This window comes from Polyodon spathula, chromosome 47 (genome assembly GCF_017654505.1).
Source record: "Polyodon spathula isolate WHYD16114869_AA chromosome 47, ASM1765450v1, whole genome shotgun sequence".
Classification (NCBI taxonomy): Eukaryota; Metazoa; Chordata; class Actinopteri; order Acipenseriformes; family Polyodontidae; genus Polyodon; species Polyodon spathula.
This window is the reverse complement of record NC_054580.1, coordinates 1,208,529-1,341,075: the sequence shown is the minus strand read 5'-3', so window position 1 is coordinate 1,341,075 and position 132,547 is coordinate 1,208,529. Positions and strand designations below refer to the sequence as shown.

General features: G+C 42.2%; 5 protein-coding genes and 1 non-coding gene across 9 annotated transcripts; 3 read left to right on the top strand and 3 right to left on the bottom strand.

Moving 5' to 3' along the window:
* Window positions 1–16,307: 16,307 nt before the first annotated feature.
* Window positions 16,308–20,502, top strand: LOC121306252 (sterile alpha motif domain-containing protein 9-like). The gene is made up of 2 exons (XM_041237993.1): window positions 16,308–16,686; window positions 17,396–20,502. Exon 2 carries the CDS (start codon window positions 17,404–17,406, stop codon window positions 20,044–20,046), a length of 2,643 nt encoding a protein of 880 aa, XP_041093927.1. The 5' UTR covers window positions 16,308–16,686; window positions 17,396–17,403; the 3' UTR covers window positions 20,047–20,502.
* Window positions 20,503–33,723: 13,221 nt separating this feature from the next.
* Window positions 33,724–57,202, top strand: LOC121306274 (butyrophilin subfamily 2 member A2-like). Its single transcript, XM_041238016.1, has 10 exons — window positions 33,724–33,872; window positions 40,000–40,076; window positions 40,270–40,617; window positions 42,619–42,900; window positions 45,504–45,611; window positions 45,715–45,741; window positions 47,294–47,332; window positions 52,720–52,746; window positions 52,889–52,915; window positions 56,625–57,202. Exons 1-10 carry the CDS (start codon window positions 33,814–33,816, stop codon window positions 57,200–57,202), a joined length of 1,572 nt encoding a protein of 523 aa, XP_041093950.1. The 5' UTR covers window positions 33,724–33,813.
* On the bottom strand, window positions 38,828–38,900 carry trnar-acg. The gene has a single exon. It is a non-coding gene; the product is annotated as a tRNA-Arg (tRNA).
* Window positions 57,203–65,499: 8,297 nt separating the features above from the next.
* Window positions 65,500–84,119, top strand: LOC121306342. Of its 4 annotated transcripts, none has more exons than XR_005948201.1 (7): window positions 65,500–65,923; window positions 66,549–67,059; window positions 82,424–82,551; window positions 82,629–82,747; window positions 82,866–82,946; window positions 83,344–83,898; window positions 83,998–84,119. XR_005948201.1 is itself a non-coding variant. In XM_041238100.1 (6 exons), the coding sequence occupies exons 2-4, from the start codon at window positions 66,594–66,596 to the stop codon at window positions 82,743–82,745; spliced, it is 711 nt and encodes a 236-aa protein (XP_041094034.1). In that variant the 5' UTR covers window positions 65,500–65,923; window positions 66,549–66,593; the 3' UTR covers window positions 82,746–82,747; window positions 82,866–83,898; window positions 83,998–84,119. The 4 variants fall into 4 exon arrangements, 1 of the variants encoding a protein (XP_041094034.1); XR_005948200.1 differs by having other exon boundaries at window positions 82,866–83,697; window positions 83,778–83,898; XR_005948199.1 differs by having other exon boundaries at window positions 82,458–82,551; window positions 82,866–83,898.
* A 5,309-nt stretch (window positions 84,120–89,428) lies between these two features.
* Window positions 89,429–99,509, bottom strand: LOC121306273 (zona pellucida sperm-binding protein 3-like). The gene is made up of 10 exons (XM_041238015.1): window positions 99,395–99,509; window positions 94,151–94,326; window positions 93,730–93,836; window positions 91,776–91,867; window positions 91,379–91,559; window positions 91,057–91,165; window positions 90,859–90,950; window positions 90,374–90,459; window positions 89,951–90,064; window positions 89,429–89,601 (listed from the first exon to the last, which is right to left on the bottom strand). Exons 1-10 carry the CDS (start codon window positions 99,507–99,509, stop codon window positions 89,450–89,452), a joined length of 1,224 nt encoding a protein of 407 aa, XP_041093949.1. The 3' UTR covers window positions 89,429–89,449.
* Window positions 99,510–127,008: 27,499 nt separating this feature from the next.
* Window positions 127,009–132,336, bottom strand: LOC121306272 (high affinity immunoglobulin gamma Fc receptor I-like). Its single transcript, XM_041238014.1, has 4 exons — window positions 132,324–132,336; window positions 131,930–132,223; window positions 127,989–128,285; window positions 127,009–127,307 (listed from the first exon to the last, which is right to left on the bottom strand). The coding sequence occupies exons 1-4, from the start codon at window positions 132,334–132,336 to the stop codon at window positions 127,009–127,011; spliced, it is 903 nt and encodes a 300-aa protein (XP_041093948.1).
* Window positions 132,337–132,547: the final 211 nt, after the last annotated feature.

Sequence of the window (132,547 nt, the reverse complement as noted above, 5' to 3'; positions counted from 1 at the left end):
GAAGCCCTCTGACACCAGACAGAGACTTTCAGTACCAGCTCCATCTATGAGATGTATCTTAACCCTTAAGAACTCATCTAACCAGTATCCTCTGAGTCAGAATCATATAGTATAGGGTATGTGTATTGGGGTAGCTCAGGTTACCCACATGTTGTAGCATCGGGAGTCACTGCCAATGGCAATTTAGAATGCAGTGGCGCGTAGTGATTTATTCAGTGTGAAGTGGCTCATTAGTATGCAAGTCATGCTCTACGCTATATATACGCATGGTCATGTGATGCTGTTTAACCAATCAGAGGTTGCTATTTTTCCAATCCATTGTATAAACATAAATATGAAAAACTATAATAAAATAAACATTACACAATAAACCGGTGTGGAAAGCTGTCTGCACATACAAGATTATAAAAAATAACTACTTATAAAAATAGCATAAAACAAAAATATAACATAACAAGCGACGTGAGTGCGCTTTGAGGGAAACAGAGTTCAAAGGCACATCTATTACAGCTGTTTAATTTGTACACTCCACACAGAAAACACGCTTTTCAACTGTACCAGTGCATGTGCCACAGACTGCCTTTTCACAACGGGCACACACATCCCAAGCTGTTTCTGTTTGCATTAGCAGCCTGGCATTGTCTTTTCTTCCGTGTGCCAGTGGGCGCAGCGCTGGCTGAAGGTTGAGGGGCATTGCCAGCTAGCTTGCACTTCTCTGATCAAAATGTTTCTGCCGAAGCTCCAGGGCTAGCTGAAAATTATGTCCCTCCAGGAGATTGTGTTTCTGGTGCAGTCCTTGTACAAAACAAAAGCGTTGCTGGCTGAAAAAAGTAGCTACAAATCTATTGTGATTCTTGAAATGTGTACATTTTGTGACAACTAATAATAATAATAATAATAATAATAATAATAATAATAATAATAATAATAATAATAATAATAATAATAATAATAATAATAATATATGCTGTATAGAATGACTTGCGTCAGTGTTTCAAGTACTTAGCAGGATTATATGTTATTTCACAATGACTTTGATTGTATTACAAAGGCTGGACTAAATTTATTGATTCCAATATGCAGTTTAAAAACCTGCTCTGGTGTTTTAAGGAGTAAGTGCTTATAAGGTATCCATCGTTACAATTCTGCAGCTGAAACACAGTGTGGGTATTTCATTCAAATATTTAGTAACATTTAAGACTGGACATGCACAGGAAATTCACAAAACACAGAGAAATTGAAATATGAATTGCTAAAACGGTACAAAAGACTGTCATGGCGGTTCTAGTGTTAACTACCACGAGCAGTCAGTTTGACTGCCCCATTAAAAACAACACATATATTATAACCAAATATACTGGTTTTCCGCAGTAAAAAAAAAAGAAACTCTCAGATTAAAAAAAGAGAAATCAGCGTTATTTCATGAGTAAATAAAAAGGCTAAAAATGTGTTTTCTGTCACAAACAGTACTACTGGGTAACGGTTAACACATGAAGCATTTATTGTTGTTCTTGTTACACTTGTTGTGTCTCTTTGTGTTGTATTTTGGTTTATAACTTTAATTATAACTGTAACCTTGTGTTACAGTGTAACACGTATAAGTCGAGTTGCATAAATGCATCTGCTAAATAAATAAATAAAATAAAAAATGGATAATATTAAATTTTCAAAATAATATATATTATATATATATATGTTTAAATATTCTAGGAAATCTAAGCAATAATATATATATATTTATATATATATATACTATATATATATATATATAGGGATTACTGTGCGCCCTGAAGGCAGGGGCGTAGCTAAGAATGGAAATTTGATTGGACGGGCAAGTACCAAAGGTCTGACGTCATAGAAAATAGTTAACAAAGCAAACATGATTAAAATCAGTTGAAACTCTGAATAAATCAAATACCTCAATAAATATTGAGCAGCCAAGACTGAAAAGGCATGGTGCCGAGGGAAGCAAGGCGAACATTTTTTCCAGTTTATAGCGGTGGTGCGGTCCAGTGGTTAAAGAAACAGGCTTGTAACCAGCAGATCCCCGGTTCAAATCTCAGCTCAGCCACTGACTCACTGTGTGTGACCCTGATCAAGCCACTGAAACCTCCTTGTGCTGCGTCTTTTGGGTGAGATGTTGTTGTAAGTGACTCTGCAGCTGATGCATAGTTCACACACCCTAGTCTCTATAAGTCGCCAGGCGTCTGCTAAATAAACAAATACTAAAGTCGCACGTATACAGTACAAATACAAAGCACATGCAAACAACCTACAGAAACAAACACACTGTGCACAATAACTACAACAACCGATTCATTTGACAAAAAAGCGCAAACAGGAACTAAAGAAATCCCCAAACTAAAAGCTGTATTGCCTTTTCTCTTAGCTGTATTGTAATCTCTTAGCTATATTGTAATAACTTGTTACCTCTTACCTCATGCAGGGCGTCTGTCAAGCAAACATTAAAAACCAGGCTAAGCTCCTGCTGCCTTCAAACCAAAACTAAAATCAGCTGTGCCGACAATACCTCGTTTCCAGCTAAACACGGCTGCTTTCGTTCTCACCGCATTCTCTCAGGTACAGCTATGCAAAGATATTGCGTTGGCTGAAATAACGTAACAAGCAGACAAAAAAATATTTCTTAAAACAATCATAAGTGACACGCTTAGCAGCATCTTCAAGTTTTGTAAACCTTTTAAAATGATGTTGACACTCCAATGAAAAGGAACGTGCAATTTCCATATTTTGCCGCGTTTAAAATAAATCTTATACACGGCAGAAAAGTGAACGACAAACGTTAAATGAAAAAAAAAACAAGTTTTTGTATTTCTTTACATTTCTAATACTACGGAGAAAGAATGATAAAGTTGTAAAACCACAGATACCTTCAAATTGCTAAGTAACATCACACTGATTCGACCGCGGTCAAGCTATCAGCCAGTTTTGAAAAGCCGGTCCAGCTGTCAGACAGCTATCTTGCAGTCATACGCTTAACTTATAGACCGGTATAGACCGTTTCCCTATTTCAAGCAGGGAAATTCTTCATTCCATGAGATTTAGAACTCCACTGGAATAAAACCAGCGATGAAATCACTGACGTTAATGACATTAATCTGGGATCCTATTTTGAAGAGAGCACCCCCATTTTTCCCAAAAGAAATAAGGCTAGCTGGGATGAGGAAGTGGGTACTGGCTGGGATGAGGCTAGCTGGGATGAGGCAGTGGGTGCTGGCTGGGATGAGGCTAGCTGGGATGAGGCAGTGGGTGCTGGCTGGGATGAGGCTAGCTGGGATGAGGCAGTGGGTGCTGGCTGGGATGAGGCTAGCTGGGATGAGGCAACGGGTGCTGGCTGGGATGAGGCTAGCTCTGATGAGGCAACGGGTGCTGGCTGGGATGAGGCTAGCTCTGATGAGGCAACGGGTGCTGGCTGGGATGAGGCTAGCTGGGATGAGGCAGGGGGTGCTGGCTGGGATGAAGCAGTGGGTGCTGGCTGGGATGAGGCAGTGGGTGCTGGCTGGGATGAGGCTGGCCGTGATGAGGCTAGCTGGGATGAGGCAGTGGGTGCTGGCTGGGATGAGGCTATCTGGGATGAGACAGCGGGTGCTGGCTGGGATGAGGCAGTGGGTGCTGGCTGGGATGACTCTAGCTGGGATGAGGCAGTGGGTGCTGGCTGGGATGAGGCAGTGGGTGCTGGCTGGGATGAGGCAGCGGCTGCTCGCTGCGATGATGCTAGCTGGGATGATAATTTTACCACATTTTAAAAACTCCTTTTATAAAATCAAAAAGATTACTTTTCTTAGCACACTAAACCATTTATGTGACACTTCCCTGCTTCTTTATGTTGTTTTCTCATTCAAACACATGTGAACCTGGTGTGGCGTGAAGTTTCAAGAATGAGGATCCCTTAAAATTGCATTGGTCTACTGTGCACAATATAGGCCTAATTCCAATTTAATACAATGCATTGTAAACGTGGTTGTGTTTATTATTTAATATCTCTGAATGTTGGTTGCAATTGATCCAGTATAGAATAACTCCCAAAAATATCACTATAATATAATATCACTTTAACAACTTCATTTTCATAACTGTCCACATTTTAATGTGCAAATGTAAGTGCTAAACAACTGGAACTTTGACTGAATAATCCATTCTGTATTTAAAAATAATAATTATTGGAAAGATTCATCCACACGGCACATTATATCTTTTCTGAAATTAATCCTTACTCTGTGAGCAGGTCGTTTTGCTACTGACCAACATCTGAGGAGTGATTGACAGAACGAGAGTCTATCCTCCGGACTGTGCTGTGAATCCGGCTTTGTAAATCGAGTACCCAGTGTCTAGCCATGATCAATTACAACACCAGGAGGGAGTGTCAATCACCTCTGTCTGCTCCCACAACTCACCTTCCTTCCAAAAGCAGTCCTATAACAGCAAACAGGATTGGCTGTGCATGAAATTCCAGAATGCACTGTGGGCAGGCTTCCAAAGTGTCATGTGATTTAAAAAACGTACTTTGATTGGCCATTTGGCGTTTAATCAAAGTGTTATGGCATAAAATGTAAAAAATCCGCAACACGTTGCATTTTAAAATACGCGTTGTGAAACAGTCACTTGATGGAGAATGCTACCCTTTCATTGGCACCTTGACAAAATTACTTAGGCGTTGTGTCAATACGTTTGTGGCCCCGATGGCGCGCCAGGGCAGAGAACCCAAGAATCTCGCAAATGCGTGGCTGTCTAGCACCGCACAGCCTCTCTCTATATGTTTCTTATACTAACTCGCGCCACGTGCCATTTCACGCCAGAAATTAAAAGGAGTTCCCAATGCGTTATAAAGCTTTCCGAGCTTTCTTATGAGAATGCAAAAAATAAAATAAAAAAAAAAAATGTTCACCATTACACAATTTGTCACAAACCACAGTTTGGGAACCTCTGCTCTAGAGCATCCATCTGAAACTCGCCTTAGATTACGAGATGCCATGTAAGGTGTAGCAGGCTGATCTAATCACAGCTCTGAATACTAAATAAAAATAATAAAATAGAATACTGTACTGTATCTCCCTTGTGAAATGAGCTCTGGGGGCCTGTCTGCCCCCTTGTGACTTGATTTAAAATCCTGGCTGTCGAGGTCCTTTTCATAAGACCCCTTTAACCATCTTCGAAACATCCCAGGAATCCTGACAATCCTTCCTAGTAGGACTGCGCTGATAATCTTACTCGAAATTGCCTTTAAGAAGTACTTATTTGTCTGCAGGTGTTAAATAAATTCATTCATTGACGTGTTGATTTCAAAACAAGAAATGCTGCCCTTCCCTCACCTTTACATCTGAGTGCCAATCGATTTGCAATTAGCCTCCGCTTTGTGTGTTTGAAAAGAAGGCAAAGTTTTCCTCTCATCTGGGATGCTAGCACTTTTAGTGTTATACTGCCATACTAAAGCTGTAAACTGATCATTAATGAATGAATTTTTAGAATACCTGCTGATTATTGCTTCTTAAAGGCAATTACAATATCAGCAACTGACCTCCTGATAATCTTTCAGAACAATAATAAAGACTGGAAAATAAAAATATGGGTCAGCACGCCTTCAAAGACACTTCTTTTCAAACATAAACAAAGTCAACAGAACTGGTGCAGTGAACATGTAAGCTAGACTGACCTCCCTGCTGGACTTGAAGCAAGGCTTGGCAATAGGTCCGATTGGACACAGGTCTGGTTGGAAAGTGGTCCAGCTGCAGTATTTGAAGCTGGACTTCAGTTAGACTTACTTTTCAAGCCTTGGTGGGGGATGGGTTAAAGTCAGACTAGCCTGAAGTGGATTTAAAGTGAGTTCCGATGTCTTTTAGAAAATCATTTTCTTCAGTCAGTGTTAGGGTTATTTTAATATATGCACAGAATCAAGTTTCCAGGCACAGAACAAGCAGATTCAAAGTTTCACACCTTCTATGATTATTAATATTCTGTTACACAGGGTGGTTCTCCTCCCCGGTCCCTGGCACTTAATCTCTCTCGGTACTGTGCGCAATGTTTTTGTGGCTTGGGCAAAATATGTGACTACATATCATATGCTGAAGTAGCCTTGAGAGTTGCTTGTCAGTAGAAAATTATTGTTTCTAATGTCTTATATTTTGGATGCTAGCTAGCTACTGCTGTGTTATCTTGGGTGTTTCAGTTTCCCCAGCTATCAGCTGTTGTTCGTCAGAGAAGTCGTTGTTGGCTCGATGCCCAGAATAGGTAATATTTGCATGACTGGTTTTCTTTATTTCATGCTTCTCAGCTCGTCTTTCTGCAAAACAAACAGAGTGCACAAACCAAACCACACTGTTGTTATTTCTCTCTTTTCCTGTTACAACATAGCCATTTCAATTCAAGTATTCCGAAACAATCAGCTATGCGGAGGACTACAGAGAAAGGATTAGTGGGAGCAGTCAACTGAAGTCCTATTATATCTGTTTCCATGGCGTTGCTTTTGAATTTAAAAACTCTGAACCTTATTAGAAGTATGAGTATCAACACACCCCTACGATGTCAGCCCACTCCTATGATGTCAGCACACCCCTATGATGTCAGCACACCCCTACATTACCACATGCTGAAATTCATTCATTCATTTTAAATCGGCTTCAGATCAGTCTGTTTAAACTAGTCCAACCCCCTGACTCACACAAACACTGCTTCTCCTCGCTGTGTAATGAAGCTTTCTTTCAGTTTCATTTCTGTGAAAAGGAAATTTAAACCCTTTTAATAAGTGTTGACGCCAAAAAAGGCTTTCTAGCACAATAAGAAAGAGACTTGATAAAGTTGTAAATTGTAAAAAGTATTTTAAAACAAGAACTGCCCAAATGATCCTGCTTTGACACGCAGTCCCCTTTTACTCCTGAGGTCTCAGTATTCACTATGCTTCCTGATACCTTCACACAGGGGAACTATTTCATAACACTGAAGCACTAAAACAAATTGCTTATCAGTACTGTATTCGACAGAGCATTAAAGTCTCATTCAAATTGTATTTATGTGACCTGAATTGTGCTTCCCTAATTGACCCAAACCTGTGAACAAAAAAATAAATCCTAAGCACAAAAAATCCTAAGCAGATATTTTACTGAAGGTTTCTGAAAACGTGCTGTTTTATCAGGATCTTGCATTGATTTTTATTTTTATTATCAAGTTTAATCATCCACAGTACAGCACAATGATACGCTGTGAACACTGCCACTGAATACACTGTCTGGCCTCAGCCTCGGGGGCCATGTTATGTTAGTATTCAGTGGAAATGTTTAAAATCCATTTGGTCATGAGTTTGAAATGTAAAAACACACCAAGTTATGGAGGCTGGCTGGGATGAGGCTATCTGGGATGAGGCAGTGGGTGCTGGCTGTGATGAGGCAGCGGGTGCTGGCTGGGATGAGGCAGTGGGTGCTGGCTGTGATGAGGCTGGCCGTGATGAGGCTAGCTGGGATGAGGCAGTGGGTGCTGGCTGGGATGAGGCAGTGGGTGCTGGCTGGGATGAGGCTAGCTGGGATGAGGCAGTGGGTGCTGGCTGGGATGAGGCAGTGGGTGCTGGCTGGGATGAGGCAGTGGGTGCTGGCTGGGATGAGGCAGTGGGTGCTGGCTGGGATGAGGCAGTGGGTGCTGGCTGGGATGAGGCTGGCTGGGATGAGGCAGCGGGTGCTGGCTGGGATGAGGCAGTGGGTGCTGGCTGGGATGAGGCAGTGGGTGCTGGCTGGGATGAGGCAGTGGGTGCTGGCTGGGATGAGGCAGTGGGTGCTGGCTGGGATGAGGCAGTGGGTGCTGGCTGGGATGAGGCAGTGGGTGCTGGCTGGGATGAGGCTAGCTGGGATGAGGCAGTGGGTGCTGGCTGGGATGAGGCAGTGGGTGCTGGCTGGGATGAGGCTGGGTGCTAGCTGGGATGAGGCAGTGGGTGCTGGCTGGGGGTGCAGCTGGGATGAGGCAGTGGGTGCTGGCTGGGATGAGGCAGTGGGTGCTGGCTGGGATGAGGCTAGCTGGGATGAGGCAGTGGGTGCTGGCTGGGGTGAGGCAGTGGGTGCTGGCTGGTGTGAGGCTAGCTGGGACGAGGCAGCGGCTGCTCGCTGGGATGATTCTAGCTGGGATGATAATTTTACCACATTTTAAAAACTCCTTATATATAATCAAAAAGATTACTTTTCTTAGCACACTAAACCATTTATGTGACACTTCCCTGCTTCTTTATGTTGTTTTCTCATTCAAACACATGTGAACCTGGTGTGGCGTGAAGTTTCAAGAATGAGGATCCCTTAAAATTGCATTGGTCTACTGTGCACAATATAGGCCTAATTCCCATTTAATACAATGCATTGTAAACGTGGTTGTGTTTATTATTTAATATCTCTGAATGTTGGTTGCAATTGACCCAGTATAGAATAACTCCCGAAAATATCACTATAATATAATATCACTTTAACAACTTCATTTTCATAACTGTCCACATTTTAATGTGCAAATGTAAGTGCTAAACAGCTGGAACTTTGACTGAATAATCCATTCTGTATTTAAAAATAATAATTATTGGAAGTATTCATCCACACGGCACATTATATCTTTTCTACAGTTAATCTTTACTCTGTGAACAGGTCGTTTTGCTACTGACCAACATCTGAGGAGTGACTCACAGAACGAGATGCTGTTCTCCGGACTGTGCTGTGAAGCCGGCTTTGTAAATCGAGTACCAGGTGTCAGTTTGTCATTTTAAATCAGCTTCAGATCAGTCTGTTTAAATTAGTCCAACCCCCTGACTCACACAAACACTGCTTCTCCTCGCTGTGTAATGAAGCTTTCTTTCAGTTTCATTTCTGTGAAAAGGAAATTTAAACCCTTTTAATAAGTGTTGACGCCAAAAAAGGCTTTCTAGTACAATAAGAAAGAGACTTGATAAAGTTGTAAATTGTAAAAAGTATTTTAAAACAAGAACTGCCCAAATGATCCTGCTTTGACACGCAGTCCCCTTTTACTCCTGAGGTCTCAGTATTCACTATGCTTCCTGATACCTTCACACAGGGGAACTATTTCATAACACTGAAGCACTAAAACAAATTGCTTATCAGTACTGTATTCGACAGAGCATTAAAGTCTCATTCAAATTGTATTTATGTGACCTGAATTGTGCTTCCCTAATTGACCCAAACCTGTGAACAAAAAAATAAATCCTAAGCACAAAAAATCCTAAGCAGATATTTTACTGAAGGTTTCTGAAAACGTGCTGTTTTATCAGGATCTTGCATTGATTTTTATTTTTATTATCAAGTTTAATCATCCACAGTACAGCACAATGATACGCTGTGAACACTGCCACTGAATACACTGTCTGGCCTCAGCCTCGGGGGCCATGTTATGTTAGTATTCAGTGGAAATGTTTAAAATCCATTTGGTCATGAGTTTGAAATGTAAAAACACACCAAGTTATGGAGGCTGGCTGGGATGAGGCTATCTGGGATGAGGATTTTTATTTTTATTATAAAAACACACCAGTGGGTGCTGGCTCCAAAGTATGAGGCTGTGATGAGGCTGGGATGAGGTGATGGGTGCTGGCTGGGATGAGGCAGTGGGTGCTGGCTGGGATGAGGCAGTGGGTGCTGGCTGGGATGGGAGGCAGTGGGTGCTGGCTGGGTGCTGGCTGGGTGCTGGCTGGGATGAGGCAGTGGGTGCTGGCTGGGATGAGGCAGTGGGTGCTGGCTGGGATGAGGCTGGCTGTGATGAGGCTAGCTGGGATGAGGCTGGTGGGATGCTGGCTGGGATGAGGCAGTGGGTGCTGGCTGGGATGAGGCAGTGGGTGCTGGCTGGGATGAGGCAGTGGGTGCTGGCTGGGATGAGGCAGCGGGTGCTGGCTGGGATGAGGCAGTGGGTGCTGGCTGGGATGAGGCAGTGGGTGCTGGCTGGGATGAGCTGGGATGAGGCAGTGGGTGCTGGCTGGGGTGAGGCAGTGGGTGCTGGCTGGTGTGAGGCTAGCTGGGACGAGGCAGCGGCTGCTCGCTGGGATGATTCTAGCTGGGATGATAATTTTACCACATTTTAAAAACTCCTTATATATAATCAAAAAGATTACTTTTCTTAGCACACTAAACCATTTATGTGACACTTCCCTGCTTCTTTATGTTGTTTTCTCATTCAAACACATGTGAACCTGGTGTGGCGTGAAGTTTCAAGAATGAGGATCCCTTAAAATTGCATTGGTCTACTGTGCACAATATAGGCCTAATTCCCATTTAATACAATGCATTGTAAACGTGGTTGTGTTTATTATTTAATATCTCTGAATGTTGGTTGCAATTGACCCAGTATAGAATAACTCCCGAAAATATCACTATAATATAATATCACTTTAACAACTTCATTTTCATAACTGTCCACATTTTAATGTGCAAATGTAAGTGCTAAACAGCTGGAACTTTGACTGAATAATCCATTCTGTATTTAAAAATAATAATTATTGGAAGTATTCATCCACACGGCACATTATATCTTTTCTACAGTTAATCTTTACTCTGTGAACAGGTCGTTTTGCTACTGACCAACATCTGAGGAGTGACTCACAGAACGAGATGCTGTTCTCCGGACTGTGCTGTGAAGCCGGCTTTGTAAATCGAGTACCAGGTGTCAGTTTGTCATTTTAAATCAGCTTCAGATCAGTCTGTTTAAATTAGTCCAACCCCCTGACTCACACAAACACTGCTTCTCCTCGCTGTGTAATGAAGCTTTCTTTCAGTTTCATTTCTGTGAAAAGGAAATTTAAACCCTTTTAATAAGTGTTGACGCCAAAAAAGGCTTTCTAGTACAATAAGAAAGAGACTTGATAAAGTTGTAAATTGTAAAAAGTATTTTAAAACAAGAACTGCCCAAATGATCCTGCTTTGACACGCAGTCCCCTTTTACTCCTGAGGTCTCAGTATTCACTATGCTTCCTGATACCTTCACACAGGGGAACTATTTCATAACACTGAAGCACTAAAACAAATTGCTTATCAGTACTGTATTCGACAGAGCATTAAAGTCTCATTCAAATTGTATTTATGTGACCTGAATTGTGCTTCCCTAATTGACCCAAACCTGTGAACAAAAAACTGTGAACAAACCTGTGAACCCCTATAATGTCAGCACACCCCTACATTACCACATGCTGAAATTCATTCATTCATTTTAAATCGGCTTCAGATCAGTCTGTTTAAACTAGTCCAACCCCCTGACTCAAACAAACACTGCTTCTCCTCGCTGTGTAATGAAGCTTTCTTTCAGTTTCATTTCTGTGAAAAGGAAATTTAAACCTTTTTAATAAGTGTTGACGCCAAAAAAGGCTTTCTAGTACAATAAGAAAGAGAACTGATAAAGTTGTAAATTGTAAAAAGTATTATTCAACAACATGATCACACAGTCCCCTTTTACTCCTGAGGTCTCAGTATTCACTATGCTTCCTGATACCTTCACACGGGGGAACTATTTCATAACACTGAAGCACTAAAACAAATTGCTTATCAGTACTGTATTCGACAGAGCATTAAAGTCTCATTCAAATTGTATTTATGTGACCTGAATTGTGCTTCCCTAATTGCATTTGGTCATGAGTTGAAATGTAAAAACACACCAAGTTATGGAGGAATAATAATTAGTCCCAGCTCCAGGGGAGGGGTGGAGTCTTCATCAAGGCTCCCTATAAACACCTGGTTTCCATGACTGATGTTTAGAACGGGTTTGCGCCACACCAGAGAAGGTAAGAGGATTGAGTTTGATTACCAAAGTGATTTGTTGTCAGGGTTCTGTTTAATGATTGAGTTTGATTACCAGTGTGCTTTGCTGTCAGGGTTTTATTTAATGGTTGAGTTTGATTACCAATGTGCTTTGTTTTCAATGTGTTATGTATAATGTTCAGTAATATTCTCTATTATGATTTGAGTGTCGCACAGAAACCAAGGTCAGAGAACACAGCTGGACAGACGGAAGGGGACACTATAGATAGAGTAGATTAATGAAGTGGAGACAGACTGAGATAGAGGGAAGGGGACACTATAGATAGAGTAGATTAATGAAGTGGAGACAGACTGAGACAGATAGAGGGAAGGGGACACTATAGATAGAGTAGATTAATGAAGTGGAGACAGACTGAGACAGACAGAGGGAAGGGGACACTATAGATAGAGTAGATTAATGAAGTGGAGACAGACTGAGACAGACAGAGGGAAGGGGACACTATAGATAGAGTAGATTAATGAAGTGGAGACAGACTGAGACAGACAGAGGGAAGGGGACACTATAGATAGAGTAGATTAATGAAGTGGAGACAGACTGAGACAGACAGAGGGAAGGGGACACTATAGATAGAGTAGATTAATGAAGTGGAGACAGACTGAGATAGAGGGAAGGGGACACTATAGATAGAGTAGATTAATGAAGTGGAGACAGACTGAGACAGACAGAGGGAAGGGGACACCATAGATAAAGTAGATTAATGAAGTGGAGACAGACTGAGACAGACAGAGGGAAGGGGACACCATAGATAGAGTAGATGAATTTATGATAAATAAAATAACGAAATATCAAAACCATCCATGTCTAGTTTGATGCCATGAGAAAGAGTCATGTGGTGAAAGCTGATGCACAATTAACAGGTTCCATTGAACATCAGAGCATTCATTACAAAACCTAATTTAAAAACAGTTGTGGTTGAAGTCACAGAAGTCAGGAAAATCCTTACAAAAAATGACTAATAAAATTCAATAGTGCAGCTTGAAGCCACAATTCATTATTACTTTTGGCTCATTACTATGCAGATTAGCAATACCTGGTTATTTTTGGATTCAAACACACTTCTAGTTTGTAGACTAAAAAGTTAAGGATCAAGTTTTCCCTACAATAATATTAAACCAGGATTTATCTGGGTTTATCTTAAATAAAAACATTTATCTAGCTTAAAAATAAAAATAAAGTTTTGTGAGCATGATGAAGAATTAAAGCAACTGTGTACTCATAATTTGCTCTGTTACCATAACAACACACTATAAGTTTTATTTTGTTTGTAAAACAATAAAGAAGATATGATGCATAATATATGTCAAATTAGTTTTTAAGAACAAAAACAAAGCATCCTCGTGATAGACAGTCTAGTGCATTCCCACACTGCGCATCTATAAAACTGTGTTGTAGAGTTTTCAAATTTCTGGTCGGGGGCAGCTGAGTTAGTATATGTGTGGTCCCCTCTCCCCTCCCACTATCAGAAATGTCCTATAAAACTGTGTTATAGAGTCTCCTTCAGTTAAAGAACTAATGAAGGTAGCTATTACATTTCTAGGAACTGAGTTTTAAAATTTCTGGACAGGGAGGATGAGTTAGTGTATGTGTTAGTGTGCGTGTGCGTGTGTGTGCGTGTGTGAGTGTGTGTGTGTGTGTGTGTGTGTGTGTGTGTGTGTGTGTGTGTGTGTGTGTGTGTGTGTGTGTGTGTGTTAGTGTGTGTGTGTGCGTGTGAGTGTGTGTGTTAGTGTATGTGTTAGTGTGTGTGTGTGTGTGTGTGTCCATGGCCAGAGCTGTAAATACTGCCACTGCTTTATTATTATTTCCTATGTATGGGAAGCATTTTAAAATAACTTGAGTACAAAAATAAATCTATTGATCCTTAATAAACTTCATTTTCTTATAAAAATAAAGTAAACATAGTATGATACAGATTTTCTTTCTTATTAAAACATTTTTATTAAAACCGAGAATGTTTACTTTACATTAAAAAAGTGCCATTAGACTTATGTAATTGATTTATTAATATAACTATGTAATATTAATAAGGTTACCTGTAAGCATTTGCTTCCTTTACTTGTCTGGCAAATCTGCCATTAAGAGATTCAAACTTTTTTTTTTTCTTGTGTGTCTCTGTACAGAGTTGTATTGAGAACAGACTGACTTTTGCAGATCACTGCTTATATGCAGACAGTTCAATAAAATAACCCACCTGTACTTCCATTCACAGTTTGCTTGTGTTTATCAAGCCACACCTGGTCAGCTACCCTTTTTTAGATCTCACAATATGAGGGCGCTGAGCACCCACGAAGTCGCACCTGTGAATGCATACGGGCGTGCGTTGTGTTGCATTAACACACGGCTGGAGGCACAAAACTTTATTTAGCATTGTCATTTTCAGAAAGGAGCGTGGGTATATAAACCAAGTGAAGTTACAAAATCTTTTTTTAAGAAAAAGGGGTACAGAATTTAATTCTCTAGCTAGGCCAGCCTATCTACCCCCACCTAGCACAATGCAAAGCATGACAAAAAACATGTACATTTAATGATGAAAAATATTAATATTGTTATATTATACTGTATATTTCTTAAGATTTGCCGAGCCATCTCATCATTTTTTTTTCTTTAACTGTTTTTAATTACCAGTAGTGAAAAACAACTCAAAATACTGAATTTCTATATAAACAATAATATACTTCCATCAGGTACCTGCTGCATTTGATAAGTAATGTGGTGCTGTAGACACCTCTCTCTCTCTCTCTCTCTCTCTCTCTCTCTCTCTCTCTGCAGTCTGTCTGCATTTTGATTGTGAATGTGAGTCTAGTGCTTTCCTCATTGAAGACGGCATTATGGCTCTCTTCGTGTTCATTTTTGCACATTTTTTCACATTGAATTTGGTCAGATCTTTTCGTGGGTTGTAGTAGTATATAGAGGTAGTCTGAGAGAAAAAATGACTCCAAACTTTGGTGCTTCTTTCATTTGTTTGGTGTGCCAGGCAATCAAACATACAATCTTCAGGTGTGAAATTCTCCCCCTCCCCTCCCACCTAGTTAACACAACCCAATTAAAGGGATAATTAAGGTCAGTTGTTTGAATACTTTGGCCAACAATCAGGCCTGATTTGGGCCAGCCCTGCCCAATATAAATCTGACTAACTTTGGCCCTTACCATCAGAGTGAGGTGGTCAGCACACCGGTTCTAGAATAGGGCTTCTCAAAGTCGGTCCTGGGGACCCCCTGCTGGTTTTCATTCCAACCGAGCTCTCAATTACTTAACTAGACCCTTAAACTAATAATTTGAACTCTGTGTTTCTAAAAGTTGCCCGCTCAAGCAGGATTCAGACACCCTGTTTTCTTGAAAAAAAAAAAACTTGCAAATGTTGCTGAATTTGTCACTCAAGGTTGTTTTAAAAAAAAATCAATTTTTGTCTGCTTGTTACATTTCTTATCGGTTCAATACAATAGCTTATAGGTCTTTATAGAATTCTATAGAAATGATATATAAGTATTCTACAGGTAACCTATAGGTTATTTTCATAAGGGGACTTACAGAGGTAACAAGTTATTACAGTATAGCTAAAGGGGCGTTCACACCGGACTCTGCGCGCATGCCGCTCTGCAGTCGCCGCAGGGGAGGTCGGGGGGAGGTCACGTCACAGCTGCATTTACAAGCAACAAACAGTAAATGGCAGCGTGAAGGAAAAGCAAAAAAAAAATATTTCAAGTAATGAGGAGCGAAGCATCTTTTATAAAACCTAATTTTAACCCCCCCCCCCCCCCACACACACTATCAAAATCTCCCCAAAATTACCCAAAATATCAGGCAGTTGTACTGTTTAAAATAAAATAAAAACATGTTGCTTTTAAAAATTTTGATTTTTTTTTCTTTCTTTGTGAGTTTTGTCTGGTTTGCTGCGTACAGGCAAAGAGAGTGTAAGTTAAAGGCATCATTATACATTGATATTATTGAGCGTTATCCTGTACACATGATTAAAAAATGCAACTACTGCCATCCTGTCATATCAAACTTTTAGGGGGGAAACTGTAAACACGGCAACAATCAATGGTACTGTGCACCTGCCAACACAATACCTGGAACAACGAACAGCAAAAAAAAAAAAAAAACTGCGATGGCCCTGCTCTACCGGAGAAAGAAAAAAATGTAAGTGGGTCCATGACATCCTCAAGAAAAGAAATACATACAGCGAATATCATCGGCGGATACAGGAGCTCCGGTTTGATGAAGGCAGATTTCAAACCTACTTAATGTTGTATTATACAGCTCTGGAAAATCTGAAATCAGAAACAAAGCTTTTCTCCCATTTAATTTTTTTAATTGTTTTTATTTCTTCGTCGCAAAGGAGCCTCCTACTTCCCCTTGATTGGCTGCTGGTAGTTTACGTCACGGTGCGGCGAAAGCTGAAAATATTTTATCTCCTGCGCGTCGCTCTGCGGTGCTGCTTGAGTTCGCTTCCCCTGGCCGCCTTCATTGTAAACAATTGCTTTTGTCACATCTGGTGTGAACAGCCCTTATGAGATTACAGCTCAGAAAAAAAAAAAAAAAAAAACAATACAGCTTTTTTGCTCTGTGATTTTGTTAGCTTCTGTTTGCAGTTTTTTGTCAAATGAAATGATTTGTGCAGTTATTGTGCACAGTGTGTTTGTTTCTGTAAGTTGTATGCATGTGTGCTTTGTACATGGGTGTAAAGATGATCCATTTTCTGCTGCGTGTGGTCTTTGTTATAGGAGAGGGGCATAATAACCTCCAGATCTTCCAGGGTTCAAAAAATGATCTGTCTAATTCCTCTGCACTGTTCTTCTGTTGCTCTTTTCAAGGTCCAGTTTGAAAAGGAAGATTGAACAGGAAGGCTGATGTTTCATACCCTTGTCTTGCCCCTGATTCTACCTGAAACTCAACTCTGAGGTATTTCCAGCAGTGCATGTGAAGTTTTTGTAGAACCATTTGGCGATTCTGATGATGATCTCTAGTATAGCTGAATCCGTGGAGACTGTTGAAGGCCCTGTTAAAATCAATGACACAGATATACAAGCTAGGCTGACTTTTTTTCATTGTTCAATATGAGGTAGTAGAGCAAACACAAAACGGTAGGGTAGAGTAGAAATCCAAGGAGGTTATGATGAGATTGTATCATGCACTGGTGAGACCGCACTTAGAGTTCTATGTTCAATTATTGTCCCAAAAACATTACAAAAAGAACCGTTTGGGCTTAGAGATGGTCCGTATAAGAGCAAACAGACTGAGGAATTAGATATGAAGGGAGATTGAAGGAGCCAAATCTATTTAGCCTAGAGCAAAGAAGACTGAGTGGATGGCTTGACTGAAATCTTAAAAGTAGCTGACAAAGTTAACCCCAGTCAATTACTTTAGGTGCAGCAAAAAAAAACAGGAAAAGAGGACACCGTTGGAAATGAAGTGGAGACAGAGGGTCGTAGGCACAGAATGTGATGATATGGAATGGGTTGCCTAGCCATGTTGATGGCGAATCATTAGGATCCTTTAAGAACCGACTTGTCAAGGTTTTGAGGTTAATTAATGATGGGTGGAATGTCTCCTCTTGTTTGTAAATTTTGTTATGGTCTTCTGAGTAAGTTTGTTTTTTTGTTTTTTGCAGAACACATCATGATGGAAGGTGATTCCAGACCTTGTCTTGACATTTTATGTGAAAATGAATGTGTAAATGCAGAAAAGGATACCAAAGCCTGTAAATCAGAAGAAGAATACTTTTACAGAGGGGGAAAAGTCTCATGGGTAAACTTTCACCTGTCTGAGATGCCAGGATCCCAACCTTTTATCAAAAGGGATAAGTATGAAGATCTGAAAAACCTAACTGAGAAACAAAGCAATCTTTCCAGATGTTTAGGGTGCGTGAATTTATTTCATTATCCAGGTTGTGGTGGAACAACTTTAGCAAAGCATGTTTTGTGGGATTTGAGGAAAACATTCAAGTGTGCCGTGCTTAGCAATAACCTCGCTAAGGCAGTTACCATTGCTGGTCAGGTGACAGACTTATACATGAAGGGCGAAAGGAAACAGACTGTACTCCTTTTAGTAGATGATTTGGAAGAATATGAAAATATTTACGAACTACGAAAGTGCATCCTGGATGAAATCGAACAAAAAAACATGAATCCTAAAAGCCCAGTGGTTATAATATTAAGCTGCATAAGATCTGAGAATCCTCCAGAAAGCATGAACACAGAGAGTGTGTGCATAACCAACAAACTGTCAGAGAAAGAGCAATCCTTATTTGAGAAAAAATTACAGGCAATACAAGAATCTCATGCAAATCACGAAACGTTCTATGGTTTTCTGATCATGAAAAATAATTTTCAAGAAAGCTATGTTAAAGATGCCGTCCATAAAACATTCAAAGACCTACAAGTCAGCAGTAAAAAAGCAAAGCTAATTTCCTTTCTAGCCTTGTTGAATTCTTATGTATCCAATTCTTCGCTGTTGGGGTCTGTTTGTGAGAGTTTTTTACGATCTAAAGATCCACTGCATGGTAATAAACCTTTGGAAGAACAGATGAATCCTTATTCTGGTCTTTTAATTTGTTTTACAAATTCAGAGAAGACAAAGAGAGTTCGCTTGGCTCATAAAATGATTGCCACTCAGTGTTGTGAAGAGCTGAAAACAAAACAACGAAGCAGAAGCAAGATTACAAAAGACTTGCTCTCATCTTTGTTTGTGAAGGAAATGGATGCTGATAATTTGCTTATGCGTGACATCCAAGAAATGCTGATCAGAAGGCAAATAAGTACCAAGTTTTCTCAATTGATTGAGTACATACAGGGGGTTGAGAGAAACAATTACCAATGTATTGAGATTTTGACCACAGCAGCAGAGTTGTTTGAAAAGAATGCAGTTATTCCTCAAGCTCTGGCAAGGTTTTATTATATCATAGAGAAAAACTTTCCAAAGGCAATCGAATGGGCAGAAAGGGCTAAAAAGAGAGCCGGATATAATTCATTTGTTGCTGACACTTTGGGACAGATCTACAAAAATCAAATGCGCTCTAAATGTAAACCAGATCTTAGTCCTGATGAGTTGGATGAATTTCTCCAAGTGGCGGAAAAAGCTATTGGTGCATTTCAGGAAGAACAAGATTTAGCTAATAAAGAAAGTCCAGCTGACTTAGAAAATCAGTGGACTAGAAAAAGGCCAATGATTTATAATACCAGTGGGCTCTTTGGTGAGCTGGAAGTTGCTGGGTGTGTCTTTGACACTCTGTCCATGTTGTACCCACTCAAAGAGGAAATGAAGAAATTCTTAAAAAATGATTTGCAAATTGACAGCATCTGTATAAAAGATTGTAACAAACGGTTCATTAGAGTACTTAAGAGAAGGCCTTTTCTTTCCACACTAAAAGGCCGTGTTAAAAAGGTCTTTGTTTTCTATGAGACCTATCTCACTTACTCCAAACCAAACCAGATGAAAGATGAGAAAGATTATATTACCAAAAAAGTGTCTGACTGTTTTCTGAAGTATACAAGTTCAGAATGTAGTGGTCATGTAAAAACCAAAGCTGAGGACGAAAGAAAATACTTAGAGACACAAAGAGCTGCAAGTTTTCCAGGGCTCCTTCACTGCCTCTGTGAGAGAAGAGACCCTGACACAATGGAGAACATTTACCAGAGTTGGCAATGCATTTACAATTCAAGCACAAAAACTAAAGAAGATGAATTAAACTTTATCTTGGCGAACTTTGTCCTTAACTGCATCAACCCAGAGTCTGAGAATATTACAGATCCCACAGTCCTGGAAGTTATCCTGAAAGATGTACTGAAAGATGAAGAGGAAGATAAACCTAAACCTTCAGCAGAGATGTATTTCCTAGCTTTGCTGCTGCTGTGGCCACAAGAAGGTACCGAGTCATACGTGAAAAAAATCTGGAAAGGTTTTGGAAACCACTATGAAAACTATCTTCGTTCAAGACTTATTGTACCTCATTTCTTCCTTGGACAGTCCTCAGGACTAAACAGAATTGTTCACAAATCTAAAATCGATACCTGCTTTGCTCATTTTTCTGTACCAATAAATCAACTTTGGCAGAGTGGAGAAGTGTGGAAAAATGACAATGTCAAGAGTCTACTGCGTCGTGTAGATGGCAGAACCGAGGGGCATAAGGTGTTTGCTCAGTGCGGCAATGTAAAAATCAGAGTGCAGCCTGCTAACAGAGAAGACATAAGAAGAGACAACAAAGTCTCTTTTTTTCTTGGGTTTACCATTAAAGGGCCAGTAGCATACGATATTCAATACTAATGGGGAACCCCTGTAGAGAGTAAGTGAAATTGTTCATGACAGAAAAGGCTTCAGTTGTTAGCTTCACACAGTGCTGACATTAGGGGGGCCTAGCCTTGAGATCAATTCTTATTCGTTATTGAGCTATTTACAAAGAAGAAGTTTATTTATATATTTTTATGAATTTCAGTTTGTAAAATAAAATGAAATAAGTTATACCAATGTTCAATATGGTTGTGCTGAATAACTGAAGCAAACTTATTGAGGGCACTTTTTGTATCAGGAGTTACCTCATTCCTGAATAGGGTTTGGGATATTAATTTGACGTGTGTTCATATAATGTGAGTCTTGAAATGCAGACATGCGTTTGTTATTTATAGATGTTTTTTGTATTTGATAACCTAACATTAATTTAAAAAACTTTGATGCCTCTGATTAATTTGTTTGTGTGAATCATTTCAATCTATAAACTTCAGTATTGAGCAATTTTATGTGTTCCAATATTAACTAAATCAAGTTATTAATTAAATTGATGTCTTGTTACATAGTTGATTTATTAAATGTTTTAGATATCATGTTTTATTAAACTATCTTATTAAACAGTCATCATAAAATATTGTTAGAATATGTTTTGTTGGATAATAAAAAAAATTCAAAATCAGCTACACTGCGTTTTTTTTGGGGGGGGGGGCTTTTTATAGAAATGTTTTCAACCAACTTTTGTATTTGATTACATAACATTAATTTGAAAATTCAATTGATACATATGATTATTTCATTTTTGTGAATAATTTGAATCCGTTAACAATAAGTATTGAACAATTTGATATATGTTTCAATATGAACTAAACATATTAATTAAAGTCTTGTTACAGAATTGTTTGGATATCCTCATGTTTGATTAAACGGTCTTGTTCACAGTCATCATAAAATATTGTTAGAATATGTTTTGTTGGATAATAAATAATAATGTTTTTGACTAATCTGAATTCAGCTCCACTTCACAGATGAGCATCAGTGCTCAGTAAATCCTAGTGGGTGTTAAGCCATTTTAATTTTTATTGTGATTTTAAACTTTTTCAAATGTTATAAATACACAAACAAGTAAATCTTAGTGCCGGTGTCTTAGGAAATAAGTTGATCAAGCTCTAGAATTTAAAGAAGAGATTCCATTGTTTCTAATATCTACGAGCTTAGGCTGGGAAATAAGAGGATTGAGCCCAGCAAATAAGTTGATCGGATAGCTTAACAAACAATAAATAAATTCAAATGTATTTTGTAAGTATAATTTATGTTAATAAGTGGATTGGATATATTCGACAGTATGATGTTAGATAAGGGAATGTGAATATCACTGTAGATCAGATATATTAGTCTAACAAAAAATAAATAATTTTAAATGAATTTTGTAAATATAATTGATATTAATTAGTGGATTGGATATTTTCGACAGTATGCTGTAATATTTATTATCAACAAATACATCATTTAAAATGAAATGTGTAAGTAGCCTGTGATATTAATGTGTGTTTCTGTTTGTGTAACAAACGTTAACTAGCAAAATGTGTTACATATTTAACGTTATTTTGCATTTCTGGAAGTGTTCTTGTTTTGGGAAGCACTGCTGCATGGACAGGTATGGAATCATTTGAGCTCTATGCTGTGATTACTAACTCGGCCACAGTGCACATCAATCACATAATGCAATTGAGAAATGTTGCTTACACAGTATTATCATTTCTTTGTATTGTGCGCTTTGTTGTTTCATTTATTTACAGTACTTTGTATAATTAGGACAGAAGGAGACTGGTTATCATCATGTATTTCAATTACAAGTTTGGGAAGAAGCAATGCATTAATTAGCTAAAAACTAAAGAGTTAACCTCTTTGCATATGTTTTTCATTTCTGCATTTGTCTGATCTACAGAGGATTTGGCAGGGTTCTTTTATCACATAGTACAAATCCTCTACCTTGGTAATACTATATATTACTGCAAGGGATACCATGTATGTTAATGCATTGCGTGCAAACAGGAGAGATTTTTTTAAATTCCCATCCTGAGAACATAACACAATTCCTTTCTAAAGCAACCTTTGCTCTGGCTATTTGTGGTTAATTTTCTTCACCCTATCCTAATTTAAAAACCACAACCCTAAACCTAGAACCTTTTTTAAATAAGCATAATTGTATGTGTAACAATAAATGTTAATGCTTAAGACATGCAAACAAAACAATGTACCGGAGATGCTGTTTTATTTTATCTGGCAGAGGCAGGGCTGTGTTCTGGAGATGCTGTTTTATTTTTAAGGGCTGTGTTCAGAGGCAGGGCTGTGTTCTGGAGATTTTAACTGGCAGAGGCAGGGCTGTGTTCTGGAGATGCTGTTTTATTTTAACTGGCAGAGGCAGGGCTGTGTTCTGGAGATGCTGTTTTATTTTAACTGGCAGAGGCAGGGCTGTGTTCTGGAGATGCTGTTTTATTTTAACTGGCAGAGGCAGGGCTGTGTTCTGGAGATGCTGTTTTATTTTAACTGGCAGAGGCAGGGCTGTGTTCTGGAGATGCTGTTTTATTTTAACTGGCAGAGGCAGGGCTGTGTTCTGGAGATGCTGTTTTATTTTAACTAGGCAGGGCTGTGTTCTGATGCTGTTTTATTTTAACTGGCAGAGGCAGGGCTGTGTTCTGGAGATGCTGTTTTATTTTAACTGGCAGAGGCAGGGCTGTGTTCTGGAGATGCTGTTTTATTTTAACTGGCAGAGGCAGGGCTGTGTTCTGGAGATGCTGTTTTATTTTAACTGGGAGGCAGGGCTGTGTTCTGGAGATGCTGTTTTATTTTAACTGGCAGAGGCAGGGCTGTGTTCTGGAGATGCTGTTTTATTTTAACTGGCAGAGGCAGGGCTGTGTTCTGGAGATGCTGTTTTATTTTAACTGGCAGAGGCAGGGCTGTGTTCTGGAGATGCTGTTTTATTTTAACTGGCAGAGGCAGGGCTGTGTTCTGGAGATGCTGTTTTATTTTAACTGGCAGAGGCAGGGCTGTGTTCTGGAGATGCTGTTTTATTTTAACTGGCAGAGGCAGGGCTGTGTTCTGGAGATGCTGTTTTATTTTAACTGGCAGAGGCAGGGCTGTGTTCTGGAGATGCTGTTTTATTTTAACTGGCAGAGGCAGGGCTGTGTTCTGGAGATGCTGTTTTATTTTAACTGGCAGAGGCAGGGCTGTGTTCTGGAGATGCTGTTTTATTTTAACTGGCAGAGGCAGGGCTGTGTTCTGGAGATGCTGTTTTATTTTAACTGGCAGAGGCAGGGCTGTGTTCTGGAGATGCTGTTTTATTTTAACTGGCAGAGGCAGGGCTGTGTTCTGGAGATGCTGTTTTATTTTAACTGGCAGAGGCAGGGCTGTGTTCTGGAGATGCTGTTTTATTTTAACTGGCAGGGCTGTGTTCTGGAGGCAGGGCTGTGTTCTGGAGATGCTGTTTTATTTTAACTGGCAGAGGCAGGGCTGTGTTCTGGAGATGCTGTTTTATTTTAACTGGCAGAGGCAGGGCTGTGTTCTGGAGATGCTGTTTTATTTTAACTGGCAGAGGCAGGGCTGTGTTCTGGAGATGCTGTTTTATTTTAACTGGCAGAGGCAGGGCTGTGTTCTGGAGATGCTGTTTTATTTTAACTGGCAGAGGCAGGGCTGTGTTCTGGAGATGCTGTTTTATTTTAACTGGCAGAGGCAGGGCTGTGTTCTGGAGATGCTGTTTTATTTTAACTGGCAGAGGCAGGGCTGTGTTCTGGAGATGCTGTTTTATTTTAACTGGCTGGCAGGGCTGTGTTCTGGAGGCTAGGGCTGGCAGTGTTCTGGAGATGCTGTTTTATTTTAACTGGGAGCATGTTCTGGAGATGCTGTTTTATTTTAACTGGCAGAGGCAGGGCTGTGTTCAGATGCTGTTTTATTTTAACTGGCAGAGGCAGGGCTGTGTTCTGGAGATGCTGTTTTATTTTAACTGGCAGAGGCAGGGCTGTGTTCTGGAGATGCTGTTTTATTTTAACTGGCAGAGGCAGGGCTGTGTTCTGGAGATGCTGTTTTATTTTAACTGGCAGAGGCAGGGCTGTGTTCTGGAGATGCTGTTTTATTTTAACTGGCAGAGGCAGGGCTGTGTTCTGGAGATGCTGTTTTATTTTAACTGGCAGAGGCAGGGCTGTGTTCTGGAGATGCTGTTTTATTTTAACTGGCAGAGGCAGGGCTGTGTTCTGGAGATGCTGTTTTATTTTAACTGGCAGAGGCAGGGCTGTGTTCTGGAGATGCTGTTTTATTTTAACTGGCAGAGGCAGGGCTGTGTTCTGGAGGTATATTAATATTAAAATGTAAAAATAAGACCTTGTCATATGGATGCAGCATGTCATTAGATAATATTACTGAAACATTTTAATTTTGACCAAAGATTGATAACATTTTGACGTGTAAAATCATTTAATATATAAATAAATCTCTGCGATCACACATCAACTACATCTGATTGACAGTGATGTTATAGAACTATAAAAAGACAGGGGTATTAAACAATTTACCATATAAAGAGTCGTCAATCACACATTTTAAAGTTCATATGAAAACACAGTGGCATGAACACACCAACATAAACAGTCTTGCAAATAAAACGGTCAGATAAAAATACAAAGCCTTGCAGTGAATCAAGACTTTAATCAAACTGTTGCCCCGCCTAGTTTTGCATTCCTGCGCTTACACGATCAACTTATTTCATGGTCAACTTATTTCCTACGACACTGGCACTGGTGTCACAAAGGATGCCTATAGCCTGTGCTTCTCCATCAGGGTTCTTGTGTAGTACCAGAGTAACATCAGAAAGTGATATATCATCGGAATGCAGTATGTCTACAAAAAGGTGACCCGTGTCACGTCAGAAAATGGTAGGCTGTCAGGTTTTGGTATGTACAATGAATTAGAATGAACCTCGCTGCTAATTTGTAAATAAAAGTGATTGAATTAAAAAGTACGAGCAACACACTTTAGCCTTAGGTCTTTATTGTTTTATTTACTAGTGGTGAGCTAGCATGCGTCTTAAGGTTTGAAAATGACTCATCTCATCCTGCAGATATTACAACTGGATTTAATACTTTGTATATATTGTGACAGAGATCGAATTATTGTTGGTGTTATATCCCCCCCCCCCCTCCAATGACCTTTGAGGATGCTGTGTAAAGGGAACAGAGTACCCTGGACAAGTTGGCCTGACAATTCATTCCCAGGGTTCGGCGGAAGTAGGCCATCTAGAAAGCGGGCGGAACTATGGTACACTAAACCATTGGCCTGGAAGGCTAACACCATGGCATCCGCGGATTGGAGGAGCGGATGCTCTTGTTGACCAAGGGGTCATGGGTGATGTTATAAAAAGGGGATGAAGTGATGTAGTCTGTTCCTTGTAATGGCTATGCTATATGACTGAAAGGACCCAAGCAGAATTTTGTCTGTCTAAAGTTTACTGTTTGTCTTGTTTGTTAGACTAGATGGCTAACACGATCTGGAGCTGTCGCCCAGGGCCAGCACAAAACCCGGACAACAGAGCACTAACTGTTCACAAATAAATTGTACTTTTACCACTTGCACTGCAGTACTGGGAGAGGTGACCGTGTTTGTGTTTGGTGTTTGGACTTTGTGTATACTGCCTTCACAGAGGGTAGTTTCTCATACTCTCAGAAAACTGAAATGAGGAATCCGGCTTTTCGACCCTGACCTCTCCTTTGAGCCACATATTCGGAATATAATTAAAGTATCTTTCTTTCACATTAGAAATATTGCCAAAGTGAGGCGCTTTCTTTTACAGCACGTTGCTGAGAGACTGATGCATGCCTTTATATCTTCTAGGATTGATTACTGCAATGCCCTGTTCTCTGGAATTCCAAATTGTGCTCTGTCACGATTGCAGCTTGTACAAAATACTGCAGCCAGGGTGTTAACCAAAACAACATTTTTTTAGCACATTACCCCAGTGTTAGCAGCCCTCCACTGGCTCTAGGTGAGGTCCAGGATTGACTTTAAGGTCCTTCTTATTGCCTATAAAGCCCTAAACGGTTTGGCTCCGACCTTTTTGAAGGATCTTTTAGTCCCTTTATACCCCTGGCCGGCCACTCCGATCCCAAGATGCAGGGCTGCTATCTGTCCCAAGGATTTTAAAGCAAAGGACGGGTGGTAGAGCATTCAGTCATAGGGTACCTGAACTCTGGAGTGCTCTACCATGCACAGCGAGAGAAGCACCTGCATTAGCCATTTTTAAAAATAATTTGAAAACATACTTTTATAATAGGGCTTTTATATCTTTATAATTATATATATATATATATATATATATATATATATATATATATATATATATATATATATATATATTTTTTATCCCTATTTCTTCGGTTTGAGGGCTTCGTATTTTTCGTTATTTGCTAGAATTTAAAAATGTTCTTTTCTCTTCCTGTTTTTATTGTTTATATTTTTTTTTTATTGTACTACATGTACTTCCAAACGTTCTTTTCTTTGTTACAAGCACCTTGGGAAGGCTCGCCATGAAAGGTGCTTTATAAATAAAGTTTGATTTGATTACTGCTGTGTATTGCTGTGTACTGCCAGTCCTCCTATTGGTTTTCTGTTTGGTCATCAGACCCCTGGAATACAATAAACAGAGCTCATTTTCACCCGTGCTTTGTTGTCTTTTCATTGCTGGATTACCACACTGCACCTGCATGTACCACTTAGCACTTTGCCACACTGACAACTTTTTTTACACTTAAGCTTCATTGCTCTGATAACTCTCTCCTTGTTGGTTCAACTCTTTTTCTTTAGTGAGTATATAAGCTTATTGTTTCATTGAATATAACACCAGTCCTTAGTTTAGGCACAAACTCAGAGGGATTGTCCATAAAAATATACTACCTACAACTCAACTTGATAGTATTAATTAAACTTGCACCAACCCAAGAAGCTCAAGCTCAAGAGCTACTCAGCTTAATACATTAACTTGTGTTGTCAAGACAATATACTGAGGCAACCTTGGCAGGTTGACTAACTAACCAGTACAAAAATACCTGCATTTATACATTCAGATTTGACCATCCTTAAGCAGATCTTGTGATTTGGTTAAAAGTGTTAGGATATCAATAACACCAACTTACAGCCCACTCTCTGTTGGAAAGGGACACCCTGTGAATAAATGGGAGTTCGAAATTCAAGTGTCGGTCCCTTTCCCGCGAGCCATGCACTGTTATTTTCACACTGATAATCACATTAGTGATATAAATACCGGGAAACTGTATACAGACCAGGGACAATACTGCATACACTATGGTTTGGCCCCCAAAAACCACACATGGATACTTACTTTGCCCCTTTTGTGTCTGAACTTGTGAAATTTGATATGGAAGTGGTGACTTGGCAAGGCACAGATGGCCAGCAGCATGCTTCTAAAGTTCATGCACGGGTATGTGTATTTGATACTGTGGCACGATCAATGTCACAAAAGTTCAGTGGTGCCTATGTTTGCAGCCTCTGCTTGTCAGAAAGCAGAGTAGTTAGTAAGGGAAAAAGGAATAAATAATAATAATTAGAAAAACACACACACATTACTTAAACAGTTGTAGCAACACATGGGAACATGAAACACAGAAAAACAGAAAAACAGTCTTTGTTACCCTTAAGAGAGTATTGTTTTGTATTACAATGAACAAAAATATAAACGCGTCACGTAAAGTGTTGCACCCATGTTTCATGAGCTGAAATAAAAGATCCCAGAAATTTTCCATATGCACAAAAAGCTTATTTCTCTCAAATTTTGGGTACAAATTTGTTTACATCCCTGTTTGTGAGCATTTCTCCTTGCCAAGATAATCCATCCATCTGACAGGTGTGGCATATCAGGAAGCTGATTAAACAGCATAATCATTACACAGGTGCACCTTGTGTTGGGGACAATAAAAGGCCACTCTAAAATGTGCAGTTTTGTCACACAACACAATGCCACAGATGTCTCAAGTTTTCAGGGACCGTGCAATTGGCATGCTGACTGCAGGAATGTCCTCCAGACCTGTTGCCAGAGAATTGAATGTTCATTTCTCTACCATAAGCCGCCTCCAACGTTGTTTTAGAGAATTTGGCAGTACGTCCAACTGGCCTCACAACCGCAGACCACGTGTAACCACGCCAGCCCAGGACCTCCACATCCGGCTTCTTCAGCTGTGGGATTGTCTGAGACCAGCCACCCGGACCGCTGATGAAACTCTGGGTTTGCACAACTGAAGAATTTCTGCACAAACTGTCAGAAACCGTCTCGGGGAAGCTCATCTGCATGCTCGTCGTCCTCACCAGGGTCTTGACCTGACTGCAGTTCGGCGTCGTAACCGACTTCAGTGGGCAAATGCTCACTTTCGATGGCCACTGGCACTCTGGAGTAGTGTGCTCTTCACGGTTGAATCCCGGTTCAACTGTACCGGGCAGATGGCAGACAGCGTGTATGGCGTCGTGTGGGCGACTGGTTTGCTGATTTTAACATTGTGAACAGAGTGCCCCATGGTGGCGGTGGGATTATGGTATGGGCAGGCATAAGCTATGGAGAACGAACACAATTGCATTTTATCGATGGCAGTTTGAATGCACAGAGATACCGTGATGAGATCCTGAGGTCCATTGTCGTGCCGTGCATCCGCCGCCATCACCTCATGTTTCAGCATGATAATGCACGGCCCCATGTCGCAAGGATCTGTACACAATTCCTGGAAGCTGAAAACGTCCCAGTTCTTCCATGGCCTGCATACTCACCAAACATGTCACCTATTGAGCATGTTTGGGATGCTCTGGATCGACGTGTACGACAGCGTGTTCCAGTTCCCGCCAATATCCAGCAACTTCACACAGCCATTGAAGAGGAGTAGGACAACATTCCACAGACAACAATCAACAGTCTGATCAACTCTATGCGAAGGAGATGTGTCGCGCTGCATGAGGCAAATGGTGTCACACCAGATACTAACTGGTTTTCTGATTTTTTAAGTTATCTGTGACCAACAGATGCATATCTGTATTCTCAGTCATGTGAAATCCATAGATTAGGGCCTAATGAATTTATTTCAATTGACTGATTTCCCTGTATGAACTGTAACTCTGTAAAAGCTTTGAAATTGTTGCATGTTGCGTTTATATTTTTGTTCAGTGTATATGCATAATTTCAACAGTTGTAATTCTGGTGTTGTGCTCTTTTCAGCCTGTATTATAGTGTCAATGTTTATTATAGTGTAATTATATATCATAGTGTAAATGTGATATGTTGCTGATAGGACTCGGTTTCCTCCTGTATGCATCTGTTGCCTAAATAGCTGTTTTCAATTAATTAAGCATGTTATGAATGTATAAAATAAGTGTCCACTGCAAAATGTCAGTGTATGAAATATCTTATTAAAACTTCTAAGGTCTTAATAAAGATTCAAATATTACATTTCCAAAACTCTACTGTTTATGTGTCTCATATTGCACACTGACATTTTTGAGGATTTTTATTTCTCTCTGTTATAAATGAGTTGGATTATGAAAATTATTGTGACCTTCTAATTATCCTGGCATTAAAATGTATCTCTTCCTTATCAAAACTTTAAAACTTATATGACAAGGAATACGACAGTGTTGTCCTAGTCAAACGGATGGGTTTAAACACACTGTAGTGCTATTTTTTTCATTTCTACTTTACTTTAACTACATTCTACTGGCATTTAGTATAGTGTGTGCCACGTGCAGTATAATAAATGAAGATAGTAATTTAAGACATGTGTAAAATGTGTACAATAGTAAATATGGTGTTCGTGTAATTTTACATAGAATTTGCAATGGTGGGAAGTACTGTTGTAATTGACAGTTTTCTAAGGTGGGAACACTGTGTACTATAGTAAACATGGTCCTGTAATAATGTAACAGGGTTCACTATGGTGGGTACCTTGTTTACCATAATAAACAAGGTCCTGAGGTAATGTAACATATAAAAGTACCACAGATTTGATCATTATCATAGAAGCTACCATAGTATACCATGGTATACATTAGTAAATACTACAGTAAACTATGGGAGGGAACGTGCCTAGGCCAAGGAGGGGCACCTATGCCTCCACACCGGTGGTGGGGAAGGGGAGGGTGACCCAGGGGTATGGGGGTGCTCCCTGGTCACAGTGGCAAGTGGGGTTCCACAGGCCCTTTGAGGAGGACCCTGGACCATGTACCTCATTCTCCCCTGCCCCGAGGAGAGAGAATCCGCTGTAGAGAGGACTGCACTTCGTTCTTTTGGAGAACTTCCGGCAGGGAGAGCAGTCCAACTCACCTGCCAGAGCCCTGGCCGCGTGGTCTGGCCCTAGACACCTGGCGCAAGAAGTGTGCCCATCCTGCTTGGGGAGCTTGGCCGCACACTGGTCGCACTGGTGGAACCCAGCGAAGGACCCTGCAGAGCGCACTGACATGGTGCGGGGCGTCGGTGCCAAGCTGTCTGCATCGGTGTCGAGGTGGACGCACTCGGTCCCCAGTCAATTGGTGTCGGGGTCGGCGCCGAGGAAGAGTGCGGTCGATCAGCGCTAGGAGAGCCTGAGGGTTGAGAGGGGCACATAGACCCGAGCTGGATGGTAGCTGAGGCAGAGTCAATCGGCGTAGTGGACCCGCAGGGTCACCCTACAGCACCACAACAGCTCTAGCAACGGTAATTACACTACACGAGGCAGTGAAAGAGAATATAAGCTGATCGCCAAGACAGGGTCAAAACCAGTCAGTAATCAGTAGAAACTACCGACGAGACACTAAGGCAATAAGCAACCCCAAAAAACTTGATTCATTGTAGCTTACCGTTCGTACTTCAATTTGTAGGTCGAAACCGTAGAAATGAGCCAATTTTTGGTACAAGGAAAGCACAAGGCAATCTGTGTCCTGTCTCAGTGAGGTGAGAGAGAACATGATGATATGCTACTGTGAGCACGTCCTTCTTCAGCAGGAGGTGGGAGGGACTTCCTCCTCACAGCAGGGCCCTGGCAGCTTTATTTATATATGCTCAGTGATTGACGGTCAGAGAGGCTCTTCCCATTCGGTAATGGTTGTCATTCCACTTGAACGCGAACCGCGTCACTCATGGGATACTGAGGTAAATGCTTAGCAAACCAAACTAGTTATTCATAAAATCAAGATAAAACTATTATAATTTTTTTTTTAAATGTTGTTTAACATACCCATATTCTAATGCATTTGAGCCCTCAGGAGCCTTCTCGCCTTCGGCTCGGGCATGTAACTGCACGAAGTGGGCATTACCACACGATTAAGACCTCTCCTTCGGGCTCAAATGCTTAATTTAAATCTCAAACCAGGAATTTAAATTGTAGTCACAACCTTTACCATATATAAAACACAGTTCGTGCAACAACTCTAGGATCAAATGTTAAAAATGAGAAATTCTGTTTCGAAACTGCTTGTAGATTCCCGTTACCCTTCTAAACTACCAATGCATCCTCCGCAGCTAAACGCTCTGTTTGTTGATTGGTTAGTTTATAGTTCAACACGGTCTCTGGTTGGGCATCAACATGATGTCATAATTAAAGTAAGCAGACACTGCGCATGCGGCTCTGCGTTAACGATCAGAATCCTGTCCTGCGCGAGAGTCAGTCAGTGTACCAAACGAGTAGCGGGATGCAGCTGGGCCGAGGAGTGCAGTAACAAGTACAATATTTTCTAAACAAACGTGCTTGAGTAAAAGTACAAGTATCCCAAAAATAAAGTAGCACTTATTTATTTACATATCCCGAAAACAAACTTATTAGTTTTGTTTATTTTTTCATCAAACAAAAAAACTGTCTTGGACCATTTGTAAACATTCATTTACTGGCAGAGAGCGTGTGGGCGTGTTGCTCAAGGGCTGTTGCTCGGGTAACGGTGCAGGAATTGCACTTTGATCTGTACCTTAGACAGGCTACTTCAGGCTAGATAGCTTATCAGACACATGGAAACTTCTTCCACAGGTTGTGTAAATCTTCAGAATACACTCTTATCTAAACTCAGTTGTATTGAATCGGTTTAAAAAGATGTTTCTGTTTATTCGTAAAAGAGTTCACGAAGACAGTGCAGGTGAAAGAGAAAGCAGGTAAGCAGAATATAAATCAGTGTGTTTAAAGTTACAATATGGAACAGCTCGCTTAAACAAGACGTAGCGCGGTTCCTAAAAATCTAGCGTTACACGCCCCCGACGTGCTGCTACAGCTGTTTAAATAACGCACCTGTAGCTTTTCATTGTTAACATCCTGACAACTTTTTTACACTTATAACTTTAAAGTATGTTTGAAAGCTTTTGAAGAATGGCCTCTCTAGTGCTATAACGATCCATGATGTGGCACTAAGAGAAAAACCGGAGAACTTCTGTTTTGTTTTGTTTTTTCAAACTAGATCATCGATAAGCAAAGTGTCTAAAATAATGTCTCTAGCTTTTTAAAGCCTTTTTATATCATTGTTTATGGAGTGTAAATAATAAGTGACTTGGTTTGTTAATGAATACCAGTTTTAATGAAGTAACCTAACTTAAATTCACTTCTGTTTCTGAGCAATGTAATGAAGACACAGTCTGTGATTGAGATGAGAAGTGATATTGCTCAATGCCATGTGGTTTGCAGTGAGAGCAATGTAATGAAGGCACAGTCTGTGATTGAGATGAGAAGTGATATTGCTCAATGCTATGTGGTTTGCAGTGAGAGCAATGTAATGAAGACACAGTCTGTGATTGAGATGAGAAGTGATATTGCTCAATGCTATGTGGTTTGCAGTGAGAGCAATGTAATGAAGACACAGTCTGTGATTGAGATGAGAAGTGATATTGCTCAATGCTGTGTGGTTTGCAGTGAGAGCAATGTAATGAAGACACAGTCTGTGATTGAGATGAGAAGTGATATTGCTCAATGCTATGTGGTTTGCAGTGAGAGCAATGTAATGAAGACACAGTCTGTGATTGAGATGAGAAGTGATATTGCTCAATGCTGTGTGGTTTGCAGTGAGAGCAGTGTAATGAAGACACAGTCTGTGATTGAGATGAGAAGTGATATTGCTCAATGCTATGTGGTTTGCAGTGAGAGCAATGTAATGAAGACACAGTCTGTGATTGAGATGAGAAGTGATATTGCTCAATGCTATGTGGTTTGCAGTGAGAGCAGTGTAATGAAGACACAGTCTGTGATTGAGATGAGAAGTGATATTGCTCAATGCTATGTGGTTTGCAGTGAGAGCAATGTAATGAAGACACAGTCTGTGATTGAGATGAGAAGTGATATTGCTCAATGCTGTGTGGTTTGCAGTGAGAGCAGTGTAATGAAGACACAGTCTGTGATTGAGATGAGAAGTGATATATTTTCTAAACAAACGTGCTTGAGTAAAAGTACAAGTATCCCAAAAATAAAGCACTTAAGCAAAGTACATATCCCGAAAACAAATACTTAAGTAGTTTGTTTTTTTGAGGCTTGTCTGAACCAGGTAAACATTCTTTTACTGGCAGAGAGCGTGTGGGCGTGTTACCATAATAAAACAAGGTCCTGAGGTAATGTAACATATAAAAGTACCACAGATTTGATCATTACCATCAAGGGCTGTTGCTCGGGTAACGGTGCAGGAATTGCACTTTGATCTGTACCTTAGACAGGCTACTTCAGGCTAGATAGCTTATCAGACACATGGAAACTTCTTCCACAGATTGTGTAAATCTTCAGAATACACTCTTATCTAAACTCAGTTGTATTGAATCGGTTTAAAAAGATGTTTCTGTTTATTCGTAAAAGAGTTCACGAAGACAGTGCAGGTGAAAGAGAAAGCAGGTAAGCAGAATATAAATCAGTGTGTTTAAAGTTACAATATGGAACAGCTCGCTTAAACAAGACGTAGCGCGGTTCCTAAAAATCTAGCGTTACACGCCCCCGACGTGCTGCTACAGCTGTTTAAATAACGCACCTGTAGCTTTTCATTGTTAACATCCTGACAACTTTTTTACACTTATAACTTTAAAGTATGTTTGAAAGCTTTTGAAGAATGGCCTCTCTAGTGCTATAACGATCCATGATGTGGCACTAAGAGAAAAACCGGAGAACTTCTGTTTTGTTTTGTTTTTTCAAACTAGATCATCGATAAGCAAAGTGTCTAAAATAATGTCTCTAGCTTTTTAAAGCCTTTTTATATCATTGTTTATGGAGTGTAAATAATAAGTGACTTGGTTTGTTAATGAATACCAGTTTTAATGAAGTAACCTAACTTAAATTCACTTCTGTTTGCCTGAGCAATGTAATGAAGACACAGTCTGTGATTGAGATGAGAAGTGATATTGCTCAATGCTATGTGGTTTGCAGTGAGAGCAATGTAATGAAGGCACAGTCTGTGATTGAGATGAGAAGTGATATTGCTCAATGCTGTGTGGTTTGCAGTGAGAGCAGTGTAATGAAGACACAGTCTGTGATTGAGATGAGAAGTGATATTGCTCAATGCTATGTGGTTTGCAGTGAGAGCAATGTAATGAAGACACAGTCTGTGATTGAGATGAGAAGTGATATTGCTCAATGCTATGTGGTTTGCAGTGAGAGCAATGTAATGAAGACACAGTCTGTGATTGAGATGAGAAGTGATATTGCTCAATGCTATGTGGTTTGCAGTGAGAGCAATGTAATGAAGACACAGTCTGTGATTGAGATGAGAAGTGATATTGCTCAATGCTATGTGGTTTGCAGTGAGAGCAATGTAATGAAGACACAGTCTGTGATTGAGATGAGAAGTGATATTGCTCAATGCTGTGTGGTTTGCAGTGAGAGCAATGTAATGAAGACACAGTCTGTGATTGAGATGAGAAGTGATATTGCTCAATGCTATGTGGTTTGCAGTGAGAGCAATGTAATGAAGACACAGTCTGTGATTGAGATGAGAAGTGATATTGCTCAATGCTATGTGGTTTGCAGTGAGAGCAATGTAATGAAGACACAGTCTGTGATTGAGATGAGAAGTGATATTGCTCAATGCTATGTGGTTTGCAGTGAGAGCAATGTAATGAAGACACAGTCTGTGATTGAGATGAGAAGTGATATTGCTCAATGCTATGTGGTTTGCAGTGAGAGCAGTGTAATGAAGGCACAGTCTGTGATTGAGATGAGAAGTGATATTGCTCAATGCTATGTGGTTTGCAGTGAGAGCAATGTAATGATGACACAGTCTGTGATTGAGATGAGAAGTGATATTGCCCAATGCTATGTGGTTTACAGTGAGAAAAGTAAATCAGTCGCTATGTAGTCAGAGGAGCTGAAATCAATTCATTAAATGATGTGACTCCACATAGTGTGAAACGCTGCAATGGAGAACGGTGTGGGAGTCTTTTTTGTCTGTTTTTTACATGGAGCGCAAACCCCGATAGATTATCATTGAGCTGGAGAGGAGCCTGTTTGTGAATGCTATTGAGTCAAACCCCATAGATTATCATTGAGCTGGAGAGGAACCTGTTTGTGAACGCTATGGAGTCAAACCCCATAGATTATCATTGAGCTGGAGAGGAGCCTGTTTGTGAACCATATTGAGTCAAACCCCATAGATTATCATTGAGCTGGAGAGGAGCCTGTTTGTGAATGCTATCGAGTCAAACCCCATAGATTATCATTGAGCTGGAGGGGAGCCTGTTTGTGAACGCTATTGAGTCAAACCTCATAGATTATCATTGAGCTGGAGAGGAACCTGTTTGTGAACGCTATTGAGTCAAACCCCATAGATTATCATTGAGCTGGAGAGGAGCCTGTTTGTGAACGCTATTGAGTCAAACCCCATAGATTATCATTGAGCTGGAGAGGAGCCTGTTTGTGAACGTCATTGAGCTGGAGAGGAGCCTGTTTGTGAACGCTATTGAGTCAAACCCCATAGATTATCATTGAGCTGAAGAGGAGCCTGTTTGTGAATGCTATCGAGTCAAACCCCATAGATTATCATTGAGCTGGAGAGGAGCCTGTTTGTGAACGCTCTGGAGTCAAACCCCATAGATTATCACTGAGCTGGAGAGGAGCCTGTTTGTGAACGCTATTGAGTCAAACCCCATAGATTATCATTGAGCTGAAGAGGAGCCTGTTTGTGAATGCTATCGAGTCAAACCCCATAGATTATCATTGAGCTGGAGAGGAGCCTGTTTGTGAACGCTCTGGAGTCAAACCCCATAGATTATCATTGAGCTGAAGAGGAGCCTGTTTGTGAATGCTATCGAGTCAAACCCCATAGATTATCATTGAGCTGGAGAGGAGCCTGTTTGTGAACACTGTGGAGTCAAACCTCATAGATTATCATTGAGGAGAGGAGCCTGTTTGTGAACGCTATCAAGCTTCTGATATTTAGACTCAAGCCTGTTCATGGGTCCAACACTAACACCCTCTGCAGCTTGAATATTTATGAATTACAAACTAGTGACTTTAATAAAATTACAATCAGCACTTTAAACTAGTAGAGCTGAATAACTCTGAGCACTCTGTCGAGTCACTGTCACTCCTACTGGCCGGGTGGCAGTTCTGCCTCCTCTCATTGGCAGGCTATGGAGCCTGCAGCCTTAATACAATGATGTTAATGAAAAACATGTAAATCCAAAACGAAACGAGAAAGTTGTATACTTTTTGGCTCTGGTTTGGGAGCTGCTAAACCCCATTGTCAGTGATGTTTTGGGTTTCAGCACACCACACACTGAGAGCCATTTCAACCAGCTTCTCTCTATAACCCTAACCCATGCACTGCTCCACACACTGAGAGCCATTTCAACCAGCTTCTCTCTATAACCCTAACCCATGCACTGCTCCACACACTGAGAGCCATTTCAACCAGCTTCTCTCTATAACCCCAACCCATGCACTGCTCCACACACTGAGAGCCGTTTCAACCAGCTTTTCTCTCTGAAATTGGTTTATTCTTGTACTTGTATCAATACTTCAAAGGGTTTCAACTAACCAAGCTTAGCCCTGGTTTCTGTTTCTGTTTGCTTTTAAGGTTAATGTAAATGTTGTGGTTAAGGTACACAGAATATCCATTAACTGGGATTGATTATGGGTACCATTGAATGTGTGGTTGGTAGTGCACAGGTGTAGAGGTGAGGCAGTAATTATAAACAACAGTCCAAAAAACAATTCAATGGTCAAAACAAAGCTTTCTTATTGCTTTTGAATAATGCAACTGACTATACAGTCAAAACCATGGGGTTCAGTCCTTTAAAACACCTACACGATCACCAGTGCAGCAGTGAGTGCTCCGGGTGCAAGTGGTGTTGTGAGCAGTGAGTAACAGTGCAGCACAGTCCCGGTTTGATGCTGGCTGAATAGGGACAGCTCCCAGACATTCTAGCCGTCTACAAATACAAACACAGACAGCAAAACACTTAACACCCACTCTCCTTATTCACTACGACCGTTCTCTCAACGGGTCCTTTCCTTTCCATAGCGAAGGAACAGATCACTGGTGCCACTTCCCATAACTACCCTCCGTCCACTTCCTGGATGGCCATGCTTCCGGCTGACCCTGGAATGAACTGCCCAGCCATCCATTCCGGGGGGCTCTGCTCCAGTTATGCAGTGCCCTCGCAGGTCGGGAGGGAGATTGTTGATTAGGATTCATTCACTCTCTGTCACAGTACCACACTATTCTGTGATGCTCAATTCAGCTTCAACACTCATCTCACCCCATCTCTGCAGTGCATAGTGTGTATGATAATATCCACAGTATTGAATAACTGTAGTATCCAAATGCAGAATAGTGCAATAAGCAAGCTCAGACTAAGCTTGTTTTCATTACAGTGTTTAGAACGTGTGTCATCATTGTGACGCATAATGCAGGTACTGCAAAGATGCCTGGTAAGCAAATAACAACAAGAAATAATGATCACTTCACCAGTTCTAAGTGATACACAGGCAGACTGCTGATAATCACATCACTAGTTCTAACTGTGATACACAGGCAGGCTGAAATGTAAATGGGATCCTTTTTTTTGTGAAATACCATGTTGTTATTATTCTAGTGATGATTTTCACCTGCAGAGCTCCTATGATTTCTATATAATCCCATATGAGGCAGTCCATGTTTAAGGTGCAGTTCAGAAGTGTGACTTTGTGATTGATATTGTCACAGTTTAACATGGAAACTGACTGAGCATTCAGAGTGCATCTTTCACGACTGCCTGTATATTTGTTTCAGTGTTTATAGCTCTATTACACTATAAAGTGGGGTGTGTTTAGCAGTGCTGGTTCAATGTACAAAGCGCAGCACTGCTGAAAGTGTTCAGGATTATTCTCTTCTTAGAGCAGCTCAGCCGTTGAACAGACAGTTGCTAAATGCAATAAAAACAGGACTTTTGATGTCTGCGCCCGTTGTGTAAAGGCAGTCTGTGGAAACTGCACTGGTAAAGTTTTTAAGCCTTTTTTCTGCCTAGATTGTACTTAGAAAGCTGTAATAGAACTCTGAACATACAGGCAGAGCCCTGTCTCTCAAAGCGCTTTCACGTTGCATAAGTTATGTGATACTTTTATAACTGGTTATTTATGTTTTATAATTGTATATGTGCATACTGCTTTCTACACCTGTTTACACGGAAGTTTATTTTATTACAGTTTGTCATGTTTATGATATGTGCTCTTTATTAAAACAAATAAGAATAAAGATTCATTTTTGAGTAAATACGGTGTTTCTGCTCTGAATATGTTAAGTATGACGTTCATGAAAACAAATATTAAGTTGTAATTTCATTCAAGTAGTCGAGGGAAAAATACAGGCAGGAAAGCCACGAGCCAGGTAGGAGTCGAACCTACAATCTTCTGATCCGTAGTCAGACGCGTTATCCATTGCGCCACTGGCCCTTGTGTTGATGAAGCGCTGTTAACACTAGTCCTGCCATAGCCGGTTTTTGAAGAGCTTTTGCAATTCCAATTTAAATTTCTCCGTGTATGTGAATATCTCGTGCATCTGTGTTCTTAACTGTTACTAAATATTTTAATTAACTACCCACTCTGTGCTTCAGCTGCAGAATTGTAAACATCAATAAGTTATAAGCACTTGCATCTTCAAACGCCAGATACGCAGTTTATGTGGCATATTGAAATCAATACAATATAACCTACAACTTAGTCTGGGCTTTGTAATTAAAACAAATTCGTTGTGAAATAATATATTGTAATCCTGTTGAGGGCTTGAAACACTGATGAAAGTCATTCTACACAACATATATATTATTGGTATTTACACTACATTTCTCAGGCAGAACTACAGTGCCAAACTGAGCGTGAAGGTGCAAAAAAATAGTGTTCTAAGCTCTTTGCACAGATGATTGACCATCGGGAATGATGCTAAACGAAAGCCAGAGACAGTTGCATTTTACAACGCTATGAAGTACGGTGTGGATATACTGGATCAAATGGCACGACAGTGTTGTGTTGTATTTCTTTTTGTTGTAAATAAACACGGCGCCGCAGTGTGCTTTTACACAGTGTGCTTGACTTCCTGGCCTGACGTCGCTGCCCCGGCTACACTGTCACAATGCTGTTAAAAACTGGAGCAATAGCTGCCTAGATACCATGCAGGATATTGTAAACATCTGGTTCATGGACCGTAGAAACGAACTGAAGGCACTTGCAAACTGCATTGTGCACACTGGTGTTCCACCCTACAGATCACTGAAGATGACAACAGTCCCTCAGATCTCAGTCTGTACTGAGTGAATTGTGAACACCCTGTACAGATCACTGAAGATGCCTACAGTCCCTCAGGACTCGCACTCTACTGAGTGAATTCTTTTTTAGTAAAGGTGTAACTAAAGCAGTTTTGAAGGCAGTTGGAACATTCAACCAAGAAGCATCTCGATGAATGTGATCCGTAATATTAATAATCTGATTACAGAGTAAGTTCGGTTTGTTTGAGTCAGACATCTGTAACTAAGAGATCTTTACCATTATTTTCCAGGGAAATGAAGATGAGATTCCTGGGGAGGACCTGTCTCATTGTCTTGAGTTTGCTACCAACTGTTTCTACACAGAGAGGTGAGAAGGACTGTAAAAATTAAACCGATCCACTGAGATGCAGCATCTTATTTCCAGGGCCCTGTCTATAGCTGTCTGCATCGATGTATGGGTCACAGAACTTGGCTAATAGCTCTCAGCTATTTCTAATACTAGAGTCCTGTTTTGAAAAGCAAAGTATTTGTTTGCAGTTGCTTTACCTTGTCTTTCTCAGGTCGATGGACTGTCGTTGGCTCTAATCAGCCTGTCATCGCTTATCCTGGTGATGATGTCATCCTGCACTGTCACATGTCACCCAGAGTCAGTGCTGTGGACATGGAAGTGAGGTGGTTCAGGGAGAGATTCGACAGGCCTGTTCATTTATATATAAACCAAAAGGATCGGCTAGAAAAACAGGACAGAGCTTACCAGGGCCGCACTGCTCTCTCTCCCTCTGCACTGCGGACAGGCGATATCTCTCTGAGTCTGAGAAACCTCCAGTCCTCTGACAAAGGCATCTATAACTGCTTAGCTGATGATGGAAGCTGGAATGAAGAAGGACAGACTGAAGTGATAGTTGCAGGTCAGTAATGTTTGATACACAAGTTGAACCTCACCACTAATGTTTGAGCAGTTATTGTCTCTTCATTAGAAAACTCACCACGGCTGTGTGACGGGATCCACTTCAACCCTGAGCATATTACTATTGAAATGTTTTATATATTTAAAGCACGCTGTTTTGTGCTTGTTTTTGTAGCAGGGACGGGGTTAAACTTCCCCATCCACGCTAACCCCGTACAGAATGTGACTGTCTCCAGATGGATTAATTCATTTGGAGACGGTCACGTGTATATAACCTGCAGCTTTGGCTGAGTGTGTGTTCGGAGGTGGAACGAGGGTCGGGAGGTAAAGCAAAGTAAAGCTTATTAAATATAAACAATTGCTACCCTTGCTGGTTACACTCCAGCACGATACTTGTTTGGTTTCATGTTTGTTTTGTTTGTCTGTTTTGGCCAACATGCCATTTGTTTTGAGTAAGTGTTTTTTGTTTAAACCTTTTTGTTTTACAATAAACCAGCACATCAGCGCATTTACTCATATCCCAGCACTGTTGTCTGTGTCCACTGTCTTCTGGTACTGAAGTCACCACCAGCCACCCAGAGGAGTGTTTTGACGCTATGACCAGGTCGTCAGGTCATCTGGTTTCGCAATGCGAACACTGGACCTAGTGCTCATGGGTGCACTGAACCAGTGAGCTGGGTTGTTGGCACACAGGACCAGGTTAAAGGACGTGGGGGCCCTACACTAACCCATATTTTGGGAGTCTGATGCATATTATGGCAACTGGTGTTATTGGCATATTGATTAATCCAGCCCTGCGTTGGGGACAGAGGGTGTGAGCGGAGCGAAGCAGTGAGCAGACAGCCAATTGTATATAGCGTGGGGGAGTGGAGCGCAGATTGGACATTTCCAGTTTTATTTTTCTTAAATACATATTCTCCCATGGAGTTTGCACATTTTTTTTAAAAAAAAGGTAATACATACCTTTATAGCAGCAGAATTACATATATAAGAAAACAAAAAACCTGCTCATTGATCCCTTCTACGGACAAGTGGTAGCATTGCATTCAATCGAACAAAACCGTGCAGTTTAGCAAAAAAAAGGGAATAACTTTTCTGTCCTTTTACTTTTTTATTGTAGTGAGAGAAACAAACACTATAGACTTAAACCATTCTTGCCTGCTGCAGATATCCACATTTGTATTTCTTTCAGCCTCCCACATTGCACACGTTTACCTTTACCCACCTTTCTTTCTAAAATTCCAACCCCCAAATGAAAAAGGAAAGTTTTTAAAATTTAAGCCTGAGCATGGAAACCCTAAACAATCATAGCAGTGGCAGCATTAAAGTGCCCCATCAAATTATCATGTAACTAATATCATAACTACTTATAATAAACTTATTATGGCTTTAGCGAACATGTCTTGTTCCTCCTGGCACCATGACAATCTCTGTCTTGTCACGTAGGCTCTTTTGCAGTCTACTTCAAAGCATGACTAAATATGGACATTTCCGGTCCACCTTAGACCCCCTTAACAAGCTGTGTGATGAAGACTGAAAGAGGAAGAGAAGCGTCCAGACTACATAAATGTATTTCTTGATTTTAAACATTATGGAAAATAAACTTCAAACTACTTATTACATTGCTGTGATCCCCTTTTAAGTCACACAGGCTAAGCAAACCCATGTACAGACAGCTCAGAGGTTAATATATAAATTGCATAAGATGTAATTTTCCCACCACAGATACTCACAGGACTGGATATGAGAGCACTGACACAGTAACTCATAATATAATACAGGGAGCTGGGATACTCACAGGACTGGATATGTCAGCACTGACACAGTAACTCATAATATAATACAGGGAGCTGTCAGCACTGACACAGTAGTTCAGTCTATAAGTCTATAAGACAACACAAGGAGAGCAGACCTGGCTGGTGTGTCTATCTGTGTGTGTCTCACTGTCTCTATTCTCTGACAGTCTATCTGTGTGTGTCTCACTGTCTCTACTCCCTGACAGCTCTGGGGACCCAGCCCTCAATCTCTATAGATGCTACACAAGGAGAGCAGACCCGGCTGGTGTGCAGATCAGAGGGGTGGAGCCCTGAACCTGAAGTGATCTGGAGAGACAGGGATGGAAACGATGTGACATCACTGTCCAAAACAACAGTGCAGAGGGACAGTCAGGGGCTCCTCAGTGTCAGCAGCTACATCAAAATCAAACAGCAGTCCAACGTGTTCTCTTGTCTGCTTAGAAGTAGAACACCAAAACCAGATGGGGAATCCAAACTCCACATATCCAGTGAGTATCACATCTTTGTGGATTGAGCCTGACTGACAATGACCATATTTTACAGTCACTATGATGGGCTAGTCAATATCTGAATCAAACACATGAACTAGAGGACCAGTCAATATCTGAATCAAACACATGAACTAGTGGACCAGTCAATATCTGAATCAAACACATGAACTAGTGGACCAGTTAATATCTGAATCAAACACATGAACTAGAGGACCAGTCAATATCTGAATCAAACACATGAACTAGTGGGCCAGTCACTATCTGAATCAAACACATGAACTAGTGGGCCAGTCAATATCTGAATCAAACACATGAACTAGTGGACCAGTCAATATCTGAATCAAACACATGAACTAGTGGACCAGTCAATATCTGAATCAAACACATGAACTAGTGGACCAGTCAATATCTGAATCAAACACATGAACTAGTGGACCAGTCAATATCTGAATCAAACACATGAACTAGTGGACCAGTCAATATCTGAATCAAACACATGAACTAGTGGACCAGTCAATATCTGAATCAAACACATGAACTAGTGGACCAGTCAATATCTGAATCAAACACATGAACTAGTGGACCAGTCAATATCTGAATCAAACACATGAACTAGTGGACCAGTCAATATCTGAATCAAACACATGAACTAGTGGGCCAGTCAATATCTGAATCAAACACATGAACTAGTGGGCCAGTCACTATCTGAATCAAACACATGAACTAGTGGACCAGTCAATATCTGAATCAAACACATGAACTAGTGGACCAGTCAATATCTGAATCAAACACATGAACTAGTGGACCAGTCAATATCTGAATCAAACACATGAACTAGTGGACCAGTCAATATCTGAATCAAACACATGAACTAGTGGACCAGTCAATATCTGAATCAAACACATGAACTAGTGGACCAGTCAATATCTGAATCAAACACATGAACTAGTGGACCAGTCAATATCTGAATCAAACACATGAACTAGTGGACCAGTCAATATCTGAATCAAACACATGAACTAGTGGGCCAGTCAATATCTGAATCAAACACATGAACTAGTGGGCCAGTCAATATCTGAATCAAACACATGAACTAGTGGGCCAGTCAATATCTGAATCAAACACATGAACTAGTGGACCAGTCAATATCTGAATCAAACACATGAACTAGTGGACCAGTCAATATCTGAATCAAACACATGAACTAGTGGGCCAGTCAATATCTGAATCAAACACATGAACTAGTGGGCCAGTCACTATCTGAATCAAACACATGAACTAGTGGGCCAGTCAATATCTGAATCAAACACATGAACTAGTGGGCTACAGAGCATGTGAGTGAAGTGGAGCGCTCATAAACGCTGCTCTTCGCTCTCTTCCTCTTTGAAACCGCTCGCTCCAAGGCTCCTCTCCGGTGCTTCTAATTCTGCAGCCAGCTCCACTGCTAGTGTAAATCGCTTCCAAAATGTAGAGATGTGTGAACCGGTTCCTTTGAAATCGGGGACCTGGTTCCTGCTTTGGTACTGACGAACTGGATACAAATATCAGGGATCCGGTTCCAGTAAGTACTATTATATTTTCAGTAAACATGATTATTAAAATAATTTCTTTCAAATTCTATTTTTATTATTATTATTATTATTATTATATTTATTTTCCTGGAGAATAATTCAATCTCACTTTTACATGAAGTGATGAAAACGCTTTGTGTTAAGTGAATCTTCTGCACCTCGGTGTGATCATTCGCAAGACAACCCCAAGCCGAACACTACACGATTTCAGCGATCTAAAAAAGTAATTTAACCTCAAGCTGATGGGATCATTTTTTGACTTGGGATCCTAGCATACACTGACCGTTTTGCACATACCGTGCAATTAAAGATTTTTTTAATTGTATGAGCTTTGTGAAATTTGCAGTTAACATGGTTCATATACAAGCACACGATGGCTTTCGCTGCTGTAATAAAACTCTTACTTTGCAAATTGGATATTATTTTGTTTACTTTCATCATGCACGGTGATTTCATAGATTGCACAATATTGTCAAAGCATCGCAAAAACTGCATCGTTTATGGATCATATCTTCTGTGTACAGTGGCAAATATTTTTCCTTTGCAAAAAATTGCTTGTCGTGATTGCACTTCGCTCAGACACTCCACGCTCCTAGTAAAATGGTCCCGCTCCACTCCGCTCACATGTTTTGGTGGGCTAGACAATATCTGAATCAAACATTTTGGTGGGGTGGGGGTTATGGGCAATCATTCATTTTGACTCTCAGGGGTGTGGCTTAGTGTTGGGAGGGGTGTGCGGAATGCTCACTATCAGGGGTGTGGAATGCTCACTATGAGGGGTGTGGTCAGTGTTGGGAGGGGTGTGTGGAATGCTCACTATGAGGGGCGTGGAATGCTCACTATGAGGGGTGTGGTCAGTGTTGGGAGGGGTGTGTGGAATGCTCACTATGAGGGGTGTGTGGAATTCTCACTATGAGGGGTGTGGTCAGTGTTGGGAGGGGTGTGTGGAAAGTTCACTATCAGGGGTGTGCTCAGTGTTGGGAGGGGTGTGTGTGTTCCAGTGTGTTGAGCTGCTGTGTTGTTTTCCAGGGGATTATTTCCCAGGAGTCTGTGGATGGAAGGTGGCTTTCTTCTTGACTTTAGCTCTCAGTATTGGAGCCATTCCTCTGCTGGTGATCCAATGGAGAAGAATGGATGGTATGAACTTTATCATTCTCATGAGGCATTTGATATAGCTCTGTGCATTTTAAACATGTCAAACAGGATTACAATAATATGGACTGTTCTGTTTTTCTTCTAGCCATGGAGAGAAAGTCTGAGCCTATGGGTAAGTAGTACATAAATAAAAAGAGATCTGAGCTTGCCTCAGTGTCCACAGTTGCTTTATCCTGGCAGGAATTGATGACAGTGAAACTCAGAGCTTGCTCAGCTGATCTTAGACATTCCCGTTGTTTGTTTATGTCAGACTTGAAAAACTTAACTCATACAGATAGGTTGTGGAAAATGGCAACAAAATTAAAATGACATGGTCTGAGACTGCTGGATATTCATTATCAGAGTCCTCCAAAGTTAAGAAGGTTTTTAATTCTCTCAGTTCGTACAAACGTGATAAAACTTTTCCATGGGAAAGCCAGCATACTTCCATGGGCAAAAGCAAAGTGTGATGTTCTGCTCTCATATCCTCACACAACAAGGAGAAAAGACGACTTTTCAAAGGCTGTGCTTTTATGAGTTCACGATATTTATTGCTCTTTCCAACACTAAAGAGAGTTCTTCAGGCAATGTTTTGACCACAAGTGCTTCCTGGTCCAGAAAACAGTGGGTCACCAGTGCATCAGTGCTTTCTTCTTTGACAAGGTTTACAAATCCTTTCACCTTCCTCGTCATTGAAGCAGCCCCATCTTTGCAAACACTCAGGCAGTTAATGTAACTTGTTGTGTTTTTTATAGTGCATTTTAATCTGTGCTGGAGCTGAAATAACCACACACTGTTCTGTGTGATTCATTTTTTTCTGCGCTGGAGCTGAAATAACCACACACTGTTCTGTGTGATTCATTTTAATCTGCGCTGGAGCTGAAATAACCACACACTTTTCTGTCTGATTCATTTTAATCTGCGCTAGAGCTGAAATAACCACACACTGTTCTGTGTGATTCATTTTAATCTGTGCTGGAGCTGAAATAACCACACACTGTTCTGTGTGATTCATTTTAATCTGTGCTGGAGCTGAAATAACCACACACTGTTCTGTGTGATTCATTTTAATCTGTGCTGGAGCTGAAATAACCACACACTGTTCTGTGTGATTCATTTTAATCTGTGCTGGAGCTGAAATAACCACACACTGTTCTGTGTGATTCATTTTAATCTGTGCTGGAGCTGAAATAACCACACACTGTTCTGTGTGATTCATTTTAATCTGTGCTGGAGCTGAAATAACCACACACTGTTCTGTGTGATTCATTTTAATCTGTGCTGGAGCTGAAATAACCACACACTGTTCTGTGTGATTCATTTTAATCTGTGCTGGAGCTGAAATAACCACACACTGTTCTGTGTGATTCATTTTAATCTGCGCTGGAGCTGAAATAACCACACACTGTTCTGTGTGATTCATTTTAATCTGTGCTGGAGCTGAAATAACCACACACTGTTCTGTGTGATTCATTTTAATCTGTGCTGGAGCTGAAATAACCACACACTGTTCTGTGTGATTCATTTTAATCTGTGCTGGAGCTGAAATAATCACACACTGTTCTGTCTGATTCATTTTAATCTGTGCTGGAGCTGAAATAACCACACACTGTTCTGTCTGATTCATTTTAATCTGCGCTGGAGCTGAAATAATCACACACTGTTCTGTCTGATTCATTTTTTAGCTGCCCGATATCGTAATGAGTGCCTTCGTAAGGAAATTGGTAAGAATTGTTTCTATTTTCAGAATTACCAAAATGCCTGTGCCTGTGTTAGCTCTCCTTCTGTCTGTGTGCCTGTGTTAGCTTTCAATCCTTCTTCCTGTCTATGCCTGTGTTAGCTTTCTATCCTGCTATCTATCTGTGTTAGCTTGCTATCCTTCTATCTGTGTAGTGCATTTTTAAAAGTGTGTTTTATTTGAAATTAATTTGCGTGTATGCAGTATGCCTGTCATTCCTACATTAACCCCACATCATAACATCTTTCATTTTAACAGTAAACAAAGTGAAACCCCAGGTCTGCCTTTTTGCTCTCGAAAGCCTAGAATTAAAAGTACAATATTGAAAACATTGATTGATAATGAATGCACATATATTTATTATGTTTGACATATGAAATGTGTACCCCTAACTAAATAAGCCTACTAATGTACAGCTTTTATTTAATTAAGAAGGAACTACAGGTTTGTTATAATGTAATTAGTACATTTTTCTTTGTCTTCCTTCACAGCATGTTTATGTCTCCTGATAAGTGCATTTTGATTGGGTTGTATTACGTTGTTGTCTGTCTGTTGCCAGCTTGTTGATTGCAGGCCTGTCTCCCGTGTGACCACAGCAAACTGCAAGGCGACACGCAGGCAGCAGATGTGTTCCTCTTGTTGCTGTCGACAAAAGTTGCCTGTGTGACCAGGCCTTTAGACTGGTGGTTGTTATGCTACTCAAGTATACATTTGATAAATTATAATAATGTTTTATTTTTTATTTATTTGGCCAATAAATCCAAATTATTGTGATAATTGCCAGAAGATAAACAGTAGCTGAAAATGTCCTTATTGTCCAACCCTAAGCTACCCAAGTAGCCATTTTCATCACAAGTCCTGGTTTAGAACATACCCTGCTCATACTGCTAGCTTGTCACTGATATGGCAGAGAAATCAGAAGGGAAAGAGTTTTTAGGGACCAGTGAAGTTAGGTTGATATTGGATATTGGATATTGACAGACAACTTCATATGACTGGATTGAGTGACATTTTACAACTTTTGCAAATTATATAGTGACAACTCTGGAAAGGTTTGGTGTGTTTGTCACTTCTCTGGACCTTTTACACTGTCCTCTAGCACAAAAGAAAGTCAAACTTCCAGGAAAGCAAGTTAAACAGGATGGTACCTGTGTGTTTATTATTTACAATACTTCAAAACACCCAAAATAAACAAACAAAAGCCTAACTCCTTAATAGAGTACTAACTATAACAGAAAGATTCCCTAACTAACAGTCCGGGCAGCTAAGCTGCTTACCGGCTCCAAATACCAGGACTCTTTTCCAGCTAACTCTCCAATTCTCCAACTCTCCTCAACCAACAGGTTGACCCTGCCCTTTTTAAAAGGCTCCCAATTGTTTAACTGATGGCAGCTGTTCAATCAATTACACAATCACCTTGTCCAATTATGCCATCTAACATGGCCTCCTGGGAATTGAAGTCCTGCTGCACCAGATCGGCAGGACTACATTTCCTTAAAATGGATACAGACTGTGCATAATCCGTGGTCCAAAATATCGGCCCTCAACCACAATGCCCCACACTTCATTACAATATATATATATATATATATATATATATATATATATATATATATATATATATATATATATATATATATATAGTAACAAGGTAGGCAGGGGGTTAAAATCCTCCCTGCCCGTGTGTTTTGGTTAACTGTTTCATTGTTAATTATCGCCTGCACCTGGCCATTATTGTAAGTTAGAGCCAGGTGCAGGGTATTTAAAGAAAGCAGACAGTCTCTTCGAGGAGGCTGCTGTGTTGAGAGCCCGATTTTGAAGGTGTTTTCAATCGTACAACAAAAAAAAAAAAGGTTCTGTGTGAAGCCTTTTGTTTTCACATTTAAAAACTGTGTTTTTGTTTCAGCCAGTAAACAGCTGTCCGGCTTCGTTAGAGTAGATTCCTGACGAATGTTCAGTTAGTGCTCTGAAGGAGCTACGTGTTTGTTTTGTTTTGATTTATTTTGTATCATTAAAAGTGCGTATCAGCGCTTATTCTCTCAAATCCTGTGTCTGGAAGAGAAAAAGAACCCGAGAGAGCCTGTGTGGTGAGTCGCCGGTTTTATATATATATATATATATATATATATATATATATATATATATATATATATATATATATATATATATATATATCAGTGCCTTGCAAAAGTATTCAGACCCTTGACCAATTCTCTCATATTACTGAATTACAAATGGTACATTGAAATTTCGTTCTGTTCAATATTTTATTTAAAACTCAAAATCAATTATTGTAAGGTGACATTGGTTTTATGTTGGGAAATATTTTTATAAAAAATAAAAAACTGAAATATCTTGCTTGCATAAGTTTTCAACCCCCACACATTAATATTTGGTGGAGCCACCTTTCGCTGCAATAACAGTTTTAAGTCTTTTGGGGTAAATATGTACCAGCTTTGCACAGTGTCGGAGTGATTTTGGCCCATTCTTCTTGGCAGATTTGCTCCAGGTTGTTCAGGTTGGTTGGACGACGCTTGTGGACCGCAATCATCAAATAGTGCCACAGATTCTCAATGGGATTGAGATCAGGACTTTGACTGGGCCACTGTAGGACATTCACCGTTTTGTTCTTGAGCCACTCCAATGTTGCTTTGGCCTTGTGCTTGGGATCATTGTCCTGCTGAAATGTGAATTTTCTCCCAAGCTTCAGTTTTTACGCGGACTGAAGCAGATTCTCTTGCAGTATTTTCCTATATTTTGCTCCATCCATTATTCCTTCAATTGTAACAAGATGTCCAGTCCCATGCTTCACAGTAAGGGTGGTGTTCTTTGGGTGATGCGCTGTGTTGGGTTTGCGCCAAACATAACGCTTTACATTTAGGCCAACAGGCTACAGAATCTTCTGAATGGTTTTTTGCATACTTTAAACACAGCACATCACCCAAAGAACTCCCTGGCCAAATGAAGAAAAGTAAAGAAATTGTCAGTAGTGACATTTTGTCCTTTGCTCAAGTACGACTCCATCAGCCTCAGTACAATGCTGTCTCCCAGTCTCTCACCAGCAGGGCACGTTTTGTCCTTTCCCAGGTAGGGGAAACCATTTACAAGGTATTTGGAATCCATGTCAACTGCAAACCAGAATTTGATGCCAAACTTGTATGGTTTGTTGGCCAGGTACTGTGTCCAGCGACAGCATGCCTTTGTGGGAAGCAGCTGCTCATCTATGGTGATGTTAGGTCCAGTCTTATAGCAAGCAATGCTATTTGTGATGAAGCTGTCCCAAACCTCTGATGCCATGGCAAATTTGTCAGGCTGCTCTTCTCAAATCAAAACATATGAGTCTCAGGATTTCCCAAAAGCAATTCCATGACATTGTTTCCTTGAAGAAGAGAAGACCCCACTCTTGTGACCAGTAGCTCTCTACATAAATGATTTTGCCTGCATATGCGCCACGCACATACAGGATTGCAATGAAAGCTTGTAATTCCTCAAGACAGTTCCCAGGGGTCAGCATTCAGTACCCGCTGTGCCTCTGCCACGGTACAGCGCTGTGTGTGAAGCAGCAGTTGCATAGAGATGAAAAACAAAGATGCACTGAGTGGGGTATCTATGTTTCGTTTTGCGTGCAGAATTGGGCCTGAAGCTTCAGACAAAACATTTTCTGATGTGCGTTTTCTCAAAGCCTCATCACCGGGATAATTTTCCAAAGTGTCCCGTCTTTGCTCGTCTCCTGAATTACTCTTGGAGAAGCCGATGCAGCAGGGGTAGTTGTCCTTGGTGCTGAAGCTCCAGATGAAGCTGCAGGGACAGCAGCTGTTTCTCCAGCACTGGATCTGGATCTGCCACGGCGACGACCTCTCACTCCCTCCCTGGTCGGCACTTGTTTTGTTTGACCTGCAGGTAAATCCGGCTTGGTATCCTCACTTTCACTGTCGGAACTGCTGGTTTCACTCACAACGCCATCAGAATATCCTTCAGTCAAATCTGGTAACAGTTCAAGCACTTCTTCCATATTCAGTACTCGTCTTTGAGCCATCTTCTCAGTCAGTATACAGATGATAATGAACTGGAGTGCCCACAGCAGAGTCTAATAAACGCTAACACCAGCCAGCCTGTCTCCAGCCCTACACGTAATACAAAAGAATTAGCATACATGATCAAGAGATGACTGATCACAACACCTGGGTTTGCAATGTTCTCAAGACTGAATTAGTTAGAAACTTGCTGAGCTGATCCAGAGGACAGGCAGACGAGAAAAAAGAGAAGCTATATCACACTGTGTTGTGATTCAATGTGTATTTTGTGACAACTGATAATAATAATAATAATAATAATAATAATAATAATAAATATGATGTGTAGAATGACTTTCGTTAGTGTTTCAGCACTCAACAGGAGTATGTAATACATTCTTTCACAATGAATTTGTTTTAATTACAAGCCCAGACTAAATTGTAGGTTCTATTGTATTGATTTCAATATGCCACATAAACTGCATATCTGGCGTTTGAAGAGGCAAGTGCTTATAACTTATTGATGTTTACGATTCTGCAGCTGAAACACAGAGTGGGTAGTTAATTAAAATATTTAGTAACACTTAAGAACGGACATGCACGAGATATTCACAGACGCGGAGATATTTGAAGTGCAGAAGAGGCTGTGCTGGTGCTAGTGTTAAATTGTTTGACTTGGCAGTTGTATGTGTGACATGGGAAAACTTCTTACTGCAGAAACACTTCCTGTTATTGTCAGTAATATTACAATAAGCTTTCTTTATTTCCTTTACAGCAAACATCGCCATATCTGTACAACATGGAACATTATCATTGATGTGAAAAATAGAGATTTGGCTGTTTTTTTTAATACATACTTCATAATTACTTGAAGTAATGTATTTTTAAACATTTTAATTGTGTAATGTAGTTATTATTTGAATGTTATGTTTTTTGTAAATTATTTTTTAAAAAGTAATTTTAAAGCTATCATTTTTCCTCAAGTTTGCTCTTTTGAAAAGACCTTTGAGGATGTCTCTTTGGTTCACAAAAGGCAAACTTTCACTTGAGTGAAGATGATAATGAGGCCACTCGTCATTGAAAATTATAATGAGACCATTCCCCAATGAAAATTAAAATGGCAGCACAGGCGTGAAAGCAAGTACCAGAATCGCTTCAAAACTGGGTCCGCGGGGTGAATCTAGCCCTATTCCATGTGTGCATGCAGTCCATGTCTCTGCTGGACCTGCTCAAAGATATCTCACATCAGTCCCATAGACTAGCTGCTTAATACAGAGTGTGATGTGTTACTCAGTGTTATTCAATAGAAGATTTCACACCTCACTGTTCAGAATGTAATCCAGCTTTCTTCTTTTCACAGAGTCTATGAGGTCTGTCCCTAAATCAGGTACGTACATTGTGTGTAAATCCACAGCCTGACTCACCCCAGCACAGCCCTGCTGGTTAGTGTGTGCTACACATCTTCTGAACTGTAGAGAGCACAGGAGGAGTGATTGTAAAATAATGCTCTCTTTATTTCTGTGTTCTAGAATGGAAGTGGATCCTCAGTTCAGCAGGTATGTGTCTCGTCAATGGATTCTTTTCACAGTGGAGGGGAAAAGAACAGCAAGGAGCCCCATCTCACTGTGTTACATCTGTATTTACATTCTGTCCCATTTAAACCTCTGTGCACTTCCAGCACAGCTACACCAGCCTTGTGTGCCTCCCAAAGGTAACACTGAAAAGGAGAGGAGAAAGTGTGTTAGTTATAATGCCCCAGCTTGTGAACTCAACGTGAAGTAAAGATCACATGTAGACACTGCAGGGGTCCATATGTTACACTTGTACATACATCTAGAGAACTACTGATATGATTGTGATGAAACTTGGTACAGACAATCATCAGTACACATTATTAAGAGTATTACAATCTGGATTCTGTCTTTACTTCTGTCTCATAAGTGCACCCTTTCCTCTATCCTTCTCTTCTCTCCTCTCCTGTTCTTCTCAATGGGGATGCATATACATGCCCTCCATAAGTATTGGGACAGTGAAGTCAAAATTGCTATTTTTGCTGTACACTCAAGCAATGTGAAAATATGAGTAAAAGAAGAATGAGGCAGAAGTACAGAATGTCACCTTTTATTTCTGGCGTTTTCAATACATACCAGCTAAGAACACCAGCACCTTTAGAATTCCATTCCCCCATTTTATGTGGGCATAAGTACTGGGACAATTCAAATTAAAGCAAATATAAGAATAATAAAAGTTAGTATTTAGTCACAGATCCCTTGCATGCAGTAAGAGCAGCGAGTCTGCCACCCATTGGCATCAAACTCTTGGTATCGTCCTTTGAGATGCTTTGCCAAGCCTTTACTGCAGCCATTTTCAGCTGTTGCTTGTTTTGGGGCGTTTTCTGACTGTTCCAGAGGCAGCCATGCATGCCCATGCCATGACACTACCTCCAGCATTCTTCACAGATGAGGTGGTATTCTTTGGATCATCTGCAGTTCCTTTTCTTCTTCACACTTTTGCCTTTCCATCACTTTGATAAAACTCTGTTCCAGAACCGTACTGGCTCATCTGTACTTTTTAGAAAATTCTAATCGGGGCTTTGTTTTTGGTACTGATCCGAGGTTTACATCTTGCATTGTTTTTGGTGCTGATCAGAGGTTTGCATCTTGCAGGGTAGCCTCTTTGAAATTCTGCTGCCCAAGTCTTCTGTGAAGAGTAGATTGTGACACTTTCACCCCAGCGTTCTGGAGATTGTTGATGATTTCACTGACACTTGTTTGAAGGTTCACAGCTCTGGTCACTGTTCTGTCATCAACTGTGTTTTTTTCCTTGGCCGACCTGGTCATTGCTGATTGCTGAAGACACCAGTCATTTCTTTCTTTGTCAGAACGTTCCAAATTGTTGATTTGGCTATGCCCGATTTTTGTCCTATGGTTCTAATTGAACCATAGGACAAATTGCTTGAACCATAGGACAAAAACTGCTTTGTCGCAGTGGTTCGGGGCTTCCTGGGCAATCACAAGGCTGAAAACTATGTGGAGCTTGTTGAGACTCTGGTGAAGAACTACGGCACAATGGGCTGTAGGATGTCCCTCAAAGTCCATATCCTTGATGCTCATCTTGATCAATTCAAGGAGAACATGGGAGCGTACTCGGAGGAGCAAGGCGAGCGCTTCCACCAGGATATACTGGACTTTTAACGCCGCTACCAAGGACAGTATAACGAGAACATGATGGGAGACTACATTTGGGGGCTGATTTGTGAAAGTGATTTACAGTATAATCGTAAATCCCGAAAACTACTCACTTCTAAATCTTTTGTAGTCATTTTTGTATTACTTTAGTATAAATACATGTTAATTTGGATTCATATGTTGTTTTTTTCTGACTTTATGTGAAAGAAAAGACACAAATTCACCCGTTTTCTCATTGGAAATAGGTACATTTCAAAATATCACTGTCCTGGTCACAAAAGCAATGTTTGTGGGGAATAATAGCCATTTTCTATACTTTTGAGGCATAAGCAATTAGGAAATAACACTTACTACCCAGGAACAAAAATTCTGTTACATAGTGATCAATGCAACAGGAAACACCTGATCAATTAGAAACACCCGTGAGCCAAATGTCCCAATACTTATGCCCACATAAAATGGGGGATGGAACTGAAAGTGCTGTCATTCTTAGTTGGTAAAACATATTGTGACCTTGCGGCTCACCACACAGGCTTGCATGGGTTCTTTTCCCTTTAAAGTAAAGACCCAACACTCAGGATTGGAAGGAACAGCGCTCATGCGCACTTTTAATAAACAAAATGAAATAAACAAACAAACACCTATCTCCTATTTGGAGCACTAAACACATGCAGGTCCCTGACTAACATGCAGGACAGTTATACTGTTTACCCGACATATAACACCAAAACAAAACACTAACACAGATTTTTATAAAACCAAACGAATGTTTTACACAGACCTTCACTCCTTCCAGTCAGGCTCTACACTCCACAGCAGCAGCCCCAGGCAGACTGACTGCTTTCCTTTTATATCCTGCACCTGGCTCTAATTGTAAATAATTGTCAGGTGCAGGTGATAATTAAACAATTAAACAAAACAATTACCTTGGCAGGGAGGCTTTAACTCTGTCTCTGCCATAAACAAACCAGGCTCATCTATTATTCTTCATAATACATGGATACCCTTGTGATGCTAATATTAAATAAGACGAGGTTCAGTTGTACAGTTGGGTTTTTTTTAAACATAGCAGTGCTGTACAGACTTTCTATGTCGTTATCTGTTAGTGCTTCAGCTTTTTTTTTAACATTCTCATTTTGTTGATCATTAATGAACATTTCTGTACTGTGGGTGTTGTCGAGTGATTGAAAACGAGACACATTTTGTGTTTGAATTGAAAGTGATGGTCTCAAGGTGTCGAATGGGTCAAAGTTCAAGTATATTTTGCTCTGGGCTCTAAGTGGCATGCTCTGTACTGTTTATTTTGGCTCATTATTACAGTTAAAGTTTTAACTACCCAGCTGCTTATCCATCGATTTTCCACTTCGACTGCATGCGAGACCAAATTTGTCACTCCAATGAGAATAGTGTATATGATGTATCTGTGCTAGATAAAGATGTTCGCATTGAGGAGGGTTTGACTTGCATCTGCTTTAAAATCTATCTCACAAAAAATAATTTCTAAAAAGTGATATGCCTGCACAAGTATTATAATGCTGCCATTGTAAAAATAAAAGGTGTTATGTGGTGACCTATATTGTAATGCTACAATTGTAAACACATTGTTGTTATTTCAGTTCTATTGAAATACTGTATTTCCGTTTATCATAATCACAATAAAAAGTGTGTATTTATAAATATAGCAAAACTTGTTTTGAAAACTGTCCAAATTGCTTATTTGAGGGCTAAGTATGAAAAAGCATTTTTAACATGGAAATCGCCAAAATAAAAGGGAAGCTGGGTAGTAAATTTACAGTATTTAAACGTTTTTTTTTGTTAAAGTAGTTTTTGTTAGCACCCATTTTTGTTTAGGGGGTGCTAATTAGCATTTTCTTTAATTAGCTATAGCGTTGGCCATACCCCCGTGAGTAAGCCTGATCTTATCTGATCTCAGAAGCTCAGCAAGGTTGGGCTTGGTTAGTACTTGGAAATCAACTGGAATACCAGGTGCTGTTTGACAGCTGATATAGTCCCCCTACTGGGGATTAAATAGAACTAGTACTACTACTAATAATAATGTCTTCTCTCTGCTCCACAGCTGATGTGACTCTGGACCCTGATAACGCACACCCCCTGCTCACCCTGTCTACGGATGGGAAACAAGTGAGAAGGGGAAAGATGAGGCAGGATCTCCCTGACAATCCAAAGAGATTTGATTACAGATCTTGTGTGCTGGGCAGGGAGGGCTTCAACTCAGGGAAACACTACTGGCAGGTACAGGTGGGGGAGGATACAGACTGGAGATTAGGAGTCAGCAGAGAGTCTGCCCAAAGAAAGGGGGGGTTCAGCCTAACCCCCCAGCTGGGTTACTGGACTGTGAAGTGGTATGGAAAGGAGTTCATTGCTGATGCTGCCCTTGCGACCCACCTCCCCCAGAGCCTGAAGCCCCAGAAGATGGGGCTGTATCTGGATTATGAGGAAGGGCAGTTCTCCTTTTACAATGTGGAGACCAGATCTCACATCTTCACTTTCACTGACATGAAGTTTAAACCCAATGAAAAACTCTATCCATTCTTCTATACTTGGGACAACAATATAGATCTTGTGCTTGAGTCCCCTGTTACTAAAGTCTATGGTGGGGGAGCGCTTAGAGGGTCCCTGTTACTACAAACTTAACCCTATCCCTGACCCTGTCAGCGCTGGAGATTAAACATGTGGTTTACTGGAAACTACCCCATACTCCATCGCTAATGCCTGATCCCTACACGCTTATAAACACATGTTCATCATCTTACAAAATCTTACTAAATACTACACAGCATGAAACATGTGATATCTACCATGACCCTGTAACCACATGATGTTTTTAAGCCGATGTTTGATTGAGGTCTTGTTTGCAAGTCCTTACCTGTGGCAGAGGTGAACTTGAGACCCTCCAGTTATGTTTCAGAACTCTGCTTGTGCACAGCCTCCTGTTGGTGTGGGAACAATTTAGCCGTACTGTTTTATGTAAGTTTGTGTCCTGCATGCACCGCTTACCTGTGGTGATGTGTCTTGAGTATGGGGTCATCTATGTTTCTTAAGCGTTGCTTGTGCACAGCCTCCTGTTAGTGAGGGGAACAACATCAGTAATAAAAGTCGCTGTGGGGAAGCGCCCCAATGCACGTCTATGGGGATGTTGGGTTTTGGTAAAACTCAGAGAGAGAGAGATGTAGACAGCAGTGTGTCCTGATAGCTCAGAGAGAGAGCGTGTAGACAGCAGTGTGTCTTCTGATAGCTCAGAGAGAGAGAGAGCGTGTAGACAGCAGTGTGTCCTGATAGATCAGAGAGAGAGAGCGTGTAGACAGCAGTGTGATCTTCTATAGCTGGGACAACAGAGAGCTTGTAGACAGCAGTGTCCCCTGTTACTAAAGTCTATGGTGGGGGAGCGCCCAATGCAAGTCTATGGGGAGGGGGGGTTTGGTAAAAACACAGACATTAGGTAATGATGAAAGGTAATGTTTAAATGTAGGGACTATGGCCCTAAATAAACTGAATAAACAATCCAAAGATGCATTGAATGATTGATATACATCTAAAATGTATGAAAAAAAATCCCCCTACGCTGGTAGTTTAGTCTGATAACTCGGAGAGAGAGAGTGAAGGCAGCAATGTGTCCTGATAGCTCAGAGAGAGAGAGCATGTAGACAGCAGTGTGTCTTCTGATAGCTCAGAGAGAGAGAGCGTGTAGACAGCAGTGTGTCCTGATAGCTCAGAGAGAGAGAGCGTGTAGACAGCAATGTGTCCTGATAGCTCAGAGAGAGAGAGCATGTAGACAGCAGTGTGTCCTGATAGCTCAGAGAGAGAGCGTGTAGACAGCAGTGTGTCTTCTGATAGCTCAGAGAGAGAGCGTGTAGACAGCAGTGTGTCTTCTGATAGCTCAGAGAGAGAGAGCGTGTAGACAGCAGTGTGTCCTGATAGCTCAGAGAGAGAGAGCGTGTAGACAGCAGTGTGTCCTGATAGCTCAGAGAGAGAGAGCGTGTAGACAGCAGTGTGTCCTGATAGCTCAGAGAGAGAGAGAGCGTGTAGACAGCAGTGTGTCCTGATAGCTCAGAGAGAGAGCGTGTAGACAGCAGTGTGTCTTCTGATAGCTCAGAGAGAGAGAGAGCGTGTAGACAGCAGTGTGTCCTGATAGCTCAGAGAGAGAGAGAGCGTGTAGACAGCAGTGTGTCCTGATAGCTCATAGAGAGAGAGAGCGTGTAGACAGCAGTGTGTCCTGATAGCTCAGAGAGAGAGAGCGTGTAGACAGCAGTGTGTCCTGATAGCTCAGAGAGAGAGAGCGTGTAGACAGCAGTGTGTCCTGATAGCTCAGAGAGAGAGAGCGTGTAGACAGCAGTGTGTCCTGATAGCTCAGAGAGAGAGAGCGTGTAGACAGCAGTGTGTCCTGATAGCTCAGAGAGAGAGAGCGTGTAGACAGCAGTGTGTCCTGATAGCTCAGAGAGAGAGAGCGTGTAGACAGCAGTGTGTCCTGATAGCTCAGAGAGAGAGAGCGTGTAGACAGCAGTGTGTCCTGATAGCTCAGAGAGAGAGAGCGTGTAGACAGCAGTGTGTCCTGATAGCTCAGAGAGAGAGCGTGTAGACAGCAGTGTGTCCTGATAGCTCAGAGAGAGAGAGCGTGTAGACAGCAGTGTGTCCTGATAGCTCAGAGAGAGAGAGCGTGTAGACAGCAGTGTGTCCTGATAGCTAGCTCAGAGAGAGAGAGCGTGTAGACAGCAGTGTGTCCTGATAGCTCAGAGAGAGAGAGCGTGTAGACAGCAGTGTGTCCTGATAGCTCAGAGAGAGAGAGCGTGTAGACAGCAGTGTGTCCTGATAGCTCAGAGAGAGAGAGCGTGTAGACAGCAGTGTGTCCTGATAGCTCAGAGAGAGAGAGCGTGTAGACAGCAGTGTGTCCTGATAGCTCAGAGAGAGAGAGCGTGTAGACAGCAGTGTGTCCTGATAGCTCAGAGAGAGAGAGCGTGTAGACAGAGTGTGCTGATAGCTAGACAGCAGTGTGTCCTGATAGCTCAGAGAGAGAGAGCGTGTAGACAGCAGTGTGTCCTGATAGCTCAGAGAGAGAGAGCGTGTAGACAGCAGTGTGTCTTCTGATAGCTCAGAGAGAGAGCGTGTAGACAGCAGTGTGTCTTCTGATAGCTCAGAGAGAGAGAGCGTGTAGACAGCAGTGTGTCCTGATAGCTCAGAGAGAGAGAGCGTGTAGACAGCAGTGTGTCCTGATAGCTCAGAGAGAGAGAGCGTGTAGACAGCAGTGTGTCTTCTGATAGCTCAGAGAGAGAGAGAGCGTGTAGACAGCAGTGTGTCCTGATAGCTCAGAGAGAGAGCGTGTAGACAGCAGTGTGTCCTGATAGCTCAGAGAGAGAGAGCGTGTAGACAGCAGTGTGTCCTGATAGCTCAGAGAGAGAGAGCGTGTAGACAGCAGTGTGTCCTGATAGCTCAGAGAGAGAGAGCGTGTAGACAGCAGTGTGTCCTGATAGCTCAGAGAGAGAGAGCGTGTAGACAGCAGTGTGTCCTGATAGCTCAGAGAGAGAGAGCGTGTAGACAGCAGTGTGTCCTGATAGCTCAGAGAGAGAGAGCGTGTAGACAGCAGTGTGTCCTGATAGCTCAGAGAGAGAGAGCGTGTAGACAGCAGTGTGTCCTGATAGCTCAGAGAGAGAGAGCGTGTAGACAGCAGTGTGTCCTGATAGCTCAGAGAGAGAGCGTGTAGACAGCAGTGTGTCCTGATAGCTCAGAGAGAGAGCGTGTAGACAGCAGTGTGTCCTGATAGCTCAGAGAGAGAGAGCGTGTAGACAGCAGTGTGTCCTGATAGCTCAGAGAGAGAGAGCGTGTAGACAGCAGTGTGTCCTGATAGCTCAGAGAGAGAGAGCGTGTAGACAGCAGTGTGTCCTGATAGCTCAGAGAGAGAGAGCGTGTAGACAGCAGTGTGTCCTGATAGCTCAGAGAGAGAGCGTGTAGACAGCAGTGTGTCTTCTGATAGCTCAGAGAGAGAGAGCGTGTAGACAGCAGTGTGTCCTGATAGCTCAGAGAGAGAGAGCGTGTAGACAGCAGTGTGTCCTGATAGCTCAGAGAGAGAGCGTGTAGACAGCAGTGTGTCCTGATAGCTCAGAGAGAGAGAGCGTGTAGACAGCAGTGTGTCCTGATAGCTAGCTCAGAGAGAGAGAGCGTGTAGGCAGCAGTGTGTCTTCTGATAGGAGAGAGAGAGAGCGTGTAGACAGCAGTGTATCCTGATAGCTCAGAGAGAGAGAGCGTGTAGACAGCAGTGTGTCCTGATAGCTCAGAGAGAGAGAGCGTGTAGACAGCAGTGTGTCCTGATAGCTCAGAGAGAGAGCGTGTAGACAGCAGTGTGTCCTGATAGCTCAGAGAGAGAGAGCGTGTAGACAGCAGTGTGTCCTGATAGCTCAGAGAGAGTGAGCGTGTAGGCAGCAGTGTGTCTTGAAACAATGTCCAGAATAATGCACTGGGATAGCAGGGTATCCTGAGTAACTCAATTCATCTGTATGATCTGATTTATTTGTGTTTATTTTCCTTGCTCTGTGTATTCCACCTGTCGACAGCCAAAATAAAGCTGCACTGTTTGACTTCCTTTTGGACTCCTGAATGCTTCCTGCTATTACACCAGACGCTGGGTCTCTCCTTTACAAACACACACTGCTGTCTGAACCAGACAACTATTCAAACAGCTCAGCAATCTCCTCTTCACTTTCACTGACTCTGCACTCTTCTAGGCTGATAAGAAATCCTTTCTCTTCCACCCACTTACCCTGTTCGCAGCCTTGGGTCACCCAGCGGAGCAGTGGGAGCTGGAACTGTACTTCTTATAAACGCTAATCTCCGCTTGCTGTTGCTTAGCAATTGTTCCTAGTGATGGAGTTGCCATTGTCTTGCCAATCATCCTTCCAGAAATTAATCTAACTTATTTGTGTTTGTGTAATAATTAATGTGTGTGTGATCGTTTGGCACTGAAGTTGTTGTCTCGTGATTGTTTATTTTTGTAGGGTAATTTAACTGAAGGCCTAATTGTAATATATAGTAATTGGACTTGTTCTATGGGAACTGACTGGATCAAACATATCTGTTGGTTATTGTAACTGTTTCTCTGCAGTTGTCCACTTTGCCTGTACTAAATTGTATACCCAGATTATTTTTATACTCCCTTTTAAAGTAAAGATGTCCTTTTTGATTCTAGCTGTTTCCTGGAGCTTCGCTCTGTTGCCTAGCTACCGTAACTATGTAACATTGTGCTTCTGGGGTTATTTATCCGGACCGGTCCGGTTATCCAAAGCTGGTGGCAGCTACACGCTACTCTGTTTCAATCCAGTTAGAACACAGCCGAGCCAGGACAGGTTTCATTACAATATTGCTGCATACTATTGAGCAACTACTGTCAACATGTCTTCCCAATGTAAATAGAATGAAAAGAAAATACGGCTGACAAACAGAAAAAGTTACACCAGCGACATACAGACCAACAAACTGCTGGCTCTCCAAACCCATGTGTACAATATGGCTGGAAAATAAGTGATTAAACTCTATTCATTAAGATTGCAGGCATGGAGATACACACACACACACACACACAGAGCAATGAACTGGGGGAGGAGGTGATTTACAAAGTTAAAGAAACAGGAAGATTCTAAGAAGTTGTTTTTTTTTATTTTTTCATGAGAGAACATTATGTTTCACAAAACCACCAAGATTTTGTTTCGATCAGCCATCAACTTATTTTACATTTTCCCATTAGTGGTGCAGTAGAAGATTGAAGGAATCATTTAAAAAGCAAAATGGGTTAAACATAATAATCTAATTATCTGAAGAGTTAAAAACTAAACACGATGTTTGAGTGCATTCACTTTATTATGCAGCCGTTTGAACTAACAGTGTTTTGGTGCCACCTACTGGATACATTGATGAACTTACATTTTGACGGTTTTGTTGAAATTTAACTTGTATCTTTTGAACGGATACACGCTAACGGTCACTCAAATAGGATATTGGTGTTTATTAATAAAATCTAATTGATGTATTGTCATGGTTTAATAATAATCTCTTTCTGCAATGCACACATTCTGTAGCTACAACTTTAAGTCACCCTAGGTAAGGGTGTCAGCTAAATAAATAAATAAATAATAATATTTTTTATTATTATTTGCCGTTACAGTATTTCTGATGATCACATTCGTTAAACAGAAAATATTCAGATGCATATCACATAAACATATATAATCTACAGTACTATACAATAGTGTCGAAGCATTTCAAACAATTTCAAACAAATAAATACAATGTGCCCCACACTGTACCGCCCCTGTGCTGCCCCTCCACTTGTGATACTGAAGACTCTGCTTCTCCTGAATGAATACACTTGATACAGACCGGGGCCAACAACTATAGACCCAAATACAGCTTTACTGAAAGCACTGTGGGAGCAATAATATACATGCACGAGTACTGCATGAGAATATTTACCTGTGCTTCCAATCTGAGCAGTTATAAGCAGTTAAACTACTAAAACCTTTTAAAACAACACTGTAATAGACTGTTTAATACAAACCTCTCACTCCATGACATACAGGGCATATAGAAAGTCTACACCCCCTTACAAAATTTTCACCTTTTGTTGCTTTATAGCCTTGAATTAAAATACATTAAAATCTACTTTTTTCATTTATCTACACATCCTACCCCACAATTTCTAAGTGATATTCTAGAAATGTGTAGAAAATTAATTAAAAATAAAAACTGAAATAGGTTGGTTGGATAAGTGTTCACCTGTTATAATAGCAATCCTAAACTAGCTCTGGTGTAACCAATTGCCTTCAAAAATCACACACCAAGTTAAGCTGCTTCCACTTGTGTTAAATTGTAGCGATTCACATGATTTCAGGATAAATTCAACAGTTCCTATAGGTTCCCTCTGCTGGGTAGTGCATTTCAAAGCAAAGACTCAACCATGAGCACCAAAGCGCTTTCAAAAGAACTCCGGGACAAAGTTGTTGAAAGGCACAGATCAGGGGATGGGTATAAAAAAATTATATCAAAGACCTTGAATATCCCTTGGAGCACGGTCAAGACGATTACTAAAAAGTGGAAGATGGATGGCACCACCAAGGCCATCCCTCCAAATTTGATGACCGAGCAAGAAGGAGACTGATCAGAGAGGCTACCAAGAGGCCAATGGCAACTTTGCAAGAGCTACAGGCTTTTAAGGCCAAAACTGGTCAAAGTGTGCATGTGACAACAACATCTCAAGCACTCCACAAATCTGGCCTGTATGGTAGGGTGTCAAGAAGGAAACCATTACTCAAGAATGGAATGGAACTTTTTGGTCTAAATGCAAAGCATTATGTTTGGCACAAACCCAACACAGTGCATCACCCAAAGAACACCATCCCTACTGTGAAGCATGGTTGCGGCAGCATCATGTTATGAGGATGTTTCTCATTGGCAGGGACTGGGGCACTTGTCAGGATAGAAGGGAAAATGAATGGAGCAAAATACAGAGAATTCCTTGAGGAAAACATGCTGCCCTCTGAAAGAAAGCTGAAACTGGGACGGAAGTTCACCTTTCAGTATGACAACGACCCAAAGCACACAGCCAAAGATACACTGGAGTGGCTGAGGAACAAAAAGGTAAACGTCCTTGAGTGGCCCAGTCAGAGCCCCGACCTAAATCCAATCGAAAATTTGTGGCATGACTTGAAGATTGCTGTCCATCTACACTCCCCAAGGAACTTGACAGAGCTTGAACAGTTTTGTAAAGAAGAATTGTCAAATATTGCCAAATCTAGGTGTGAAAAATTGGTAGAGAGCTATCCCAACAGATTCACAGTTGTAATTGCTGCCAAAGGTGTTTTCACCAAGTATTAACTCAGGGGAGGGTGGAAACTTATCCAATTATGATCTTTCAGTTTTGTATTTTTAATATATAATTTTTTTCTCAATAAAATTTTTTTTCCCCTTAACAGTGTGGAGTATGGTGTATAGAGAAGTACAAAAAACCCTCATTTAAATGCATGAAATTCTGAGGCACTGACACAACAAAATGTGAAAAAGGTGGTGAAGGCTCTCTATAGGCACTGTGTATTATCTAATTTAATTGTTCATTCAATACATTCAGTTTTTTTAACCTGCTCTGTCACTCCACTGGGTAGTTATTCATATAATAAACAGCATTTCATTCAAAGAGCTTTTACTTTCAAACACGTGTCAGGTGTGTTTTGTTTTTCTTTGTGTAACATTAACATGATGTTTTGTCCTTTTTGAAATCAATAGCAGTTAATGAAAGCCTGGGGGACACGCTTTGATAGCAGGGCTCCTCGAGTGTCTCAGAGCAGCGCTGTCCCCGGCGTGTCTCATTGCTGGGGACTCTTCTGCTGCTGTGGAGGCGGCTCTGCTGCCTGGTTCAGTTCACAGCGCGGTCTGAGGAAGAGTCTAAATCTGTGCCGCTGGACAGCAGGGAGGAATACTGTCCCGTATAAAGAATAGGAGACAATAACACAGTGTAAGAGAATCTAAATAAAAGCATGTGGTAGAAATAGCAGAGGCTACTGCCTGGAAGTTTACTCGTAAAGAATGACCTTTCTGCTCCCCTGTGCTGTATTTACCAAAAACAAGATCACCCGCCCTGACCCCTCCGAGACTAGCGAAGAGAAAGCAGGGAAACTGCGCGCATACCCACGCCATTGTGGATCTGTTTGAGACAACAGCGCTCAGCCTCTGAATTAACCTGATATACTTCTAAACACATTATCAGGGGTATACAGTTAGTGTTTAAAAGAAGACGGTAAATAAGAATATCGGTGCACAAAACCCAGATTATTGATCTGCTAAGAACTCTCTGCACCGGCGCCGCTGCCTCCAGTCACAGCGCCCAGGTCGATAACATAGGGCTCTACCAACTGCGGCAAGGGCGAGGGGGTACCCCGAATTAAAATAGAATTTGCTGGAAAAAATCTAAATGAGCTACACAAAAGCTCGGTTACGATGTTTAAATTCAAACATATTATGCATTTTTTTTTTTATTAAAGGATCCCCGGTATTCCCTTGCGGTCCATCGCCCCGCAGCCCCCAGACACTGAGAGAGAAGAGACAGCAAGCGAGTCCCTATGAAGCTGTGAAATAGGGTTTAAAACTGCAGAGATCTCTTATATTGGCTTACTTTGAAAGGGCCGCGTTGCTGTGGGGTAGGAGCGTATTTCTTTTTTTTTTTTATTTAAATGTGGTTGATAAAACAGCAGGTTACATTTTGTTTAATTTTAAATTTAGTTGTTTGCTATGAACACGGCACGGCGGCATCAACAAGACCGATTGCATTTAAAATGTAAGAAATAAACAGAAAGGCACCGGGGAAATGAATAAATATACCAGGTAACGACATTTTCATGTTTTAATAGATTACAGTATTTTTCTGTATTTACCACCCGCTTGTTGTACCTCTGGATTTGGAGCTGGAACAGTGTATTTAGGCACAATTTTTGATGCATTTTTTTCTTCAATACGGTAAATCAAGTGTATTGACCGCCTTGTTGTTCAGTGTAAACCTGTAGGTATTATCGGTACTTTTCCAGCACCTCAAAGTAACTTGGCCTCAAACATGTTGGCAATGTTTGTGTAAATATTACAAAATGTGTAGAGTTTGAGAAAGTTTCTGTAACATTGTGTCACACATCATGTTTTGTAAACAAATCTAAATTTAAGGTCTGAGGACAAAATGACTGCTTGCTGATCGGCTGTTTTAAGAGAAAGTATTCTAAAATACCAAATAATGCTTATTTAACGAAAAGAAAAAATATTGTAACTTTTTGCCAACTTTCATCCATCATTCTTCAGATTAGAGACATGCAATCCTGGTATTATAAATGTATTACTATAAAGTCTGTGTCCCCTCAGTAGTAAAGCCAGCCCTGCTGTTAAGGCCGGATTTTGCCAGTTCTTTGAATGGCCTTATTAGTACTGTACATAAATATATAAATACATGCTTTCTTTTTTTCAGCAACTTCTAACCAGAATCCCGCGTGCAGCCACAGACAGTGTGAAGATGGAATCAGTCCAGATTAAAGAGGAGTTCTTTGAACCTGAACTTCTCCCCTTTAGAGTGGAGTTCTTTGGGCTGACTTCCCTCCCCATTAAACGGGAGCTCTGTGAGATGCAATGTGACAGCAGTCAGTCAGAAGTCTTTGAGATGAAAGCTGAGCACAATGAATTGGAGATCCCCCAGACAGAAGAACCCCTTCCAGTTAAACAAGAGGAGGTGCTGGAAATTGTCAGTATTAAATGGGAGCCCCCTGAAGTAGAGTTTGACCATGTGGAACCAGGGAAGGAAGAATCCGAGGACTTAAAACCAAACATCCCTGAGCTGGAGCCTGTACGCCTGCGGGAGTGTAGCGTGGTGCTGGAGAGAATCTGCGTGAGAGAGCAAGGTGCTGGAGAGGAAGGGTTTCCCAACAGCACACAAGGAGATGGACAGGGAGAGAGGCGCTCACATTCAGAATGCAGTCTAGCAGGTGAGTGACCCCCAGTAGCTGTGACATTTTGGATATCACGCAATCTAGAATGCCAGTGTGGTTGAAAGAGAGAGCATGTAGGTTACATTAGTAGCTATTTCTTTTTCATGTACCACTCCAGCCAGTTCAAGATAGGAATCACTACTGGTGAGCTTAAGATACAGATATAAGCCCCTTTCACACTGGCACTCCTACCCGATTATATCAAGGGGGGAGAAGAAGGGCTTGAGGGCCAGCCAGTGGGGGGTGGGGGGATTCCAAAATTTTAGGGGGGAATGGCAAAAAAAACACCTTTGCATATATAAAACTATATATTTTACTGTCTCATCATTCACACTGGTGTTGCTTTAAAGTAAGCTGCTTTCAGGAGACCTAACAGCTGTTCATCCCTGTGAGACAGAGCTCTCTCCATTGCTTTTGCCGTTGCCTGACGTGACGTTTTTGCTGCAGCAGAAGAAAAGGTGCTTCTCTTTTTAACCAGCGCTCCATTTCTTGTTTTTAACTCTTTACACTCAGCCCTGTTTCCGCCAGTTTTTCACTGTTTTCATTTATGTATGTTTAACTACTGGATAGTTTGTACTACATGCATGTAACATATCAAATGAAAGGCCACGAAATTGCCTTTCATATTTTGTAATACAATTTGAGAATATGTGTTAAAAAAAAAAAAAACACTTTTCCAAAAAAATCATGTTTGGTCAGAGAGTAAGCTCTTCAGAATATTAGCTAAAGTTACAAAGCGCTCTCGGCGTGCAGGTCATTCAGTCGCCATGTAATGCTCTGGAGCGCGCTGCCTATTGACTGCACGCCTGGTGTAACCCATTGCAAGCCCCTACAGCTGAAATTCACATGCTTTAATCCACCACCTAGCCACGTGCCCTAAGGGTTGGTTCGTACAAGTGTCGCAGATGAATGCGATATGTCTGGTGCAGACCCAGTACTATTTTAGGTCGCAGATGCATGATAAAAAAAGTGTGTGGATGACGTAATTCCAACCTGTCGCACAGGGTCAGAGAGAGACCCTCGACTCCAACCACAAATTATGTCGGGAGTGAAGTATGAACTAACCTTAATCAATCAATATTTATTTTGTATAGCGTTGTGGCAGAGCAAAGCTCTGCCCTTTTTAAATTGGCAGGGATGGGGTTAATTTCCCCTACCTGCCTGGGTTTATTATGTTCAGGTGGCTGGGGTTGATTAGTTGATTAGGTTAATTAACGATCAATCAGCGCCCAGCCACCTGACATAAACGGAGGCCTCTGCTTCTCATTTGGGAGGAGGGAGCTGAGGAAGCAGGTTGGTGTTTGTGAATCCAGTGAAGGCATCGCCCAGCCTGGAAACCTTAATTTTGAAAGTTTTGTTTTGTTGTCTTTAATTTTGTGTTTAAAGATTTTTATTTTGCCCTTGTGCACGTTTATTTTTGTGTTTTTTTTTAATAATAAAATTAGGATTTTTTGAACTGCAGTCTGTCTCTGGGCCTCTTTCCACTCACCAGCCTGTCACAAGCATCTTTGATAGTGGACCACCATCACAAAGCGATTTACAAGATAGTGAGGAATAATACATAATACATTACATACAGGGCATAGTACATTAAAACAGTAAAAAACGAAACAATGCAAATACATTAAATATAAGCAGTATGCATTAAGTAAAAGGCTAGACAAGACAGGGTGTAATGTGATCATGTTTTTTACATCTGGTAAGGATCCTAGCAGCGACATTTTGAACCCGCTGCAGTCTGTGTTTGTAGCACACGACGGAAGACCGTCGTAGAGAGATTTGCAGTAGTACATTCGAGAGGAGAGGCATGCATGACAGAGGATCTCTACATCCGGGAGGAAAAGGTAGGGACAGACCTTTGAGATGTTTCGGAGGTAGTAGAAGGAGGATTTGACTACAGAGGAGATGTGGGCATCAAAGGAAAGGTTTCTATCCAGAAGTACACCAAGGCTTCATGCAGTGGGGGAAGGCAACAGCAGACAGTTTTTGAGGTTGAGATTCTTGAGTTTTTGATCCTACTAGAAGAAGTTCCGATTTGTTGGTGTTGAGCTGAAGAAAATTGGCAGACATTTAGGCCTCAGTGTCTTGGATGCAAGCTGAGAGTCGGACCATGGCAGACTGACATCCAGGGTCTAGTTTTAGTTAGAGCTGGGTGTATCTGCATAGGAGTGAAACATGAGGCTATGTTGGTGAATAAGGTGACCCAAGGGAAGCATGTAGATGTTGAAGAGAAGAGGCCCGAGAACAGATCCTTGGGGGGGGACACCGAACGTTCATAGGAAAACAGACTGCATGCGTCCAGATAGGTAAGAGGACAGCCAGGAGAGACATCCCAGCATACTTCTGAAGGCGGTCAAGAAGAGTGCTATGATCTGTGGCATCAGAAGCAGCTGTCAGGTCAAGGAGGACAAGGACAGAGGGAGCAGGAGGTCAATTTCGGTACTGTGATGCGGCCAGAAGCCACTGTAGAGTTTCAGGGAGATTGTTATCTGTGCGATGTTTCGTCAGCTGGCTGGCTACAGGCATTTCAAGAGTTTTGGTGAGAAAAGGGAGATTGGATATGGGATGGAAGTTGAATAAAACAGCTGGGTAATGGGAGGTTTTTTTGAGCACTGGCGTTACTCGGGCAGTCTTGAGGGCAGCAAGAATCAGGCCTGAAACCAGGGACAAATTGAGAGTGTGTATAATGGAAGGAGCAAGATCAGAAGCACAGAGATGGATGAGATTTGTTGGCCAGGGGTCCAAAAGGCACATGGCAGTAGTTAATTTCAGCAGTAGGCTGGAGACATCAGTAATGGAGATAAGGAAGAGAGAGCAGGAGGGGCAGTCGGAGGAGAGTCAAGGTGGTCAACTACTATACTGGGTTTGTGGCAGGAGAGTGTAGAATAAATGGTCTTGATTTTGTTCTGAAAGAAAGAGGAGAAATCATGGCAGGTAAGAGAGGAGGATGAATGGGAGGTGGATTAATAGATAGCTGGATTCAGGATTTGTTCAATGGTTTTGAAGAAAATATTTGGCCTACCATGTTCCATAGATATGATTTCTGAGAAGTACTTCACCCTGGCAGCAGCGAGCGCACACCTGTAGCTACTGAGGTGATCGGTCCAAATCTCTCTGTGAACTGTTAGTCCAGATGACCTAATTTGTGCTCAGAATTGCGGCAGGCAGACTTAAGCAGTCGAAGTTCGGGAGTATAACATGGACAGTTGGGATGTTTCTTTACTATTTTGGTTATAAGCAGGGCAACTGTGTTGATAATCTGAGTAAGGGTGGCGTTGTAGAGAGACACCTCGTCATCAACCGAAGACGGAAGACTGCCAGTCAGAGGGGAAGAAGAGACACATTCCAGTAGGATTTAACAGATTTTGGGATGGAAGGAAATAACAGTATCAGTAGTAGATGAAAGAGCAGGAAGATTAATATTTGCAATGATTAAGAAATGGTCAGAGAGAGAGAGATCCAGGGTGTGCCCTCGGGTGTGAGTGGGAACGTTGACAGATTGAGAGAGTCCACGACAGTCCAGCAGTGTGACAGTCAGTCACCAGAGGGGAAGAAGGCAAGTCGACATGGATGTTGATATCACCTAGGAGTAGAAGTTTGTTACTTTGGAAAGACGTAAAGGCCCCCCCCCCCCCCCCCCCCCCCCCCCCCCCCCCCTCCCCCCCCCCCCCCCCCCCCCCCCCCCCCCCCCCCCACCCCCCCCCCCCCCCCCCCCCCCCCCCCCCCCCCCCCCCCCCCCCCCCCCCCCCAAAAAAAAAAAATAAAAAAACACGTAACTGGGTGAACAATGTAATTTTGGATTTTGTAAGGGGATGCAATTCGGCATCCTGAAATTAAATCAGTTTGGGATTTTTAGGTGGAGTTCTGTTCATATGAATAACACTGGTAATGATATATCCCTAAAAAACCTTGAGCATGGAATTAAACCACACCTTCTGTAAATATGTCTTTCCCTTCCCATACCCACCCTTACACCTTTGTTTTTATTGTATATGTTGTTTTGTGTTGTATATTGTCTTTATTGTTTTTGTTTTAATAAAAGTGCATTTTTAAAATATCTTTGTTATTGAGAAATGTATATAGACATAAGTATTACTGTATGGTATGCAATGAATGCTGTATGATATGTACATTATATTCATGATATCTTTATATTTGATTCATGAGATCTGGTGTAAAACATAATAAATAAAACAAATCAGATAATGTTAAGAACAAGTTCTCACACAGAGTTTCACACAATAATCTACAAGTAAAAAGTATAACCTGTGTGATATGATGTTTTATCTTTCCTGAAATACAACGACTGATGAGTGGGGACTTTATTGTAGAAGTGAGGATCAGAGATTTGCACAGGGTAATACATTAAATTGGAGAGCTATCTGAATTATTAGTACAGTATATGGTGCTATGCGAGTACGTCCACCATGTCAACTCGGATTACAGATGTTCATTAAAGAATATAACTGCACTTTAGGACGGTATGTATAGGAAGCCAATCATTTTGTGCATTTCTCAAATTATACATACACCTTAAAACACCATCTTCCACTAAAAACTTGTACGTTTTCTATATTAACAGGTTTAGATATCCCACGTGGGCTTGATTACAACGTCAAAAATATTATTCTCTACATGAAGAAAAGTGTTTGTACTCACTTTCCCACTCAATTTATTGAAAAGGTTCAAAGTCACCAAGCAATTTACCATGAAAATAATATAACTGTTAAAGTGAGCTTACATAAACACTTATTAAACACTTATTTGCTTACCACACAGTATGACATGTTCATGAACGACATTTTTTAAAGGAAATAAACATTTGGCAAGTAGCGATTTTAGCTATGCAGAGACATAAATTATACCGACCAAAGTAATGTTTTTAAAATATTTATTTGTTAAAAAAAACTAAAATACAGCAAGCAATTTCCTGAAGATAAAATATATTTAATACAAATGAAACGTAAATATACATTATAATGAATATAACTTTTTAAAATAAAATACTGTCTGCAATACAGTTCGATAAATAAGATGACAACATATTTAAACAAAAATTACTGTCTGCAATGCAAAACTTGTTTTCGTTTCTCAAAAAAAAAATACAAAGCGTCCTGTAATTTTTGATGAACACGGAGAACCTTTCCTTTAAGCTCTAGGATTCACGTATGTGTAGAAAGGCTCAAAAAGGCAAATGCTAACTTATTTCACGGCTAACTTATTTCCTGTGACACCGGTATTTAAAGCAAGTATTATCAGTTTTCATTCTAGGAGAGGAGAAAGAGTGAGCAAGCTTTGTCCAGGGGATCCAGAAATTAGCCGTCAAGGTGGGAATAAGACGTCTGGTAGCCATTAGGAGAGATTTGGGAAAGGTCCTCACTCCTCCTCTCCTCTCTCGGACTGCCACAGCTCAGACTGCCTTTGGTAGTGTGGCCCTTAGACAGCTGGCGTTCTAAGACACTGTTTGCCAATTTACGCTATCCTGTAGGTCTGGAGCCGTATACTTAACACACGTTTCTAATCAGCCTCCCAATTCAACACAGCCCAGCACACTAAGGAACTCTACATTACAATTTTTAGGTGCAGTCTGGTTACCCCAGCAATTAATGTTTTAAACTTTTAATTAACTATAATTCACTTCCCTATTTCAATGTTGTTTCAGCCAGCGACTGGGAGCACACATGTCTCTTCAGTTACATTCACAAACTACAAGCAGTCCCTCTTACTTTCTTTCCTGTTTTTTATTTTCCAGGTTCCAATCCAGCAGCTAAAGTGAGGGCGAGTGGTGTAGAATATCCTGACTGTGGTAAAGGTTTCATGCAGTTAGAGCATTTAAAAAAAACCCAGAGAATTCACAACAGAGAGAAACCTTATCACTGCTGTTGCTGTGGAAAGAGTTTCAGTCAGTCAGGACATCTGAAAGAACACCAGCGAACTCACACAGGAGAGAAACCATATCGCTGTTCTGACTGTGGGAAGAGTTTCAGTCAGTCAGGAACCCTGAAAGAACACCAGCGAACTCACACAGGAGAGAAACCGTATCACTGCTCTGACTGTGGGAAGAGTTTCAGTCGGTCCAGACATCTGAAAGAACACCAGCGAATTCACACAGGAGAGAAACCGTATCGCTGTTCTGACTGTGGGAAGAGTTTCAGTCAGTCAGGAGAGATGAAAACACACCAGCGAACTCACACAGAAGAGAAACCGTATTGCTGCTCTGATTGTGGGAAGTGTTTCAGACAGTCAAGAGACAGGAAAACACACCAGCGAACTCACACAGGTGAGAAACCATATCACTGTTCTGACTGTGGGAAGAGTTTCAGTCAGTCAGGAACCCTGAAAATACACCAGCGAACTCACACAGGAGAGAAACCATATAGTTGCTCTGACTGTGGGAAGAGTTTCAGTCGGCCAGACAGCCTTGTTTCACACCAGCGAACTCACACAGGAGAGAAACCGTATTGCTGCTCTGACTGTGGGAAGAGTTTTAGTCAGTCTGGACATCTGAGAGAACACCAGCGAATTCACACAGGCGAGAAACCATATCACTGAAGTGACTGTGGGAAGAGTTTCAGTCTTGAACAAGCCCTTCAAATTCACAGTGGAGAGAAACCTTAACCCTTTGCTGCTTCTTGTCAGGCGCGTCCGGTCCAAATTTTTTTGAGAGTAAAAAAAGGTTTAAGACGCATTACATGGCAAAACGATATCAGTACTGCATCTCCAGCCAAGCCCCACCCCTTGTTCGCTGTATTTCTCACATACCTCTTTATAGACGTGCATACTTATAAATTCTCTCCTGATCTCTCGTTTTATCACCAAACTCCTCAATAATGCGATCCAAGTCATTATTTTATTACTATAACATCTCAAAAAATTATTTGAGCCCTGGATGCAGAAGCAGCTATCTCCTTTGTTTCCATCTTATCTCTGTGGTGTAGCTGCTAGCTCTATTGCTCACACGCCCCCTTTTTTTTCGGCTTCATTCGGCTCCTATCGGTCTCACTTGGCCATTGAAAGGTTTTCTTGTCTTTCTGATGATGTTGGACAGGGTCCGACATCGGACCGGAAAGGGAAAATCGTAATGCAGGACCTTGTCCAACATAGGACTGTAAAGGGTTAAAGGGACAATGGGACTTTTTACTCATGAGGATAAAAAACATTAATATTGCATTAAATACTGTTTGTGTATTACTCTTCAAAGTGGGCGGTGACGAGGTCACGTCACAAGAGGCTGCTCTGCTGTCAACTTAGGCTGTCAATGCAGTCAGTGTCTGGCAGCGGGAATATGCAGAAAGGAAACTATTCCACACCTCATCTGATGGACGGCAGGAGAAATGAATAACTCACTGTGGGAAATTAGTTTCAGGGATTTAGCATTTAAGCTGCATTAACTTGAAAATAATAAATTGATGGGAAAGAGTATCCCGACCCTGGATGTAGCATCCCAGAGACAAGATTGCACCGTCCTTACTGGGCAACTGCCTGGAGGATTTGTCTTGTAAATTCATTACAATTCTAAAACTAATGAAAAATGCTAGTGTCCCATGCCTGTATTATGACATGAATGACTGAATATTGTGCTACGTGAAGCTTTGCAATGTGCATTGTCCATGCTTGTATTTGTGCCTGCTTTCGTAAACTGCCCCGTGTAGTAGGCATGTGTACGGATCTTGGGTACAGAAAGGCAAATGGTGTAATCTGAGATGAGACATGACTGTACAATGAAACCCTGAGTGTGCTGATTTACAGTTGATTAATTATACACACAATACAAAGCAATGCTAAAAACAAAACCTATATGTCTATATTGTATTGAAATGAGGAACATGTATTTGCTAAGGCTTGTTGCATTAATTTGAGGACAGCACTCTGCTTTGCTGTCATTCTCATAGCTGGCTGGCAGTGCTGGAGCCTTCATGTTGTGAGGTAGCACCTGGCCAGACTCTGCAGTCAGAGAATATAGGGGTGAGGCCGGAAAAGTGGCTTTAGATAGTGAAAAAAAACATGAAAATGAAAGTATGTCGCAAGTAATCATAATATGACCCTGTGCACAATAAATAATATTTTTTTGATTTTTTATTTATTTTTTTGATTTGCGTTGCTTGACACTGTACAAAATTCCTGTTATTTTCCAAGATACTGGTTTATCTTCCCCTCTAGTAACAGCTAGCGCACAGTTCCTGGGTAGCAGATTTAAAGCAAGGAGACCGATTCCATGCTCGCACAGGTGCTTTACAGTGGAACGTAAATCTGTCACGTGACAGAATTGCACTCCGCAGCAGGCTCAGAGCTTCCCTATAAGTGTGTTTATTTTTCCTCCAAATAGCTTAAGATAAAAAAAAAAAATACCAACAGTAATAATCCATCGTGTATAACAAAAACAAAACAAAAAAAGGACAAAGTGTTTTATTTAAATGCTGTTGCAAGGCATGAATGATAAAGTGAGTTCTATTTTGTTTCAATTTAAGTTTAGTTGTTTGCGTTGCACGGGTGCGACCGGCCCTTTGTTTGCAAAATGAACACGGCATGGCGGCATCAGCAAGGGTCGCACTAAAAGGAAGATCGGGATGACTGGGATGGTTGCCTGCAATTACTCTGACAGACACTAGAGGCCACTGTAATAATGTATGCGGTTTATTTACTATATTACTGTTTTGGTAGACACCTCTTTTAATCAATCTGTAATCGTGAAATACGCAGTTGAATATACATTTCCAGGAGAAATACTGTTATTAGTACAGTCTGCAGTGGAAAAAGAAAAGTATTTTCAACCAATTCTAACTGGTATGAGGGGTATTAAAAGATATGACAAGCACTGTAGTAACACAAATCAGTGCTTTCTAGCAATTTCTATTGGGAAGATGGTTATCATATTATTATTGATATTATATATGGCTATCATAAAATGTTTTTATTAGGGGAGATGGCCAAGAAACACTGTCCAGTTACTCATATCAATGCATCATCTTTCCACTAAAATAGCTAAAAAACAGTGCTATAACTAGACCGTGCTTCTTTGCTATCTTCCCTAATAAAAACTTTTGTAATAGCTGTCTTCCCACCAATAATCGCTAGAAAGCAAACAAAATAGGAGTTAATTATGCAAATGTGTATTTTGGATTTGAAAATATTGGGCAACAGTAACATTTGCTGAGAAAACATCCTTTTGAGGAGGTCGGTGCTGCTGGTCGTTCCTGGGATCAATCTTTTCCTCTCTGTGCTCCTGGTTAAGGTGGGACAGGCCGGGGAGAAGGAGGGCATTGGAGTTGGGAAGAGCCTTAGGGACTGGCTGCTGAGCATCTCAAGCACCCAGGGGAAGCTGCTGATTGGCTATTGACATTATGACATCACTTTCCTCTATGATGTCAGTGCTGAACATGAACAGCATGATATCTGTTGCCATGGTGCTGTGCTTAAACAGTTATAAAATGGCTTGGATACATTAAGTGCTGTGATTGGCTGAAGAAGATCACATGACCGTGCAGTAATAGTTGCCTTACCGTATGGCTATGACATCATAGAAAAACGTATTTACCTGTAGGGCTGTATCCGAAGGTTCGTTCGCTAGCCAGCGATTCAAAGATTTGTCAAACGGTTTCACCCACTGTATGTTTTTTTTCTTCCTATTAACAGAAACCGTTTGACACAGTGTCACTAATGCAAAATTTGATTTTTTGATTTGTATAGTGCATATTACGATAAAAAAGTTATTAATACAACCTGCTACCAAATTGTCATACATTACGTACAACTGGAGCAGGGTATAGTATCCAAAGCAGTGGCTCGTATCTCTAGTGACTGTAGTGCTTCAGTAAAATATGTACTGAATACCTAGTGTACAAGACGGTGTAAGAGAAGTGCCATGGTAAAATCTGTTTGAAACATACAAAACATACGCTAACACTAATTTTAAACTTGAGCACCATCCGCCCCTCCCCTTTCCAGCTCATGTTATCCAGAGCCAAATCATAAATTTCTTCATTCGTCATCTTGACAACAAAGTGTTGTATAGTGTAAGCTATATTGAAAGAAATGTCTCAAAACCCCTCTGCAGGAAAGACTTTAATTTTGTTTTAATTATGTTTCTGAAATCGGAGTGTAGTGGTGAGATGTATCTGTTGTGTCTAGTTTAAACATTGCATACTCGCTACTCAGTTTTAGAAGGCGATATTTAGTTCAATAAGTATGTGCCGCTGCTGGATATACATTATTACAGTGTTGTGGAACTTTTCAGGTCTGCAACTAAAAGGGCCAACTGCACCAGGTATTCAGAGATATAAAGCTTTATTAGTTTGCGCAAACGAGAACAGCTCAACACATCAGTGTTAGGAAGCCCGAGCAGTGTTCTCTAATACAGAGATAGCATACAGTACCTTTACAGAGAGACAGGGTGGTTTCCCTTTCAACCAATAAGCTAGAGCCAACTCAGTTGGTGTAACGTGGACAGGTATTTACAAGGTAGTACAATAAAGGTTAGGTGGAAGGATGGGTTCGCCCTGATCGACCGATAAGCTGGAGCCATGTTCCTTTTGTCACACCACCCACAGTTTGGTTTTCAGCTACACCTACCTGCAGTTTAATACATTTACTTTATTTCTATAAACTTAATAGATCATAAACTCAAAATGCTTTAAAGCATATAACTCAGTGAATAATTGTAGTACAGAGTAGCAACAAACAGGTGCAGGAATGGCTCTGTGCAATTATTCCCCTGCAGGACGTTTACCTTTTTGTTCCTTAGCCACTCCAGTGTAGCTTTGGCTGTGTGCTTTGGGTCGTTGTCATGCTGAAAGGTGAGCTTCCGTCCCAGTTTCAGCTTTCTTTCAGAGGGCAGCAGATTTTCCTCAAGGACTTCTTTGTACTTTGCTCCATTCATTTTCCCTTTTATCCTGACAAGTGCCCCAGTCCCTGCCGGTGAGAAACATCCCCATAACGTCAATGGAGAGAAGGAGGGAGGAGCGCTACACGGCGCTCATTGAACGGGTACGGCTGGCCGTTGCTGCAGCGACGGCCCCTACCACAACACCGCTGATGTCGCCCCCGAAGGCACGGGCGATGAAGATGTCGGCGGAGGATGACCCGGAGGCGTATTTAGTGGTGTTCGAGCGGCTGGCTACCGCGGCGGCTTGGCCGCGGGAGTTCTGGGCCAGCCAGTTGGGACCCTGCCTGATCAGGGAGGCTCAGGCAGCCTACCAAGCCATGAGTGACCATCACGCCACCGATTACGACCTGGTCGAACAGGCTATCCTCCGTCGCCTGAATATAACAGCAGAGACCCACCGGGCGCGGTTTAGGGAGTACCAGAGAGCCCCGGAGAGAAGACCGCCCAGCAGATGGGGGAAGCCATTGTGGTGGAGCAGTTCTGCCATGTGGTCAGCGCTGAAACCCAGGCGTGGATACAGCGCCACAACCCTGACACCTTGGAGCAGGCGGTCAAACTGGCGGAAGATTATGAAGACTCCCTGACTTCTGCCCGGATCGGGATCCTGTCGGCCCCTGCCCTTCGGAGCAGCCGACCTCTCCCTCCCTATCCTCCAACACCAACACCACCACCCTTGTTCCCGGGACCCCATACCTCCGAGAGCGACGACCCCATTGGGCCCCCTCGCATCACCGCTACACCTGTTCCCCTTGCTCTGCCTCCACCATGCTTCACAGTAGGGATGGTGTTCTTTGGGTGATGCACTGTGTTGGGTTTGTGCCAAACATAACGCTTTGCATTTAAAAGTTCCATTTTAATTTAGTCAGACCAGAAAACTGTTTGCCACATGGCTACGGAATCTCCTGAGTGTTTTTTTGTATACTTCAAACTGGATTCAAGGTGAGCTTTCTTGAGTAATGGCTTCCTTCTTGCCGCTTTACCATACAGGCCAGATTTGTGGAGTGCTTGGGATATTGTTGTCACATGCACATTTTGACCAGTCTTGGCCATAAAAGCCTGTAGCTCTTGTAAAGTTGCCATTGGCCTCTTGGTAGCCTCTCTGATCAGTCTCCTTCTTGCTCGGTCATCCAGTTTGGAGGGACAGCTTGATCTAGGCAGGGTCTTGGCGGTGCCATACACCTTCCACTTCTATATAAATCATCTTGACTGGGATATTCAAAGCCTTTGATTTTTTTTATACCCATTTATCTGTGCCTTTGAATAACTTTGTCCCAGAGTTCTTTTGAAAGCTCCTTGGTGCTCATGGTTGAGTCTTTGCTTTGAAATGCACTACCCAGCAGAGGGAACCTACAGGAACTGCTGAATTTATCCTGAAATCATGTGAATCACTACAATTTAACACAGGTGCAGGCCACTTAACTTCGTGTGTGATTTTGAAGGCAATTGGTTACACCTGAGCTAATTTAGGATTGCTATTACAAGGGGGGTGGACACTTATCCAACCAAGCTATTTCAGTTTTTATTTTTATTAGTTTTAATTTTTTTATTAAAAAAATAATGCATTATAAAAAATGCATAATTCCGCTATAAGGCAACAACTTTACCCAAACATTTGAAAATGGGTTTGTAGACATATGTATAAATACACTTTATTTAATTAAATCCTAAATAAGGAATTTAGGAATCTTTCCTGATTCATTCTACGCAGACTTTAAGCTCTGGTGCAAATAAATTCGAACCACTGTTTATGGCATCTATCTAACTTTCTCTAGTTTGATTGAAAGAAAAACAAATTTTTTTTTCATGCCTCATTTCGCTGCACAGCGCTGCCTAGATATGATCAAGGATTCCTACCTGCAAAAAAAAAGTAGTAAGTCGAATCATAAGTCTTCTGTCATCGAGGCTGCATCGTAGCTCCAACGTTAGCGCCATCCAGTGTCCGCCCAGCTTTCGCCGTTCAAAGCGCAGTTTCCATTACAACTTGGTCTGTGTTTTCATCAGAAAGACTTGCTCCAACGACACTGCTGTACCGTGGCAACGCCTCATCGATGACTTCACTGGAAGTGTATCGTTGGTCCGTCAATAGCAACCGTGCAGCTTTTGAACAGAAGCACGCGAGCCTGTGCCTGACTACGCGAATCTTCTGCCTCCTAACACTGTAGATTTGCGAATTGTGACATTGAATACTACAGGCTATGTAGTAGACCTACATTAGACTTATTTATATACATCACATAACTGTTCTGAAGCAAATGTATTATACATAGACATTGATTTTATATTGATGGATAACTAAAGTGATGCTACCCTTATCACTGAAGCCAAATAGTTTCAATTCCAATACCGTCAGATTGCAGTATCCTTAACAGGTGGGTGTGAGTGTGAAAGATTCTTAAGGATTCAGTAACAGTTCAGGTCACCCTAGAGTCAGGGGAGGACGGAGTTGGGAAAAAACGATGTACATTTTGCACGTACATGTATTTTACGTGCATTCTTCAGCTTCTGGACCAGTACTTCGGTTAGAATAGTCGAAAGACTCTACGATTCTTAGGTATCAGTGTAATTAAAGGTTGAATCCGTAGTCGGGTAAGGACTTCGGATGAACAAGGGTCTAAACGTGAAGGAATAAACGGGATTTTGCACTTCCTTAGTTTGCCCCTGAAGTTCATCAAGGCACTCAATACAACTTTCAAAGTCCATTTCTTTCAATATGAGCTGCCAGACAGATACAGAAACCATGTGCTACGACTATGAACACTTCAGTCAAAGCGTCCTCCTACACCACAATAGACATTACACTCATGGACTGCTCCTGATCAAATCAATTGGTTTTGCAGCAGCCTCAGAGTAATGCATTCTCATCCTTTCAGGTTCTGCAGCAGCCTCAGATCTATGCATTCTTCATCTCTGCCCAAAGGCAGCCCCATCTCCGACATCATCTAAAACCGCCTTAACTCTCAAATACCAATTTCCTCTGCATTCAGCAGTTCTCTGCTCTCTATAGCAAGACACTGCACACTACTGACAGCATTCCATCATTTACTCCCTCAGATCTCTGCCTATTCAGTAGATCTCGGCTCAACTGTTAATCACTACAGCAGATCTCTGCTCCATCTTCAGACCTGCTCACTATTGCATTATGCAAAAATTGCTTTAGTTTACTGTTCAAATCTGCACCTGCTCTCCTCGGAGGTCTCGAAGGTTATGAGGTCGAAAGGAGGTTATGAACCTAGAATCTTTACATATATATATATATATATGACTTCCTCAGCAATTTAGTCATATGTCTGCTCATACTCTCAGATACCACAAGCATTAATACATGAGAGACATGGTACGAGAAATCTGTCTTGATTTATGAATTAAGGAGTTCCACTATTAGGAGAATGACTGGAGTTGTGAATCTCTGAATGTGAGTTCACCTTTTCCATTCCAAGCAGACATGATGGTAGCAGACCGCTGATCGATCCCATATTAACTAACTCATAGGATGGTCTGCATCTCATCTCTCTGCCTTTGTTTCCAGAATCAACATATATTTGTTCAGCTCCAACTGCCACCTCAACCCTCATCAAACTCTGCAACACTGACATCTGCTGTTCAACTAAATACAGCACTCTCCAACCTTCTGCAATCTGCTTGCCTCTACATGGCAACGTCTTAGCCCCAGCGACCAAGTCATCATTTACCACCGAATGGAAAACATTTACAACTTTCTGCACTCAAAACCAAATACATCCCATTCTGATTTAATGAGCAAGGGATTGTAGCCTCCATCGTCCTTGGAAGGGATTCTCTTCACTTAGCCCCCATTACCGTTAAAGCCTACATCTTCGTAATTCAGTATTTCTGCCTCCTCAACTCCGTCCCTTTTCCAACACTCCTATCCTCCCCATTAGTTTGCTTGACACTGTCCTTTGTTTGCAGGTTGTGTGTTTTTCAAGTATCATTGTCTTCTGCAGGCTCAGGGAGGACAGAATGTCAAGGGAGGGTTTTGTGATGATGATGTTGGAGAAATCTTTTGTGGGAAAATATTTTTGCATCAATGTGACTGAGTGATAATTTTTCTTGAATTGAAAGCTTCTGATGTACAAAGCCTGTTGATTCGTGATGTAATAACCTGAATTTAGTGGAGAGTACTCCTGCGCTGTATGGCATCAACCAGGCTTCGTTTTTGCAGAATGCAGGGTAGGAAAGGCTCTTGCATTGGCTTTAAAAGCATGTTGCTGATCACACTAAATACTAAACCTGTACTGCTCCAACCTTCCTCAGATTTGTTCACCGAGTGCCCAGAAATAGAAATAATTTTCCTTAAATTTACTGTTCCTAATGAGCGTCTATTTCTACTGATATAACTCATTGTTACAAAATTGCAAGAAGTAGATGGAACGGGGCGGTGGGGGTGTTAACTTTATCATCTCCACCTTGCTTGATGACGTGTACATTTTCTTAAAAGCCCATCTGCTTTTATTTCCATAGACAATAAGGGGGTGCTTGTGTCTCTCTCTCCCAGACTGGCCACGCAGTGTGGATACAGCTTAACCGTTGACTTCCTGGGAAATGCCAAGTTCCTTGCTTCTGTGCTGAGCTGCTTTGCTCAGAACACAGTAAGTCTTCATTTTATTTCTTGTAAACTTGTTTCTAATGGTGACATGCTGGGACTAACTTTAGCCTTTGTTTCCAGAATGACCTACAAGCTGACAGAAATCAATGTCTACTCAAACAGTTTTATGACTTCAGGTTCCTCCTATGTTCAGAGCATGGGCGGAGAGGGAAATTCTGTGTGAAAGAAACTACATGAAGGTAAGGGCTGTCCGGATGCGATAATGCTCTCCAGTATAATTGAGTTGTGTGACTATTTATTTATTTTAATTGTCTCTACAGAAGTGCTTCATTCCTGACTGATCTCAATTCTCTTCAGGTTTCAGTGAGAAGAGGTGTGCCACTTATTGAGCCAAACTTTGTTCAAGATGATCCTGATTGGTCCCTTGCATACCCTGAGGTAAAATCATCTAACTTTGCATTTTGATTCATTCACATCCCCATGGTCTTGCCTACTGAGGTCTACTCTACTGTCTCATCTAGTGGAAGCAAAATCTAACGACCCCTTAACTTTAACCTGTCTCCCAAGATGGCTGCTGTATTGGAATTGTGTGCCATTTAAGGTACTGGCTTTTGTTACGGGTCTGGGGATAGCCTTGCCCATCACAGATTACTGTTAATAAAGAAACTGAGACAGTAATGCTTTCTATTCTTCAGCTGGAGTCTTTACTAATCACAAATGCAGTAGCATTTACAAAAATACATCTTTTCATTCATTTTTATTATTTTTCTTTTACAGAACATAAACATTCATTTATAGCATTCATTCTATTTAATTTCATTGTGTTTAATTTCAGAACAATTCACCATCTCCATTCACTAGTCAACACAGAATCCTCTTCAATACAAAATAAATCTATCAAATTCAAAGGTTCTAGTTCCCCGATTATCTTAGACCCAGTGACTAACTGCACTGCCACCTACTGGTTAGTAGTGATAAAAAGGCTAGTAGTTTTGCGATAAACCAAATCTATGACAATTCTCTGCCTGTCACACTTTGCATCTGGAAAATTGTGTTCCGTCTCCCAGCAAATAGAAAGCAGGCTATGACTGTTGCTCAGGCCATGACAAATGGCTATGGCATAAAGACTACACCAACTCGAATTCTGGTTAGAGCTGCATACAACTCCACAGAAAGCCAGCCTCAGGTGGTAAGTAGTCGAGGCTTCATTGATCTCTAGTACAGTATATACAAACTGTGACAGTGACTACAGTCTTGCTTTTGTTATAGTGAAAGTCCCCTCACCTCTAACAGATCCAAACTGTACCAATGGCTGTGCTAAGATCAACCACCTTTTATAAGCAAAGCTGGATGGTCATGATGGTGGACACTGCAGTTACATGTCCTACTGGTGAGTAAGCTTCTGGAGGGGAACAGTGCTCAAGAACAGTTATAGGTTTAAGTATGATTTTTTTTTATACCAAGTCTATGGTGTCCTTTTCTTTGTCAGATGGAAGAGCCTTCACAGAAGAGATGATCACATGGAATGTTCCCCGTGTTCTACCTCTTGTTTCTACACCACAAATTACTACCCTTGTTGTTCAAATGGGAGTTGATGGCCGCAAGCTTGACCCTGCAACAATTCAGAATAGAGGTTATAAACTGGATGTTGGTCCCCAGCTATCACTGTAAAAATTCCTGTGGGCGCTGATGGTGGATATTACAAGGAATGTAAAAGTTCATCTCCTTAAATCCTTCTCATTTTAAAGCTTGCCTCTAAAATGCTTCTTTGCTTTCAGAGCCATGTATTAGACAACACCTATGTGTATTAACTGGGGATGATCTTGTGGTTAGTACGGAGGACGGTACTAAACTAGCACATGAGTTAATACCAATTGCAACTCAAGAGTCACCAGCTGCATATTCAAGCCCAAAATAACTATTGTTGCCCTCTAGGGGTTACTAAACCAATACTAAATTAGTCTAGCAGTTTCTGTAGACAGACTTGTGGTATTGTACTAACTGGAACAAATATGAAAAGTCCCAAAATGTTTTAACAATTATGAAGCTGACCTATTCATAATCAAAACATATTTTGAAACTGTGAAAAATTGCAATTGGTTCTAAGTTAGTATGCAGCTGGGGGTGATCCTGAGTACCATATTAGCTAGTCAGCGACTTGATACTCAGTTCTGTACTAAATCTGCATGTTCATTGCAACTGAGTCTTTTGATTTCTCTTCCAGTTTGACAACAACCTCCTGACTTATGAGAGTGAAGTGCTGTTCACATCTTACTGGTAAGGACTGCATCACAAATTGAGCATCTTTATGATTGAGCCTGAAACTCTACTAACCCATCTCCTCTTTCCAGGCTGAGAGTTGCCTGTCACTATCTGGTCAATGACACCAAGGTAGTACAGTTCTTGTACCTTAATAATCCTGCACCTGGAGTCCAGCCTGGCTTGGGTGCCCTTGTGGTCATCATGTGGCTTGCATTGGGTATGACTTGGATATTAAAATAATATAGATGCTGTAGCATCTGCCCATAACTTCAATTTGAGCTGAAGAGTGATGGATCCCTTTGCTTTATGCCTACAAGTGGTAATATGCATAATGTGAACACAATTGCAGTTCCCGTAAAATGAACTTTACGTGGTGTGTTTTCACTTTGGTGTAATCCTATTGTATTCCACTAACATTTATTTCTTCTCTTGCAGCTCCAGTCAAAGTGTGGTCTCTTCTGGGAGCTGCAATGGGTGTGTGTTCAGTGGCTGGCTTTGTAGCTGGAGTTGGAGCTGGAAAGTGTGTATTGATGATAAATAAAATATCTTGTTTGTAAAAGCTGTTTGAATTCATTTAAAGGTGGGTGCTTAACTTCCCCTTGCAGTCTCTCTTATTTTGAAAGCTCAGTGCTGACAGGTATGCATATTATAAAACACACATACTAAGTACAGACTTGTAGAAAAACTATCATACAGTTCTGTGGGTGATTGTGTTCACAAACAAGTATATTAAGTGTCCAAACACATATAAGTAAAACATACATCGATTTATTATATTTTTGTACTAACCCTGGGAGTACAGTAGTTGCTTATTAAATAAAATATTGTAGATTCGTTTGATATATAGTATATTAATTTCTTAAGTAGACGTGATTATCTTCGGACAGCAAACTCGACACATCACCTGCGCATGTTTAGGGTTTGTTGTATCGTAATATAAATAAACTTGAAAATACTGCGTTTGTATTTTTATCAGTATTAACAATAAAAAGTATGTCTCTGCGAGCATCCGTCAAATTTTTTAATCCCCCGATAACGGGATATGAAAATTAGCGATATCATATCAAAATATCAAAATTGGTGCCAGCCCTCCATCATCATTCCTTTCTGGTTTTGTATTGTTACAATTCAATAACCAATAAAACCCAACATCACAGCATCGGACTGGAAACATCATATCCCAAATCTTCATTAACTGCAACCAGACCTCCTTTTCTGTGTAACTGGACTCTCTCCATCATCTTACAAGATTACAATTATCAAAGATTCCCATGACTGTATATCTTTTACTATGACTCTACAGCTGTGGCCAAAAGTTTTGCGTCACCTAGAATTTTAGGAGTGAGATGTAATAAAAAAAAAGAAGAAGAATATAATTCAGGCATTTTATTTAACATCATGTAATCAAAGAAATTACAAAATTATATCACAAAAGTCTACCGGAAGTCATAATAGTAATAAACTACTTCATGTTAGATTTTGAAATGTCACATTGCTCAATTTGTGTCAGTTTTTTGTTCAGTATATGGGAAACTACAAAGCGGTGTGTAATTCAATATGTTAATGTAACATTGTTCAGCAGCTTTCATTTCACTTTATGAAGCAATATTAGTTCATTCTGAGAGGGTGATGCAAAGCTTTTGGTCCAAGCTGTATGAATAAAGTCCTTCTACTTGAATTCAATCACTGTAGTGATAGCAAGCAGAAACCAAGCAAGCAGCGTAGAGAAACTCATGGCAGGTCTTCAATAAGAACATAAGAACACAGTATAGTTTACAAACAAGAGGAGGCCATTCAGCCCATCTTGCTCGTTTGGTTGTTAGTAGCTTATTGATCCCAGAATCAAATCAAGTAGCGCTGGAAAGATCCTAGGACGTCAGCTTCAACAACATTACTGGGGAGTTGGTTTCACAATCCCACAATTCTCTGTATAAAAAAAGTGTCTCCTTTTTGTGTTCTTAATGCTCCTTTATCTAATCACCATTTGTGACCCCTGATCCCCTTGGTCGACACTGTCAATATCTTTTAGAATTTTGAATGCTTGAATCAGGTCATAGTCTTCTTTGTTCAAGACTGAACAGATTCAATTATTTTAGCCGGTCTGCATATGACATGCCTTTTAAACCAGGAATAATTCTGGTCGCTCTTCTTTGCACTCTTTCTAGAGCAGCTATATCATTTTTGTAGCAAGGTGAACTGAACACAATATTCTAGATGAGGTCTTACTAATGCATTGTAAAGTTTTAACATTACTTGCCTTGATTTAAATTCAACACTTCTCACGATAACATGAGAGTAGATGTTAAACTTCATGCTGATTTGAACTCGGCTCTCGCCAAGATAAGCACCAACTTAAACGTAGCTTTACAGTAAACTAATGTGATCCATCTGCATCCATCTTTCCATCTGATGATGTAGATATCCTTCTGCTTGGTGTTGACGGCTGAAGTGTAATGCTGGCTCCAGGGATCAACATATTTGCATTCCCAGTGCATCAGCACACGCAATGTCTGCGATGCAGGCTCCAGGGATCAACCACAGTGCGATCTCCCCAGCGCATCAGCATGACAACCTGTCTGGATTGAGCTAAGTAGGGTACATCTCTGGGGTCTTCAAGTGGGCTCCTTCTGTCCTCTGTGTTTCATCGACTAGCCCACAACACCTCAATAGGGCTCAACACTGATTCTGGTGTCCTAGCATCACCCCCCTCCATCCCCCACTCAGCTCAGCCCAGCTTAGTTACCTGCACATCAATGCTGCTTTCTTTTTATTGGGCTTGAGATCCCCATATAGAATCTTTCTGTCTCAACCACAGCCAGGTTCTGCTCCTTTCTGCTGCTTCAGATAAGTTCTTCACTGTGTGACGCAACTCTTGGCCACTGAACCCAACATCTCTGAGTAAACCGTCCTTTGCTAAGACCCACCTTACATCCTGTCAAAATGTGCCTTAATGTTGCAGGTGATGAACACAAAGGACATGAGGGATCCTCACCCACCCAGAGGTTTAGGTTCTGTGGTGATGGGAGAACATCATATGTTGATGTGATGAGGAAATTGATCCTGCTCTGTTCCATTGTCCATAGATCTTGCCAGCTGATCTTGCACTGTTCCACACTTTTCCTTCTCATCCATTCTCCCTACTTGGCTTGGGAAATGACCTTTACACACCTGATCCTCTCCTCCTGCTTTTGCACTTCATTGACTGCCAGCTTGCTCTGTTGATCTGGGGTTGCCTTGTGCCAAGTAGGAGGAACTGAACTGAGACCAAGACCTTCTCTTCCATACTGTACTTGCCCCATGATATCACCAATTCAAAGGGCAGCCTTTGCATCTTACACAGCTTTCTTTGGCGCACTTAAACTCCTTAGTTAATGCCGAGACTGGTAGCTGCAGTATTCCTTTACCATAAAGTCCCATTCTGCTGAGGCAGTGTGGAACTCTATTGTTGTCAAGGAAACCTTGTACAGAGTCAGTGGCCACAGCAGTCTTGGCAGTAGACCAGACTGAAAGCACCAGCGTTTCAGTTTGCCAGGTAAAGTGCTGCTGTCTATTCTCTTCAACCCTTCCACTGCTTGCTGTCTAACTTCTCCCACACAAACTGTGCCCTTTAAATCACAGTTGTACCATCCCCCAAGACTTTTCACTGGCTTCTCAGACACTGTTGGTATTGCCTCACCATTAATATAGCATTTTATCTAATACTTTACCTTTTATTATAGGGATGCTCCTTGATTTAGTGGGCTTGAATTGCATTCTCATTGGTAAATTTGCCCAATAACAGATTAGTGCAGGCTACGGTTGTCATCCATGTATGCTCGAATTGGAGGTAGTCGCATTCTAGAAGCGAAGTGCTCTCCTCTCACTACCCATTTTGATGCCCTAATAATTACTTCCATTGCCACGGTAAAAGCCAGTGGAGAAATGGCACATCCTGCATTATTCCAGCTTCTAGGCATTGCCATATTGTGCTGAATTCTGAAGTTGAAAAATGTAAATTGCAAATTTCCAACCAGCTTTTGCAAAATTGGGCATTAGTACACAAAAATAAAAAAACAAATGCTGCTCAAAGAAGTTCATGTGGCACCGAACCATATGCATTAGCCAAATTGAGGAATGTCAGATGAAGCTCCTTCCCCTCCTTTTTAGCTGAGGAAATTTGTTCCCAGATGACACTAATGTGTTTGAGGCATCCTAGAATGCCCACTTTTTGTACTGAAGTGTCACTGAAGCAGTTCTTTGCTAGGTTGGTTGACAATCTGAGCAGTAATGCTGAAGAAAATCTTGCATTCTATGTTTAATAGGAAAATGGGGCAAAACTGACTGATGCTTGCAGAAACTAAATGTTATCCAATAAGAAGTTAACTGTAGTTTGACAAGTTTCATAAACCTAGTTTAGTGATTGTCCAAACTATTTTACCCAACTATACAAGTTGTAAGAACACAAAATAAACTGCTGTATATTGTTTTTGTAAGGGTTTCAGACACTATGTACCAATCATGTTACTCAGTTCTCCAGGCCAAAGATTTCTTCAAGGGAGTCAAACACCTACACACTAATTTCTAGAAGCTACAGAAGTCAGAGACAGACCAGAGGGGTTCTTCGTACAGAGGTTTTAATTCCACATACAAAAAAAACTAGCAGAATTGTGCTGGCAAGCTACTGGAAACCATGCATTTCATCAGTTGGGGGCAGGAACAAGGAGCTCACTGCTAGACTTGGAGCAGTCTGGATGACGCCACATGCAGTAACCCATAGACAGGGCTCCCAGGAGAGCCATCAGGAGAAGTGGAGCAGCCAGGACAGGCAGCCAGGCCAAAGCCTGCTGGGGTTCTGGGAGAGGAGATAGCAGGAGTTAGCAACAGAAAGGGTTCCCAGCACAGGTATGGTCTCCACAGTGCCCAGGAGCAGCTTTAATAGGAGTCCATTACTTTAGGACTTGCAGGGAGGCATGCTTAGGGTGGGCAGTCCCTGTGTTCCAATACTAAACCATTTAAACTTCAGGTCATAGCTTTGTGGTATAATTGTAGTTCTATGCTGTGGATTTGAAGGCTTTGGCAGCAGTGGTGTAACGTTGAATTTAACATTACAAGGGAACTTTTACTGTAGACATGAAGTCAGGGCTGTTTTTATACATGCAAGCCACGTGTACACTGGATTGGAAACTGCAGGCTGTACTCACCCTCCAGTGACAGAGCAGGGCTCCTCTGGTAGATTTCCTGGTTGTCAGCAGACAGCTCATCAGAAAGGATCCTCAGGGGTCCCAGCACTGCAGTGCGTCTCAGCCCCTCTTCAGCTGCTCAGGAGAAAGGGAGCCTGGTTAGAAACGGGACCTGCTACACAACAATGCCTCATGCAGTACCAGAGTCACTACAACAGGGGCAGGTTGAATCAAGCCAAGCAGCAAGACTACTTTGTGGCCGACAGGCATCAAGCAGAGTACCAGCAAGAGAGAAAGCAGCCTCAGGTTAGAGGAGGTGTTCTTTGGTAATCAATATTGAGGTGCTGCACCCCCAATTAAGGATCCTTTGGCTGCGATACAATTTTAATGTCACTCAAATGAAACCCCCACAGCTACAGTATATAGAAACAGCAGTATTACTACCAGTGTGCCTCCTCTTCCTCATATTGCAGGAGGAAGTGCAGCAGCTGCACACAGAGCTCTGACCAGGGTTATCCAGGAGCTCCCACCTAGAATACAAGAGCAAGACACAGAACCTAAAGACACTGCAATAGACTGCTACTGGATAGAGCGGAACAATGAAGTCGTCCCCCTATGACTTGCACCCACTACATGAACATGTAGAAATGCAGGAGTGAACTATGCATGCACAGACTGTTCCATAATATACCCAGATTGGTTTAGGACTCCAGCACAAAAGTGCTTCCCTAGGGACTTGCACACACACCTTGTTATCCCAGTTCTTGGGAAAGTGAAGCGCCATTTCAATTAAATGCGCCACACAATTGCAAGGTCAGAACTGCTGTGCAGATTGTTAGTCCTGGGCCCCTGTGGTGTTGGTTAACTGGAGCTCACAGCCCTGCACTCCCCTTGTACAAAAAGCAGCCTCAGCAGGGTCCAGTCCTTACCTCCTGGTTCTCTGGTTGAATGAACAGGCTTTCTTGGTGGGGTCATTGAGCTGGGCAGGGTCCCAGGCCAGCAACCGGCAGTGGATATAGACCTAGGAAAAGCTCAATGTTACTGCTCTTGAACCTCTGAATTATACACATGTTACTAGCTGCCCTGTGCCCTCCAATACAATCCACATTAACCCATCAGATACTCACATCTGTGTTCAGTTGGGTAAACTTGAAGGCCTGGACAACCAGACGTATCTCAGAGGTCTGGACTCGGGGCAGAAACCTGGAGTTAGCAGCCTGGCCATCTACAAAGCATCTGCAGGGAGAAACGAGAGCACTGAACAGGAGGAAGCACTCGTCAGGACTGGGGAACTATGGGTCCAAGACCAAGGTAGCATTAAAAGGACAAGTGCACAAGCACACTGGACCCTTAAGGGATGACAGTTTGCAAGCAGGACTGCTGTGCTCCCAAGTGCTAAACATGCAGATTTAAACTCTGCATTTCCAATAAAGCAGAATGAATATCTACCCATGGTTGGCGATGAGCGGGTAGGTCTGGCTTGAAGGGCTCAGCTCTGGAGTGCTGGCAGCAACACACTCTTCTATGTAGACCATCAGTGGCATGTGGAATTGCTGCTTCACTGCAGCTGCAATGAAGATGGGGGACCCCAGGAAGAACAGACTGGAAGTGCGTGGAGCCGAGAATCCATCTGACAAAGGAGGGAAGCATGAGAACAGCAACCCACCCAACTCGGCTCACTAGCCAGGACAGAGCAACACCAAAGGAATTGCATAAATATTTCCTACTGGACTGGAGGAAGTGACCCAATGAGCAGCACAGGCTGCTGCCCCTGCCAGGTTAGTGTTGCACTGGACACCTTTCTAAACAAATAGACCAAGGGTACATTGTAGGACAGCAAACTCACCATTCATAATCCCCATGGTAAACTCCAGCTTCCCAAACCCAGAAGCATCCCCAAGTGCAGGGTTATACACTGGAGGAGTCCAGCCAGCAGGTCTGGAGAAGATAAGGGTAGAAGCTTTGGTTAAAGCAGCAAAGACAGTTTGCATTCAGCAGAAAACAGAGACAAGTCTTTATAAAACTGAACTAAACCTACTGGGAGCACCAACGCTATAGAGGTTAACAGCAATTGCAACAGCTCCTTGAATGCAGGAGAAGTCAGTGGATAATGTAGGCACAATTGCCCGACTAATAATTTGATATAAGGACATACCTGAACTAATCTGTTGGATTCAATTTTAAGCACACAATATGCAATACCGCATTTGAACTATTGACTGGAGCAGCTGCTGAAATCACCTTACACAAGGGGGGGGGGGGCCCACAGGCCAGTGGACAGGGTCACATTTAAGCATCCAATCAGAATTTATGGTGGAAACAAAGGGCTGGAGACAGAAGGAAGTTGGGGTCATCCCATGCAGAGTCAGTTGTGGGGAGGAATGTACAGGACTTTTGCAAAGAACTACAAGAACAGGCAATTTGCAGCAACAATTTTGAATTTATTTCTGGTCTAAAAACATGGCACCATAAGACAGCACTAAGCTTTATACCGCTTGACTGCAAGAAGATACAGTACCCTGCAATAAATGAACATCAATGAAAGAGACATCTGCAAGTCAGTTTGTGTACACGTCAAAGAACCATTCCCAGCTAGGGCACAAGCTTCTGCTCCTAGTTTGTAATCACAGCAGAACGAGACTGTCTGCCTTGGAGGTGAAGCATTCAAGAACACCACAGGATGTGCGAAACCCCTACTTGGGTTTTGAAGAGAAAGAGCCCAACTTGGGTTTGAAGATTTGTGGAAACAAAGACTAACTACAACTGAAGACTTGTCTGCAGACTTTTGGGGTCTTCAAGGAACTGTTGAATATAATTCCCTTACTTTCCTTGTAGAACTAGTGCAATTACAACAGAGTAATTCTTAAATTGTGCGTCTGAAACCTCAGAGTTTGAACCTTGTTAAAGTAACTAAGCTGCTTAACTCATGAAGTGCTTATTTGAAAGTAAGCTTGTAATTGTTAAACAACTGAAGTCCAGCCTTAGCAGTGATGTTGCTAGAAGAATTGAAATTGAGCAAGTTTTGTATTTGAATAGATGCTTGTTTAATAGTTATTTGCCTGTGAGCATTTAAACGGAGGGCCACTGTCTGCATAGCTGAGGGAACTGCCAGCAGAGCAATGTCATCACTTGCTAGCAGAGTCATGCAGCCTCTGAGAGACAGGAGTGACTGTACTGTTAGAATGAAGTACTGAACTACATGGAATGTTAGGGTTCTACTTGTACTGTAGTTTAATCATGTTAGAGAAACTCTAGATATAGAAGCATCTACATCCAATGATGGAGTTTACTGGTGCTGCATTGATATGCATGTGAATCATTACCTTGTGAGGATTTAAGTTTCCTTTCTGTACCATTAGTATTATCTATAAAATTTACAATATTTTAACCTACCTTGTTGTGGTTGAGGGCGTTGTATGTTCATTGCAATTCCTCAATCTTATACATGTCATTAAAATTACTATGATCAGGTCTTAACGTGAATGAATATTTAACAGATTGTCTGTTCAGTCAGTGATCCAACATGATAATGGCCATATGGTATTCATTCAAGTTGATCACATTAATTTGAACTATATTCATTATTCAAATTGTTATTAAACTAACATGATTAGCCCCACAGTAAAAACCACTCATTAGGTCATTTTAAATCAGGTTTCCCCTACATGCTGCTCACACTACAGCTCCTTACTGGCTCAAAAAAACCCAAATCAGCATGCAGTGGCACCAGTCACTCGTCAAGAGGGGGCAGCAAAGGGTTCAAGACCTACAAGCAGAGAAGACAGCTCCACAGTACTCACTTGGTGTAGGTGCACACAATAGCCTGAGTGAATGGAGTCTGGTAGAAGCCATTCTGGGTGGGCTGGTACTTCAAAACATTCATGTAACTGGTGACATTGGTAGTAACCTGGGCAAAGCAGCAGATTAAAGTTTAAAAGCACAATCCCATTATTCCCCTCATTAAAGCCAACATTGCATTTCCTATGCAGTGGGAGCCAGAGAAGCACAAACAGCCAAAGTGGACACTCCCAGAGCATTATGGGTACAGCTGCAGTGGTCCATATATTTGTATTACCCTTTGTATAAATGTAGTTTCCCTGTGATCTGCAATATCCCAAATGACTCCACAGAACTTGTAGCTATATGTTGAATGTAATTGAATGGGGGCCTGAGCTGGAACTAGTACTAAAAGAAATGAGGCTTGCTTTAGATGCCACTTACCATGCGTATAAAGCTGCAGTCAAGCAGCCCTGATTGGAACTGCACAGTGTTATAGCTGCTGGTGGACGGAGAGCAGCTTCCCAATAGAAAACCTTTGGGGTCCAGAGGTAGAGCCTGCCCAATGTTCAGCAACACCCTCACACTGACAGAGTCCACACCACAGGCTACAGTCCCAGCTACAGGGGAGAGAATGAAACATTTCACACATGTCAACAATTCATGTCAGTAGGGATTAATCATACAGACAGGTTTTAGTCCTACCTCAAATTAACATGGATTTACCCTATTTTGCACATTGATTCAGGATGTTCAGTTATATACTGTGTGGGTACCTGTCCAGCACATCACATGGTGCTACTGCAGCTAGACAATGCATTAGGAAGACCTCATCTGGAATATCATTTCAGTTCTGGTCACCTCGCTACAAAAAAAAATTGCTGCTCTAGAAAGAGCGACCGGAATTATTCTAGGTTTAAGAGGCATGTCATATGCAGACAGGCTAAAAGAATTGAATCTGTTCAGTCTTGAACAAAGACGACTACTCAGCGACCTGATTCAAGCATTCAGAATTCAAAAGGTAGAAACCCAAGGGACTTTCAACCCAAAAAAAAATACAATGGAAGTTTGACAAAGGGCATTCAGAACAGAAGGCACTTTTTACACAGATAATTGAGCACACCCCCTGGGATCCTTCAAGAAACCGTTTGATTTTCTGGGATTAATATGCTACCAACAACCAAACGAGCAAGATGGGCTGAATGGCCTCTTGTTTGTAAGCTTTGTTCTTATGAGACTCTGAACTGCAGAACGGGCAGCAATTGAAAGCCAGATAGCCACAACCTCTCAGCACTGCGATTCAAATAGTTACACATCCCAAAGGAAAAGCAAGAAATCAAAATTTACTGATTTAAAACATTGAGCCACCAATGTTTAGATCAAATAAACCCCATAGTTTTACTTTACTGTTACAAGTATCCAGGACAGAACTGGGTGGGATTTAAGGAGTTTTACAGACAGGTAAAGACCCCCAAGTCCAAGACATCCTAGAGTACAAACCTGAAAGATCCATTATGAATATACAGCTCATACATCGTAGTATTTGATTGTCGGGGTTTTCCGCCGACGTTTCTCCTCTCCCTTAACTGAATTGATGAGCCATTCGAGTATCAATCACAGCTAAGAAACGTGCTAACAGCTAGAATTAAATTTACGGAGTTTGTGAAAAAACTAAACTTTAAAATTCTAAATCTAATTTTCTTCGTTTCAAAGCAGAAGCGAGTCGTCCGTATTAACACGGATAAAAGGTCACGCAGAACGATGGTAATGGTGTCCCACATAACTAAGTTCTCATTACAGCTTTAATGTTTGTCTTATTAAAACATGCCGCCATCTAGTTTGTATATTCTGCTTGTAAATCAAATTAAGGCTAGGCCATTAGTTTAACAACAAAAAAACCAAACACAAAACAAGTGTCAACTGTACTAAACGCGTTTCTCATTGTGCTTGAGATGCACGAATGACGTAACAAGTGTTACTTCAATTAATAAAATGAGAATACAAGAGTCTAGGTAAAGCATCGAAAATTAAGAGCTAATTAACAAATGCAGGAGTCAGCATTGCCAATAAGTGATCAGCACTGATCAGTGTGTGTATATCAGTTACAAAACCAGCTAAACACTGCGACTCACCACTATCATCCATACCAATCAATACACAATACAGATGCAGCAATGTACTGTATGAAATAGCTATACGCTAGAAAGTGCTTCTTTGTTTCCAAGCAGTAAATGTACAACGAGACCCATTACTATACCTCCCTCTGGTACCACTAGAGGCACCCAGCAAAGCACCAGCACAACCCCGCTCCAGAAAGAAGCCATGACGCAACCAGGACGATACTCGCTGAGCCTCGTGCAGAGGCTTTTATAGGGAATTCAAAGCGATCAACTAACCAGGAGAGATGAGCGCATTCCACACGGGCATTCCTGAGAAACACACGGGCTCTGTAGGGTTCAATGTGTTCCGAAAAACGAGTTCTTTTTGTTAAGTGCTCAGTTCGGCTTATGCGTTATACAATTGGCTTTTAAAGAGAAGGTTTTTTTTTTTTTGTTTGTTTGTTTTTTTTTTAAATATAGAAGTGGTGTTTTTGTTACTTGTTTTTTTTCTCGTATGCAATGCTACCGGTCACTTCATTGCGCAGTGTGTAATCTGCTGGCGGTTTTTTTTTCTTCTATCACATAGAAGAACCTTATAAACCGCTAGGCATTTAGGCACGTGTTGTAGTAAACTGCACAAGTGAACCTACTGTGGGCACGTACACATACAATACAGCTATACATCGCATAACATTTACAAGCAGCTCTAGGGTTGCAAACCTGGTATCTAGTTTTGTACTGAAGGACGGTTTGGGCTCCTACCTGTGTCTAAAACTCCTTAACAATAAAACGATCCTCTATCTTGGATGGTTTAATAAAGTAACACTATATATGGTTTATTTGATTGATCTATATATTAGTGGATTGATAAAATAGTTTGATTTCTTGCTTTTATTTGGGATGCGTGCATATTTAAACAGTGCAATAGCTGGCCGTGCTGCTTTTCAGATTCTCTCCAATGATCTTTCAATTGCTGCCCGTGCTGCAGTTCAGACTCTCTCTAGTGATCTTTAAATTGCTGCCCGTGCTGCAGTTCAGATTCTCTCCAATGATCTTTCAATTGCTGCCCGTGCCGCAGTTCAAACTCTCTCCAATGATCTTTCAATTGCTGCCCGTGCCGCAGTTCAAACTCTCTCCAATGATCTTTCAATTGCTGCCCGTGCTGCAGTTCAGACTCTCTCCAGTGATCTTTCAATTGCTGCCCGTGCTGCAGTTCAGACTCTCTCCAGTGATCTTTCAATTGCTGCCCGTGCTGCAGTTCAGACTCTCTCCAGTGATCTTTCAATTGCTGCCCGTGCTGCAGTTCAGACTCTCTCCAATGATCTTTCAATTGCTGCCCGTGCTGCAGTTCAGACTCTCTCCAATGATCTTTCAATAGCTGCCCGTGCTGCAGTTCAGACTCTCTCCAATGATCTTTCAATTGCTGCCCGTGCTGCAGTTCAGACTCTCTCCAGTGATCTTTCAATTGCTGCCCGTGCTGCAGTTCAGACTCTCTCCAATGATCTTTCAATAGCTGCCCGTGCTGCAGTTCAGACTCTCTCCAATGATCTTTCAATTGCTGCCCGTGCTGCAGTTCAGACTCTCTCCAGTGATCTTTCAATTGCTGCCCGTGCTGCAGTTCAGACTCTCTCCAATGATAATTCAATTGCTGCCCGTGCTGCAGTTCAGACTCTTTTTAAGAAACTTGTTTAGCTGCCCGTGCTGCAGTTCAGACTCTCTCCAGTTGATCTTTCAATAGCTGCCCGTGCTGCAGTTCAGACTCTCTAAACTATCCCAAAACTGTCTCAATGGTTTCGCGGCGGTTGCCCACGGGTCAATGTGCGTAGCACAGGTACTTGCCTCAATAAAACGATATGCAGCCTTACGTAGACTTTTATTGTTTTTATTTTTAAGAAACTTGTTTTCAGCTCTTAAACAGTTGCAGTTTAAGGTAGCTATAAGATTTGTGAGTCGAAGAGTCTAAACTATCCCAAAACTGATCTAGTGTATATAAAATCACATGGTAACCCTGCCCAGGAAGGCCTGTTTCCGAGTTCTTCCCCATGCAGTCTCACTTATTTTGAAAGCTCAGGGCTGGCAGGTATGCATATTATAAAACACACACATGCAAAGTACAGAATTCTAGAAACAAACTGTTATACAGTTCTGTGGGTGATCATGATCATAAAGTATAAGTGTCCAAACACATGCAAATAAATAAATAAAACAAATATATCTGTTATATTTTTGTACTAACCCTAGTTTCTATTACTCACCTTAGCTGATGTAAAACTAAAAAATCTGTTATAGTAGCTAATGCAGCCTTTACAGTGTTCAGTCGCCTAACAGTGATACTGCAAACATGAAAAACTACAACTCCCAGAACCCATTGCCCGTTTCTGTAGTCCTGTGTGTGATGCCATAGGTCTGTCAGACTCCGAGTTGTGATTACACAGGGATATTTTCCTGATTATATTCCTTCTTGCTTTGACATGCTAGTTTCTGTACGTAAGTTTATGAGTGAAACTAAACACCCTCTATACCCTGTTCTAGCATTTTGGGATGTGGGGCAAAGGGGATCGTAGTGATTTTGCACAGAATAAAATATACCCAGTAGATTATGAGTAGAAAACAGAAATACTTACGGGTGAAGATAACAAAGTTCTCTTGTTTTTTTTTTGTTTTTTTTTGTTCACTGTGGTTTATACGTCTTTTACTGGAAGTGGCCCCAAGTGTGAGCCCCAAGTAAGGTATTAGTTTAGCTTTTCACTTTTAACACTCTGTGTACACATGAGTCTTATATTCTACTTGATGAATTGGTTAAACAAACCTCTACTTAACAACACGTTGTTCTCTGCATGTTCTTTTTCACTGTGTTTATATAGTCTGTTACTGGTTAAACTCCTTTCACAAAACACGTTCTGTAACAAACCGGTACTGAACAACATGCAGGCAACTGGTTTCACCCTAAGACCCGTGGGAAAATCGAGACGCGTGTCAGCTTGGCCGTCAGACAACAAGCGCACAACCCCTTGTGGTGTGACGATGTTTGCCGCCACGCCTTCGAGCCGCCGTCTCGGGCTCTGCTCGTTCTACGCTTGCTCTGTCTCGCTGCGCCACTCAACGACCTTAACTATAAGGACGTGGGGAGACCCTGGGGCTACACGCCACCCCCACACAAATCACAATATGGGGAATCTTCTCCTCCCACCCAAACTAGCGCCCTGATGAGTCTCGTCGGAGCGTAAGAGAAGGATAATAAGTTGGACGGGCGTCTGAGGGAGGCCGACTAGGAGCTCGCGCGAAACGTTGTGGGGCTGGCAAGATGCGCCTCGCGACGAACAGAATTGCGTAAGCAGAACAATGGGAGTCTCCACTCGCTAAGCCGCCCGACAGACGCGCGACTTCCTCTAAAATTAGAGGTGTCATGCGGGGGTCTCTGTGAGGACACGTCGCGCGAGCAAACGTTGCGCATGCCCTGACTGGTGAGAAGACGACGGACATCCCCAGGGCGGTGAACATGTCGTCAAGCGCAGAGGGCACCAGTATGTGTATTGTCATGTCACTTAGGGGTGGCAAGACAAGGAATGAGGCTGTGCTATGCGGTTACCTGTCGGAGGCGGAGAGGAGGTGGGAGCGTCGATCAGGTTGGCTCGGCCATGCGCGCGTGGGAATTGGGGCCCTTGTTGGGACCCTGTAATAAGTCGTAAGTAACTGACGAACATCGTTTGGCACCTTCAATGGTTATTACATATCTGGTATGTGTTAGTATTTAAATTTTGATTGTTGTGTCGGGTGCCCACATTAAATTAACGTCTAGTATGGTTACGTACACAAGAAAACAACAGTAACTAGTGTTGTGCAATTTCATGAATTTCGTGTAATCTTTTATTATCTAGTCGAATGGTAATTTTTCGTTATACCCACAATTTGTAGACCTTTCTGTAGGTAGGTGAGGAGAACGATTGTACTATATTACTTATTGGGTACAAGGTCGCAGTATACATATATATACATACATGAGATATAACGTACATTACATTACACAATTTCGGACCTGAAACCTGGTTAGACTTAACTTGACCTCCAGTATAAATTTTATATAATACAAATCACATCATAAAATTTAGGTAAACAATAGACAAACAGAACCAAACAAATTACTTATTTTCGATTAAGTGTTTATGGAGTAACAATGTCTATAATAGAGATGGTAGGGACATCGTGTTTTTTTCAAAATTTAATGAACATTTTAAAATCGAAAATAATAACCACGTGACTCACAATCATCAATCGTGAATCAAAGCAACCGTATTTGTTTGCAGGCATAAAGTTACCGTAATCAGTCAAAATATACTTGGGGAATGGCCTTCTAGTTTGTGTTGCTTGGCCCACCCCAAACCACACGCCCATCGCTACAAAAATCAATACCGATTGAACTACATCAGCCTCCTGGCAACCAGAGGTCCTAAAGAAGACGCCTCTTGATCCTCACAATGCTTCGGCTTCCCCACCAACACACGCATACGCACCCAGATTCAACACAGCTCTTTGGGGTTGTACTCACTCCCAATTCATGAGCCTACACCAATATTACCTAGCTCTACACCTGGCGGTTGTTCTCCTAGACAAATTCACGCCACCGCTCACACTATTCAATCAGCTCTGCCAGGGGTCGTACTGAAATTCACGAAACAGACTCAACACCAATATCAATAAAGCCTACACCTCACCCACCCCCCCAAACATCTCGTGGGTCTGCCACCTCTACTCACCGTCGGCCTCACTATTAATAGCTCTGAGGGGTGTACTCCTCAAAGCAGAGCCTCAAAAAATTATTAATAGCTCTGCTTGGTCATATCCTCAGATTCAGAGCGTCAATCTCACGAAGCATTAAATTTGCAAAATGATGACTGATTGTTGGCATCATAGCTGTTAACTTTGAATCTATAATGTGTATCATCTATCCGGGTCCCCTTAACCCCATAAACCCACTCGGCAAAGACAGACCATGGGCTGGTTACGAGAGGCGCATTTGGCCGGTGTTTGAAGCCCCCGGCCGACTGGCCGTTAGCGTTTTTCATGTATCTAGTGTGTGGAGATTTCCCTCTCCTGACGGCGTCCCCCGGCCGTGTGCCCCAAACCTGCCCCCACTTTCACTATACCCCCGTACTTCAAACCTAGTCTGATGTACCGGCACGTTTCTTGTTTGCACGGTCAGCATCCGCGACACACTGCCCCTGCAACAGGGCACGCTGCTCCTACCTCACGAATCTCACCTCGCCCTCCATGCCACGATCTAGCCTGCACCTTTTTTTTTTTGACTTTTTTTTTTTTGATATGTACCACGGTACCCTCACCCGCAACATCCCGCTGCCTCCCATCTTTTCACAATATATATTCATAAATAAACCTCAGCTAGAGACACCGCCCCTCTGACATCTCCTAACAAGAATCGACATAACTGATTGCCAATATAAACATCACAAACACAACCTCCACTATATACGCCTACGACGTGGCCCACCGGGACATCATCTTGGTTCCTTGCTAGTGACACACAGGTCAGTCCTCCGCTGCAGAAAAACCAGCAGCATTTTGTGGTGGGCATTAACTGTGTTTGCCTCATATCCGGCTTCACAGTCATAGTTTGCAGGTAGCATGGTGTATCTGCGGCGTCACCTTGCACGGTCACAAATTGAGCTGCACCAAGGTCCCCCAGGTCGTCATGTCAGACCCGCCTGGACAGGCGGCGCCCCTCGAATTGTCCCGTTTGCACTTTGGGATTACCAGGGTTCACGATCCAGTAAATCGTCTGTCGCCCATCTTCCCTACCCGGACATCTCTGGAAGCATTTGCCGTGCGACTTGGGCCGACCCCCCTCCCCGGCACCAAGTGACCCTGCGCTCTCTGCTGTCCTCCACTTCATTTTTCTTCTTTAGTCTTGTTTGCATAGCTGGCTTTATAATTGCTTCGTGTCCCTGTTAACCTTTTCGCGTGCTGTTGCCTGATAACCAGTCGGGGGGATTTGCTTGTCAACCCACCGCGGTAGTTGTCAACCATCGCTTCACCTCTTGACGCAGTCTTTCCTTTCTGCCACGCCGCCAGTGGGCGGTCAATGGTGCCGTCTACACCAGCCTATATTGAAGGCTTCGCTTATGCACACGGTTTAGGGGCGCCTTGGGTTCTCTGGTTCCCGTACATCCTACACCTGGGCATTAAACACTCCGAAATACTCTAGGCCTGTGAGCCTAAAGTGTTTCTTTTTTCTTCCCTTTGTCTTATCAGGCCTGGTCCGTGTTGTGTTCACAATGCGTTTGCCTCATGCCTGGGTCTCGTCTTTATATGCGGGTGTGACCGGCTGATATGGTTTTAGTAAGATAAGCTTGGGCAACGCCCTGTTGCTCCTTTAATGAATGCCCCTCCCCCATCCTCCATATCGTCTCCCCCCTCCCACTCATTTTGCCCCCGACTGTCTTTTCTTCACCCTTACTATTCTTTCTTGTTCTCACCCCCCCCCCTTTTCACCACCCATCAATACCACCCCACCCCCCTTTTTCCCCTCCATCCCCCCTTCATTCTCTTGCCAGGCTACCGTCGGAGCAGCCGTTTATGCCTTCTGCACGCTTCTCCTCCTGTCTGGACTCAACCCAACGTGTTCTCCATGCACACAATGACCTTAGCACTTCAAGCTTTCTTGCCCTGTCCTGGCGATTCGGATTTTTCCCCCCCCTCCTGTCTTGACCCCCCCCCACACCCCCATATCCTCAGTTCAACCTCTGCCGGCTTTGGATCACTGTGTGTGCCGACTGCCTCCTTCCCATTCTTTCCTTCTCCTTTCTTAGTGCCCACATGTTGTTCCCTGTACCCACACACACGTTCCATCATGATCGCTCGTACTTCTTCGACCCACCCTCTGGTATACCACCTAAGCACCAGGTTAACCCCCTCTCCTTAAGTTTTCCCTTCCACTTTTGGCTGTAGCCGGTACCACCACACGATATGCTGACCCTCTGTCTTAATCTGCGCGACAGGTGCCCAACGTTTTTATCTTTTCTTGGGCCGTGTGGCATCAGTGGTGGTTCCGGGACCCTGGTGGTAGCGGCTTGGGCGGTGAGGGTGCTGACAGCAACGGTCTTCCGTGAATTACCCCGTGCTTTATGGTTCCTTTCCGGTTTGGGCGACAATTCCTATACCATTTTCCGGGTGCATACAACGTGACGCTGAAGGGCTACAGTGTGCCTACCCTTAGCTTTCCGGTTTCACCCCGTCCTGCGTGCTCGACACACGCAGCCCCCGGTGTCCGGTGTGGTGCTGGATACTTTTTCTCCTAGACGGTCCGCGGTGTCGTGCTAAAAGTTCTTCGTGGGCACCACCGACATGCACTTACAGACCGCCCGAAACTCACCCCCACCCCCTCCTCTTACAATCTCTGCGAGCTCCTCTCAGTCTTCGTCCTAATAGTTATACCCCCCGACGGCAAGTGCGGTTACCGCCATCTGTCATCCCGCCTGACCTCTAGGTCACCCCCCACCCCTTCACGTTGAAGCGCTTTCCTGTGCCGCTGCCTCTGGCCCCCCCTTTCCCCTCCCGCCCCTCTTCTCCACCCCTTCTCCCACCCCCTTCCCCCCCCCCCTCCTCCCTGACTTTCGGTCAATAACGGGTCTTCCGACAGAGTACGCTTTTCTCCGGCTGACCCCTTTCCCCCTCTGCCTGTCATGTATACGGCCTTTTGCGCACCTCTATGCTATGCAGGCACGCCAGTTCCGGTACTCGCTGTCACCCGTGTGCCCCCCCCCCCGACGACCTGCTGTCATATCTTTGCTTTTCCTGTTTGCCAGGTTGCCTCGGTTCTGACGCCACGGAACACGATGGCGTGTTGTTGACCTCCCCCAGGCGGGTTGGCCCGTGGGAATCTAGTATCTGCTTCTCCCCGCGGGGCCCCTGCACTGGAGCCTGTCCCCTTCCCGACCCGGACGGCGCTGCACCTCGGACATGCGTCCACCTTCTCGCGCTGTGTTACTGCGTGCGTCGTCAACGTCACGCGATAGCCTAGTCCGGAACTCGTCGCCTTGTCCCACCTTCACGAGGCCGCGCATGCCTGGCGCCTGGTCCCCCCTTCAACAGAACTAGACGGCGCCCTGCCCTGGAGGCCTGTCCCCCTTCGCCCCCAGCGCGGCCGTCATCCCCCCCCGCTGAACCTGTCTCCCCTTAAAGATACTTTGTAGGACTGACATTTGGTGTCTGCACCCTGTGCCCAGATCACGCGGCGAGGGCAAGCGACTGCCCTTGCGCCGTCTCTTCCGCCGAGGCGGATGCCTGGCGCTGCCACCTCCCCGAGACGCTGCCCTGGAGCTCCCATTCCCGCGGCGTCTGTGCGTTGTTCCGCAATTCCAGGAATCCATTCCGGCCCAAGATCTCCCCTAACTGTACGCCTTGTGGCGCGGGCTCCGTGAGTCCGGCCCCCCTCCCCCCCCCACCCCCGCACGCCCCGACTTCTCCATCGGCGATGAAGCCCGCTGCCCCTGTGCTGCTGTGGTGCGCGGCTTCGTTCCCCAGTTTTGGGGGGGGGGAACTCACCCCAGCCAAGCGCGTTCACCCTGGGAGGCCGCCGTCATGTCTCCTGGGGCCCAGCTCTTGCAGGCCCAAACACCCCCAGGAGTCCCATGGCAGCGACGCCTCTCAGTGTCCTGACTGGGGGGAGATGTCCGGCAGCACTGGCCTCCACCCCCACCTATGCGGCGCTTCATGGCGCGAAGCTCTCCCGTCTGCCGTGTCTCTTCTCTTCTTCCGACGCGGTTCCCGCGGTTTCGGCCTGCCACCCGCCTACCAGCCCTTCTGGACGAGAGCGGCGCGAGCTGTATCACCGGTATTGACCAGTTCGGAAGCGTCAGCTCCCGTCGGACCCTCCACCGACCATTCCCTCTGCCGGCCAGCCTCCCCTCCGCCCTTCTACTCCTCCCCTGTGTTTGCGTGGCTGCCGCGTGCTCGCCTTCTGTCTTCACCTGCCGCTCACGGCCCGCGGGTTGTCCCTAGGATTCCTGCGAGCGTCAGGATCCAGGACACTGAGCCGGGAGTCCGTGGATCCAGTGACCTGTGGGAATGCCCCTCCATGTGCAGCTATACCCCCCTGCGTTGACGCCTCCCGGCTCTGATTATTACAGTGCCTCTCGTTTTAGTGATTCTTTTATTTGGATAATCCCTTGCTATCACCCCTGTTTGTGATTACTTCCCTGCCACTTTCCTATATTTCCGTCTTCTCCCTCGTCATCCCGGTAGCTGGTGTTCTGCCCTCCAGGACGGCGTGTGCAGGGCTCTCCTGTTTCCGTTTCCCGTCTGTGCGGTTGCCGGCTTCGCGCTCCTTTCACCTACTAGTGTGGATCCTTGGGTAGCGGTCCCGGACTCGCATAATAGTTTTTCCTCCGCCTAAGCTGGTGCCCTCTGTCCCTTGCCACGTTCACCATCACAGTCACTCGGGCCTCTTGTCCCGCACCCCCAGCTGCCTACTGACATATTCCTTGCATACGGCAGCGGCCCTGCCTATCTTCTGTCGCGCGCATGTGGTGGGTTCGGTGCCTGTACTCTTGCCGGCACGCCCTGCCATGTCAGTCAATGTGTGAAGCGCCAGCCCACCAGTGCGCCTCCCCGACCCCCCCGTGACACCCGATGTTGTTCGAATGGACATTGTGCTCTGGTGCAATGTTTCGAGTGGACCCCCGGAATGACATTGCCCCCCCCACGCACATTCGCCCGTGCCCGTCTTCGCCTTCCCCCAGTCTCCGTGCCGCTCTCTCTAGGTTTGAATACGACTGCTATCCCACGGCATGGTGCGTCAGCTCATCCCCCCTGTGTCCAGTGGCCGCTGCCTTGCCCCAGTTCTACCGCGTCGCGCAGCGCTGCTGCTTGCGCCCGCGCTCCTCGGCCCTCAGCCCTCAGTCATCCGGCTGTCCGTGTGTGACAACTTCGCCTGTTCCACGCTCTTACCTGATTTTTTTTGTATTGTAGCGTTCCTGCCTCACCCCCCCACACTTTCCGCCCCCGCGAATCACCTTGTTCTTCTCCAGCCCCGATCGCTCCAACCACTGGACTCTTCGTTTTTCTTTTACTTTTTTCTAGTTGTTAGTGGTGTACTTTTCGTAACGATCGTACCGAAAAGACTTGCATCATCTCAGCGCGCCTCTCCCTCACGTGAGCACGCCCGCTATGATCTTATGGTTATTACCCTACGGGCCCCCCCACACGAGGCTTCATATGTTTATGTAGGTTGTAGGAAGCGGTTTAATAGACGTGTTTCACGTCAGATGCCGACTTTTGCGGATTCTGGAGATCAGTCGTGATGGGGGCGTTTTATCCGGTGACAAGCATCGTATGTTCGTCACCCCCCCCCCCCTTCATTCATCTCCTGTTTTTATTATCTTCTCGTTCCTCTTTTTTATATTATCATTCCTGGTTCCGGTCTTGGAGCACCCCCTCCCTTGGCACAACCCACCATCGACCCCCTCGCTCATGCAGCGTGCACCCCGCGATAAATACTGAGATCCGCCGGCTGGGCACCTCTGTCCCCCACCCACCCCACATGCCACCCTGCCCCCATGCACGCCACTGAGACGCGCGCCCACGGGCTTCCCTTTCCCCCCCGCCACCTGACCCCACCTGCGGCCCTTGCAGCCGGCTGTGGGCTTCCCTGTAACACCCCCCCCTCGCCCCCCCCCTGGCTGCCACTATCTTGGAGCACTAATAATTGTGCGAGCTGGGCTTACCTGTAAACCCACATGAACATGACAATGCAGACCCTGATGAAGAGCCTGCCCTGGGCTTACCTGTAAACCCACATGAATGAACAGACCCTGATGAAATGCAGACCCCATGATGAAGAGCCTGAAGAGCCTGCCCTGGGCTTACCTGTAAACCCACATGAACCATGATAATGCAGACCCTGATGAAGAGCCTGCCCTGGGCTTACCTGTAAACCCACATGAACATGATAATGCAGACCCTGATGAAGAGCCTGCCCTGGGCTTACCTGTAAACCCACATGAACATGATAATGCAGACCCTGATGAAGAGCCTGCCCTGGGCTTACCTGTAAACCCACATGAACATGATAATGCAGACCCTGATGAAGAGCCTGCCCTGGGCTTACCTGTAAACCCACATGAACATGATAATGCAGACCCTGATGAAGAGCCTGCCCTGGGCTTACCTGTAAACCCACATGAACATGATAATGCAGACCCTGATGAAGAGCCTGCCCTGGGCTTACCTGTAAACCCACATGAACACATGAATAATGCAGACCCTGATGATGCCCTGCTCCCAGTGCAAAAAAAGAACAGAAGATTCTGTTTCTGCTTCTTGTGCACTTTGAGATTTGTTTGGAGACACACTTAGTGTTGAAGTATCTGATAGACCAAAATCTTCTTTTGCAAAAGCAAAGACTGAGGTCCTAGACTATAAAGAGGCAGCACCTTTACCTTTGAATGACAATCCTCTTGGTTGGGTGGAAAGCTCATGGGATGGCATATCCATTGTTAGTCAAGTTAGCAAAGTATTACCTGTGCATCCCAGGGCCCAGTGTCTGTGCTGAAAGAGTGTTCTCCACCGCTGGAGATGCGGTAACAGCACAGAGAAGTGCACTCACACCAGAGCATGTAGACCACTTAGTGTTTCCCAAGAAAAACCTCAATATCTTACAGAATTAGATTTGTTTAATAAGAATGTGCTTCTAGAACTGACTTTTTTTTCTTCTTTTTTTGCCAGGTTCAGAACTTTTGTTTCCAAGAACTGTGCAAAATGTTATTTTAGTTAAATTTATTATGATTTACAGTATTTGTATTCTTTTGAAATAAATATTTTTTGAAGACTAAACATGAAACAGCAAAGCAGGCTGTGAAGCTTTTTTGACCATTGCTGTTATCGTTCACACTTGCACAAACAAATGGGATTTCCATTACACGAGAGTAGATGTTAAAACTTCATGCTGATTTGAACTTGGCTCTCGCCAAGATAAACACCAACTAAGACGTAGCTTTACAGTAAACTAATGTGATTCATATGTGTCTCCATCCATTTGCATTTCCTTCCATATAATGATGTAGATATCCTTCTGTCTGGTGTTAATGGCTGAAGTGTAATGCTGGCTCCAGGGATCAGCTTATTTGCCTCCCTGGCGCATCAGCAGAAACAATGGCTGCGATGCTGGCTCCGGGGATCAACCACAGTGCGGCCTCCCCAGCGCATCAGCATGACAGCCGTCTGGATTGAGCTAAGTAGGGTACATCTCTGGGGTCTTCAAGTGGGCACCTTCCATCCTCAGTGTTTTGTCGACTAGCCCACGACACCTCAAGAGGGCTCGACGGTGATTCTGGCGTCCCAGCATCACCCCCCTCCGCTCTGATGAAGAGCCTGCCCTGGGCTTACCTGTAAACCCACATGAACCTGACAATGCAGACCCTGATGAAGAGCCTGCCCTGGGCTTACCTGTAAACCCACATGAACATGATAATGCAGACCCTGATGAAGAGCCTGCCCTGGGCTTACCTGTAAACCCACATGAACATGATAATGCAGACCCTGATGAAGAGCCTGCCCTGGGCTTACCTGTAAACCCACATGAACATGATAATGCAGACCCTGATGAAGAGCCTGCCCTGGGCTTACCTGTAAACCCACATGAACATGATAATGCAGACCCTGATGAAGAGCCTGCCCTGGGCTTACCTGTAAACCCACATGAACATGATAATGCAGACCCTGATGAAGAGCCTGCCCTGGGCTTACCTGTAAACCCACATGAACACATGAATAATGCAGACCCTGATGATGCCCTGCTCCCAGTGCAAAAAAAGAACAGAAGATTCTGTTTCTGCTTCTTGTGCACTTTGAGATTTGTTTGGAGACACACTTAGTGTTGAAGTATCTGATAGACCAAAATCTTCTTTTGCAAAAGCAAAGACTGAGGTCCTAGACTATAAAGAGGCAGCACCTTTACCTTTGAATGACAATCCTCTTGGTTGGGTGGAAAGCTCATGGGATGGCATATCCATTGTTAGCCAAGTTAGCAAAGTATTACCTGTGCATCCCAGGGCCCAGTGTCTGTGCTGAAAGAGTGTTCTCCACCGCTGGAGATGCGGTAACAGCACAGAGAAGTGCACTCACACCAGAGCATGTAGACCACTTAGTGTTTCCTAAGAAAAACCTCAATATCTTACATAATTACATTTGTTTAATAAGAATGTGCTTCTAGAACTGACTTTTTTTTCTTCTTTTTTTGCCAGGTTCAGAACTTTTGTTTCCAAGAACTGTGCAAAATGTTATTTTAGTTAAATTTATTATGATTTACAGTATTTGTATTCTTTTGAAATAAATATTTTTTGAAGACTAAACATGAAACAGCAAAGCAGGCTGTGAAGCTTTTTTGACCATTGCTGTTATCGTTCACACTTGCACAAACAAATGGGATTTCCATTACACGAGAGTAGATGTTAAAACTTCATGCTGATTTGAACTTGGCTCTCGCCAAGATAAACACCAACTAAGACGTAGCTTTACAGTAAACTAATGTGATCCATATGTGTCTCCATCCATTTGCATTTCCTTCCATATAATGATGTAGATATCCTTCTGTCTGGTGTTAATGGCTGAAGTGTAATGCTGGCTCCAGGGATCAGCTTATTTGCCTCCCTGGCGCATCAGCACAAACAATGGCTGCGATGCTGGCTCCGGGGATCAACCACAGTGCGGCCTCCCCAGCGCATCAGCATGACAGCCGTCTGGATTGAGCTAAGTAGGGTACATCTCTGGGGTCTTCAAGTGGGCACCTTCCATCCTCAGTGTTTTGTTGACTAGCCCACGACACCTCAAGAGGGCTCGACGGTGATTCTGGCGTCCCAGCATCACCTCCCTCCGTCCCCCACTCAATTCAGCCCAGCTTACTTACCTGTACATCAACGTTTCTTTCTATTGTGCTTGAGATCCCCAGCCAGAATCTTTCCACCTCAATCACAGCCAGTTGCTGCTCCTCTCTGCTGCTTCAGATAAGTTCTTCACTGTGCGACGCAACTCTTGGCCACTGAATCCGACGTCTCTGAGAAACTGGGTTGTAGAGTGTGCCACAAATCCTCGACAGCCCACTTCCACTGGGTAAACCCGGACTCTCCATCCTCGCTGTTCCGCTTCAGTGGCTAGTTGAGCATACCAAAGTTTCTTCCTCTCATACGCCTCATCCACAGCATCCTCCCATGGCACTGTTAACTCTACATAAGAACATAAGAACATAAGAAAGTTTACAAACGAGAGGAGGCCATTCGGCCCATCTTGCTCGTTTGGTTGTTAGTAGCTTATTGATCCCAAAATCTCATCAAGCAGCTTCTTGAAGGATCCCAGGGTGTCGGCTTCAACAACATTACTGGGGAGTTGATTCCAGACCCTCACAATTCTCTGTGTAAAAAAGTGTCTCCTATTTTCTGTTCTGAATGCCCCTTTTTCTAAACTCCATTTGTGACCCCTGGTCCTTGTTTCTTTTTTTTTTTCACTGGCTTTTAGAATTTTGAATGCTTGAATTAGGTCGCCACGTAGTCTTCTTTGTTCAAGACTGAACAGATTCAATTCTTTTAGCCTGTCTGCATATGACATGCCTTTTAAGCCCGGAATAATTCTGGTCGCTCTTCTTTGCACTCTTTCTAGAGCAGCAATATCTTTTTTATAGCGAGGTGACCAGAACTGCACACAATATTCAAGATGAGGTCTTACAAGTGCATTGTACAGTTTTAACATTACTTCCCTTGATTTAAATTCAACACTTTTCACAATGTATCCGAGCATCTTGTTAGCCTTTTTTATAGCTTCCCCACATTGTCTAGATGAAGACATTTCTGAGTCAACAAAAACTCCTAGGTCTTTTTCATAGATTCCTTCTCCAATTTCAATATCTCCCATATGATATTTATAATGTACATTTTTATTTCCTGCGTGCAGTACCTTACACTTTTCTCTATTAAATGTCATTTGCCATGTGTCTGCCCAGTTCTGAATCTTGTCTAGATCATTTTGAATGACCTTTGCTGCTGCAACAGTGTTTGCCACTCCTCCTACTTTTGTGTCGTCTGCAAATTTAACAAGTTTGCTTACTATACCAGAATCTAAATCATTAATGTAGATTAGGAATAGCAGAGGACCTAATACTGATCCCTGTGGTACACCGCTGGTTACCACACTCCATTCTGAGGTTTTTCCTCTAATCAGTACTTTCTGTTTTCTACATGTTAACCACTCCCTAATCCATGTACATGTGTTTCCTTGAATCCCAACTGCGTTCAGTTTGAGAATTAATCTTTTGTGCGGGACTTTGTCAAAAGCTTTCTGGAAATCTAAATAAACCATGTCATATGCTTTGCAATTATCCATTATCGATGTTGCATCCTCAAAAAAATCAAGCAAGTTAGTTAGACACGATCTCCCTTTCCTAAAACCATGTTGACTGTCTCCCAGTACCCTGTTACCATATAGGTAATTTTCCATTTTGGATCTTATTATAGTTTCCATAAGTTTGCATATAATAGAAGTCAGGCTTACTGGTCTGTAGTTACCTGGTTCAGTTTTGTTTCCCTTTTTGTGGATCGGTATTACGTTTGCAATTTTCCAGTCTGTCGGTACCACCCCTGTGTCAAGAGACTGCTGCATGATCTTGGTTAGCGGTTTGTAAATTACTTCTTTCATTTCTTTGAGTACTACTGGGAGGATCTCATCCAGCCCAGGGGATTTGTTTATTTTAAGAGCTCCTAGTCCCTTTAACACTTCTGCCTCAGTTATGCTAAAGTTATTTAAAACTGGATAGGAACTGGATGACATGTGGGGCATGTTGTCAGTATCTTCCTTTGTAAAAACTTGTGAAAAGTAATCATTTAACATATTTGCTATTTTTTTTTCTTCCTCTACGATTTTGCCATTTGTATCTCTTAAACATTTAATCTCCTCTTTGAATGTTCTCTTGCTGTTGTAATATTGGAAAAACATTTTGGAATTGGTTTTAGCTCCCTTAGCAATGTTCATTTCTATTTCTCTCTTGGCCTTTCTAACTTCCTTTTTGACTTGCGTTTGCAGTTCTGTGTACTCTTTCTGTGTACTTTCTTTTTGGTCCTTTTTTAATGCTCTGTAAAGTGCCTTTTTTCGCTGAATATTTTTTTTAATTGATCTATTAAACCATTTTGGCAATTTAGTTTTACATTTAGATTTGTCTACTTTAGGGATGTAATTGTTTTGCGCCTCTAGTACTACATTTTTGAAGAACAACCATCCTTCTTCTGTGGGTGTTTTCTCTATTTTACTCCAATCTACTTCTGTTAGTCTCTGTTTCATGCCTTCATAGTTTGCTTTTCTAAAATTGTAAACCTTAGCTTTAGTCTTTACTTTTGGGGATTTAAAAAACACTTCAAATGAGACCATGTTATGGTCTGAGTTTGCCAGTGGTTCTCTGACCTCTGTTTTAGTTATTCTATCTTCGTTATTTGAAAAGACTAAATCAAGGCATGCCTCCCCTCTAGTGGGTGCCTTGACAAATTGTGTTAGGAAGCAGTCATTTGTCATTTCCACCATTTCTATTTCATCCTTCGCGCTACCCACCGGGTTTTCCCATTTTATTTGGGGGAAGTTGAAATCCCCCATTAGTATGGCTTCTCCTTTGCTACCGGGTCGTCTGCTGTTCGTTCTAGGAGCCTGTCCACGTTTTCAGTGATGTGCTTGACCGAGGCTCCCGGAAGGCAGCACACTGTTGTAGTAAGGGGGTCCAAACTGCGAACTGAACTTGCTGTGTTTCTCAATATGGAGTCCCCAACAATCATGACCTCCCTTCTTTTTGCTGTCTGGTCACCACTGTCAATAGGGTCCTGGATGTTGTTCCTTTCATTCTCTTGTTGTTGGTTCTGCTCATCAAAATTCTGAAGTGACTCAAATCTGTTGGTTGTTTTGATTTCTGCTGGTTGTGTTTGACGAAGTTTCTTTTTTTCCCTGCTTCTGCCTACCTGAACCCAGCTGTTCTGACCTTCTATCTCCCTGGTGGCTTTCAGTCTGTTAGGGGTGATGCAGACTTCCATGAATTGTGGGTGTGCCAGTTCCTCAAGATCCTGTTGCTGTCTCACTTCTTCCAGCTCCATTTCTAGCATACTTACTAGTTTATGCAAATCCTGGATCGCGCGGCACTTTACGCACACTTGGTTTAGCTCCGCTGGGTTTTCTCGGATTTCCCACATCAAGCAGGTGTCACAGATTACAGGCTTGAAGACCATGTTGAGGTTTTTTTTTTTTAAGTTTAGTTTCTTCTGCAACTGTCAACCTGCTTTCAACCTGCTTCGAAACTGCTCTGTACTTTTCCACGCCTGTACTTCTCCCACTCGCTGTCGCTTCCACTCGCTGTCGCTGGGAAGACTGCCTCGTTTAACTGCGTTGTTCTGCTGTGCTGTCGGCTCCTCCCCTCGCCCGTGTCTCAAAACGGCGCTGAATTTGAATCAGCTGCTCCGAGTTTCAGCTTGTTTGTTATCAGAAAAACACACGCGGCTGTTTGACTTTGAGCTGCTGCTGTGTTTCCCCAATGTCCTCTGTTTTCTGATTAAAGCAATTCAAGATGCAATTTCTCCTTTCTGCTTCGAAACTGCTCTGTACTTTTCCACGCCTGTACTTCTCCCACTCGCTGTCGCTTCCACTCGCTGTCGCTGGGAAGACTGCCTCGTTTAACTGCGTTGTTCTGCTGTGCTGTCGGCTCCTCCCCTCGCCCGTGTCTCAAAACGGCGCTGAATTTGAATCAGCTGCTCCGAGTTTCAGCTTGTTTGTTATCAGAAAAACACACGCGGCTGTTTGACTTTGAGCTGCTGCTGTGTTTCCCCAATGTCCTCTGTTTTCTGATTAAAGCAATTCAAGATGCAATTTCTCCTTTCTGCTTCGAAACTGCTCTGTACTTTTCCACGCCTGTACTTCTCCCACTCGCTGTCGCTTCCACTCGCTGTCGCTGGGAAGACTGCCTCGTTTAACTACCAGGTGACAAGGCGTGCTGATCCAGACCACAAGACAATATCTGGTCGAAGGTTAGTGGTGGCAATCTCAGGTGATAAAATAAGCCATTGGCCAACATCTGCCAGCATTTTCCAGTCTCTAGCAGCTTCCAGTTGTCCTGGGCGAGGATTGGTTTTAACACCTTTTCTTGGTGGTTGCTCTCCTGGGCGGAGGAATGTTGTCTTTTGTGTGTAATGTTTTGATGGAACAGGTGGTAACTTATTGGTCAGGTTACGCTTGTCTTCCATTGCTAAGGCCAAACATCGCAGCACCTGGTCATGGTGCCAAGTAAACCGACCTTGGCTAAGAGCCACCTTACATCCTGTCAAAATGTGCCTTAATGTTGCAGGTGATGAACACAAAGGACATGAGGGATCCTCTCCTACCCAGAGATTTAGGTTCTGTGGTGATGGGAGAACATCATATGTTGACGTGATGAGGAAACTGATCCTACTCTGTTCCATTGACCATAGGTCTTGCCAGCCAATCTTGCATTGTTCCACACTTTCCCATCTCATCCATTCTCCCTGCTTGGCCTGGGAAATGGCCTTTATACACCTCATCCTCTCCTCCTGCTTTTGCACCTCGTTGACTACCAGCTTCCTCCTTTGAGCTGGGACTGCCTTGTGCCATGTAGGAGGAGCTGAACTGAGACCAAGACCCCCTCTTCCATGCTGAACTTGCCCCATGATATCACCAATTCAAAGGGCAGCCTTTGCATCTTCCACAGCTTTCTTTGCCGCCCACTTTCTTCCAGTTTTCAACACAGGTGCAGCCTCCCTTACGCATTTGTCGCGTGACTCATTTCCAGTCTGACCTTGGCGCACTTAAATTCCTCAGTTAGAGCAGAGACTGGTAGCTGCAGTATTCCTTTACCATAAAGTCTGTTGGAAAACATGGATCGAGAATTGATTAGGAGTTTGCTACGCATGTGGACTGGCAGAGCTACACCGGTGTTCTTTTCCAAAAAGAGACTAATATTGCAGATAGCAGACTGTTTGGTTCAAATTGCATGTACTGCTAACCATTGATAGAGACGCTGCGTCTACAAGCTCTTGCCCAACAATGACTGCAAGCTAACGAGATAACAATGCTGTGGACTAGAAGGGAACAGGCTCTAAAGACTTCAGAGAGATCGAAAGAGATAATGCCACTAGGATCAAAGGGGGTCGCAAGAAGATAACAAAAGGCAGATGTATGGACCTTTTGTCTCCAGGAGTGTGAAGAGGTTGTCACACTAGACTACACACACAGACACACACACACACACTCACACAATAAATTAAATTACCTTGACCATTGGTTAAGTGTCAGAGAAAGGGGAGGTGGACCATCTATACAGAAGGGTATTTAATGTCATGCAAACAATGTAATGATGAGTATTGTGTTTGTCCTGTACCTGGGACCAGACTCCCTGCATATTTCAATAAACCTGGCAACTGATTGAAGAAAAGGACTCTGTGCATTTTCTTGAATCTACTTAATCACCATCATTTTTTTAAGTTACTTCAAAGTCCCACTCTGCTGAGGCAGCGTGGAACTCCCAACCATTTCCTGATGTATGAACTGATTAAAGCTTCCAGCTTCTCTACTGTTGTCAAAGAAACCTCGTACACAGTCAGTGGCCACACTGAAAGCACCAGAGTTTTAGTTTGCCAGGTAGAGCGTAGCTGTCTATGCTCTTCAATCCTTCCACTGCTTGTTGTCTAACTTCTCTCACATGAACTGTGTCCTTTAAATCCCCGTCATACCATCTCCCAAGACTCTTCACTGGCTTCTCAGAGACTGTTGGTATTGCCTCACCATTAATGAAGAATGTTTTATCTACTACTTTGCCTTTAATTGCTCCTTAATGCTCCTTAATTTAGTGGGCTTGAATTGCATTCGTGCCCATTCAATGTTATTGGTTAATTTACCCAATAACCGATTAGTGCAGGCTACTGTTGTAGTCATGGTTGTCATGTCATCCATGTATGCTTGAATTGGTGGTAGTCGCATTCCAGAAGCCAAGCGCTCTCCTCCCACAACCCATTTTGATGCCCTAATAATTACTTGCATTGCCATGGTGAAAGCCAGTGGAGAAATGGTGCATCCTGCCATTATTCCAACCTCTAGGCATTGCCATGTAGTGCTGAATTCTGAAGTTGAAAAACTAAATTGCAAATCTCCAAAGTAGGCTTTCACTAAATTTGTTATTGTCATCGGTACGCTGAAAAAATCAAATGCTGCCCAAAGAAGTTCATGTGGCACTGAACCATATGCATTAGCCAAATCCAGGAATGTCACATGGAGCTCCTTCCTCTCCTTTTTAGCTGATTGAATTTGTCGCCAGATCACATTGATGTGTTCTAAGCATCCTGGGAAACCTGGAATGCCCGCTTTTTGTATAGACGTGTCAATGAAGCAGTTCTTTAATAGGTAAGTTGACAATCTCTGAGCAATAATGCTGAAGAAAATCTTGCCTTCTACATTTAATAGGGAAATAGGACGAAACTGATTGATGCTTGTAGAATCTTTTTCTTTAGGTATAAAGACTCCACCTGCTCGGCGCCATGCTCTTGGTACAACCTGTTTTTCCCATGCCACTTTCATCAATTTCCACAGAATTTGTAGAACTCCTGAAGCACTCTTGTACACTCTGTACGGACCTCCATTAGGCCCTGATGATGATGAAGCCCTTGCTTTTTTCACAGCTTTCTCTACTTCTTTCCACTTAGGTGCACAGTCCTCCATTTGGTATTCTGGTGGATTGATAGGTGGGATGTCTGAAGGAATTGACATAGACTCCTGCCTTTTTGAATCTGTATGTGTTTCCTCCAAGTATCTCTCCAGCTCAACCTTAGATGCTTTTAGTGTGCCATTCTTCTCACTGGTGAATAACTTCTTTACAAATTTGAATGGGTCTTTATAAAAGTTAGCTCTTGCACGCTCCTTCTTTTTGTAGCGTTTCCGTAGGCGCTCAGCTCTGCACAATGTTGCAAGCTTATCTTTACAATAGTTGTGTGATTATTCTATATTCTATATTTTTGACAATAGCATGTCTGTCATTCATCCACTAGCTGTAGAACATGCTTCCAGTACAATCTTAATAAATACAGTGGGGGAATATGTTGCCACCTTTGTTGTTAATCACACTTTGTATCATTCTGTGAACCACACTAGAGCCACCAAGAGAATCAGCCGTGCAGGTCAGTTAAGGGATGGGAGATCTGTTGACATAATGTCCTTGGTCAAGATAAAACTTGACTGTAAATGCAATTGCAGGAGCAATTGTGCATGTGTCTCTTCATACATTTAACAATTTTGACCAGTAAGCGCGCTGCAGTTGGTGATTGTGAACTTGCTATAGGGTGTGAAGGATTTTTATGTGAGGTAGAAGGTGCAGAGGTGTTTGTGTGATGGATTTTTATATGAGGTAGAAGGTGCAGAGGTGTTTGTGTGAAGGATTTTTATATGAGGTAGAAGGTGCAGAGGTGTTTGTGTGATTGATTTTTATATGAGGTAGAAGGTGCAGAGGTGTTTGTGTGATTGATTTTTATATGAGGTAGAAGAAGGTGCAGAGGTGTTTGTGTGATTGATGTTTTATATGAGGTAGAAGGAGGTGCAGAGGTGTTTGTGTGATTGATTTTTATATGAGGTAGAAGGAGGTGCAGAGGTGTTTGTGTGAAGGATTTTTATATGAGGTAGAAGAAGGTGCAGAGGTGTTTGTGTGAATGATTTTTATATGAGGTAGAAGGAGGTGCAGAGGTGTTTGTGTGAATGATTTTTATATGAGGTAGAAGGTGCAGAGGTGTTTGTGTGATTGATTTTTATATGAGGTAGAAGGTGCAGAGGTGTTTGTGTGATTGATTTTTATATGAGGTAGAAGAAGGTGCAGAGGTGTTTGTGTGATTGATTTTTATATGAGGTAGAAGGTGCAGAGGTGTTTGTGTGATTGATTTTTATATGAGGTAGAAGGTGCAGAGGTGTTTGTGTGATTGATTTTTATATGAGGTAGAAGGAGGTGCAGAGGTGTTTGTGTGATTGATTTTTATATGAGGTAGAAGAAGGTGCAGAGGTGTTTGTGTGATTGATTTTTATATTAGGTAGAAGGTGCAGAGGTGTTTGTGTGATGGATTTTTATATGAGGTAGAAGGTGCAGAGGTGTTTGTGTGAAGGATTTTTATATGAGGTAGAAGGTGCAGAGGTGTTTGTGTGATTGATTTTTATATGAGGTAGAAGGTGCAGAGGTGTTTGTGTGATTGATTTTTATATGAGGTAGAAGGAGGTGCAGAGGTGTTTGTGTGATTGATTTTTATATGAGGTAGAAGAAGGTGCAGAGGTGTTTGTGTGAAGGATTTTTATATGAGGTAGAAGGTGCAGAGGTGTTTGTGTGATTGATTTTTATATGAGGTAGAAAGGTGCAGAGGTGTTTGTGTGAAGGATTTTTATATGAGGTAGAAGAAGGTGCAGAGGTGTTTGTGTGATTGATTTTTATATGAGGTAGAAGGTGCAGAGGTGTTTGTGTGATTGATTTTTATATGAGGTAGAAAGGTGCAGAGGTGTTTGTGTGATTGATTTTTATATGAGGTAGAAGGAGGTGCAGAGGTGTTTGTGTGATTGATTTTTATATGAGGTAGAAGGTGCAGAGGTGTTTGTGTGATTGATTTTTATATGAGGTAGAAGGAGGTGCAGAGGTGTTTGTGTGATTGATTTTTATATGAGGTAGAAAGGTGCAGAGGTGTTTGTGTGAAGGATTTTTATATGAGGTAGAAGAAGGTGCAGAGGTGTTTGTGTGAAGGATTTTTATATGAGGTAGAAGAAGGTGCAGAGGTGTTTGTGTGAAGGATTTTTATATGAGGTAGAAGGTGCAGAGGTGTTTGTGTGAAGGATTTTTATATGAGGTAGAAGGTGCAGAGGTGTTTGTGTGATTGATTTTTATATGAGGTAGAAGGTGCAGAGGTGTTTGTGTGATTGATTTTTATATGAGGTAGAAGAAGGTGCAGAGGTGTTTGTGTGATTGATTTTTATATGAGGTAGAAGGTGCAGAGGTGTTTGTGTGATTGATTTTTATATGAGGTAGAAGAAGGTGCAGAGGTGTTTGTGTGATTGATTTTTATATGAGGTAGAAGAAGGTGCAGAGGTGTTTGTGTGAAGGATTTTTATATGAGGTAGAAGGTGCAGAGGTGTTTGTGTGATTGATTTTTATATGAGGTAGAAGGTGCAGAGGTGTTTGTGTGATTGATTTTTATATGAGGTAGAAGAAGGTGCAGAGGTGTTTGTGTGAAGGATTTTTATATGAGGTAGAAGGTGCAGAGGTGTTTGTGTGATTGATTTTTATATGAGGTAGAAGGAGGTGCAGAGGTGTTTGTGTGATTGATTTTTATATGAGGTAGAAGAAGGTGCAGAGGTGTTTGTGTGAAGGATTTTTATATGAGGTAGAAGAAGGTGCAGAGGTGTTTGTGTGAAGGATTTTTATATGAGGTAGAAGGTGCAGAGGTGTTTGTGTGATTGATTTTTATATGAGGTAGAAGAAGGTGCAGAGGTGTTTGTGTGATTGATTTTTATATGAGGTAGAAGGTGCAGAGGTGTTTGTGTGATTGATTTTTATATGAGGTAGAAGGTGCAGAGGTGTTTGTGTGATTGATTTTTATATGAGGTAGAAGGTGCAGAGGTGTTTGTGTGATTGATTTTTATATGAGGTAGAAGAAGGTGCAGAGGTGTTTGTGTGAAGGATTTTTATATGAGGTAGAAGAAGGTGCAGAGGTGTTTGTGTGAAGGATTTTTATATGAGGTAGAAGAAGGTGCAGAGGTGTTTGTGTGAAGGATTTTTATATGAGGTAGAAGAAGGTGCAGAGGTGTTTGTGTGAAGGATTTTTATATGAGGTAGAAGGTGCAGAGGTGTTTGTGTGATTGATTTTTATATGAGGTAGAAGGAGGTGCAGAGGTGTTTGTGTGATTGATTTTTATATGAGGTAGAAGAAGGTGCAGAGGTGTTTGTGTGAAGGATTTTTATATGAGGTAGAAGAAGGTGCAGAGGTGTTTGTGTGATTGATTTTTATATGAGGTAGAAGGTGCAGAGGTGTTTGTGTGATGGATTTTTATATGAGGTAGAAGGTGCAGAGGTGTTTGTGTGATGGATTTTTATATGAGGTAGAAGGTGCAGAGGTGTTTGTGTGATTGATTTTTATATGAGGTAGAAGAAGGTGCAGAGGTGTTTGTGTGATGGACTTTTATATGAGGTAGAAAGGTGCAGAGGTGTTTGTGTGATTGATTTTTATATGAGGTAGAAGAAGGTGCAGAGGTGTTTGTGTGAAGGATTTTTATATGAGGTAGAAGGTGCAGAGGTGTTTGTGTGATTGATTTTTATATGAGGTAGAAGAAGGTGCAGAGGTGTTTGTGTGAAGGATTTTTATATGAGGTAGAAGGTGCAGAGGTGTTTGTGTGATTGATTTTTATATGAGGTAGAAGGTGCAGAGGTGTTTGTGTGATTGATTTTTATATGAGGTAGAAGAAGGTGCAGAGGTGTTTGTGTGATTGATTTTTATATGAGGTAGAAGAAGGTGCAGAGGTGTTTGTGTGATTGATTTTTATATGAGGTAGAAAGGTGCAGAGGTGTTTGTGTGATTGATTTTTATATGAGGTAGAAGAAGGTGCAGAGGTGTTTGTGTGATTGATTTTTATATGAGGTAGAAGGTGCAGAGGTGTTTGTGTGATTGATTTTTATATGAGGTAGAAGAAGGTGCAGAGGTGTTTGTGTGATTGATTTTTATATGAGGTAGAAGAAGGTGCAGAGGTGTTTGTGTGAAGGATTTTTATATGAGGTAGAAGGTGCAGAGGTGTTTGTGTGATTGATTTTTATATGAGGTAGAAGGTGCAGAGGTGTTTGTGTGATTGATTTTTATATGAGGTAGAAGGTGCAGAGGTGTTTGTGTGATTGATTTTTATATGAGGTAGAAGGTGCAGAGGTGTTTGTGTGATTGATTTTTATATGAGGTAGAAGGTGCAGAGGTGTTTGTGTGATTGATTTTTATATGAGGTAGAAGAAGGTGCAGAGGTGTTTGTGTGATTGATTTTTATATGAGGTAGAAGAAGGTGCAGAGGTGTTTGTGTGAAGGATTTTTATATGAGGTAGAAAGGTGCAGAGGTGTTTGTGTGATTGATTTTTATATGAGGTAGAAGGTGCAGAGGTGTTTGTGTGATTGATTTTTATATGAGGTAGAAGAAGGTGCAGAGGTGTTTGTGTGATTGATTTTTATATGAGGTAGAAGAAGGTGCAGAGGTGTTTGTGTGATTGATTTTTATATGAGGTAGAAGGAGGTGCAGAGGTGTTTGTGTGATTGATTTTTATATGAGGTAGAAAGGTGCAGAGGTGTTTGTGTGAAGGATTTTTATATGAGGTAGAAGGTGCAGAGGTGTTTGTGTGATTGATTTTTATATGAGGTAGAAAGGTGCAGAGGTGTTTGTGTGAAGGATTTTTATATGAGGTAGAAGGTGCAGAGGTGTTTGTGTGATTGATTTTTATATGAGGTAGAAGGTGCAGAGGTGTTTGTGTGATTGATTTTTATATGAGGTAGAAGGTGCAGAGGTGTTTGTGTGATTGATTTTTATATGAGGTAGAAGGTGCAGAGGTGTTTGTGTGATTGATTTTTATATGAGGTAGAAGAAGGTGCAGAGGTGTTTGTGTGAAGGATTTTTATATGAGGTAGAAGAAGGTGCAGAGGTGTTTGTGTGATGGATTTTTATATGAGGTAGAAGGTGCAGAGGTGTTTGTGTGATTGATTTTTATATGAGGTAGAAGGAGGTGCAGAGGTGTTTGTGTGAAGGATTTTTATATGAGGTAGAAAGGTGCAGAGGTGTTTGTGTGATTGATTTTTATATGAGGTAGAAGGTGCAGAGGTGTTTGTGTGATTGATTTTTATATGAGGTAGAAGAAGGTGCAGAGGTGTTTGTGTGATTGATTTTTATATGAGGTAGAAGAAGGTGCAGAGGTGTTTGTGTGAAGGATTTTTATATGAGGTAGAAGAAGGTGCAGAGGTGTTTGTGTGAAGGATTTTTATATGAGGTAGAAGAAGGTGCAGAGGTGTTTGTGTGATGGACTTTTATATGAGGTAGAAGGTGCAGAGGTGTTTGTGTGATTGATTTTTATATGAGGTAGAAGGAGGTGCAGAGGTGTTTGTGTGAAGGATTTTTATATGAGGTAGAAGGTGCAGAGGTGTTTGTGTGATTGATTTTTATATGAGGTAGAAGAAGGTGCAGAGGTGTTTGTGTGAAGGATTTTTATATGAGGTAGAAGGAGGTGCAGAGGTGTTTGTGTGATTGATTTTTATATGAGGTAGAAGGAGGTGCAGAGGTGTTTGTGTGAAGGATTTTTATATGAGGTAGAAGGTGCAGAGGTGTTTGTGTGATTGATTTTTATATGAAGTAGAAGAAGGTGCAGAGGTGTTTGTGTGAAGGATTTTTATATGAGGTAGAAGGAGGTGCAGAGGTGTTTGTGTGAAGGATTTTTATATGAGGTAGAAGGTGCAGAGGTGTTTGTGTGATTGATTTTTATATGAGGTATAAGAAGGTGCAGAGGTGTTTGTGTGATTGATTTTTATATGAGGTAGAAGAAGGTGCAGAGGTGTTTGTGTGAAGGATTTTTATATGAGGTAGAAGGAGGTGCAGAGGTGTTTGTGTGAAGGATTTTTATATGAGGTAGAAGGTGCAGAGGTGTTTGTGTGATTGATTTTTATATGAGGTAGAAGAAGGTGCAGAGGTGTTTGTGTGAAGGATTTTTATATGAGGTAGAAGGAGGTGCAGAGGTGTTTGTGTGAAGGATTTTTATATGAGGTAGAAGGTGCAGAGGTGTTTGCAGGTAACCCATAAACAATTAATAAGAAGTGCATTAAAGTACTACTACAAAATGCTGTGACCTACATTATTAATATAAAGCACTCAAATATACTATCGTAATACTATGGTGTCATATAGTATTACTATAAAAACTGAGTTTTAAGCTTTACTTCCTTGTTGATGCAACTGCCATACCGCCCTCTACATACGCCCACTACATACTGAATACCATGTGACAACTTCAACTTCCACTATGAGAAAGCCGCTATGAGACAGCAGCTGCAGACCACAGTAATACCCTATTGCAGCCAACCCAGCCCGCAGTGGAAATAGTGCTGCACATGGAACAGGTGCAGAGCAGCAAGGACAGGCATGCTAGTGCTGCACATGGAGCAGGTTCAGAGCAGCAAGGACAGGTATGCTAGTGCTGCACATGGAACAGGTTCAGAGCAGCAAGGACAGGCATGATAGTGCTGCACATGGAGCAGGTTCAGAGCAGCAAGGACAGGTATGCTAGTGCTGCACATGGAACAGGTTCAGAGCAGCAAGGACAGGCATGATAGTGCTGCACATGGAGCAGGTTCAGAGCAGCAAGGACAGGTATGCTAGTGCTGCACATGGAACAGGTTCAGAGCAGCAAGGACAGGCATGATAGTGCTGCACATGGAGCAGGTTCAGAGCAGCAAGGACAGGTATGCTAGTGCTGCACATGGAACAGGTTCAGAGCAGCAAGGACAGGCATGATAGTGCTGCACATGGAGCAGGTTCAGAGCAGCAAGGACAGGCATGATAGTGCTGCACATGGAGCAGGTTCAGAGCAGCAAGGACAGGCATGATAGTGCTGCACATGGAGCAGGTTCAGAGCAGCAAGGACAGGCATGCTAGTGCTGCACATGGAACAGGTGCAGAGCAGCAAGGACAGGCATGCTAGTGCTGCACATGGAGCAGGTTCAGAGCAGCAAGGACAGGCATGCTAGTGCTGCACATGGAGCAGGTTCAGAGCAGCAAGGACAGGCATGCTAGTGCTGCACATGGAGCAGGTTCAGAGCAGCAAGGACAGGCATGCTAGTGCTGCACATGGAGCAGGTTCAGAGCAGCAAGGACAGGCATGCTAGTGCTGCACATGGAACAGGTGCAGAGCAGCAAGGACAGGCATGCTAGTGCTGCACATGGAACAGGTGCAGAGCAGCAAGGACAGGCATGCTAGTGCTGCACATGGAGCAGGTTCAGAGCAGCAAGGACAGGCATGATAGTGCTGCACATGGAGCAGGTTCAGAGCAGCAAGGACAGGCATGATAGTGCTGCACATGGAGCAGGTTCAGAGCAGCAAGGACAGGCATGCTAGTGCTGCACATGGAACAGGTGCAGAGCAGCAAGGACAGGTATGATAGTGCTGCACATGGAGCAGGTTCAGAGCAGCAAGGACAGGCATGATAGTGTTGCACATGGAGCAGGTGCAGAGCAGCAAGGACAGGCATGATAGTGTTGCACATGGAGAAGGTGCAGAGCAGTAAGGACAGGTATGATAGTGCTGCACATGGAGCAGGTGCACAGCAGCAAGGACAAGCATGTTGGTTCAGCTGCTCCAAGACATCAGAGTGGATCAACAAATTGCACAACAAAGGGGTCGAATGTTAAATCATTTATGTGTTTATTTCCACAACGACTGTGAGGTCTCCACTGTAGTGCATTGTATTTGTACTTTTATTATTCATTCTTGTTATTATTAGTGATGAAAATGTTGCACATTTCTTTCTACTTTTTCTAGGTTAAATGTCCAGACTCATTCAATCTCTTGCCTGTATTGTCACTTTACCTTTTAGGACAGTGGTTCCCAAACTTTTTTTGCCGATTTAATTGTTTCATTGCCAAACCCTGTAAATTAAACTGATTGTACTATTGTTACTAGTAGTATTGTTATTACAGTATACCTTTTATTTATATCACGGTCTGGTTTTACTAGTAGTAATACCCTTGGTGTTTAATCTACAACCAGTGAAACACTTAAATCACACAAGTCCTTAAATTTGATAAAAGCAGAATAAAGAATGAGAAAAGGAGGGAGCAGCATTTTAATAATTGACGAGTCTATTAATCGTAATGCAAATACGAATAGTAATTGTAATATTTGTCCAGCAATTTTTTTTTTTTTTTTTTAATAAAATCATAAAATATTTATTTCATAAAATGTTGCACACTCGTTGTCCGTTTTCTGCACGGAGGAAAACCCATAAATTAAACTATTTATAAAAACCCACCCTATTTATAAACTGCAGGTCTATCTAAATTATTTATTTATTTGTTTGTTTGTTTTAACAAAACGTAAAACGCGCCGCTGCACTTTGTAGGAACAATCGCCACGATTACCAACTTTCAAATCAAGCAGAGCTGGGCCGGACCATAGAATCGTTGATCTACGATAGGTCTGAAACAGCGCAAACTGTGTGGACGGGGATTGGTCATATTAAACATGATCCCTACCTGGCTAGCTGATCAATCAATCATCCTGGAGGCGGGCCCACTGAGTCTGCCACTTATCAGCGGAGCTTTTAAAATCGTCAGCAAGCCAGAAAAAAAGTATTTTACAGTCAGGTATTAGCGCCCCCTTAATAAACTCATCGCATGCATGGTGAAGGTGTGTCATTAATAATATAAAAAAACACCAGTAGAGTAAAGCAGTTTATTGATTACAGAATAGCTCACGAATACAGAAATTCAATTAATAAATCAAGCGTTTAAATCACTCAACAAGCAGCACTATACCAGTTCCACTCCAGTGTGCTGCACACGGCTGGAGAGCTCAGTCCCCTCTGCTGACTGCTCCTGATCCTGATCCCGGGTTATCCTGAGACAGATGTCAGAGACACACAAGGAGGGCTCAGAGTTTAACTTCAGCAATAACAAAAGCTTTAAAGGATGATGACACTTCTAGGCTTCAGAGTAATCAAGTCCCTTTGAAATCACAGAGTGCATTTCAGGGTAAGGAGCAGCTGTGTATCAACCGTAAAGACACTGTGTGGAGGCAGCAGCTTTGTGACATCACTGACAAAGGGTTATTATTAATACGCTAGATTGAAAAATCAAAGAATAATGACTGCGTCCAAAACGAATCTCAAAACGATAGATCTTTATCATCCAGAAACCAGCAAAAAAACAAAAAATGAACCCAGCATAGCATTTTAGGACATGAACACAACATAGCATCTTAGCACACAGGTCTACTTGAAGGGTACTGTTAGGGTTTGCTGCCCCCTGTCTGCACACATACAGGCTAACACTGACTTACCTTGACTTAACACCAGCGATACACAGGAAACCTGGAAAAAATATATACACATTGTTCAGTTTGTTTCTTATAATTGTGTTAACAAAAATAAATACAAACTTGCAAGATGTTTATTTTGTAAATTAACTGTGCATGTTTAATGAGTATATAATGATGTTTCAGAAGAAGCCTGAATGAGTGACAGGCCAGGTGAAATGTGTGCACTGACTGGGAGTCTCACCTTGGATCCTGCAGTATTGAAGGAGCAGCAGAGTGAACACAATGAAAAGAATCAGAGAGAAGATCACTCTGTAGCCAATAGCAACAGCACTCTGCCCGGACCCTGGGGGAAGGAAGGTACAGTGTGAGTGTGTGCTAGTGACTTCCATACACCTTGACTGAGCTGATAGGTATTCAAGAACATTACCCTGTTCACACTCGCTCTATAGCAACAGCCTTCAACTCGCCACTCTGTCACTCCAATGTCTGTCTGCTGTAACTGCATTTTATTAGAACAATCATTTTATAAGATACTCGGTGTGGGAATCAATTTCTTTTCATTTGATTGTCTGTCAAAAAGTGGACAAGAAATGTAATCAAACCCATGCATGTAGTTAAAACATTAGAGGTAAATATACACCACTGAATTTGCAAAGTTTAAAAGTGTCTGTACTGTGCACTATTTGTTCCCAATCCATTGTGTTGTAATTGCTGGTAATTCTGTGGTCTGTTTAGGCTCTATCTCTTCACACAGGAATATAATGGGTTCACATTTACAAAGAAATATGAGTTTAGTGATTGCATTTAAAAAGAGGATTGTAATAATCATTCAATCCATTGTGTTGTAATTGCTGGTAATTCTGTGGTCTGTTTAGGCTCTATCTCTTCACACAGGAATATAATGGGTTCACATTTACAAAGAAATATGAGTTTAGTGATTGCATTTAAAAAGAGGATTGTAATAATCATTCAATCCATTGTGTTGTAATTGCTGGTAATTCTGTGGTCTGTTTATTCTGTTTCTTCAGGGAATGGGAATATAATGCGATGACAATGTGACCTGTTTTACTGTCAGATCACTTTCAATCATCAAGGACAGTCATTCAGGACGGGTTTGTAATCTTACTTTGCACTTCAATGTGTAACTCCTGGCTGCTCTTCCTCACTCCCTGTGACTCCACAGCACACGTGTAGCTCCCAGCGTGGCTCTTCTCAGTGCTGGTTGTGCTGTACAGTGCAGAGTCAGTGCTGTTAGTCACAGGCTCCCCGTCTCTCACAATGCTGAAGTGCAGTTCAGGGCAGGGGGTTTTGTTCACTGCTGCCTCACAGGTCAGGTTAAGAGCCTCTCCCTCCTTCACTGTGGCTCCTGGAGATGCTGTCAGAGTCACCCTGGAGAAAAGAGCTACAAAAAGATGACATGAAGACAGGTCAGCGATTGTGGAACTGTCTGACCAAGCTGTTCAAATCAACCAGAACCAGAGTCTTCCATAGAGTGGTTCCCTCAGAGCCCCCTGCTCTTAGAGAGACAGAGGCAGTGCTGGAGTATAGAGGCTCCTTATCGTTTTGCCTGTAATGGTAACACCACATGTTTCAGTCAAGACAGGAACAAGTTATAACCAGGCCATTGAAACATCCCACATCATCCTGCCCCCCTCCTATCCCTAGGTTCTAAACCCTTAGATCTGCATTGATAATCTGCAAGTCATTCAAACACAGCTATGAAGCAACAATGAGTTGAGTCCTCACTTACAATACTGTGAGTGATGAGTTTTAGTCCCACTCTCAAATAATTCAATACATATGTTTTACTTGAAAAATGAGCAATGAGATTATTATTATTTTTAAAATGGGCATGTACTGTAAATAGATATGCTTTGTTATGGTGTTCTATATGACATCAGGTATTGCTTTGATTTTAGCTATTGCGTGGTAGAGTAGGTGAGAAACCTAAATCTTAATGGACATAGAGGCATAGAGAGGAATAGGATTGAGGCTCCCAATCAGCTCCAGCAGAACCAAACAGCACCCCCTACTGCTGAGGGGAAAGCTTTAGTAAAAAAGAAGCAGATTCTGTATTACTCACCAGTTACATTTCCCCAGATGGGATCGCTGTATTGTGAGTAAAACGTGTTACTGCCCCGTCCAGCTCGACACCAGTACTCTCCACTGTGGGACAGAGCTGCAGCACTGATTGTGAATCCGGCTCCAGATCCACTGCTGCTGTTACTCTGGTGCACTGGAGCTCCCTGCCTGTCTTTGTACCACAGATATCTCCAGCCACTAGAATTTGGCTGAACAGAGCAGCTCAGGATGACTGTGTCTCCTTCAAATATTTCTCCCCCTCTCCCCTCCCAGGACAGTGCTGGCTTAAGTCGTCCCTCTGAAATACAGAAGATGACTGTGGTTTAAACAGAAAACAAATCACTTTGACAAAACAAAACAGCGTGTTGGCCAAATAAACAAACAGACAATATACAATAACAAGTATCGCGCTGGTTTATAAGCCAGCACGTTTTAGCAATTGTTATTTTAGTTTTTAATCCTTTTTATCTCCTCATTCCACTACCATTCTCCACTCTGAACACACAACCCCGAGTGAGTGAAACGTGCATCTTTTATGCAGCTGTACCAAGTCTCGATTGCTAATCAATCATTCAATTGGAGTCGCGGTAAAACTGCATGTGAACTAATACCCACTGCACATGGCGTGATTGTGCAATCCCCGTGCCTATATTTTACATTACCTGTGCTACATAACCCACACTCTGTGAACCAATATACACACACACAACATAAACACTCTACATACAACATAAAACAGAAAAAACACAGGGGCGGGGCACACTGCCACAATGACAAATAAGGACTCCGGTTTCCACCAATTCTTGAGTGGCTTTCAGTAGCACAAATAGATAGTAATTATTTTTAACTTGTATTTACAAAATTAATTACTAGAAAGTGTGATTAATTACTACAGATTACATGTACTGGAATTATTTGCATGCACAGTACTTGTTATTAAAAAAGTAATTACAACAGCCATTACTAGGAATTACTTCAAATCATCTACAGATTGCTTAAATCTACTGAATTGCTAAGTAAAACATATTTGATAACTTCATTATTTTAAACGACTAGAAATGACTTCAAATTTACAAAGTCATCTATTCAAGTTGCTTTTCTCCTAATGCCTTGTATCACTTCCTTTAACTGGCTTGAAGTATTACTGTTGCCAGTGCAGCTCCAATCAGTAACTCTTCTGTTCTGACACAAAGATAGTGTGAAAGACAAGAGGACAGAAATCCACAGGACCGAATGAATAGAATCATTTCCTATTAAAGCAACCCATATAAAATGATAATATTTATTCTTCAGCCCTGGGTAATTCTGTACTCCTATATTGGTAATAAGTCCCTCGGGCATCTACAGTTAATTACCATTACAGTTAAGATAACAGCAGCTCTGAGATGACAGGAATGTGATCAACATTGCTGTCTGAGGGGTCTGTATTGAGAGCACTGCTCTGTATTCAACTGGGTTAATAAACTCACCAGACACAGTGTAACAGGATCACTGTGTTAATAAACTCACCAGGCACAGTGTAACAGGATCACTGTGTTAATAAACTCACCAGACACAGTGTAACAGGATCACTGTGTTAATAAACTCACCAGACACAGTGTAACAGGATCACTGTGTTAATAAACTCAGACACAGTGTAACAGGATCACTGTGTTAATAAACTCACCAGACACAGTGTAACAGGATCACTGTGTTAATAAACTATACAGACACAGTGTAACAGGATCACTGTGTTAATAAACTCACCAGACACAGTGTAACAGGATCACTGGGTTAATAAACTCACCAGACACAGTATAACAGGATCACTGGGTTAATAAACTCACCAGACACAGTGTAACAGGATCACTGTGTTAATAAACTCACCAGACACAGTGTAACAGGATCACTGTGTTAATAAACTCACCAGACACAGTGTAACAGGATCACTGTGTTAATAAACGCACCAGACACAGTGTAACAGGATCACTGTGTTAATAAACTCACCAGACACAGTGTAACAGGATCACTGTGTTAATAAACTCACCAGACACAGTGTAACAGGATCACTGTGTTAATAAACTCACCAGACACAGTGTAACAGGATCACTTTGTTAATAAACTCACCAGACACAGTGTAACAGGATCACTGTGTTAATAAACTCACCAGACACAGTGTAACAGGATCACTGTGTTAATAAACTCACCAGACACAGTGTAACAGGATCACTGTGTTAATAAACTCACCAGACACAGTGTAACAGGATCACTGTGTTAATAAACTCACCAGACACAGTGTAACAGGATCACTGTGTTAATAAACTCACCAGACACAGTGTAACAGGATCACTGTGTTAATAAACTCAGACACAGTGTAACAGGATCACTGTGTTAATAAACTCACCAGACACAGTGTAACAGGATCACTGTGTTAATAAACTCACCAGACACAGTGTAACAGGATCACTGTGTTAATAAACTCACCAGACACAGTGTAACAGGATCACTGTGTTAATAAACTCACCAGACACAGTGTAACAGGATCACTGTGTTAATAAACTCACCAGACACAGTGTAACAGGATCACTGTGTTAATAAACTCACCAGACACAGTGTAACAGGATCACTGTGTTAATAAACTCACCAGACACAGTGTAACAGGATCACTGTGTTAATAAACTCACCAGACACAGTGTAACAGGATCACTGTGTTAATAAACTCACCAGACACAGTGTAACAGGATCACTGTGTTAATAAACTCACCAGACACAGTGTAACAGGATCACTGTGTTAATAAACTCACCAGACACAGTGTAACAGGATCACTGTGTTAATAAACTCACCAGACACAGTGTAACAGGATCACTGTGTTAATAAACTCACCAGACACAGTGTAACAGGATCACTGTGTTAATAAACTCAGACACAGTGTAACAGGATCACTGTGTTAATAAACTCACCAGACACAGTGTAACAGGATCACTGTGTTAATAAACTCACCAGACACAGTGTAACAGGATCACTGTGTTAATAAACTCACCAGACACAGTGTAACAGGATCACTGTGTTAATAAACTCACCAGACACAGTGTAACAGGATCACTGTGTTAATAAACTCACCAGACACAGTGTAACAGGATCACTGTGTTAATAAACTCACCAGGCACAGTGTAACAGGATCACTGTGTTAATAAACTCACCAGACACAGTGTAACAGGATCACTGTGTTAATAAACTCACCAGACACAGTGTAACAGGATCACTGTGTTAATAAACTCACCAGACACAGTGTAACAGGATCACTGTGTTAATAAACTCACCAGACACAGTGTAACAAGATCACTGTGTTAATAAACTCACCAGACACAGTGTAACAGGATCACTGTGTTAATAAACTCACCAGACACAGTGTAACAGGATCACTGTGTTAATAAACTCACCAGACACAGTGTAACAGGATCACTGTGTTAATAAACTCACCAGACACAGTGTAACAGGATCACTGTGTTAATAAACTCACCACACAGTGTAACAGGATCACTGTGTTAATAAACTCACCAGACACAGTGTAACAGGATCACTGTGTTAATAAACTCACCAGACACAGTGTAACAGGATCACTGTGTTAATAAACTCACCAGACACAGTGTAACAGGATCACTGTGTTAATAAACTCACCAGACACAGTGTAACAGGATCACTGTGTTAATAAACTCACCAGACACAGTGTAACAGGATCACTGTGTTAATAAACTCACCAGACACAGTGTAACAGGATCACTGTGTTAATAAACTCACCAGACACAGTGTAACAGGATCACTGTGTTAATAAACTCACCAGACACAGTGTAACAGGATCACTGTGTTAATAAACTCACCAGGCACAGTGTAACAGGATCACTGTGTTAATAAACTCACCAGGCACAGCCAGTGTAACAGGATCACTGGGTTAATAAACTCACCAGACACAGTTACTGTCACAGGATCACTGAGCTGAGAGGAACCTGGTTGATCTGCTCTTCGTCCTCGACAACAGTACTGGCCCTGGTCAGATACAGCAGCTGCAGTGATGGTGTAGCTGTCACCAGTTATACTGCGGCCAGCAGTCTGGAGCACTGGAGTGTCCTCATTGTCTTTGTACCAGAGATATTTCCAGCCAGCAGAACTCCCCTCAACCCCACACCTCAGAGTAACTGTCTCCCCAGTGAATATCTCTGGGAATGGAGGCTCCAGGGTGAGTGTAGTCTGGGGCAGCTCTGGAGAAACAGAGAAGGTAACAGAATTAGGTGCTTGATTGCAGAGAGAGAGAGAGAGAGAGAGAGAGAGAGAGAGAGAGCACAATATCAAAGGAGTCACCAGCATATGACATATATAAAAATAATAATTGTTAGAAATGCTGATTACACCGTGTAGCAGGGCGAGCAGCCCTGTACAGTGTTTATTTTAGAACAGTGTGTTTTGTATTTGTTTATTATTTTGTATGACGGCGCAGCCGTGCATTTCTGTGTTATTGTTTTAAAAATATATTTCTTTATAAATGACGGTGAACCGCCGTGCATTTTGTTTTGCAGTGTGGATGG

Excerpts from the sequence above, each read along its gene's own strand:
- LOC121306252 (XM_041237993.1), top strand. The coding sequence starts at position 17,404 with ATGATGGAAGGTGATTCCAGACCTTGTCTTGACATTTTATGTGAAAAT.
- LOC121306274 (XM_041238016.1), top strand. The coding sequence starts at position 33,814 with ATGTTTCTGTTTATTCGTAAAAGAGTTCACGAAGACAGTGCAGGTGAA. Across the intron at positions 47,333-52,719 it reads GTGCCTTCGTAAGGAAATTG|AGTCTATGAGGTCTGTCCCT; the intron begins GTAAGAATTGTT and ends TTCTTTTCACAG. Across the intron at positions 52,747-52,888 it reads GAGGTCTGTCCCTAAATCAG|AATGGAAGTGGATCCTCAGT; the intron begins GTACGTACATTG and ends TCTGTGTTCTAG.
- LOC121306342 (XM_041238100.1), top strand. The coding sequence starts at position 66,594 with ATGGAATCAGTCCAGATTAAAGAGGAGTTCTTTGAACCTGAACTTCTC. Across the intron at positions 67,060-82,423 it reads TTCAGAATGCAGTCTAGCAG|ACAATAAGGGGGTGCTTGTG; the intron begins GTGAGTGACCCC and ends TTATTTCCATAG. Across the intron at positions 82,552-82,628 it reads GCTGCTTTGCTCAGAACACA|AATGACCTACAAGCTGACAG; the intron begins GTAAGTCTTCAT and ends CTTTGTTTCCAG.
- LOC121306273 (XM_041238015.1), bottom strand. The coding sequence starts at position 99,509 with ATGTTCGTCAGTTACTTACGACTTATTACAGGGTCCCAACAAGGGCCC. Across the intron at positions 93,837-94,150 it reads ACTGCAGCTTTATACGCATG|GTTACTACCAATGTCACCAG; the intron begins GTAAGTGGCATC and ends TGCTTTGCCCAG. Across the intron at positions 89,602-89,950 it reads CCCTGCTCTGTCACTGGAGG|AACCCCAGCAGGCTTTGGCC; the intron begins GTGAGTACAGCC and ends CTCCTCTCCCAG.
- LOC121306272 (XM_041238014.1), bottom strand. Across the intron at positions 128,286-131,929 it reads TGTGACAGTAACTGTGTCTG|AGGGACGACTTAAGCCAGCA; the intron begins GTGAGTTTATTA and ends TCTGTATTTCAG. Across the intron at positions 127,308-127,988 it reads CATCTGGGGAAATGTAACTG|CTCTTTTCTCCAGGGTGACT; the intron begins GTGAGTAATACA and ends ATCTTTTTGTAG.